We start from the raw sequence: 132,386 nt of genomic DNA, 5'->3' as shown, positions 1-132,386 counted from the left end.
GGTTTAAGCTGGTCCTTTGCTGGTTTATGCTGGTCCTTAGTTGGTTTAAGCTGGTCCTTTGCTGGTTTTTGCTGGTCATGTTGCTGGTCAACCTACCTAACCAGCATCCCAACAAAACACCTACCAGCTTATGCTGGTTTTTTCACCAGGGTCGGACTGCGCTGTTGTTATTTTTTCGCTATTGTTTCAGAAGCTATATCCACTTGCTGTTTCCAAGTCTAAGCCGTTTTAAACGAGAATACTACCTTAACTGCCGTTTATTAGCAGTAAGGTTATTCGTTTATAGCACACCTTAGAATTTAGCATTCAACGACTGTTGACTGAACCCTACGTCAACTCGTTTCCGGTGTTTCCGTTTTGCTCTGAACAAATCATACATTCTCGTATTCATCAGTTGACCATATACACTGAGCGTTTTTTAGAACTTCCGCATGATGATAAACCAGCTCGTAAACTTCCGGTGAAGCTCATTTTATATATGTTATATATAAGTGGAGAGTCTTGATACTGCTCTCCCCTGGTGAAATAAAAAACAGCATATGCTGGTAGGCAGTGTTGGGGAGTAACTAGTTACATGTAACGGAATTACGTAATTTAATTACAAAATAAATGTAATTGTAATTAGTTACAGTTACTTAGAAAAAATATGTAATTAAATTACAGTTACTTTTGAAAAATGCCAGTGATTACAAAGGGGATTACATCTGAATTTTTTCACACCCCCACTTACAGATTTAATTAACTTCTTTTAAATTGCATTGACTGCTCTAAAATGAGATACCAATGTTTCAGGAGTTTAGGACACAGAATAGGACACATGCTTATTAGATAACTGTTTTATTTCCTATCTGGGTTTATGCATAAACTTTATTTTTTAAGATGTTTTTCCAAGGCATTGTTAGATGCTAGTGTTTTCTGTCATAACTATGCAAACATTTGGTTTCAAACCCAGTATCATAGCTATTAAACTATTTCTTCTTATGATGTTATTTATGTTATGATCTAATGACATATAGCGCAACTGCGCTCACGGTGACCCGAGTTCGATCCCCGTCTCGAGGTCCTTTGCCGATCCCACTCCCCTCTCTCTTTTCTGTCATCTCTCTACTGTTCTATCACAATAAAAGGCATAAATCCCCCCCCCCCCCCAAAAAAAAAAAAATCTGAATTTGTGGTGGCTGTGCTTTAAATTAAATTATTACACAGCTCAGACTCTTTCAGGGCAACTTAAGTCAGTGCTATATGCTTGATAATTTTTCTTGGCGGAAGCTTTGCGTTTGGTTAACTAATAAAATATTAAAGCTTAATTCAGTATCATGTGTACAATTTCTTAATTCTGTCATCCTGGTATCGTGGACTTGTTCTATTGTTTCATACAAATGCAGCTGCTGCCATTTTTTTTTTTTTTTTTTTTGTACATTGTAATGGATTATAAGAACTAACAAACTAGTTCTACTACTTAATTATTTATGTGGTGAAATGTTGTGTAAGAAAACTGGTATGACTGCACTGTATCCCTAAAATGTCTAGTTTGAACTTGCCGTTTTCTAGCAACTGATTTCTTCATGGAAGCTTTGCGTTCAAATATTTCAACTCAGATCCAATAATTTTGACAGGAAACATCTAAATAATCTATCAAGCAGCTGTGTAATAAGTGAGATAATGTACATTCAGCCAGTTGTTATCGCAAAATAAAAATGTATATTATCCCTTACTTATTATAATCTTAATTCAAGTGATTAAGGATTTTGAAAGTCTGACAGTAATCAGTGTTAAGTGTTACTGTAAGGTTAACTCTGCCTGGTTTAAATGTTTCAAAATGATTAACATTTGAAAATATTAGAAATTTAGAAAAGTAATCAAAAAGTAATTAAATGTAATAAGTTACATTACTTTAATAAAGTAATTGAAAAGTTACACTACTTATTACATTTTAAATCAAGTAACTTGTAATCTGTAACTTATTACATTTCCAAAGTAACCTTCCCAACACTGCTGGTAGGTATGTTTTGATGCTGGGATGCTAGTTAGGTATGTTTTGATGCTGGTTTGTGCTGGTCCTTTGCTGGTCTCAGCTGGTCATGTTGCTGGTCAAGGACCAGCTTAAACCAGCAAAGGACCAGCATAAACCAGCTAAGGACCAGCTTAAACCAGCATCAAAACATACCTAACCAGCGTCCCAGCATCATTATTATTATATCATTGTTATTTAACAACATATAAAGAGCCTGGAAATCCCAGAAGAGTACCTAGACACATAGTTGTACATTTAAATGCTGACAGCTAAACACTATCATAACTGTTTAGGCTAATGTTACATAACTATGCTTCTCTTCAATGACATCTTAATAGTATTCTAGATAATCAATAACTTTTCTTCATAGTCATGAACACATTTTTAGAATCTTCTAATATTTTAAAGCCTTTATTATTTTTCAACTCTTCAGCTGTGCAGTAAAATTCACTTGAAATATTCACTTTTCATTCATAAAGACGAGAAAACAACGACTTTTTAAGATGAAAATGATATGAAATTACCCTTATTACCAGAATATGGCAGTAGAGGATCACTCATTGGCTGCAGCTGCCATTTTAACTCCCTAGTTTTTTTCGGTCCTGCTTTTCAATTTATTATAAAATTACTAGTACAACAAATTTTAGTCTTTTTACCGCACTTAAGTATATTGTATAGCAAGCGCAGAAAGTCAAATAAATAAACAAATAAGCTCAGAAACAAACAGACTATGTGGGTGAATTATTTAAATACTTATATATAGTTCACTACAAATTAAATAAGTTAAATATTAATGGTATAAGAATAAAATAACGCATTTAATATGAATCAATATAAATTTTAAATATTTTATATTTAATTTATTAACTACTTTTAAGTTTTATTTTGAACTGTAAAAGCTATTAAATAGCCTATATTCAACCAACACAAACTTGTTACTGCTGTAGTTTTCTTACTCTGAATTTGGTCTGAATCATTTAATGCACAGCTCTGTTTTTGACATCGGATTGTTCGATTTCATTTGGTTAATACTGTTGATCATAGCAATGACTCGCACATATTTACTGTCATTATTTTTTACACTCTCGTTTATCATTCTTGAAACGGTATACATGGACGTTTGGTCCTCTTAGACAAACAAAACTTTTCTTTAAATTGTGAATGGATTATGTAGAGAAAACAAGCAAAGGACACTCCTATTACAGCACAGTACAGTTGACCGGAAGTGACTGAGCTGGTTTGTCTAAAGTAATCCGTGCATATGGTTAATTTAATGCTCCACTGTTTAAAAAAGGAAAAAGTGTCGTTTAGTGAACATGAAATGTGAAGTTGTAGCTTATTAACTACTTCTCTATTTGAATTACTTCAACAAGTTTAACAAAGGTAAGTTATGCTAATGCTAAATTTCAAGTTGTGATTAAGTTAAAGGGATAGTTAACCCAAAAATGAGAATTACACGTCAAAAACTGACACGGAAGAACATAAATGGTTGAATAAAGTCGTTATTTTTGTTTTCTTTGCACACAAAAATTATTCTTAACACTTCATAAAATTATGTTTGAACCACTGATGTCACATGGACTATTTTATCGATGTCCTTTATACCTTTCTGGGCCATTTGAACATTTCAGTTGCTTTGCTGTTTATGCAGGTTCAGAAAGCTCTTGGATTTTATCAAAAATATCTTAATTTGTGTTCTGAAGTTGAACAAAGGTTTTACGGGTTTGGAACGACAGGACCGTGAGTAACTAATGACAGAATTTTATTTTTGGGTGAACTATCCCTTTAAGATGGAATAGGCTCAAGCACTCCTGTGACTCTAGAGAATAAGCAAACAACGTATTCAATAAGAATCAATATAAATTTGAAACATTTTATATGTAATTTAATAACTACATCTTTTAAGTTTTATCTTGAACTGTAAAAGCTATTAAATATACTATATATTACACCAACACAAACTTGTTACTGCTGTAGTTTTCTTACTCTGAATTTAGTCTGAATCATTTAATGCACAGCTCTGTTTTTGACATTGGATTGTTCGATGTTTCATTTGGTTAATACTGTCAATCATAGCAATGGCACATATTTACTGTCATAATTTTTTACACTCGCATTTGTCATTGTTGAACGGGATACATGGACGTTTGGTCCTCTTAGACAAACAAAACTTTTCTTTGAATTGTGAATGGATTATGTAGAGAAAACGAGCAAAGGACACTCCTATTACGGCACAGTACAGTTGACCAGATGAAATCCGAGAGCTTTCTGAACCTGCATAAGCAGCAACGCAACTGAAAGTTCAAACGGCCCAGAAAGGTAGTAAGGACATCATTAAAATAGTCCATGTGACATCAGTGGTTCAACCATAATTTTATGAAGCTTTAAGAATCATTTTTGTGTGCAAAGAAAACAAAAATAACGACTTTATTCAACAATTTCTGTTCTTCCGTGTCCGTTTTCGACGTGTAAATTTCACTTTTGGGTTAACTATCCCTTGGGTTAACTTACTCACAACTTGAAATTTAGCAACTTGAAAATCCATTCAAGGAGAATGAATGGATGAAGTTAAATTAAGGTCATTTTTAATAGTAACCTTTAAGTTTTTGCTTGTTTCCATTCCATTCTGGATGTTGTGTAAATCAAGTAGGCTAATGCTGTGATTAAGTGTCTCAGCATATTACAGAGTTTGCTAGAAATGCTTTCGTTAATTACAATACACACATGCTCATTTGTTATGAAGTTACAGGAAGTTACAGCGCAAATGACACCGCATAACACATATTACTCCTCATGCCTGCTGCTCCCAATGTTATTGCACAGCTCTGAAAAAGAGAGCAAGCATTGTGCGCTCTGCAGACAGCAGATTCTTTTCTGCTCTTTAATTAGTTGTTTAGAAACCTCTGTATATACGAATCGAGCTAGCCTTTCACCTTCCGTGTGCCTTCAAAATTTCCTCTCTGTCATTTGTCTTTTTTAAAATGAAATCCTATTGGATTGTATTAGACTTAAGTCTAAAAGCCTGTTTGGCAGAATTCTCTGCTTTAAAGGATCAGTGCAGCCACAAAAATCATTAAGCAGATGCCTTGTAGATGCCACAGTGACCTTGTTTCTTATTTTTGATAGACACTCACAATGAATCTTTCCAGGTAATACAACTGTCTTTAATCAGAAGTTACAAGGAAAGTTTTTCAAGAACTAATATATGCATGTACTGTGTATTACCTTTGCATTACAGCCATGTGACCACATTTAAATGTCCAGTCTGTCACAGATTTGATTCTGGTTCTCACTTAGCTCGCTCTGCCAGATAAAGTGCCCGGTGCGCAATAGCCCTTGCTGACAAACTGGTACACGTCTTTCACCTCTTGCTGTTCAAGACAAAGGCGCCACACTCTGCAATCAAAAAGGTTCTCATTTCTCCTTTTGAAAGGTGAGTCAAAAGAGCACTTATAAAAACTCTTTTTTCGCAGTCTGTTATACAACAGCAGCCACTCCAGAGATAAACATAGCTATCAGGCAAACTAGCTCAATTAATCAAACTTGACATGAGTACATTCTGGTCTGAATCAGCCTTGATTACAGAATTACTGTGTGCAGTTAAAATTTAGGGTGGTTATGACAGCTGACTGTGAAGTTAGTGAAGTCTGAAGCTTCATGCTGTAGTTGTTTTAAAGGGGTAGCTCACCTCATAATGAAAATGGATGCCATGTTTTGTTCCAAGTCCACATGCTGTAATTTTTTTTTCATTGAACACAAAATGGAAATCTCTGGGAAAACTGTCTGGCAAGTTCAAATGAAGAATAAGATCTGAAAATGAAGTAGGGGTTGAGAATTTTCAGTGAAAAATCACTTTGGTCTGTTCAAGTTAATGTAGGATTGGAATGACATGAGGGAGAATAAATAATTACAAAATAAACTATTTATGCGCTATTCTTTTAACATTTAAAACACAAAGCTCTTTTGCAATGAAAATCTTCTCCCCAAAACCATGCAAAGCTTAGTAAATGCTTAGCAAAACTACAGCTTTCCTTTTATGGCAAGCTGTACTGACATGGTTACATTTGGCAGAGTGTCTACAAATATTTGCTCAGCCTTACAAGATTTTGAGATGGATGTGGACATTTGGTATTTGATCTGACTGTACATAGCTATTTTTCTAGTCATACATAAATATCCATTAATCCACCATGACAACCAGCTGACAGATGTCTACTGTAATGATAGAAGTAAAAACTGCTGCTAATGATTTAACATAATGAAAGAACTGCTTGTTCTCTTGAACTGTTCTAGCTGTATATGGATTTGGCCTGACACCTAATGTTCTTTCTTACTATTTCATTGAAATGTTGCTGTTTTATTGAAGTATTCACCCGTAAGGTCAAACGAAATAAAGTAATATTGCTTAAAGGAATAGTTTACACAAAAATAGACATTCTGTCATCTTGTAGTCACCTTCATGTCATCCTGATCATCATGAGAAAGAAAAAAAAAATTCTACATAAAATCTAAATTTGTTCTGTTGTGAATGATGAGTGCATGTAATTTATTAAATCCTGATCACAAAGTAAAATAGGTTGCAAACATCAATTCACTTTGACTTTAAATTTTATGACTTCTGAAGTTTCAGAAGTTTCCCATTAGTAATTATGCTCTTTCCGACATGACTTGAAATGCACCACAACCCTTAAATGTGATATATTATGCCCCTTTTGCAAGATGCAAAATAAGTCTCTGACAGATCATTTTTATAGCTTGTTAAACTTGGCACTTTTAAGTAGGGCTGGTCTATATGTCCAAAGAAAATTATCACAATAATTGTTTTCATATCGATTAGTATCGATAATTAGCACGATAAATGTCAAATTTTTATTTCTTTCAAGTTTAAAGGCAGATTTTTGCTCTAAAAACCAGACCGTTAATTGTGGTTTTAAACTATTCTTTATGGTCAGAATATGACTAACACTTCACATTTTTGAATTCTTTACACTTTTCTAGTCAGTTTTTCTTAACAAAATAAAAAGATATAATAATAAGAAAAAAATAAAAATTTAGTTCTACATGTTCTAATGAGTAATATTGTTTCAAATCAAAAAACATGTTTGTGTTGCCTCATATTATTAATAATAAATATGTTATTATTAATAAATATATTAATACATTTTTTTCACCCTTAGAAATACACATTTGATTGTAGGTTGAGTTAAGATGCAGATGCAGATTTATGTTCATTATCAAAATCAGTAATATCAGTAAAAAACAATTGTAGCAACCTCATTTTATATGGTGAAATTTAATTTTTCTGACTGTTTGAGTTTTTTTTTTTTTTTTATTAACCATTGGTCTTCCATAGTAGCATACATTTAGATCATGATAGTCACAGTTAAAACCACACATATAGCACCTCAATGCCATGGTAAAATGTAATATGGTTTTTATGTATTTGTATAAAAAACAGTTAATACATTTAGTATAAATGCATAAAAGCTATAGCTTAATCACAAAAAATACTGTAAATATATTGCATTACTCCTCCAAACATTTATAGAACTCTTGTTATATTATCATTTATCAACTAAATTTATATTGCACAATAATTATCGACCAGCCCTACTTTTAGGGTATCACCCAAAATGCACTGTTTTTGTGTTTGACCCTTTAAATGCAAATAAGCTGGTGCTCTCAGCCCCATATTCAGAAGAGGGCAGAGCTTCAAAAGCTCATGCTCTGGCATAACGGCAAAAAAATAAATAAATCTTATGCACTGAAAACGTGCACATTTATGAATTATGGTTTATGAAGCACGGTTTAATAAAAATAACAACATAGCTGTTCGCATGGTCCCATCACGTGCTATCACAAACTTTCTAAATCTCACTTGTGATTATGAGATTATCAAGCTGTCGACTTCACATTGCTGTCGCATGGAATTTTTAACTACCGCATTCCTGTTTACAATAATTCTGGTAGCACGTGAAGGCAGCATCAGTGAAAACAGACAGAGACAATGGTAGCTTTAGCAACATTAGCTTTACAAAGTGCCAAGAAGCTCTTTTAGAAAGTCAGTTTGGAAAATAATAAACAACACGCGATACTTACTTTGTCTGCAGCTGGTGTTCGCGCACAAAGCGTTGGTATTGATTGCTCTTTCAGAATCAACCTTTGCTAAAATCCAGCGTTGAACTGACCGTCGTTTGTAAAGCATTCCAGCGTAAAATTATTGGCACAAACATATAAGATTTTATCATTTTTTTCGGGACATTTCCTGAAATGAAATTTAACCACAGTGTCCTCAGCGGTTCAGATGGAGGGAGTCTATGAAGACATCAACACAACATTTGTAATGCCTCTTTGGCCCTGACATTGTGTTTCTCCAGCAGCTACAGCAAGAAAACAGTAATGGCTAACTGCTGCTTTTCACTTAGGGTGGTGTCTATGCTAATAGGGCAGAGATAAACACAAATGGGCAGGATTTCTCCCTGCGATGATGTCAACGTAGGGAGAAATCTGGAATTGTGTGTTCAGAAGACTATTTATAATTTATTGGGATTATGAAAAAAATTAGCAGGTGGATTTTTACCATTATAGGCTTGTTGATTTCACATACTGTGGCATGTTCAAACACCATGTAAAAGTGATTTTTGCATAGTAGGTCCCCTTTAAAGCCAGGCTCACACTACAGGATTTTTAGAGAATCGGAGCAAAAATCTTGTTGAGCACCTCGATCGGTCCCAATGTTTGGCACAGATTATCTGGTAATGTGAGATGTTTACAGATTAAATCTTGCACCTCCTGATCTGCTTTCACAAATCGGGGGCCACCCCAATCATATCAAACATGTCTGATATTTACGATTTTAAATCGGGATGATCACGGCTATGATTACGTCAGTACTTTCACAGCAGCCAATGCGTGGCCGCAAAACAGCCGCTGTACGGTCCATTGGATAGTGGAGATTGAGGAAACTGCTTCTTATGTTTTTGTAGTAACTTAACACTGTCTGTATAATATGTTGAAAACATACCACAACCGCTTGGAGCAAGGAAAGCTCTGGAGTGAAATCGTCTCAGTTTTCAACATAGTGAGTGCATAAAGCTGCTAGCACGCTAGTTAACATATGTAAACATTAGTTGCTGAAATGACGATCTGTTGGGTAAAATCACGTGAGGCGCTCCCTCCGTGATGATAATCTTAATAATATCTTGTATTGTGTCATGTGCCACAATTTTCAAATCTTGTAGTTTGTGCATGTTTAAGATTTCAGGGAAGATAATCTGCAAAGGTTCTCCTTATGTGTGTGCTGCAACCAGATTTCATAATCGGTTAGGATTTTAAAAATCCTGTAGTGTGAGCCCGGTTTAAGAAAGAATAGGGAAGAAAGGAATTAGTTACATTTTGTTACCTCTAGAGGGAGTGAGCGAGTGTCTGTGATGATTTTGGCTAAAGTTAGCAAACAAAGGTTTGTTTAGTCTTTTGCAGTGTTTTAAGCCTCAACTGTGAAAAATACCTTTCCTTTCTGGGTGTGGCTGGACAACAGGAAATAGACTTTAAAATAGCAACAGGTATTTTATGGTAAGAGCTAGTTCTCTCAATATTTTGTTTTCAGATTCAGGAATTCAGCTGAGTGGGCCCATGACTGATTATTATGTTTTTTGCTGGTTTGAGTTTGAGTTTTAGACACTGATTCATTACATCAAAACCTTTCTGGCACACATATAAAACCTATAGAATTAATAGTAAACTCCACTAAGGACACTTATTATGGTTACTTGTCTAATTGGAGCACTTTTCCTATCAGTATTTCTATTAAGAGAACAGCATTGATTATTTAATGAATTGATTATCTGTTAGAAAGTTATCCAAATAACATCAACATCAGTTTAGCCTTGATCGATATATGATAGAGATTAATTTAAGATGTACATCATAAGCAGCACTGTCAACAAAGTTAGATCTGATAGTCCTAGCTCTGAATCTGATCTCTAATTGGAGCTCCATGCATGTTTTACCATCATTGCCAGTATGTAAATCTGTTCCTTAGAACCAAAAATTGTGTCAAAAATCAGCGATTTGTTTTTTGCGATGCAGTGAAGTCACAACTCAAAACATCTTAGCATTGGTTCAAAGCTGACAAACACACCCCCAGTATGCTATATATATTAAGATATGTAAAGTGAAATAGCTTATTTTAATAAATAGGTTAAAAATATGAGTAGTCCCAGATCTTTTTGCCACATGGGAGGGGAATATCATGCTTTGCTTGTGACACAGTCACTTAGACACTTCACTTGACTCCTACAATAGAACAACAGACTGAAATGGATCTTGAGTGGCTTAGGATGGAGGAATCAAGATGACTGAACAGGAGTCTGATTACAGCATTAGGATTTGTTAACCGCAATATAACACATTGTCAATCAGCATGTTTGAGACGTCTAAGCTGTTAAACTGGATCCAGTGCGCTGGTGATAATGTAATCATGAGACTGACATGCTGTGCCGTTGATTCTTCAAAGAATTTTTTCGTTCATTTTTCTTGCAGATTAATATGGTGAATGTGAGCATTTCATTCATTTCATTCATTACTGTTGATCATGTAAAATCTATCATTCTAATTTTTGATATCAATTGAAAATTAATGTTAGGTTTTCATCCAGTAAATAAATATATTTGGTCAAATTGTTTGAATAATACCACAGTCTTTGATAATACATGGGTTAGTCTGCTTGATTTAACCTACTTTTTGTGGTTTTTGGTTATTTTTGGATGTTCAGACAGACTGAAGGCTTAAGCACAATTGTGATAAACATATTAAAATTATAGAAATAAAAATGTTTTTTTTTTGTTTTGTTTTTTTTAACCTGTCTGCGACAATTAAGGGACTAAAGTACTTTCAAGTCAAGTTAAGTCGAGCTTTATTGTCTTTCCGCTACATGTGTGGACATACAACGAAATCCACTTTGGTCTTATAGTGTTCACCAAATTATGGTTGAGGCGATTGACTGTTCTGACAGGAGCCTTGGTAAAAGGGAAAAAGTTGATTTTATTTCAAGCTGTTCTCTGATTGCTAATTCTCTGTTCTAACTATTTCTTAAGTTTTAAACTATGCTGGAAAGCAGCCTGCGTTTACACTGCAAGTCTTAATTCACAGATCCGATCTTTTCACCATATCCGATTTTTTGGCCCGCCTCTTTACATTCATTTTAAACACGCCTCGCATCCGATATCCATGTTTACACTAATCTGCCGCATTAAAATCATTCCACTGGCTTTCACTACCATGAGCGCAACGACTGACCCTCGAATTCTGTATTTGCTTATTCATATTTTCCAAAGTCGGCAAAAGTATACCAGGCAGCAAATAATTAAACAAAGAAAGCGAAAGCGGCTTTTTAATGCTGCCATCATATGGACGGCGTTAATGCTCTGTATATCGGTTTCCCAAGCGCGGCTGGCTGCACGAGCTTTGACGATGACAGCTAATTCACGATTTACTAGGTTAATGCTATAGCCTACTGTGTCATGTTTATCAAAATCGTCCAACCTCCTTGCTAAAGTGAAAGTAAAATTGGAAATAATGGCGCGCATAGGATAGCCAGGCAGGACAGGCAGGAGTGGTGAAACCAAGTCGACTTCTTTGACAAGAAGGAAACGGTACAACATTTTTGCGTAAACAAGACTAGCTTTGAGTTTCTTTCTTTGTTTAATTATTTGCTGTCTGGTACACTTTTGCTGAGGCGTGTCTCACAAACGCAGATTATGACTTTCAACGCAATCCGTCGTGGGACAAATGACTTAACTGACACGGAGAATCGGATATGCCTGTGTAGACGTAGGTCGGATGTCCAGATATCGGATATGTATCTCATTTAAAACCACATTTGGAAACGGCTCAGATCAGATGCGAAAAAATCGGATCTCGTACGGATTTTTGTGTTTACACGCGTGCATCAAATTCCGATCTGTGTCAGATGTGGGCCGAAATCGGATTTTTTTTTTCTGCCAGTGTAAAGGCAGCCTAAGACATCAGTTACAGCATTAATATTTAATGGTGAAGCATTCAAAGTTACACTTTTATCCAGTGTTTCTTGAGTCACAGCAACTAAGAAATGTCAATGAGCCTGCATCTACAGTACATTAAAATCATAGTGCGTCGTGAGTTGAGTGAGTAATGTTAGTTAAATTTGTTGATTATCACTGTTTCAGCTTTGTCAGTTAAAGGCAGCTGATTTTATTAAAAAACTTTTTTTTTTTTTTTTTTTTTTTTGTTATGCAGGTTGAAAGTCTCTTCACATCCTGATAGCAATCACAAAATTAAAGGCACAATATGTAAGATTTTTTTTTATTAAAATATCCAAAATCCACTAGAGCACTTGCTTGGCTTTTGTACTTACATTATCCCAAATGTTTCTGAAAATGTTTAAATCCAGAGAAACAAGCAATTTTAACTAGTGTAACGGACCGTGTCATTGCGTCACCTGCCAGTGATGTCATACACCCTTGATTTTCCGTTTTTATTTTGTAGAACACATGGAAACCCCAAAGACACTTTAATATGTTATGCGTTTTATTAGACAGGTGACAAACGCACAGAGTAGCATTAGAACAGAACTTACAACACACTTAAATGTATCTAGTATGATAAAATGGCTTGCTGCTCAACATTAAAATGCTTGGCTAGTGCTTGCTGTAGCAGTTGCAGCGTGCTTCGGAAACCCTCCACCTTCCCCAGCTCCACCTGTATAGATCTGCCTCGGTCAGAGGGCTATGATAGGGTGTCCTGTCTGCCTGTTAACGTATGTATTTGCATACCTCCATGTACACTGTTCTCACCGATGTGATACATCATCAGCGCATTGCATTACACTACTGCATTACCGAGCGAGAATGGAAGGCATAATTATTGTAATATAATGTGCTTTGTACTGTAAAGTATTCTCACCAGTAAATGAGACACGAGGTAATCTAACAGCGTTGCATTTGACCATACACGTCGTCTAAAAACACAATATATTTGTACAGAAGCAGCCATTTCCTAATTATCAACAACTTATTCCGACGCTGAATATTTTTAAATAAATGTTCTCGTTAATGGGCAGTGGGCACTAATAAAAAAAGCAGTAAAATTATCTTCCATGCTTGGTTGCTGACAGGTTCCTCCTAGGGGATGATTAGCAGAGGCTAATTGGTGAGCTGATGCCTGACAACTAACAACTGCCCCTTCAGGCTTATTCCTGGTGAAAAAAAAAACTGCACTAATATCAGAGATTCTTACCACTCCACAGACCATGGGTACATTTGTGGCTTTGAGCAAAGACAGATGCAGAGTTTTCTGTGCTGAGGTGCCCCAGAGACACTTGTATTTGTAATAAAAATACAAATGAAAACAGGTATTAAAATGTTCACAGGGAAGTGTGGAATAAAAAAAGCTAAGGTGATCTTGGTGGGAGGTGGAAAGTAAAGGTCAGAGTTTGCCTAGCTTGTCCACGCAGTTAAAAAATAATAATGAGATTGAAACTTGCCCAAGGGCTGGACTTGAATTGTACCGATTAAAACCTTTTCTTAAATAAATAAATAACTAAATAAATAATTGTTTAAAATGAATGTCTGTATGTGCAAAAAATGCCTCATGAAGGTACTTATTTTAAATATTTTAAGCTATTATTATTGTTAAATTTTTTACATCCTTTAAGGCAGACCATTTTAAACCAAGGTAAATTGATTTTTAAACTGAATTTCCTCTTTTCTTTGCAGGATTTCTTAGTTTAAACCATTTGGATAGCTAGAGAATTTTATACTCAACATTGTCCATAAAACCTATGTTTTTAGTATGCCCAGTTTTTACTTTTTTAAAAACAACTATTTTCATCAGGACAAACTTTGAAGGGCTTATTTTGTAAGATTGTCCTATTTTGTTGTTTGTTGAATGTGCCATTTAATAGCCTGTAAAACCCAAATGGCAATATAAGAATAGGGAAACACTGTTTTCCATTCTTAATTTTGAAATCTTTGGTTCGTTGTGTTTAAATGCATTTCCATGCAGTGTTGGGAGTAACGCATTACAAAAGTAATAATATTACAGTAGTATATTACTTTTTGCTGTAACACACAGTGGCGGATCTAGAGAATAATTTTAGGGTGGCAAAGGGGTGGCATGAACATAAAAAAGTTCAACAGGTTATAAATGTTTCTGAGCTCATATCACTAAAGAAAACATGCAGTTCTATTAAAATTACAGAGGCTACTTGCATACATATTAAATAGGCTATGGAATAAATCATGTTTAAGTGCAAGTTTAAGAGCAACAAAAGCATTTGAATTTCCTAGCATTAGAAAGAAATACAATAATATCAAAGCACTGAAACTGGATCAGTTTTGAAAACAATGTTTGATTTTCTGTTATTAACAGAGGTGGGAATGTCTACTCATCTACTCTAGCAACACCCCAGCAACTGCATAGTAAGAGTCTAGCAACTACCCAGAATATCCTAGCAACCAACTAGCAACACTTTAGCAAACATGTTTTTAAACAAGACTTTAAGACACACTAGCATAAATTGTCTTTCAAACTTTTCAATCTAGTTATCACAAGTGTTCTTAAATGCTTACACACATTTCAAATACATGGATACAAGGATGACTTTCCTGCCAGTGAACACTCGTGAGATCAGTAACACTATAACAAAACACTCTTATTAGGTTTCAGGAATTATTTTTGCAGCTCACTCTGTATTACAGTATACAACATAATTTAAATTACAGATACAGATGTATAAATCAACAATTAACTTTTGGGGAAAAATGATTTTCCTTTTTACTACTGTGAAGTAATCTTGCAGTAGATAAAAAGCATTATAGAAAAGATCAAATACCAAAGAATTGTATATGAACTTGGTATGCCACAATACAGTCCAGAAAATAATAATAATAATCACAATAATAATCATAATTTAGCATCCTCTGCAGACATTTTATCACAGTATACAGTACTACAGTAGTTTCCTTGTCTCCTGAAACAAGACTCTAGGCAGTCATTTTTCAGTTCTGCAAAAATGCAGTACACATACTGTAAAAATGGTTACAAATCAAAATTTGACAGTCACACGTTTGAAGCTGTACAACCTGCCACAGTTTACTGTACATATAAAGTAGTGAAATTTCTATAATGATGTACTGGTACTGTATACTGTATTCCCGTGTTGATTCATTCAGCTCTCTCCTCTCTCCTTTGTTAGGATGCAGAGATTCTGATTGGTGTGTCATCAGTTTTGCTCATGTTTAACATAGTTTACCTCATTGTTAAACTTTCTGATAACTGAATGAATGGTTCGGGAAAATGTGGCAACTAAAATCAGTTAGATTATGTTAACAATCGAGAAAACTGCAATACGACTAGATTCTTACCCATCTCTGCTATCAGTTTCCGCATCTTCTTATTGATGTCATGTTATTGCTTCGTCAGATTTGGCAAAAGGTCTATATCCATGATGAAAGTGGAGCGAGCGGTCGGAGAATCGATTCACAAACAATGAATCTCAGACCTATCCAGATGGGATTGGATTTCTCAAAGGACGAGTTAGCCGAGAAGCAGCAATTAGTATCTGATTTACGAACAAATGTAAGAACCATTATTTAATAAATTGGACCGCGCTTTGTGCTTTTGACTGAAAAAGAACCCATTCATAAGAGTCATATGTTAATGAAGCCGACTATACTGGGCACGCTGCCCAGTTTTTTGAAAGACGTGTTTTTGCCATTATTTTGCCTTAACATGTCATCGCTGCGGCTGAAAAGTAGCATATGAAACACTGCTTACATTTATATTTTATTCTGTGATAATTCTGGGGTGGCAGAGCTTTTTTTTTAGGGTGGCAGTTGCCACCCCGGTAGATCCGCCCCTGGTAACGCAGTAATATAACGCATTACTAATAAAATTTGGGTAATATTATTACTCGTTAGAATCTCAGTAACGCAAGTTACAACAACATATTTAACGCAAAATTAAGTAGTGAATTTACCAACACCGCAAAACAGCACCAGAGAAAAGTTCAGATGTTGCCGAGACGGATTCTACATGTGTGAGATTAATACACTCCCGTTTTATTCATTTCATCAGAGAAAAGAATAAGAATGCATAATCAGGTGTAATGTATGTGCGACACCAAACTCTCAACAAGGAGAAATAGCACGAATAACTCCTGGAATCACCTGGACCGGTGGTCTGGTGCCACTAACACTAAGCTAACGGAGAGAGAGAATGCGGCTGACGAGCGTAGTCAAGCAACAAAAATTAAATTAAACTAAAAATAACAAAATCTGTTTTTATCATATCATAGTCTATATATAAAATTAACGGATACGCGAAATATATTTAACTTAAATAGCCTAACTAACTAACAGATTAACAAAACGAAAGGAAAAGACTGACATATGCTGCTGAGTTTGGTTCATGTTTGTGTGGCGCGGTGCTCTACGAAAAAGAGAATTCTTAAAGAAAATGAGATGACAGAAATAAAAGTAAACACACTGCAGTTTGGAATGATCTGTAAGACCAAAAATTAAAGTATTTTTTGTTGTTTGTTTCCGCTGTTCGATCGCGCCGGCGCCTCACGCACACACATACAGCACTGCAAACGTTGCAGCCTGTTCATTATCAAAATAAAATACAGTCAACCAAACGTATACACTGATTAGTAATAGTGCGTAGTGCGTACAATCCTTGCCGTTCACCCTGAGGTCCAGCCAAAAACATTTGCTCATGTGAGGATGTTTTTACGCGCGTTAAGTACAAAGAATGGTTTACTAATAAATAATAGTTTAGCATTCAAATACATCGCTAATATGGATTCATGCCGAATGAGAGAGGTAGGCTGGGTGAGAACAACGCGTTTGCTTTGAATTAGCCTAATTCCTTTTGGCTTGTTTAGCAACTTATGTATTTAATTCTTGTTTTGTTCTGAAAACCGTCAAAATAGTCTATAGGTATTGTGTTTATTGTTTGTACGTTATAACATTTCGCTTTATTTACCGGTGTTGTTTATAAATGTAATAATTTTGTGCTTATCTGTGTTTAACCTAAACTACAAGTAACGTTAATGTAGACCTACATACCGGTAGCCTATCTAAATATGATTTTATAACTTTATGCTATATAGACCCCATTATACTCCACTGGATGCATAATGAGCAGCAATACATTACATTTTGGTATTTTACTGTGGATATTTTGGTTAAAGTAACTCAAAAGTAGTGTAACGCATTACAGTTCAGAGACAGTAATATTGTAATGTAACTAATTACTTTTAAAAGACAGTAATTAGTAATGTATTACATTTTGGAAGTAACTTGCCCAACACTGTTGCCATGTGGGCTTCACAGGCTATTACATGGAAGGAGAAATGCAGGAGTCAGGATCTGGCTGATTAACATGGTCCAGTTTGCCCCTGCTGTTAGATGTTGTAACTACACTCTCTTGCATCTTTCTCTTTTGACAGCCATTTCAAACTGGTAGAAAAATTATGTTGTACTAGTGCCTGATTCTTTTTTTTTTTTTTGACTTTTAAAAGTGTGAAGTTGAGGTGCCATCAGACAATCAGTGTCGTCATGATGTAATTTTCCTGCAATTTTTCCAAGTAATACATACATTATTTGAGTAAAAGCACAAGCAGAATTTAGTTCAAGTAAGTCAACCATCTGCCTTTGCCTGGTTTGGGAGATGGATAATTATTAGTCATGCCGTTCTGATTTTGTTAAGTCTGCAAGGCTCTGGAGCATAAACACAAAAATCATCACAGCCATTAATTTATGGCTGTGAAAAATATGTTGCAGACAAAAATCATTGGAGTATGTTTTAAAACTACTTAAAATTTTCATGTTTAATTCGGTGTGTTGCTTGTGAAATTTCTAGGAATTTCTGATGTGAAAATTATTAAATTAAGTAAATCCCACACCAAATATTTTTCAGTTAGAGTAACCGTGTTCCTGGAAAGTATGTGCATATATATACAGTAAGGCATCATGGCAGTTTGTTGTTAGTTTGTTAGTGCTGTCTTGTCAGTGTTTGCCCAGTATTTGCTCAGCTTCATGTAGAATGTAGAGTGCCAATGCATGGAGGGACAAATCAAGACAAATCAAGTGGTGGTGGAAATATTATGTTCCTGAGAATTCTATATCAAACCATATATGTAGATATGCACAATGTAATTATAAACAACAAGAGCAGTCTTTATCCATGCAACAGCTGTACAAGTAATATAAACAGATACAATTAAAGAATGTTTTCACGAAAGTGCTATGGAGACACTGAATGAGGAATAAATTATGCATCAAGTTTTACTCTTAGGACCCTACTAACAAAATGATGGTGTGATGGTTACGGCACACTGCTGCAGAGTGGCAGCCTTTAGGGAAATTTATTCTCTCCAGCTGAGATAAACGCCAGGCAAACATTTACATACCAGGCTGAAAGAAAGGGGGGGAAACGAATCAATGAAAATGAAATACATCAAAGATGCAAACTGCTTTTAAAATATTGTGAACTATTTATAAAACTATGTATAATGTCACTGGATAGCAGTTCTAAAGTGAAGGCTATTCACAGCAGTAGTAAAATCATTTGAAATACATGAAACATGAACAATATTGCAAGTCTAGAAATTGTAATGTGGATGAAAATTGTTTGAGAGGTTGAAGGAAGTTGAAAACATTCCTCAAACAAAATAAAAATCAGTGAGTGTTCAGGAAAGTCCAAAGACTATAACAAAATTGTAAAATGAAATTGGAACACGCCAGTTTAAACATAGTTTACAGCAGAGTTTCTCAACTCCAGCTCCCGAGCTCCACTGTCCCACAGAGTTGAACTTTACCCTGATCAAACTCACCTGAAAAAGCAAATTAAGGTCTTCAAGAAGGTCTTCTTTTGTGTTTGATCAGGGTTGGAGCTAAACTCTGCAGGACAGTGGACCTTGAAGGCCTAAGGTAAGAAACTGTTTAGCAGTTTTCTGAATGTTAGTCGTTATGTTGTCCTTATTCATTTATTTTTGAGAGCGAGAGAGAGAGAGAGAGAGAGAGAGAGAGAGAGAGAGGTTTTGGAGAGAAAAAGGCTAAAATGGTGAAAGGAAAAAAAAATTCTAAGGACTCTTCATTATTATTTTTTATTTTATTTTTTTTTTTTATTTTATTCCAGTTGTGGTTCAGGGCTTACTGTATAATGACACTCTCTTCATTAGTTACAGTTCAAATACTAAAAAAAAAAAAAATACTGGTTATAAAACATTCCATTTATATTACCCAAATAATATTCAGTTCATCCTATTCCACCTGCATGGATTGGATGCTTTAAATGTCAACAGATATATAACACAGGCTTAAAAAATATTATATGCATGTACAAAATGAAACATAAAAAAATATTATATATAATTTATTTCTAAGTATGGCATAAAATGTTTTTTTTTTTTTTTTTTTTAGAAAATACAACTTTTTCTGTCAGTGGTTTCCTGGGTTGAGAGTCTGGATTGGGGATCCAAAAATCTGTAAAGATTCAAAAGCCATGCTTTAAATATACAAAATAAATACTAAACATGCAAGACAGAGGGATTTGTCTCCTTTAACGTGTGCGACAAGAAAAATGCTTTTTCCATACTGTGAAATTTCTGGGTTTACAATCAGTTTGACAGGCCTTACAACCTTTTATGATTGACAGACATTTTTCAGTTATATTAAAGACTAACCCAGGCTCGGGTCAGTGCGCTGAAAGGAAAAATCAAGGACATTGATGCTTTTGTTCTTCAAACACGGACAACTCGTTAAAACCGTGCACTTGAGGTCATTATGAATGAATGAGTTGAATTTCTTTTAGGTTCACATTTCTTGCTGGCAAAAGCAGATTCTCAAGAAACCTGAGCTACTTTGCTGCATCTGTTCTATGTATTAGACACTATTTAGCTCTTACGTAGCCAGCGATGATGTCTCTGCGTGATTCAATAGAGACTGCTTTGTGCTTTAAGTATGAGAGATCGTCTTCTTTATTGCAAATCATGTAGCACTTGCTTTCAAATAACATGTTTCTGAGGTCAAAAGTTTACATCCCCTTTTCAGAATCTGCAAAATGTTACTTATATTACCAAAATAAGAGGGATCTGTCACACCCTGTGGACTGTTTTGTGTGTGTGTTTTTTTTTTTTCCCCATGTATGCCCTTATTTAGTCTTTCCTGTTCCGTCTTTAATTATTACGTCCCTGCTTAATTGATTTCACCTGTCTCCCCCTGATTGGTCTGTGTATTTAAGTTTGGTTGTGTTCGCAGTTTATATTGTCATTCACTGTTTATGTCACTCCGGTTTATTCAAAGTCTGTTTGTGTCATTTTTACGTTGGATTCCCTGCTGTTCCTGTCCGTTCCTGCTCGTTGTGTGGATTGTCTAATAAATGTGCATATTCTGGACCTCCTCGTCATACTCCTCATTCCCCGCACACCACGACGTGACAGGATCATGCAAAATGCATGTTATTTTTTATTTAGTACTGACCTAAATAAGATATTTCACATAAAAGATGTTTACATATAGACTACAAGAAAAAATAATAACTGAATATATGAAAATGACTCCGTTCAAAAGTTTACATCCCCCTGATTCTTAATACAGCCTTATTACCTTCTTATTACCTGAATGATCCACAGCTGTGTTTTTTTGTTTAGTGATAGCTGTTCATGAGTCCCTTGTTTGTCCTGAACAGTTAAACTGCCTGCTGTTCTTCAGAAATACCATTTAGGTCCCACAAATTCTTTGGTTTTTCACTGTAACCCTTTCCAACAATGAGTATGATTTTGAGATCCATCTTTTCACACTGATGACAACTGAGAGACTCTCATGCAACTATTACAGAAGTTTCAAACACACACTGATGTTCCAGAGGAAAAATCATGCATTTAAAATTTTTGAATTTGAAGATCAGGGTCAATTTAACTTATTTTGTCTTCTGGGAAACATGTAACTATCATCTGTAACCTCTGAAGGGCAGCATAAAATGGAAAAAAAAAAAAAAATATTTAGGCAAAATAAGAAAAATCTACACATCTCCATTCTGTTCAAAAGTTTTCACTCCCTGGCTCTTAATGCATTGTTTTTCCTTCTGAAGCATCAGTGAGCTTTTGAACCTTCTGTAATAGTTGCATATTATTCCCTCAGTTGTCCTCAGTGTGAAAATTGGATCTCAAAATCAAATACACAAAAACGCTCTCAAACGTTTCTTATTTTTCTTATTTTAAGCAATTTTAAGCAACCCTGTGCGTCAAAAGGTGACGCTAAAGGATCCTGACCAAAAATGTGATGAGTTGGGAGTGAGAACTTGTTGCATTTTTATGCTTTGCTGTGGACAGTTAAAAACAGCCTTAAGTTCATTTGGAAATCATTTGATGAAAGATTTTTTAATAATAAATAAATCATCAAAGAACAGCTGCATGCATTTGAAATTGTGACAAAAAGGATCACAGGATTTTCAGAATTACAAGTTGTTTAAAGAAATAAATTAGTTAATAAATATATCTTGAATTTGTTCAATTACAGAGCTCCACAATAGCACAGATTTAAGCTGCTTATTCTATTATCAACAGTCATCATGGATTTAAAGCCTAGGTGAGATTACTTTCTATTATCAGACAAAGCATCCTAAGGCTCCTGCAGACTCATTGAAAACCAATAAACAGCATTATTTATTTCATTTCATTGATTTTAAGCCATTTCTCTTGCATGGTGTGTTTTGAGCGCATTTCTCCACATTGAAGAGCTCAAAATGTCAATAATATCTGAAACTTGATTAAAATCACATCTACTCCTTGAATGTGCCACAGATACATCTGAACTTATACTTTTACATGCTTATTTCCCCTGAACATTCAGTCAACCCTGTTATCAAAACGTTAATTCAATCTGTGTATTTTGCCATGGATGTGTAGTCCTACTATGCAGTTCAGACTAATGTTTTTGTTGTAAAATATGTTGATAACAGAAAACCTTGAAATGTTTCTTGTCTCAGTTATGAATTCATCCAGTCTTTTTAGTTCGAAATTGCAAAATTTGACCAAAAACTGTACTGTAGTTTATATAACTGTTGATCGCTTTACATTTCAATCGTTTTCAGATATTATATGTAACTACATACATCTTACCTCATACACTTTTTCATCATTACAAATTATAACATTGTGCTGGAATTCATGATAAAAAAAACTGGGTAGCTGCCTCAGTAGCACAAAGAGATAATTCTGGAGAATATATGCCAACAACATTTCAAATTGTAAGTGATTTTCATCATTTAGAAGTTAATCACTGAACCGAATCTGACACACAGCCGGATGAAAAAAAATAGGATCTCTTGCTTTCCTGTAATTGTTTCTCCTAGACAGCAGTGAGATTAAATGGATAGCAACTACAGCCTCTTGATTAGTTCTTTTCCTTCTTGTTGGTTTTGTTTTGTTTGTTTCTGAGAAAAGACCGCAGTAGTTTTACATCTCCATTAGAGTGTCAAAGGACTTCTTACTGCTCTAATTTTCCAAGATATTAAAGTCTGCAATCAACTGTCAGCAAGTTCAGTATAAACTGTGATCCACATTAGATTTAGATCTTACACTGTATGTTTTACGACTAATATCATTGACAAAGTTCCTTTATGAAACATAACCAAGAGAACTACAAAAAGACTTCTGAGCAATGGAATTTTCCTATAATATGTTTAAAATATATATATACATATATATAATAAAAATCTGTCATTTCACGGTTCAGAGGACCCTTTGTGAGTCTGTTTTAAACTGGACTTTCTCTCTCTTTTAATATTTTACATTTTATTGCAAACAAACCAAAATCCTATCTGTTTGATGTTTTTATCAGATCACTGAATCAAGTCAAGACATTAGCTAAGCCAAACTGTTTTCGTCTGTATATCAAAGATTTGTAGGCATTTTTGATGGCTCAAAGCTCATAGCTTCACAGACGAGTCCTCATCTTTGAAACTGCTAAAATAAAGCCAGCTATAAGGTTAAAAAAAAGAAGGATCCTTATACAGAAATAAATCTATAAAGCATTCACAAGGCCACAGAAATAATCGTAATGAGATGTCAATCATTTATGTTGTGCATCTTCAAAGATGTTTATGGCCATTTCATTGTAAAAATCTCTTACTTTTATGCATTGCCTCTTCATGCAGCTGAATTTGACCCAGCAGTCTATTTTCTAGCTGGCTATTTATAGCCACTATAAACTTTTAGAGTTTAAAAGGTGAATGCTTTTTTTCACAATAAATAAGAAAGAGTCATGCATGAATAATATGGCAGTACATCCAACCGGCTTCACAACCGCAGACCATGTGTAACCACACCAGTCCAGGACCTTTACATCCAGCATCTTCACCTCCAAGGTTGTCTGAGACCAGCTACCTGGACAGCTACTGCAACAATCGGTTTGCATAACCAAAGAATTTCTGCACAAACTGTCAGAAACTGCACAAACTGTCTCAGGGAAGCTCATCTGCATGCTCGTCATTCTCATCTGGGTCTCGACCTGACTGCAGTTTGTCGTCGTAACCAACTTGAGTGGGCAAATGCTCACATTCAGTGGCGTCTGGCACTTTGGAGAGGTGTTCTCTTCACGGATGAATCCCGGTTTTCACTGTACAGGGCAGATGGTAGACAGCGTGTATGGCATTGTGTGGGTGAGCAGTTTGCTGTTGTCAACGTTGTGGATCGAGTGGCCCATGGTGGCGGTGGGGTTATGGTATGGGCAGGTGTATGTTATGGACAACGAACACAGGTGCATTTTATTGATGCCATTTTGAATACACAGAGATACAGTGACGAGATCCTGAGGCTCACTGTTGTGCCATTCATCCACGACCATCACCTCATGTTGCAGCATGATAATGCACAGCCCCATGTCGCAAGGATCTGTACACAATTCCAGGAAGCTGAAAACATCCCAGTTCTTGCATGGCCAGCATATTCACCAGACATGTCACCCATTGAGCATGTTTGGGATGCTCTGGATCGGGGTATACGACAGCATGTTTCAGTTCCTGCCAATATCCAGCAATTTTGCACAGCCACTGAAGAGGAGTTGACCAATATTCCACAGGCCACAATCTACAACCTGATCAACTTTATGCAAAGGACTGTTGCACTACGTGAGGCAGATGGTGGTCACACCAGATACTGACTGGTTTTCGGACCCACCCCCCGGACACCCCCAATACAGTAAAACTGCATATTTTAGAGTGGCCTTTTATTGTGGCCAGCCTAAGGCACACCTGTGCAATGCTGTCTAATCAGCATCTTGATATGCCACACCTCTGAGGTGGGTGGATTATCTCGGCAAAGGAGAAGTGCTCACTAACACAAATTTAGACAGATTTGTGAACAGTATTTGCGAGAAATAGGCCTTTTGTGTACATAGAAAAAGTCTTAGATCTTTGAGTTCAGCTTATGCAAAATGGGGGCAAAAACAAAAGTGTTGCATTTATAATTTTGGTCAGTGTATTTTTAATCTTTTATTATTATTATTATTATTATTATTATTATTATTGGTATACACTACCAGTCAAAAGTTATTGAACAGTAAGATTTTAAAAGTCTCTTCTGCTTACCTAGCCTGCATTTATTTTATCCAAAGTACAATTTTGAAATATTTTTACTATTTAAAATAACTGTTTTCTATTTGAATGTATTTTAAAATGCAATTTATTCCTGTGATTTCAAAGCTGAATTTTTAGCGTCCTTACTTCAGTCACATGATCCTTCAGAAATCATTCAGAAACTTCAGAAGAACAGCATTTATCTAAAATAGAAATCTTTTGTAACATTATAAATGTCTTTATTATCACTTTTGATCAATTTAAAGCATCCTTGCTAAATAAAAGTATTTCTATAATTTCTATAATAAAAATGTTTCTTGAACAGCAAATCAGCATATTAGAATGATTTCTGAAGAATCATGTGACACTAAAGACTGGAGTAATGATGCTGAAAATTTAGCTGTGATCACCGAAATAAATGACATTTTAAAATATATTAAAATAGAAAGCAGTTATTTTAAATAGTAAAAATATATTGATATTTCGGATCAAATAAATGCAGGCTTGGTGAGCAGAAGATGCTTCTTTAAAAAAAACATTAAAAATCTTCCTGTTTAAAAACTTTTGACTGGTAGTGTAAATTCATGTATTTAGGTTGATTTCAGAGAAGTTAAATTTTACATAAAATAATAAAACTAAAGAACTACTTAATTTAGATTTTACCATTGTTTCAGAATCTGTGTAGAGAGCCCGGACCTCTCATAAGCATTAAGGGACCCCCCATAACACCCCAAAAAATATATCTTGGGGTCCCCCGGTTTTTCAATAAAACTATAATACTTAAAACATAAAACTAGTGAAAATGAAAATGAAATGAAAAGATTTGATTGCTGTAATCAATTTAGACCTGCTCTAGTTAAATGATATTTTATTTTTACGCATTTTTACACTGTGTGATTCAGTCTAATAAAATGTATTTTCCCAAAATTCTGGATATGGGGGCAGAAAATGTATATTTATATCATTTCATATAGTTAATATCACACGAAGAGTACCTTTTTTCTTTCTTTTTTTAATTTTATTTGCAAAAATCAAAAATGTGATATTGATTTTATACAACAGTTCAATAAACCATAGGTTAATATTAAGAGACTTACTTTTTAGACACCATATTGCCTGTTTTTGCTCTATTTCGCCAATAAAAATCATTCCAAACACAGCCACGGCACTGTTTTGAGTCTCCAAGCAACGTGACGGTATTTCGTTCCTGAATGAATCAACCGTTTAAATGATTCTGTTCAATCGCAATGACTCGCTTATTAACAGTGATTTGCTGACACCTACTGGCGGTTGAAACATTCCACATTTAAAGTACCTTTACATTTTTTTTAAATAATTTAAAATATCAGCATTTTAGGATTAAAATACTAAAACATTATTTATGCATTTGTAACTGCAGGTTAAATGCATTCATGTCTTGCATTAAACAGTGGGTAAATACATCTAAATGGCAATTCAGATGCAACGTTTGTGTTTCCTCTATATTGAAAAGATGAATTTTGTTGATAATGATTTTGTGTGGTAACAGCCTAAAATGTCTTTATTGATTAAAAGTGACTTTATTGATTACATATAAGGATTTGACGCAAAAGATAATGCACACTTTCAGAAAAAAGAATGGCTTCATAAAGGTAAAAAAAAATGACTTTAAGGTAAAAATCACTTTAAACATGTTTAAAAATATTAATGTCCTCGGCTAGACATTTAATTATTCTTTACTTAGTGATTGTTTGGTACACCTATTTCACTGATCATCGTAAAATAAGCTTTTATTTTGCTTTTATCTAATATGAATCATTTTTATATATGCGGTTTATTTATGTTTTTTTGGGGAGGTTCTGGTTAGGGGGACCCCCCAAGAGCTTTGACACAATTCGAACACTGGATAAGAGCTCCTAAAATGCGGTTCTGTGGACCCCCAAGTTTCAGGACTGAACATCTCTAAAGAATAGAGTACACAGATTAATCAAAATGTAATGACAAAAACAGACAGAAAGAACTCTTGCCATGTGGGTTATTTGGACGTGAAAGGGCACACGCCATGCACATTAGTTCACATGGTAACAGAGCCCGACTGGACTTCTGCCTCATTGGTTGAGTTAGCAGTAAAAATATGTGCTCAGACAATATTGTTTGTCAAGTATTATCATCACATTCATGTCAGGCATCAGATTCAGGGCCCTAATGAAACTATTTTGCATGTCTAATGTCTAAGCCACCTTTATTTCTATGGCACTTTATACGCACTTTATTCAAATATGAGACAAATTCTAATTAGACATGGTTATTTTCCTGTTTATTACCGTGAAGCTGCTTTAAAACGTAAACGTCTGTACTGTATACAGCGCTATTAAAAAAAAAAGTGACTTGCTTACTCAAATTCCAAATGTACATTTTAGACATTGGACAGGCAAAATAGTGCATGACATGAATATTTATATTATTCAGCTCAAGTCATTTCAGAGTTCATTTAGTTCAACTTCATCAAACATGAAACAAATTGAATCCAGCTTTATACTACAGGGCTGTTGAATGCTTGATTCTGATTGGTTGACAAACGTGTGCAGTTATTTTCCTGCAAATGCACAGTTATAAAGTAGTTCAAGGTCTGTCTACCTCATTACAGTTTCATACCACATCACTGAATTATTCAGTTATTTCAATGTCCCTTATAGGCTGCAACAGCAAATGGACCAAGATCTACAAAGACACTGACCAAGCAAACAAATATGACAAACAACACCTCAGATGTGCATTACTTTTGAACAATTCAACAGCCCGTCGTCAATTATTTCTTACATGAGCAGTTTTGCAATAGACAGCAGTGTTGTTATTTAACTCGAGTCAGTTCAGTGTTGTTATCTAAAAAGTTTAAAAGGGTCACTGGATGTCCATTTTCTTAATGAAAAGTCTATAACATACTTTGGTTTAAATTTCTCTGTGGTAGTGTAAAACAACACCCTTTTTACCTTGTCAAAATCAGCTCTGCACACATCAACCCTTCTTGTTGCATGTCCCATTAAATGCAAATAAGCTCTGCTCACTTCTCCCCTCTCTTCTGTGCGGTGACGAGACTGTGTACTTTACCCGAATTTAGCCGCAAAACTTGCTAACTAGCACGTTATTAGAAAGGTGATTGCAAAGATTCCCTTCAAAAACAAGTAACAACTACAAAAAAGGTAATCCTCTGTATCTTCAGTGGCTCAGATGTCGAGAGTAAATGATGACTGCTATGTTTATGATTACATCCAACAACAGAATCTCATTCCGGAGCTTATTCGGGGCGGGTCCAGGGGCGTAGCGTCTGGGTATGCAGGTGCATATGGGCCTGGGCAGACTGGGGGCCCGCCGAGCCGAGGGGGAACTTTTAGTTAAAACAATAGAGCCCTGCATGGGCCCAGCCCTGTCCCGAGACGTTCAAGCCTGACACTCAACTTATCCAAACAGAGCCTGTGTTTATTACACAGCTGCTGTTGCAGCCATTAAAATAGTTCAGTTTTGGTTTTAAATGGCAAAGTGGCTAGATTTCGTTTAGTTAATTTAAAAATACGTTTGGAACATTTTATGTTTGTTAAAGTCAAGCTTTTGTTTTTTAAAATAACGACCAAGTGGCCAGTGGCAATGAGTTGAGCATATGTTTGATGCTCAAATCAACATGACTTGCCTTAAAATAAAATCTACAGACATAAAACCAGGGTTCCCACAGGTCCTTAAAATCCTTGAAAGTTTGTGAATCTGAAAAAACAGTTTCAAGGACCTGGAAAGTTTTTAAAAATAAACATACATAGATACAGGTCCTTGAAAGTGCTTGAATTTGCTTCGAGCAAGAAGTTTTCTGGAAAAAAATCCATATTATTCCCTCTGGTCCGCTAATGTGTTATTTCGCCAACACATCATGCCCTATGCATTCTAGCTTGCTTGATTTACATTGGTGACCATACGTCCTCTTTTCCTCAGACATATCCTCTTTTTGGACCTAAAAAATGCGTCCGGACAAGATTTCTAAATCGCCCAAAACATTCATTGTGTGCATTTTTGTAATAAAGCCTTACGTGGGACTGTTTTTTTTGGGGGGGATTTGTCAGTCATCTCTCCTTACTCTTGTCTTGACCCATGATCAGATAAATCTGATTCCTGCAGCTTATGTTGGATGCAGGGTTGCCAAATCTGCATTTTTTTTGCACGGAATTGGGCTGATTTTAAACTGTTGCGAAGGGTTGATTTTCTCCTGTGGATTAAATGTTTGAAATATTGAATAAATTACATTTGACTGAAATGCTTGTATTGAAACATTTTGCATTCTACCTGTGATAAAACTGCAAGATGTGAAGTTTTGTGATGGCCATTGGTACGAAGCCTTTTAGCTGTGTTTATGATCAATCTGCACAAGGGTGACTGTAAAATATACATTTTAGGTATGGAATGAAGTATTTTGAGTTTTGATATGAAGATGGTCATAGCGCTACTTTGGGGGCTTTTTAATTATAATAATTAAGATTACAAAGAGTGACTTGTCACAGAAACAAAGGAGCATCACCTGGCCAGTTTTATCCAAAACAGAAATAGAATATCAGATCTCTGTCATATGGCCAAAAATAAATGCATAGTTGAGTTTGACACATGAAAGCTGTAACAATGTATCTTACAAGGTAACACAATGTAACCTTGCTCTCACTTGAAATGTGTGTCCCTTGAAATGTGTGTCCCCACATTAAGTCCTTGAATTTGAGGGTATTGGACCTGGGAAGTCCTTGAAAGGTCCTTGAATTTGAAGTTAACCAAGGTGTGAGAACCCTGTGGGAAACACTTGATGCATTTTCACAATATTATTTAAACATTTAACATAGATAAATGTGCGCTGTTAGACGCATATCCAATTGTTTGTTTGGAGAGTAGAAGCTTAAAGTAGAAGTCCACTTCCAGAACAACAATTTACAAATAATTTACTCACCCCCTTGTCATCCAAGATGTTCATGTCTTTCTGTATTCAGTCGTAAAGAAATTATGGTTTTTGAGGAAAGCATTTCAGGATTTTTTTTTCATATAATGGACTTCACAAATGTAGTTTAAATGCAGCTTCAAAGGGCTCTAAACTTTCCCAGCTGAGATCGTTCATCTTATGGGGCTGTCACATGATGCAGATTTTGCTAAAATGAACGAAATGACTCGAAAAAAGATTCGTTCATCTTGCTGAACGAGACTCAATGGTCCGAGTCGGTAAAATGATCCGAACTTCCCATCACTACTACGAATCATGTCTAAGTTCATCGTCTGTGTACTCCGGCTAAAAATGGTAGAGTAGGGCGAAAAACTCCATCTTATTTTCTCCTACAACTTAAGAATCATTCGACACATTGTAGCTTTTTGTTTGTAAACAGCGTTTAACTTACTTGCACTTTCTTAGTCTTTGCGCGTTCACTTTGTAAACACTGGGTCTGTGGTTCTGCCTTCGTTCTGCCTGACCTGTGCTACACAAGCTTTTGTGCTTAAAAAGTATACACATTTTTATTTTCCGAAAAAAATGACAGATTGTTTCGCTAGATAAGACCCTTCTTCCTCAGCTGGGATGGTTTAGAGCCCTTTGAAGCTGCATTTAAATTACATTTTGAAAGTTCAAAATCGGGGGCACAATTGAAGTCTTCTTCATTATATGAAGAAAAATCCTAAAATGTTTTCCTCGAAAATCATAATTTCTTTACGACTGAAGACAGAAAGACATGAACATCTTGGATGACAAGGGGGTGAGTACATTATTTGTGAATTGTTGTACTAAAAGTGGACTTTTCCTTTAAGCGCGCTTTGCAGGACATGGTAGCGCCACCGCGATCACTTGCATTTTTTCAACAGTGGAAACCTAAAATACGTCATCATTTTTGTTCATTAAGGGAAGAGTAAAACATCATTCAGAACTGTAAAAGGTCTTTTATTTGTGTGCACTCACAAAATCAACAAAACGTTGTGCTTTCGTAAAATAAAGAAAACAAACATGTGCTTTCTGCCATCTCTTGAGGAGGAACGCTTTACAAAAATGATCCGAAACTCAGCGAATATTTGCCTCACAGACGCGATATATATGTATATACAGGTCCTTTTCAAAAAATTAGCATATTGTGATAAAGTTCATTATTTTCCGTAATGTACTGATAAACATTAGACTTTCATATATTTTAGATTCATTACACACAACTGAAGTAGTTTCAAGCCTTTTATTGTTTTAATATTGATGATTTTGGCATACAGCTCATGAAAACCCAAAATTCCTATCTCAAAAAATTAGCATATTTCATCCGACCAATAAAAGAAAAGTGTTTTTAATACAAAAAAAGTCAACCTTCAAATAATTATGTTCAGTTATGCACTCAATACTTGGTTGGGAATCCTTTTGCAGAAATGACTGCTTCAATGCGGCGTGGCATGGAGGCAATCAGCCTGTGGCACTGCTGAGGTGTTATGGAGGCCCAGGATGCTTCGATAGCGGCCTTAAGCTCATCCAGAGTGTTGGGTCTTGCGTCTCTCAACTTTCTCTTCACAATATCCCACAGATTCTCTGGTTCAGGTCAGGAGAGTTGGCAGGCCAATTGAGCACAGTAATACCATGGTCAGTAAACCATTTACCAGTGGTTTTGGCACTGTGAGCAGGTGCCAGGTCGTGCTGAAAAATGAAATCTTCATCTCCATAAAGCTTTTCAGCAGACGGAAGTATGAAGTGCTCCAAAATCTCCTGATAGCTAGCTGCACTGACCGCAGCTGACATGGCACCCCAGACCATCACTGACTGTGGGTACTTGACACTGGACTTCAGGCATTTTGGCATTTCCCTCTCCCCAGTCTTCCTCCAGACTCTGGCACCTTGATTTCCGAATGACATGCAAAATTTGCTTTCATCCGAAAAAAGTACTTTGGACCACTGAGCAACAGTCCAGTGCTGCTTCTCTGTAGCCCAGGTCAGGCGCTTCTGCCGCTGTTTCTGGTTCAAAAGTGGCTTGACCTGGGGAATGCGGCACCTGTAGCCCATTTCCTGCACACGCCTGTACACGGTGGCTCTGGATGTTTCTACTCCAGACTCAGTCCACTGCTTCCGCAGGTCCCCCAAGGTCTGGAATCGGTCCTTCTCCACAATCTTCCTCAGGGTCCGGTCACCTCTTCTCGTTGTGCAGCGTTTTCTGCCACACTTTTTCCTTCCCACAGACTTCCCACTGAGGTGCCTTGATACAGCACTCTGGGAACAGCCTATTCGTTCAGAAATTTCTTTCTGTGTCTTACGCTCTTGCTTGAGGGTGTCAATGATGGCCTTCTGGACAGCAGTCAGGTCGGCAGTCTTACCCATGATTGCGGTTTTGAGTAATGAACCAGGCTGGGAGTTTTTAAAAGCCTCAGGAATCTTTTGCAGGTGTTTAGAGTTAATTAGTTGATTCAAATGATTAGGTTAATAGCTCGTTTAGAGAACCTTTTCATGATATGCTAATTTTTTGAGATAGGAATTTTGGGTTTTCATGAGCTGTATGCCAAAATCATCAATATTAAAACAATAAAAGGCTTGAAACTACTTCAGTTGTGTGTAATGAATCTAAAATATATGAAAGTCTAATGTTTATCAGTACATTACAGAAAATAATGAACTTTATCACAATATGCTAATTTTTTGAAAAGGACCTGTATATATGATTTCATATTTGATGATATTTTCATCTAAACCATTAGATGGCACAAAAAGGTGGCATAGCACTTGCCAAAACATCCGCTTTTCAAGATGCACGTGTGTTTTTGTTTAATCCTTGACGCGTGGCGGGCAGCAGAGCAAAGTTGATTTACTGCTTACTTGATCAAATATTTTCTGTTTTTTTAAAATGATGTAGATTTAAGTAGCAAATGAGAATCGCTACAATGGATGCATATATTTGAGACAAAGGTTTTTTATGACTTTCAGTTTTGTGGCAAAAAGCACCCCTGCTGTTGGGGCTAAAGGCGCACAGTAGTTAACATGATAATTAACAGAAGGCTGACTTTTCAATTTGTTGACATGACATTGTTAGATTCAGATGCTAAATATCGTATATTATGTTGGGCGCCCATCTTAGAGATCATCACCATGTTTAGAATGAAACCATCATATTTAAAAACATGCTATTAATCATATAATATCATTTGTTGTTACTACTGTAAATATATATTAAATTATTATTGGATCTCCTTCAATACTTTTAGAATCTTTACATTTGAAAATGATTTTGTCTCCGTATTTTAAAACATATTTTAATGACAGTATATGTATTGAATTCTTTAAATTACTACTTTAAAACGAAAGAATGCATGTAATAAAATCATTTTTATTTAATATTTACCATGAAATACAGAAATAAAAACGTAGGCTTCAGCTCTGTTAACTGGCTGATTTATGAGGCAAGTTTTATGACGTTTTTTTTTTTTTTCTTGGAAACTGATTGATCGATTTCATGAGACATCGTTTAACATTTTTTTAACGTGTTCAAATATTTTTTCTTGTTTATTTTGTACTGCAAATTTTAAAGTGGAAAAGATCAGACAGAATGTATAGGCTGAGTTTTGCATGCCACAAATAATGAGTGGAATTGAAAACGTTAAATATTATTTTCAAGCATATATATCGTAAATAAAAAAGCTTGTGAATACTCACATAGCGTTATGTACTTAAGAAAAATCAGCAAGTTAACTGAGTTGGAGCCCATAATGATTGGGGGGCCCATATAAATTGTTTGCATATGGGCCTGGGGCTGACTTGCTAGCATATTGGTGTTTGGAGTGCCCTGGTTCTTTTACAGTCCATCTAAAGTCTCTTTGATATTTTTGTCTTTACATATTGCTCTGGCATCTGAGAAATCCACCAGGGGAAAAAAAGATTCAAAAAGCATATCTTTTGCCAGCAAGCTGCACAATTTGAGGTGTGATTCATGTCTGGAGTACAAACAGTGCGAGACAGGACATGTGCAATTTGTGAGATGCTTTAATACTTTACTAAGTGTCACCGCTAATGGTAGAAAGAAAAACTCATGAGCCTTTTTATCTTCAAAAGGCCACCTCAGTACATCTGACTGCGATGATACAGTACTGAACATAACCACTATTGAAAAGAAAAATCCATATATTGAAAAACTCCATATAGAGACTTATTCAGACCAATTTACGCAGGAGCAATTTGGCCCATCTATTTGAAATAGATTACACAGCAACATCACACACTGAATACACAAAGAAGCCTTTCAAAGCATAAACATAATTAATAACCAATTAAATGCCATTTGCAATAGCATACAACTTTTTAGATTAGTAGTCGCATGGTAAATCCTCAACCTGAAGAAGCTGAATTCTGGTCCGCTATTCAAAAAGCATGGTAAAAATGACAAATAGCCCCATTACCTTTGGGCTTTTATTCCTGGTGCTGGTCATTATACTGGATGTTTGGAAGGCACTCAGTCTCCTGTCAGTAATTTCCAGTGTAAACAACCAATAATTGTCATCAGAAAGAAACAGATTTTCTGAGCAAAAGTGCTTTACTGAATTATTTGCAGCCATGGACAAACAGTGTATAAAAATCTAAGATCAGCCAAGTTTTTTTTTTTTTTTTTTTTTTTTTTTTTTTTTTTTACTTCACTCTTTGCCATTTGGCTTAATTAGTCTTATCTGCATTCAGATTTATTAGCTGTTGACAAATAGCCATTCATCACACAGAGTGAAGTTACCGTACATATCTGTACATATCGATCTACATATCTATCTTGTGCATGCTGCATGTACAGTATATTTACTGTGCACTCCAGAACCACATAAATTATTTAAAACAGGTGGGAATGGTTATTTTCACAATTTGCGATATTAGTATGCATATTTGCACCTGTTACCATCATTTGCATGCACATGCAAGCTGCCTCCCTGTTCTGTACATCATAATTGAAGCACTAATGCTTCTAATTCATAGAAATATACCATACTCTGTTTTCACTGTTGTATGGATCTCAAACATGGAAGTCTGCCCTGCTGTGCAGATGATATGAAAGGATGTTGTCTAGTTCAAGACTCATTAAACCAGCAAATTGAAATCATGTAAAGGATCTGAGTTAATGCATTTAGATAGTGAATGAAGGCAACCACATTTATATATATATATCTCTGCTCATGACATGAATATTAGATCAAAGGTTCTCCTGAAGTCAACAGCATGTTCAATTTGGTCTGAAAAGATATTGAGCGTTTTCATAGATGAAAGCTATTCAGCGGCTCTGCAAGGTTCCCTGGACATAAACTTGATTGACTTTCCATTTCTCTTACTTTGACGTCAGTAATGTGCAAATTTACATGGTTTTCAGTGTATTCTTATGTGCTAGCTAGTATAGGACATTTTATTATTCCAACAGCAACAATCATGTCATCATTTAGTTACAAGTTTCCATCATCCTTTACCACCTGCAGCTTTAAAGAGTTTAAACATCTTTGTTGCAGTTGCCTTAGGATTTGTCGTGATCTTGGAGATGTAGATGTATATTCTCTCTTTCTGAATACCTGAGAAAACATGCCCTTAGTTTTCATTTCATTGCCTTCATATTTTTAATTTTGTCAAAGGGTAATAACCTATCTTTGTAAAAACAAGCATTCTATCTGCCAAAACCAGCATTACTTTTTTGTACACTTTATTCTGCTGAAAAATGCAGACGCCACTGAACTATTGATAACTGGTGTAATTTTAACAAGCCAGTTTTTACACTCCAGTGGGAAAAACATTTTTGAAGAGGCTTTATGTACAGGGTCCATTTCAAAGAATCTACAGCAAGTGGAAAATGACAGCACATCCCTCACATCAACCTTGGCTGGAATGTTCTGTTAGTGAGAAAATAGAATTGAGCTGAAAAATATTCAGATGTGCTCTTGGACATTGGACACATAACATAAAAACGTTCATAACCACTTATTACCTAATACTGAGCAACAATCACTCATTTCACCTCATCAAAGTTCACATGCATTTTTTCTTTTTACATTTTAATATTTCACAATTTAGAATATGTATAAATGTTTTTCTTCATAAATTTGTGACTAGAAGCTTGTACAACTTTTTACATCAAAGATGTCCAGCAGGTGGCGCTGCTACACAGTGATACATGCAGAGCTAAGCTACAGTTAGGTGCTAATAAATTAACCGTTTGTTGTCTGTGGTCTTTTATATTTTATTCTTGAATAAGAAAGTGTAATTGTCACGACACTTGCTGATATAAAAATTGTAATTAAACTTTATTTTGAGTACTAGTTTTGCACAATTCACATTTCCTAATTTTAAGTCTAAAATATGTTTTAATGTCACTATTGATGAGGATTGTGTGATCTTTGCAAAATATTTAAACTGTACCTGAAGTATACTTGGAATAATTCCCTTTCAGCATAATCAGATATACTTAAGTGTATCTTTAGTTGGACTTCATCACTACTTCCGCCCAGTTAGTGCATTAAGTACAAAATTTAGCAGACTTTGAATATACCAGTTTAGTATACTAAAATTACAGTTGCAGGGTATTAGGTGTATAATATGTAAATATATTCGTAGTATACGTAGCATGAAATAAATGTATTTTAAATACATTTTAGTATATTTGTTATTCACTAGGGTGGGGTTTAAAACAACAAGGAAAGGACAAAGAACAGTATAAAACGAATTTAATGAGCGTGAATGCGGTTTTTATTTAAGGAAAGAAATCATATAGTCTTTTTATCTCTTGCTTATTAATGGGCATTTTTGTTTTGAGCACTAACTACCACCCAGACAAGTACAGCTTCACTTACTAATAATAATTACGCAACAACACTTTTTATGATGCAACGTTCAGGTGTGTATTTACACATACAGATCTGAGCAGCATACATGTTGATGGAACTCTGTTGCCATCGTGTGGGCTTGTAGCAAAATACACCTCGTTGCTATTACAAAAAAAAAAAAAAAAAGAAGAAGAAGAAGCAGGTCTAGATGGGCTTTTAATCATTTCACATTAAAAAAAAAATGTAATGTTACTCTTAAAATGCAAAACATAATTTTGTAGAGTATTCTGTGATCTGTAGAATTAGGTCAAGACTGGAAGTCAGTACGTTCAGTAAATGAATAAACGTTGCCACAAAGTTTCTTAATATTTTTTTATTTTTTATTTTTTTTTCTTAGTTTAGAACATAAAACAGTATTGTGGTATTTACCACATACACTATGTATTCACATAATACACCATACAGCTACAAGGAGAGAGACCAAACAAAAGATAACACTTTTTACATACTGCATACTCAACATGAAAAATAGAACCAAGAACAATCTTTAACTCATAAAGGAATGTAGCTGCCAGTTTTTCTTTCTTTTTTCCTCTTTAGACATTTTGTCCTTTTGATGTTTAAAACTGGGCATGATTGATACTCTTTTAAAAGTGAGTGCTGACAGAGGGGGCAGAGTAGTGTGTGTGTATGTGAGAGTGTTGTGTTTGTGTGTATTTGTATGCGTTCGTGTGACACCGTGGCCGAAAGGTAGATGTGAGTAAAGAAAAAAAAGAATGAGTATATTCAATAAAATGACAAAATGTATAAAATATCTGAATGGGTAAAAACGCATCTCTGGGCAGTTCAGGTAGCACCAGAATATTAAATTAACAGTCTATTCACATCAAAAGCATGAGAGTACCTATTCCTCTACCTGCCATCATGCTCTTCAAGTACCATTTCAATTATTTAGGATGATGGCTAAAAAGGGTAACTGGATCAGTTGGAGTGCTTTTTTTTTCTTCTTCTTCTTTTTTTAAATCGCGATTATCAGAAATAACTACGTAAAAAGATTTAAAAATGATCAGCACCATATAGGTTTCCTCTCAAAACTAGTTCACATATTAATTTAAGAGCCCGAAGAACTGTAGCAACAGTGTTTGCCAAGAGTCTTTTCCACAGTGAACTCTAGGGGGTAGCACCATGGTTCAAAAGCCATTTAGGGTGAATAAAACTGCACTGGACTTCGAGAGAAGTCTTGAAACTCAGCTTTTTAAATTTCAGGGGTATGTCTTACGTCTCCAAGAACAGGTGACGATCTAGATAATATCATGTCAGTGCAGACTCAGAGCTTTGTAAGACTCACCCCACACACAATATTTAATAAAATAAAGCAAAATAATAGGCGTTGCATGATCTACCGAGAGTTTTGAACTGAAAGCTGTCACATTTCAAACTGCAAGTTTACACCTGATACTCTTTTCGGTTCTATGGGCAATTTTCATGTAAAAGCGATGTACTTCCACTCCCTTTCTGATTTGAAAAACAAACAAAAAAACATGAGTCCTGAATCCTTGCGAACTGTATTAGTCAACACGTTCACATTCATTTTTTTGTTCTCCAATAGTTTATGGTTTATAGATGTGGATCAGATGCAGGGGAAGGAAGCCGGTGACAATGGTAGTACAGAGGTATTGGTGTAAGTACAGTACTCACGAAAGGAAGGACAGCAGTATCTTGAGTAGACCAACAAAACATCCTGCTTTGTTGGTCTGTTGTTGACGGCTTGACATACAGACAACTGAAGACTAAAAATTCAGGAATCATTCATGATTAGGCCATCATCCCTCACCAGTTAAATAATCTTACCTAAATATTTAACTATTTACATTTCTATCTCTCCCAATAAAATTCCATTAAAACAAAAACTAGGTTTCAAGTTGTCAATAATCCGTTCTTATTTTTTTTCCTCATTAAAATCAAGATTAAAAGTGCTTTTATAAAATCCTCTCTTCAATATGTACAATTTCTCTAAAATGAACAAACAAAGAGAAAAAAAAAACAAAACAAAATGACAGCAATCACAATAACAATAATCATCATCATCATTATCATATAATAAATAATAATAAAAAAGTAGGTACGAATGTGGATGTAGGCAGCAAGCCTGCAGTCTGTAGCGCCCGTGTGTTTGTAGCATGTTGTGACTGGGACCAGTGTCTGTACAACATGAGGTAAAGAGCTTTAGGACCACTTAATGAGCACCAGGATCTCCTCTGTGAGTGTCAAGCATCTTACAGCCCTGTGTAAACCAGCAGCAGCCCTGCATTGCTCTCTATATGTAGCTCACAGACAGGCATTCACACCGGCACGCATACATTCTCGTAATTATACATGCACCCGCACAAACAGCTGAGCTGAAACCGTATGCGTTGCCAATCAGCACCATGGGCTGCTTAGAACGAGAGGGGAGTATGAAAAGACTCATAGTAGCACCAACTCCAAGAAATGTGCTCTGTCCATTAGGCTGGTGGGTTTAACCAGCAGTAGGTAAGAAAATCGAATCGTCATTACAAATGGGTAACTACAGATAAATCAGGACATGGAAGACGTGTTCAGTTCAGTTTGCACAGGGCCGGTTGTGTTGGGAATCCTCCCAACTGGGAGCCAGTTGGAAAGTCCCCCTCTAGCTTTAACCCTGTGTAGATCTTCTTTTGGATCTTTTTTAGTCTGCTGTCTAAACCCAACCAGAAACACCAATGTTACAAATCTGTAGATACTCATCTGTAATGGCAATTCATTTGTTTTTTTAAAAAAAAACTATCATTTCTTACCTACTGCAGCTCAGCGTCTCTGCTCTACGGTCAATCTAGGGTGAATCAAGCAGAGATTACAGAATTACAAGCCAATAAAAACTGGCTGACGGTTTTAGAATTCCCTGTTTGAGCTGAGTCTGGATTGTGGAAATCATACGCTTAAGACCCACGGTGGGTTATCTGCAGCTCTTCAGGGCGGTTTGATTAAGGTGGATTTTTGCTAGCACTATCAGCACCTTTGAGAACTTAGTCTACAAATGTCACGTGGGTAGTGAAGAATGGCCAATGAAACTGCAGGCAAATGAGTCAGCACCAATCAGATGACGCGATGGAAGGCTGAGCCAATTAGCGTCACTGAACATGACTGACATCTGCTGCTAAAGAGCACCCAGGTCAAGCACCTGCCTCGATTTTGTGAGGGCAAAATTAGAGACACTTGAGACAGAAAAGAAGCACCATTTGAAGGGATGAGAAACTTTACAGATTTCATCAGAGTGGCACCAAACAGAAAGGCCCAAGCTGGTGTCTGGCCCTCTCTTTCTTGGTCACGTGTTCAGTGACTAGCACAATGAGCGGATACTCCAGAGATGCCTTAATGCAGTCGCATAAATGCGACGTGCAATGATGTGAAGGCGCTTCATCGATCGAGAGGTCGGTGAGGGTGGGAGAGGCGAAAAGCGCAACGAAAAATGCTGATTAGCTTGTTCTCATGTTCATAATGAACAAGCGAGAGTGAAGAAAGGAAGTCCCTCTTAGTCAAGAGGGGGGAGGGGGGGAAATCATAATATTAATAACAATGATGAAAAAACAATAACATTAAAATAAAAAATAGTCATCTTCATAATATAATAACAATACCTGTAATATCAACGTTGACAGTAACAATAGCAATTGTAATAATATTGATAATAGAGCAATAATAATTAGGATCATCAAATTCACTTAAGGAGGGGTAGCTATGGAAATCCCTCCCACGTTGGAGAGAGCAAGAGCACCATAGGCAGCATGTCCGTTTGGGGAGCTCCCAAACTGCTGCCAAAATTTGAGGTAAAAGAAAAAAAGTGAAAAATGTGCCCCTTCCTCTATTCTCCCTCCCTTGTGGTGGCCTGAGAGAGGCGTTGGAGCTAGAAGAGGGGAAGCGAATGGTAAAGGAGTCAGATTCATGATCCTTATCATTTCTATTCCCATCTCTGGCTCCAGGGGGCAACAGTCTACAAGAAGAGTTCACACAAATCGACTGTAAGGACCAGTGAGGTGTGTGGATGGGTAGGGTGAAACTGTGACTATGGTGGTGGTATGCTGTGTGGGCGCCATCCGTGTCACCACACCCTCTCGTCTGTCCTTGGTTTGTCCAGGGGACGGGCTCGCCGATCCAGCCGCCCACTTGCGTTTTTTCCCATAGGCCTTAATTTCTTCCTGTGAGAGACCCAAAAGAGCTGCTTCCTGTTGCCGCTGCCGTGCTCGCTCGGCCAGGAGTTTCATCTTGGACTCCCACAAAGCCAGACCATGGGAGGGCTGGTTCAGGTTCTTGTGCTGGTAGAAGACCAGGGATATGCGGCTCGGGTGAGAGCGGTCAGGCTTTTTAAGCGGCGTGGTGGCGTGGAGCTCTCGACGGGCACACTCAATTAAGATAGAACCATGAGCGGGGGCCACTGCTACTCCTCCAATGTTGGGATCCAAGAAGTTGTGTTCGCTGTCTGACCACACATCGTCCTCCTCAGGGTCACGTTCGCTCTGGGTCTCTGCCTCACTGTCCCAACATGCCTGACCATCCGACTTTTGCAGTGCATCGGGAAACAAGCGTCCCTCAGGAGCCGGAGATGGCGTGCTGCCTGCTGCTGACCCACCACCAGATTTCCAGGCTTTCTCCTGGAGTCCCAGAGGTGCAGAGCCACAGTTCCCACCTGCCTGGGAAAGCATTTTGTCGGGGAAAGCACCAGCAGGATTTCCTTGCAGTATACCACCGGCGCCGTAACCTATGGGTCCATAAGGACCCCATGCTTTAGGTTGTGGACTTGGGGCAGGGCTACCCCACTGTCTTGGGGTGGACGGGTGCGGAGAGGGTGCAGGTGACAGACCTGCTTTTAGGGATGGGGACGGAGATGGGGCAGGGGATGCCATTGGAGTGTTAGGGCAGGAATAGGAATTCCATTGTTGCTGCTGTAGATACTGAGGGTGTTCGTGTTGGTGTGGGTGTTGCTGGTGGAGCCTCTGCTTGTCCGGAGTGAAAGGCGAATCAGTCGGACCTGGCCTGATACTTCCATCCCAGCCTTTAGGGACTAGGCTGCCGTTCAGTTTGTGCCCAGGCCAGCCTTCGGGTTTTGGTGTGGTACTGGGAGTGCTAGGGCAGCTTTGAGCTTGCCCATCCGATCTGCCGTCATATAGGGGCACATCCATGGGCTCCTGCTTGATGATGGGCGTAGAGCGGTGTGTCTGCTCATGCGATGGAGTACGGCTGGGTGGGACAGGAGACTGGGAAACCTCAGAAGGGTGTGGGAAGCCTTGAATGGAGGCATCAGCCATTTGTTGCTGTGGCTGCAGAGGACGGCCGGGATAGGCCTGTGCCAGTTTGGCTTGGAGACACTGAACATCTGGCTTCTGGTCAAATGGTGTGGCAGAGGGTTCTCCAGCTTTGGGCCAGGCTGCATTATCGTATCCCAAGAGCTCAGGAGGAAAAAGTGCACTAGGAGGGTAGTTGTAATAACCGTAGCGTATTTCTTGGAGGCTGGGGTGAAAGCCATTGATAGGGCTCTGTGCAGGAGGCTGGCTGTTGGTAGGGATGCGACCTCTTGCATAGTTACCAGGATATGACAACGAACTGTGCATGTTGTGGGGATCAGAGGTTGTCTTGCCGTTCCCTAGTGCTGGGTAGCCATGTATGGCTCCATTGAAGGGCTGGAAGCGGTCGACGGGCTCTTTTTTGAGGGTTGGTTTCACCTCCTGTTTTGGAATAGCTAGATAACACACAAACAAGAAAAAAAAATGATATTGTAAACGTAAATCTTATAGATATTGAGCATCAATTTCATTCAGTATCTTTGGGAATGCCCAATTACATTCTAATAATGAATACTCCCACTTCAGCGAAACTAATGGTCCTTTAATTTAAACAAAAACTGGTTTATGTATATAGAGATAAACTGATGTTTAACCACTGACCTTTATTGCCTTGCTCAGGGTGGGGTGACTCCATGTGGTGCATCTCCATCTTGACAGTCTTCTCTGGGGTTTCTGCAAGCTGCAATTTCCTGTTCTTCTTCTCAGATGCAGCCTTTTTGGCCTCCAACCGACGCTGCCGGCAGGATTTAGCAGGTTCTGGAAGTTTTCGAACCTGTCGACGGAAGCTAGTGAGCACCTGGATGGCTCCTGTCTGCATTTTGAGACGCTGGTTCTCCTCACTTCCAAATTCATCGGTTGGAGAAATCTTGTAGAGCGGAAGCACATGCAGCTGCTCATCTTCTGGGATTGTGCCCACCCTGCGATTGTCCTCTTTCGTGAGAGTGCACACCTGGAAGTATCAAAATTAGGACGTGTAAGGCTTAAGCAAATAGCAGTTAATTCCATTTACAGGGTACATCTCCTACTACCTATTGTGCACAAACACGATTCTAAAGTTAACCAGTGAATCCTTTTCATGTATATATACAGGAACAATTTACAATGTCCAGTGACCACAGTACAGCCCTGGAGAGCATTCACTTACTCACAAAGTTTGTATCATGCAAAAGCCTAAGCTACATTTTAAAAAAAATAAAGTAAAATAAAACATCTCCAATGGGCATTACAAACAAAATATACATATATTGTGTATAATCACACATTATTTACACAAATACATGTATTTATAAATGATAACATACCACAGTGCAGCCATTGTGAAGATTATGCTGGTCTTTGTGAGCATGGGCACAGAAATCCATGCATGCAGTGACTCCTGAAAATGGCCGTCCTTCCTTCAAACCCAATCGACAGTCTGAAGCAATCTTCTCATTTAAACACTGAGTAACACACACACAAAAATAATTATTTTAAAGAAACAAATGATTAATTCAGGTTTATTTCTGTAACACTTCCTGATACCATAATTCACTGTATACAAAAAAAGTTTTTGTGAACGTCTTAATCACCTGAAACCCTACCAAACTTACAAGTCCACAGTTATCAGAAAAGCTGTTTGGTTTAATGTGCCTGACTGGTATAAAGTGTGTACCATTCAGTGTAATGTGAAATTTCTAATAAAACAAACCTGGTTACTGTAGGCCTGGGGAGCCAGCCTCTTATACACAGGGGCCACATGTGTGGCCAAGTTTTGGAAGTTATCCCTGAGATTGTCCTCCTGTACAAAAAAAATTGCGAATGAGTTTACATAGGCTATCATGAACAGTAAAGGGCTATGTTCATGCAGACAGGGTTTGTGATTTATTTGTTAACAGTGACTCAAAGTTGTCATGTTCATACATCTTAGATGAGTAAAACCAATAACTGACGTCAACTCCCCTTTCCTTGTTTCTCCCATTAGTCCAGCTGACATTGACTAAAGTAAATATAAAGATGGTGACTTCCATAAAACTGGAAAGTCTTACAACCAAAAAGTCTTAGAATAAAAATATGTGACAAAATGTTATTTAATAAATAAGTTCATCTGCCAATTCATAATTAACCAGCAACAGCTTCAAATGCTTTCATTGCAAATTAAGTGCAGAGTGTAGCATTTGGCACCCAGATCAGGACACTGATGGGAGCAGCTACTAAATTTAAAACCTCTAAATGTGACACTAACCTCTTCGGGGTGGTCTCCATGCAGTCTGAACTTGCGAGGGGTTTTGCTTCGAGCATACTTGCATCCATTGAAGTACATGCTCCAGGAGCAGCCAAAAGAGAAGGAAGCTCCACAGGTATCTGGGTCCTTCCCTTGGCATGCACAGGTTCGACTGTAAAAGGCACCCACCATGAATTTAATTTAATTACAACGATGGCTTCTCCTTAAATCATGCTTTGTGAAAACAATATATTACACAGTCATTAGATAGAAGCATTGGGAACTTTAAGAAGCATTACGTCTTACATACAGGGAGTGTGCATGATCATATTTGATTACAGGATCTCTTTTATCTAAGTGTGCGATTAAACAGAATTTATATGATGCAAGACCTTTGCAATATTAGTCAATAGCGTGACATGCATGAACTATTTTATTATTTTACTATGACTCTGAAAACTCTTTAAAAATGTCAACAGGTTATAATGTACTTAATGTACTGCAGAAAATCTTCCAATATGTGACCAATGCATGGATATATCAAGTCCAACATTATAGTCATCAATCAAATTAGTCCACCCAAAATATAAGATCCTTGCTTACCTGGAAGACACAAAAAAAAGGCTTAAAAGAAATTAATTATATTTTAAACTCACTCGTCATTGAGTCCACAGCGGCGGCTGGTGGGATTGCCGTGTTTGATGAGGGTTTCTGTGATTTCTTTGTAGAGTTTATCTCCTAGAGCACGGGGTACACCTTCCCAGCAGATGATGACAACAACAATAACAGTATTGGCACAGTGGTGCCCAGGCCGTTGCTTCACAATGCATAACAATTTCTCCTTCTCACTGCTGCGACGAATCACCTACAGAGAGAAAGACAGTCAGCAATGAAAAAGGCATATTATAGATGTGAAGTTGTAGATGTGTTTACAGCAGCAAGAAAATCACAGTGTAATTTAATCATTCAAATGGACTACTTTTGACTGCTCTCATCTTTGTTTTTGAATGCCAGAAGGCGTTAAGAAACGTGCCCATTTGGCTCAGGTGAGCCCCACATCAGCCTAATTATACAGGATTTTCTTAAAGGGATAATTCAGCAAAAAATGAAAATTATGCCATTAATTACTCACCGGCATGTTGTTCCAAACCTGTAAGACCTTCGTTTATGTTCGTAACACAAACGAAGATATTTTTGATGAAATCCAAGAGCTTTCTGATCCTGCATAGACAGCAACGCAACTGACATGTTCAAGGCCCAGAAAGGTAGTTAAAATAGTCCATGTGACATCAGTGGTTCAACCGTAATGTTATGAAGTTACTTACAAGAATACTTTTTGTGAGCAAAGAAAACAAAAATAATGACTATATTCAACCTGGATGCGCTGCGCTGTGTCAAAAGACTTGACACAGAAGAAAATAAATTGTTGAATGAAGTTGTGATCTTGAATGTGGTAGTTGTGTTGCTGTCTATGCAGAATTCTTGGATTTCATCAAAAATATCTTCATTTGTGTTCTGAAGATGAACGTTTGGAACGACATGAGTTAATGACAGAATTTTCATTTTTGGGTGAACTATCCTTTTAAGCCTGATTAGTCACTCAATCATTCAGGTTAAGCACCGCTTAATTGATTATTAAGACATTTTGGTTTTTCATACTCACCCACTTAGCGATAGGACATCCCTGAGAGCTCTTTCCTTCTTTCCCTGTGTAAATCACCCTCTCAATACGAATGGCTTCGCCCTTCTCCCCATACCTGTCATAACGAGGAGACAGAGTTTAAGTGACAAACTCAAATTACATTTTGATAATGCAACCTGAGAACAACAGCCCACCTCAATCTTAATGAAAATACATTTTAAGTCACTTTATAGTTTGGGTGCATGTATGTAGAAATCAATCATAGATTTAAGCAGTCAGAGTTTCAGAAATGATGGAATTAAGGTACATCAATGTATTGAACGTTCCACATGCATGTAGTATATTGAAGTAGTTAATGATACTCATTCCTAATGTTTACACACAAGTGTATATGATGGCTCATGTTCTCAGTCAACAGCTGCTTGACTCCTTAAATTAAACTGCACGTGCACAAGCATGAGCAGTATGTGCTAAGTATAAATACTGTTCAGTTATAACTACACAGTCTGCGGGAGAAGCTCCAAAGATCCACAGGGGTGGGCTATGAGGTCAAAGGCCAAAAAAGGGTCAGGCTTAGGCTTAAGGAGGCTATAGTCACTGTCTGACAGACAAACAAAGGGGAGGTTCTTCCTCTACCCACCAGCTCCCCCTTTATCTAAGAGGAGATGACTCGGGCTATAGAAATACAGCCACTGTGCCCTCAATCAGCTCTCAGATAAAGCAATGAGAGTGGACAAGTGTACCAGAGGTCAGCAAAGGTGGAGATACTCTGTCCAAATGGGTCAACAAAGTCTGTATGCTTACGGGGAAAGGGGGTCAACACCCAGTGGAGCTTTTCATACTCCTCTACACTTCTGAAAGATCATAGGATCATTGAAGTATTACTAAATAAAGTTTTTAGAACTTAGGGAATGTGTCAAGTATTCTCATATATAGTAAATTAACTTGTTTTACAGTATATCCATTACTCACCGTCATGTCGTTCCAAACCCGTAAGACCTTTGTTCATCTTCAAAACACAAATTAAGATATTTTTCATTTAATCCAAGAGCTTTCTGACTCTGCACAGACAGCAACGTAATTACCACATTCAATGCCCAGAAGGTATAGAAATAGTTCATGTGACATCAGTGGTTCAACCGTAATTTTATGAAGCTACCACTGATGTCACATGGACTATTTTAACAATGTCCTTTCTACTTTTCTGGACCTTCAACGTGGTAGTTATGTTGCTGTCCGTGTGAGTCAGAAAGCTCTCGAATTTCATCAAAAATATCTTCATTTGTGTTCTGCAGATGAACAAAGGTCTTAGGGGTTTGGAACGACATGAGGGTGAGTAATTAATGACAGAATTTCATTTTTGGGTGAACTATCCCTTAAGCACTGCTGTAAAGGAAATCTGGCTTCCTTTTGCCACGTGTATCCAAATAAAAAACCTACAGGATACTCAACGATACCCAAGTTTTAATATATAAACCACCCTTTTCACCACTTCGCCTCCTACTTCTTTAATTTCCTCTAAATTCTCTCTCTTCCCCTGTTATTCATTGTCTGTCTGTCTCCCTGTCTCTCCCCTGTGTGGATCTGCTGATGCTGATATTTCCTGTTACTCCTGTTGGATTCTTGGTCAGGAATTCCCTGGGGACAAGATCATAGAGAAGGAAGGTGGGAGGAGGGGGTGAAGGGAGAGCAAATAGCAGAAAAGGGAGATGCTTATCCTCAGCTGGTTAAGAATCTGTTGCCAGGATCCAACTGCCAGAGCTTCCAAACAACTCTCGCTGAACAATGACAGGGCGCTAGGGAACTCTTAAAGCAAATGACGTGCGGTCAGCAGTATTCCTCCATGGTTTCTGATGCTTAATACTTTGTCTCAAATAGTAGGAAAATATATTTTAGTCTATAAATGGATTTTCACTTGAGTTCGTCTGATTGTTCCTCATTGTAACATTTGGTAACGTTACTAAGAAAGGACAAGACAGAAAAACATGCAGGCTGACCTTTAAATCCAACCGTCAAAATAGTTTCTCCAGCTAATTATACAGTTCTAATAATAGATCAAGAAAGAATCCAATAGATACACACTATATGGCTCAATTAAAACTTGGATCCCACATGTGCCCTTACATGTACTGCTGGTTGTATTTGCAAATAAACATGCTTTCATCAAGAGCTGTGAAGAAGGTGACTTCTGATGGAATGCTTTATGAACCAAAAATAATTCAGAGGTCTGTGCCTCTTACCTCTCTTCCATCGTTTGTCTGACTGAAGCAATGTCTCGCCCAGATCCCAAATGATTGTAATATGGACCCTCATCCTTTTCTAGGACTTGATCTGTGGGAGACGGAGAGTGAAACAGAAAGCAGGTTAAAGCACAGACACGCTCTTATACAATAATGGCTAATAACCCAAATGATATTAACAGTTTAGACTGCTAATGTGTAATGCCATTAGAACGACAGTATGAGTCACTCGTGTGTGGGTGAGCAAGAGAGAGAAAGGGACGGAGAGCTTGTCTGGGAAAGAGGCAATCTAAGGTCACATTCCACTTAGGGTGTATGAAGGGATAAAGGCGTGACTAAAGTCAGGAAATGATTTGTGGGAACGTCCTACGTAAGTCTTACAAAAACGTGTTTGTGAGAAGAAAAACATCTAGTGGCCGCTTACTACCTGCTTACTCAGCAGGGAAAAATACCAACAATAGATGTAAGAATAGCTAACAGCATGGGAAAAATCAAGTGGCTTTACATAGAGAAGCACAAAAAAGAGAAAATATATTCTGAGATGTGAAGTGTGAAGTGTACTACATATGGGGCAGGTCTGAGTGTGTTTGTAAGCATCAAATTACACTGGGTGTTCCCTGTGGTGTTGACAGAGTGCTATAAGGATTCACTATGGAAACCTCCCTTCTATTGTCCTTGGCTCTTAGTAACAATCAAGCTTCAACAAGTGTTCAGACACAGTTCACTATCCTTGAATACACACTTTCTTAAATTGTTTGTCTTATTTGCCAAAATATGCAAATACAAATTTCACACACTTAACCAAAACCTCTGAAATGACATAATAAGAGATACGAGGCCCAAGCTGAAAGGTTGCAGCCCATCTCTTCTCACCCTGTCCTCCCTATTCCCTCCCTTCTTTGATGTCTGGCCACAGTATATCATATGATATATGAGCAGGCTCTCTTCATGGTGACTGCCTCCTTTGCAGAAGCTAGCTGTACTCACTGTACCATCAGCCTGAACATAGACAGAAGGCGGTGCACTGCACTGGCCCAAAGAATTACAATGGGCTCCTTTCTTCAAATCTATTGTTCCTCTGCAAGAGGCACAGAGGACAGACTGCAATGCATTGCATGGGCCCCTGATAGAGCGTGCATTCTCAGACATGGCCCAACACTACCCTGAGAAATGTGCTGATGCAGAAACATTTGGTGCTTCCTGAAGGGAATTCTGATGATCAATTTAGTCTATATTGTAGTTTAATGGAATATCTTAACATATGCTAAAAGCTACATTGAACGTAAACTGAGCTGAAAAATGTCAGTGTTTAAAGGGTTTAAATAATAGAGGGTTAGGTCGAGTTAGCTAAGTGGGTCTCGTTCTCATGATCAGTAGAATGTGAGGGGATGTGGGGTGGTGTGATGTGATGTGCTACAAAATTTCAAATGTCATAATTTTTTGTGCTTTTATATGTTGTTTGAGAAGATGCGTGATCTTTCCCAAATTGCTCCCACGTATTTTGCTGGATTGAATTCTCTCACTTACCTACGCAGTCACAGGTGGGAAAGTCAGGTTGGGCATCTTTCCTGGGTGTATCCAGCAGGTTCTTGGTGGGAGTGTCCAGATAACGCAATGGTGACTCAAGAAATCCTTTAAGTGAAGGGGAGGAGGGAAAGATATCCTTGGTGGGAGTATTCAAATCGTCCCTCTCTCTGTCTGCAGACAAACATGCAGTTGTGGAGAGCACTGTCACGCCGCCAGATGACTCAATCTTTACACGTTTAGCTGGAGGGGAGAAAGGTGTGATGAAGGGGTGCTGACGCTCCAGAAATGCATCCTGGGCTACAGGCAGGGGCTGCCCAGAAGGTTTCATGTCCACCTCACATTCCTCACTTTCCTGTTTGATACTACAGAGCTCCTCAGATGGCAATGGTGTTTTTTCGTTCAGTCTTTCAGCCATGTCCTTTTGACCTTCATCCATGGGCTCAGAATCATTTGTGGGAAAAGGAGGGCAGTTATTTGGCTGCTTTTGGGATGGTGACTCGGGTCTGGTTTGTCCTGAGTTTGGTTGCGACTCGGTCACCACTGGCTGAGCAGGGCCATTCTCTGGGGTCTCTGCTGCAGAAGCTGAGGAAATGGTGTCCCCGAACTCCTCCTCGAACTGGCGAATCAGCTCTTCAAATTTTGGATCTAGGTTACTGAGGCCAGCCAGAGAAGGAGTCTGCTGTGTTGTAGAGGTTTGAGGTGTGATACTGGTTGTTGGGATGTTATCGTTTGGCCCATCTGGGGTTGGGCTAGCTATCACCTTCTGGGTGGATGGTGCTAGGACAGACACAGGGGTAAAAGAAGAAAGAGTGTTTTCAGAGATAGGTGCACTACTACTGCCATTCAAAATGGATTCCTGAGATTGAGCTGGAGCTGGGTGGCTCTCAGCCACCTGAGAGGGGGGAAGCCCAGCTTCCATGCCTGGTAGAGATGGAGCAAGCTGAGATAGGGATGGTGCACATCCTGGGGGGAAGAGGGGAGGTTTTGATATTATAATCTGGTTCTGTGGGAGGAAAGATGGTTGGGAAGCTTTCTGTTTATGCTTCTTGATAACAATCTGTTTGGGTTTTGGAAGAGGTGTGCCCAGTGGACCAAAAAGCCCACCCACTGGCTGCTTGAGAAGTGGAGAACTCTGAGCGCCCTTTTTCTTTTTGGGTTCTTTGTGCTCCTGTTTGATGGTTACAGGACCCTCTGGAATAGGCTGTGGCCACCACTTACGAAGGTTCTGACAAGCCATGGGGGCTAAAGGATTGAAGGCGGGGGGATTAGAGAAGAGGTTACGTTTATGGTGAAGGTGCTGCTGTAGTGCTGCCTGAGTTGAGTGCCTAATGGTGGGGGAAAACTGCTGACCCTGGAACTGCTGCTGGCCATTTACCATCCCCTCCTGGCCCATGACTGCACACCCTGAGCCCAGGTACTCCTTCGTGTCCACCTCCTGCTTGATGTGAGGCATCCCAGGGAGGCTTCCCTTGCGACAATCCTGCAAGCTGGGGTGAGGGAGTGGGAACTTGAAGGCTGAGTTGGTGTACTTTCCACCAGTGTCTCCGAGCAGTTGCTTTAGCTCGGACACTGGGTCACTACTGCCTTGGGATGAGCTTACAAAACGAGGCTGGGAATCGGTGTTCACCATCATCCACGGGTTCCGAGGGGAGCTTTTCTCGCAGCTTTCAGCTGTGCCCTGGTTCCACTGCAGGGGTCGGGGATTAGGGGTCGATGGGTGTACGCTTGCAAACGGGGACTTGGAGGATGGGTATGTGGAAGCATAGTGAGATGGGCTAGACAAAATGTTGGGTGCAGGGGCCTCACCCTGAGACTGAGGTCTCTGCTGATTCCATGATAGCTCCTGTTGAGGATAATGTCCTGGAGGGATGGACTGTGGCATAGCAGAGGAGGCAGAGGAGGTCAAAAGAGGACCAGGTGATGAAGAGACCACTTGTGGAATACTCTGCGGGTAGGAGGTTGGCAGATGCTGATGGTGATTTGCAGGTGAAGACTCGCCTGGAGGAACAACAGTTTGTGGGTCAGTGGCAGACAACTGGGTCAGAGCCTCAATTGCAATTGCTGTTTGCAAGCTAACATTTCTTTCCTTGGCTATTGACAGGACACTAGGGGAGCAGGGGATGGGTGCTGGTGGGCCAAAGGGTCTAGGAGCAGAAGGCTGGTTAACATGGGGATGTGGATTTGGGTCTTGCACACACGAGGGGTTACCTCCACATTGCTGAGGTTGGGATTGGGCATGACGATGCTGTGCATGTGGCTGTGGAGAAGCACCTGAAATCTTACAGGAACCTTTATCCTGGCAGTTAGCCACCATTTTGATTTGCTTCTCCAGCCACTCCAGGTAGTCAGGGCAGTCTGGGCCATCACAATCACAGTTAGGTGGCTTGTGGCCATGCCGGGCCTTGCTCAGTGCTGCCTGAAGAGTGTTTAGATCTTCAGGGGGGTACATCTCACCATCCACACCTTTTTGTCTGGCCTCCTCACCTCCATTAGACATTTCCTGATTGAACCTTTCGTACAGCTGAGCTGTGGGAGTCTGAGAAGGTTGATGGTTGGTGTAAGGTGGCAGTGAGCCAACAGTAGCAGAAAAGGCCACCAGGGTTCGCGCATCCTCCATATCCACATCATTCACTGGTGTACTGGCATTTTGGCCTCTCCACGCACCCTGTTGAGATTCAGGATTTGACTTCCCAGCATGCTCAGGGATCCAACCCGGTGTCTGGGAAATACATCCAGCTCCCTCATGGTAGTTGTGCTGGTGTTGCTCCCTGGCCACGCCTCTGACTTCTTCATCACAAATATTTTCTTCATTTGCTATATGTTTGCTAAGCCCATTAGACAGTTCCTGGTTTAACACGCCTTCATCCAGGCGGTCATGGGACCCAATTTCCATCTGGCCTCTTCCTCTGGGGCCATCCACTGAACCCACCACAGAAACAGTCTGTGGAAGAGCAAAAACACAAGTTACTTGACAGCAAAATGACAGTTTATATATATGCTTTGAGTCCATGTACCCCATTCAACACTCTGTCTTTGGCATTTATTACATTATACAAAAATATAGGGCAAACACTTTTAATATATTAACTGCAGACTAATTCAAACAAAGATCACAATATTTTATTCTGAAATTGTGACATAATCATTGACCTCTTTTAACTAACAACATACTCTGACCTGTTGGACTGATTCATCTTGGTATTGTCTGTAAGGTTGCTGCCTGATTTGTGAAAAGCCTACATAATACTTTGTTCCATGGAGATCCCTGGATCTTCTTATGTTCTTCTGCTTCCTCTCTGTCTTTCCTCTCTGCTCTCAAGAAAACACATTTCGCAAAAACACCATAAAATGGCCATTGGTTACTACGATATTGTCTGTTGTTTAATGTGCATTTGGCATTGGGCATAATTGACTAACTCTAGGTATATTCTGACTAAAACAACCTGAGCCTACCTGTACATTTTTCAAGGGCACAATGGAGACCAAACAGGACTGCATCAAGTTCAACTGTCTCATGCAAATACAAATACAAAACTAGTAATGCCCAAGTGAACATACTGAGAACCTCTTCCTGGTTCCTGGTTTCCAAACATCCTGTTCTCTGAACTCTCTATTGTGCTTTTTTTCTTTAAAGGGTTAAATAAATGTTGTGGAAACAATGAACTGGTTCCAGATAAGTGTGAAAGGGCAATATCCACATGCAACAACATGCTTCTAGACCTTTAAAGTCATAATGTATCTCTAAAAGAGACCATATTATCATAAATTGTTGTAAGTGAATGAATGTGTCTGTAATGCCTTCAGTGGTCTTATATATTTGCTGCACAAATGACAAATACAGATGGCTTTGTCTATGATGAAGGCATATCATAGAAAAGAGGACCTTGTGGTTCCATCGGAATCACCCATTTAAAACTAACATGCAACTGTTTATTCAAATGCTTTAGGCAGTAATTCTGTATATTTGAAGAGCATATAAAAACTTTTTAGCATAAAATTAAATAGTTTAGACTGCTAAGACAGGACTTGCATGTGTTCTCCAGAACTAAATGTCCAAACCCTCCTATTGTGCCTTCATTGTGACAGCTCTTTTGATGGCTTATACTGATGGACAAGTTGTTCAGACACTTTGAATTCACCTTCTGTGATGGTGTCTGGTCGGACCCCCGTGGGGCTGTGTGCCAGCCACTGAGCAGACTGTTTGTGTGTGTGTAAGTGTGTATTTCAGAAACATTAAGCATGAGCCCGTACCCCACTTACCAACACTGGTCACACTCCAACTCTTCAAAAAAGAAAGCTAAACCACACAATTGTTACAACAGGCTCTTTTTCCTCTTTTCACTGATGCAAGCACCCACGTGCACAGCATCACGCAGAAAAGTTTCACAATATAGTCGTGCCACCGCAGAGTTCACAAGAACGCAGTTGCACGCAATAGATAGTTTGTATCTCAAACATCAGAGAGTTGATTTATGACATGCGCCCTGCAAGATCAGATTCTTTGGATCAGTGACACATATATATGCCTTACACCTGCAAACACACACCTGTCTGACAGCGGAAAGCACGTGCTTAGGCAATTATCTGAGGCGTGCCAGGACTTTGAGTGCTGCCAAAACTCTCTCCCTCTTTTTTCAGTCACAGAGCAGCTACTACTACTACCAAAACATTAACACGCCCAACCAGAAGAGACTGTAAAACCGGTTTTACTCAAAAAGTATGAGGTGCCCTTTAAACTCACACCATACGCTGCTTCTACAACGTCTCAGAATTTACACATAATTAACAGCTGCCTCAGAGGTGGACGGGACAAAGCCAAAAAAAAAAAAAGGGAGACTGCAGATGAGGTTTAAAGCGTAGTAGTAGACAGCTTAACATGGTAAAACACACAACCCCCCTGCTCCCGTAGCTGTCCCCCCCCCCGTACTCTTGTATCTATCACCGTCAAAATACAAAGCTCAAGCACACACAGAGAGAGAAACGAACAGATCAGCGTCTACTCACAGTGGTCTAGCTGTCCCAATAACGTCGCTGGAGAGACAAAGGTGGGAAAAGTGAACAAGAAAGTGCATGGAATACGGCTTTCGCGACAGTGCCAAATAAAAAAAAAAAAAAAGAAGCCAGCCGGTGGAAATCCACTACGGGTTCCTTTCTTTTCTATTTCAGTCTTTCTTTCTTTCTCTCCCTCTCTTCTCAGTCAGCCAGGCAGTGCGGCACACGGACGCACACACACTCACGCACGCACTCTGTCATACACACCTCCCCCACGCACACACACTTGCTCTGATTCTCTTCCTATCGCCACTGTCGTTTCTCTCTTTCTCCCTCTCTCATTATGTCTCTCTGCTCCTCCCTTCCCTTTTTCTATATTCTTTTTTCTTTCTGCTTTTCGCATTTGCCGTCTGCTTTGCCTTACAGCCCCCACCCTCTCTCTCTATCTCTCTCTCTCGTTCGTTCGTTCACTCCCTCCCCCCCTCTCGTTTTCTCCCTCCCTTCGTTTTCCTCCTCCCCCTCCTCTTTTCTGTGTGTGCAGAGTGAGAGAGGCCATTATCTGAGCCACACTGGGCACGTACGATGGAATGGTGGAGCGTGCAGGAAATACAGCCGCTGCAAAGCGTAGAGAGAGCACAAGTGGCAGACTGGCTGGCTACTGCGCTAAATAAAGGGCTGTGTGAATGCAGATCTAAGGCTTAGGAGATGCATACAAAACCAAAACGAGCAGCTATTTGTTATTGTAGAGGTGTTTCGGTGTTGTTTTTGTTGTTCGGTCTGGGCTGTGAATTCTGAGAGGCTCCATAAGATGGAGGCTGCTGCAGTTAAATGCAGACATCTACTCAAACACTAAATGGCAGCTGCTGTGTGATGATGACTAAGAATAACACCAAAAAACAAACAAGGACAGGGAAATTGCTAGCTCCGGTATATTTATTCCTGTCATTATCATGCTGTCCTCGACAGTTCACAGTTTATTTGAACCCCTGGTAGATGCTCACAGACGTAACATATACAAGTGCTGCTGCTTAACCAAATCGTGAGAGATTGCATGTGCAAAAATGACAACATATACGAAGCATATACATTGTTGCGCTTATAGAGACCGCAGATATAAGAGTCAAGCAGCAGCAAAAGACTCTCGAAGACGAGGAACACAGGATGTGAGAGGGAAAGCACAGCGACTGTCAGAAGCAACCACAAGGTACAGCGAGGTTAACAGGAACCGCAGAGACATAGGAAGCTCGAAGTTTTGAGGGAAAAGACAACAAACAACATGCGTTTATGCTCAGTTTTGCTGCTGGTTATCTAGTTTGACTTGTCGATGGTGTTTGTTCTGTTCGGAAGTCGACGAGTTGCTTTTGCAGCGATACGGAAGAGGTGAGGTTTGCGTGAGGGAGTCCAGGGTAAGGAAGAGCAAATAAGGAAGAGACCACGATGGTAAGCGAGTTTTCAGTGTGAAGGATGAATTTTCTATCAGCCTCTTAGTCTTAACCGTATTTTCTGAGCCACTCTTGCGCTTTCCTTTCTGCCTAAACACTTTGTTTCATGCCAACCCGTCTCTGCGAACTCTGAAGCTTCTCAGCTGGGTCTCTGACGCTCGCTCTTTTGCTGGCATCGTTTCTATCTCTACCTCTCCCATCTCCCATTTTTGTACTTGTTCTGTTCAGTAAGAGAGAAAAACATGGCAACCGTCCCCTCGGTAGAATCGCTTTTGCATTATGAAGATGCGAACGCAGACAGCATAACGCGCAATTTGTATTAACCCGCATAACCTCTTGCCATGTTCGCGACTCTCTCGTCTTGTCGTCTTTCCTTCTGATCAGTGTCTTTCTCTCCCGCTCTCTCTCTCTGTTGAGTCCTGCCAGTTGGATCGCCACCGTCAACACAGTGAAGGCGAGGCAACCCCACGGACAAACACACACAGAACCCAAAGCCCGAGCGGAGAGGTAAAGTGCACTGTCACCGGCGGAGGAGAAGCGAGTGAATGAGAGAGAGGGAGAACGAAGAGCGGGAACCGTTATGACGTTGCCGTTGCGTCACCGCAATCATTCAACGCTCTCAGTCGGCGATAGAGGGCTGGGCAGATGTGTCATAACACATAATGTAGATGTGCCTCCCCTTACACACATAGACGCTCTCATTCACTCGCCCGTCTAAGTGTACTCCCTCGCTCCTTTCAGCGTGACGCAGCGGTTCTTGTGCCCTGTAGTTACCTCACCCTTCCTGTTGCAAGTTACGGCGCATCACTGCCGAGACGAGCGAAACTACAGCGCTAACAAAATATGCAGCAATGCGGAGCTGACATAACACCGATTACATAGCAACATTACTACTGGTGTTCTTTTGTTATGGGAGTCTTTGAACTTTTTTTTTTTCTTTAATCGGCTGAACGATTTATGCCATTACTTGTTAATACTGACGAACAGTGTACATTTAACACCACGTGCTCTGAGACGCATAAATCAAGTGACAAGACACATTTAAAGAGACAGTTCACACAAAAGTGAAAATTCTTGAATTCTGTGAAAACCCCAATAGAAATACAAAAATTCATACAGGTTTGGAACAGCATGGGTAAATAATGACAGAAGTTTCATTTTTGGGTGAACTATCCCTTAAAGTAAATTTCTAGCTGGTTGGTAATATTGAAAGACAAAATGATACATACCTGGCCCATATAGTCAGCTCTACCAAACCATACAGGAAAATCTTGATTCTTCACAAATATGTACAAGGGACTTTTGCTCCTGCATTACAGTAAATGCCTGAGATGTCTTGTCTTTTAAAATGTGAGAAATCTTAACCAAACGAGCCACAGTGTCACAAGACAGCTGATCATTGATCCAAACACAAGCGACACAGGGGATGTGAAACTTTGCAGGTCTCAGAAAGACCACGGTAATACACGGAAAGATCTGGCATTTCAGCGAGACCAAAAGGTCACTGCTAAATGCTCTTTCTATAATGTTATTACTCATCAGACATGTCTCGTCTGAATCTTGAACCAACCTTAAAATACTAGACGTGCAAGGTCACGCTTAAGATATGAGAGTTTCTGACCTACTACTGCTAGACAGGAACTGAAATTGAAATTTGCTAGGCAGGTGCTTTTAAACAAACTTGCTGTGGCAGATCCCTTGTAACAGCTAAGGCCAGACATTGTTTTTAGAGGAATAGTTCACCCAAAAAATTAAAATTCTATCATTATTTACTTACTTTTATGTCGGACCTGTAAGACCTTTGTTCATCTTTGGAACACAAAATAAGACCCTGGACCATAAAACCAGTCTTAAGTAGCACAGGTATATATTTGTAGCAATAGCCAAAAATACATTGTATGGGACAAAATTATCGATTTTTCTTTTATGCTAAAAATCATTAGGATATAAGTAAAGATCATGTTCCATGAAAATATTTTGTAAAGTTCCTAGTATTTTGATTTTTTTGCACCCTCAGATTCCAGATTTTCAAATAACATTCATTGATGTACAGTTTGTTAGGGTAGGACAAATTTGGCTTAGATACAAATCTCAGCCAAATTTGTCCTACCCTAACAAACCATACATCAATGAAATGCTTATTTATTCAACTTTCAGTATAAATCTCAATTTAAAAAAAATTGTGACTGATTTTGTGGTCCAGGGTCATATTTTTTTTTAAATCTGAGAGCTTTCTGACCCTGCTTAGACAGAACAGTACTACCAAAAAGTATTCTCATAGCTTCATAAAATTACGGTTAAACCACTGATGTCACGTGAACTATTTTATCAATGTCCTTACTACCTTTCTGGGCCTTAAACGTGGTAGTGCTATTGCTGTCTATCCCGGGTCAGAAAACTTTCGGATTTCATCAGAAATATCAAAGGAGAAGTCCACTTCCAGAACAACAATTTACAAATAATTTACTCACCCCCTTGTCATCGAAGATGTTCATGTCTTTCTGTCTTCAGTCGTAAAGAAATTATGGTTTTTGAGGAAAATATTTCAGATTTTTCTCCATATAATGGACTTCATTGGTCCCACGATTTTGAACTTCCAAAATGTAGTTTAAATTCAGCTTCAAAGGGCTCTAAACAATCCCAGCCGAGGAAGAAGGGTCTTATCGAGTAAAACGATCGGTAATTTTTTTTGAAAAATAAAATTTGTATACTTTTCAAGCACAAAAGCTTGTGTAGCACAGGCTCTGGGATGTGCATCCACGACACTACGAATCACGTCTAAGTTCATTGTCTTTGTACTCTGGCTCAAAAAGGTATGGCAAAAAACTCCATCTTATTGTCTCCTACAACTTCACAATCGTCCGACATCGTTGTACCTTTTTGTTTGAAAAACGGCGTTTGACTTGCACTTCCTTAGGCTTTGCGCGTTCGCTTTGTAAACACTGGGTCTGTAGTTCCACCTACGTTCGGCATGACCTTTCGACGTGATTCCATAGTACGTGGTGTCGTGGACGCGCATCCCAGAGCCTGTCCTACACATGTTTTTGTGCTTAAAAAGTATACAATTTTTTATTTTCAGAAAAAAATGACCGATCGTTTTCTTCCTCGGCTGGGATTGTTTAGAGCCCTTTGAAGCTGCATTTAAACTACATTTTGGAAGTTCAAAATCGGGGCACCAATCAATCCATTATATGGAGAAAAATCCTGAAATGCTTTCCTCAAAAACCAAAATTGCTTAACGACTGAAGACAGAAAGACATGAACATCTTGGATGACAAGGGGGTGAGTAAATTATTTGTAAATTGTTATTCTGGAAGTGGACTTCTCCTTTAATTTGTGTTCCAAAGATGAACGAAGGTCTTACAGGTTTGTAATGACATGAGGGTGAGTAATTAATGACAGAATTTACATTTTTGGGTGAACTACCGCTTTAAGTGCACAACATTCATTGTGTATGACTGGTCACACTTTATTTTAATGTCCAATCTTGCTATTAAGAAACCATTAACCACAACTTTTTCCTCAATAAACTACTAAATTCCTACTTATTAATAGTTAATAAGGTAGTTGTTAAGTTTAAGTATTGGGTAGGAATAGAGGTGTAGAAAATGGTCTAGCAGAATATGTGCGTCATAAGTACTAATATATAGCCAATATGTTAATAACCAACTAGTTAACAATGAGAATTGGTCCCTATACCACAGTGTTGCAGAGAAAACTGACCAGTAACATTCACATTCAACTTAAAAGTTAACTTTCAGTAATTTCACTAATTCAGTAATTCATCATTGTAAGATGTCATATAAATGCTTTAATTCAACAGATTTTGTACCAGGCCGATTTTTGCAAACGAAGAACCCCAGCTTCGCACAGTATGTTTACAACTTTAACTGGATTACATTCAGCAAAGGTGACATCAGCTCTTTTTAACCCCTCTAATATTCAATTACACATTGTGTGTACTTGCCTAGTAAGACTAGCTTGACTATGCAAACACCCTGTTGTTTAGAAGTCACTACTGGCATTAGCTTCTGAAAAAACAGAATGGGTCAAAACTAAAAGCAATCTTCCGGTGCATGTCCCTATAGTTTCAGTGGGTCTTGGTTTCCATTGTCATGACTTAGGAAAACAACACAAATAATTAACCAATGATTTCCGGACGAGCAATATCTAAACACTGCTCATTCTCAGATTTGAGAACTTCTTAGAAATCGATGACTGACACCATAGTGGTCACGGCATTTGATGATGTGTTTTGACTCATCTGTTGATCATCTCAGCTCACAATCACTCACAATCACAAACAGAAAAAGAGAGAGAGAAAAAAAAAACTCAACCCCCCCACCCACACATAACCACCTACAGAAAAACAGAAAGAGACGCACTCATAGGAAACACGCAACTGCATAAACATGCAAACCGATTCAATCATTTCTGTGAAATAACTTATGGAACGTGTGAGGTTTATTATATTCTTAAAATATACCATTTTTATAAAGGAAATTAGTAATTCTAAGTACTATATTATAGTAATCCATATATGTGACCCTGGACCACAAAACCAGTCACAAGCATCATTTTTTTTTTAATTGATACATCTGAAAGGTGAATAAATAAGCTTTCCATTGATGTATGGTTTGTTTAGGACAACTATTTGAAAATCTGAAATCTGAGGGTGCAAAAAAAAAAAGAAATTGAGACAATCGCCTATGAAGTTGTCCAAATGAAGTTCTTGGCAATGCATATTACTAATCAAAAGTTGAGTTTTAATATATTTACGGTAGGAAATTTACAAAATATCTTAATGGAACATGATCTCTACTTAATATCCTAATGATTTTTGCATTAAAAGAAAAACTGATCATTTTGACCCATATACAATGTATTGTTGGCTATTTCTACAAATATACCCATGCTACTCAAGACTAGTTTTGTGGTCCAGTCCACAGGGAACAAACAATAGATTAAAATAAAGATACTGTTTTGATCTTTCTTGGCCTTCAAAACCAAAGTAAATCCAAGCACTGACAAGAATTAAACAAAAAGGCCAACTTTACTTTAAAACACAGCTGTCTTTTTGTCTACTACAACAAGTCCGTCCACACTCCCTTTCTGTCTCTCTCTCACATACCCCCCCCTCTCATTCTCTGTATTTGTTTACTAAACCTCTCCCTTCAGTCCAGATCCGAAACACTTTCACATGCACAGATAAAACATGCGTGTGCTAGGGGCCCAAGTAGAGGCTAAACCACGGAAGAGTTTCAAACATGCTTTCTAAGAAACGTATACGACTGCATGCGATGGCACACGCACACACTCAAACGCACGCGGAGCGATCGCACGCGTACACACCGATGCAAATAAGCTTAGGGTCAGTGAGTGCATTAGGTCTGGGGCAGATCATGAATGGCACAGACAGTCATTGAGACTATCAAGACATCCACTTCTGTTTCTCTTGACTTACCTTTCTCTGTAATTCCTGTGTGTTTTTTTTTTGCAATTCCCTTTTCTGTAGTTCTCTCTATTGTTCTCTGACCCCCATCTGCCACCCTCCTAACTTTGTCCTTTTTTTTCTGAGTGCACCTTATTTTTGGCGTCCTGATGCTTCTTTCTTTAGGGCAAGGCGGGTGGGTTTGTGAGGTGTTAGATGTCGAATGTAAATGTCTGTGTGCATGTCATAATTCGTCCTGCCTGACACATGACACATGCAAGTCAGCACGCACAACTCAGCTGAGAGACCCCTCCTCATTTTACCCCGCAAATACTCACAAAGAGAAAGGGAGAGACAGACAGAGCGAAAGAGGGAGAGAGAGAGAAAGTGAGAGGGAAAGCAAGGCAGAAAAGACATAAGGAAAGAGGGGGAAGGGAAGGGAGGAGCGACCCTCATCACTCAATAAGATGGTGGGAAAGGAGGAGGTATGAGACGGAGGAATAACACAGCCTAAAGAGTGGTCTTTGTGCAAGAAGTTTAGGAGGAGAAGAAAAAAACTGAGGTGAAATTTGATGAGGGGGATACAAGAGAGAGGAAAGCAGAAAATAGCAGACTGGTAAAGAGACGAAGGCTTGAAAGAGAAGAAGGGCAGAGAGATTTGAAAGACAATCGTGTTGAAGGAGATGGATGGACGACATTGTGCAGATCTCTTTCAAAATGGGAAGAAATCTGATCCATAACCCACTTTAGGTTGGCTATATACTCTCATGTGGCTGACAGTAATCCTTGGAATAAAAAAAGATGTACAAACCTCAAAACTTGGGCAAAAAAACCCTGCCACTAATAACCTAAAAACCCTATTCTGTTCAACTTCTATGACAAAAGGAGCAGTAAGAGAGAGACAGAATACTATCTCTCCAGTCCTGCACAGTGGCTGGTTGCCAGCCTTGCTTCTCTCAGGAGTAAGGCTAAGATTAGCTCCCCATATGTTCAAGTCAGGCGTAGCTGCTCTTAAAGGGCCAGGGTCTCTTTGAAAATGGTACAAAGTACACTGCAGCACTGCATGCACCGTGTCTTAGCTTCTCTTTCACATGCAGTTGCAATACAATGAGCACAAACGCCTTCCAGCTATCAGCCAAGCTCCCTTTCATGCATGCACGGTCAAATTTAGATGAAAACGTACACACATGCACTACCATCTATCAAAAGTGTGGGGTCAGTAAGATTAAAAAAAAAAAAAAAGAAATTTTATTTAGCAAGATGCATTTAATACTTTTACGTTATAAAAATGTCTTTTACATTGCATTAATAATCTATTTCAAATAACTGTTTAAAGAAAAAGAAAAATGAAAATGTTTTTAATAAGAAATGTTTCTATATGCGCATACGTATATTTTCTATACATAAACATAATAAATTTAAATATCTAAGGTAGAAATGACAATCACTGGGGATCAGGGGTAAGATGAAGATGAGAGAGATAACACAGTTATTGAGCTAGTTCTCAGCTGACGTGCCACAGTACATCCTGTCCATTCATTTTTCATTAACTGCAGTAGTGCTGTCATCCATTCCACAGGAGATGCAAAGGCACAAGTCAAAGTGAAGGGCAAACATGTTAAACCAATGTGAAATTGGCTTTACCAAACGACAGATTCAGATGCAGATACCAAGCAATGGTCCCAACATACTTCTCATCTAACGTATAATTTGTCTGCTACTAGAGACACCAAACTAATGACTGTTTTCAAACAGGTTTTCCCAAACACTCTATCTATCTGTCACTGGCAAGAAGAACAGATCCCAAATTCACACCAATGGCTAAGTCAATGTTTTGAAATGAGTGGTTACATTGGTACAGTTTTTAGGGTGTATGAATTCATTATAGCTCTCTTTGCATATTAAGCTGTGAGAGTCTTACAGCATCAAACATTTAACATCAAATGACTTCAACCTTTAACTACCCAAGTTACATTTGCTATTGTGTTATCTTTAAAGCATCTGCACACAACTGCAAGTTTTCAGTGCATTCATGATGGTTCAGCACAGAGCAGTTTCTTTACAAAAACAGACAAGAATCTGCAAGCATTTATCATAGCGGTATCACTTTCCAACCTCCTGACACTGATCAAGCCTGGATAGTTAAAGTTGTTGCTTTTTAGGATCATCTGAACATGTTTAACCTGCTTTGTGAAGAATCCTGCATAGGTTTAATGTAAACACCTTTTTCACACACCTGCTCTTTCTGCAAAGACACAAACACACACACACTCACACAAACCAGCTCTGCTTGACATTTAAAAAATGCAAAACAGGATGCATGGTCTGCTGAAGTGTGTCATTTATTTGGAAGTTCAATTATTTTTTTCTATACCAGCTTAAAGGGATAGTTCACCCAAAAATTAAAAATTCCCCAGTGATTTACTTACCCTCAAGCTATCCTAGGTGTATATAGCTTTCTTCTTTCAGATGAATACAGTTGGAGTTATATAAAAAAAAAAAATTCTGGCTCTTCCAAACTTTATAATGGCAGTGAATGGATGGTGATATTCAATAGAAGTCCAATAAAGTGCATCCCTCTATCATAAAAAGTGATCCACACAGCTCCAGGGGGTTAATGAAGGCCTTCTTAAGTGAATCAATGTGTTTTTGTAAGAAAAATATCCATACAGAAAACTTTATAAACTTTATAAATCTCTAGCTTCCGCTAACTGTCTTACATGCGTTCACGTAAGAGTGGATTTCGATATAAGCCAAGAGGAGACTGGTTTCCCTTTGCTGTAAACAAAACCTGGTTCTCACGACACTAGCATATTCTCACTGGAGCTTACTAAGGGTGGGGGTTTCAGTCTTCAGTCTTTCAGCAATTTGCGTCGATTCAAAAATCGATCTTCTAGTTTATATAATAATAATAGCATGATGTTATCAGAACAAAACAGCAACAGCAATAGAGATGGAAAAACAAATACATCCTGCCCAATTTTTCAGCGAGGGCAAGTGTTTGGAAAACAAACACTTGCACATTCTGAGCACCACTCACAAACATCTAATTTTGTAAAATATGTGTTAAGTAGGCCTACTGCCGCTCTGTGTCATCGCGAATCTTGAAAGTGAAAGCAAGCGTGCAATTTAAAAGCGGTTTCAATGCCCCGTGTTTTAATAACAGCTCCCTGATGCCCGCAATTTATATACAGTATAATTACCCAATGATATAAATGCGAGAGAAAGCATTGAAATGTATATATTTCCCTCCCTTCTCATATTTAGGGGTTTTGTGGTATATATCATTTCCTTTCTGAACACGGTATGATCAGATTCGAACACATCCCTAATGGAAAGTGTAAAACATTTTTGATATATTAAGAAGTTAGTAGTTAATAGGAAACACTGATTTCTTGAGTCAGGACTACCTGTACTATAGTATGTTTTTGCATTAAAATACTGATGCACTTGGCGTCCAATATGCACAAAAAAATGTGAAAAATTGAGGATTGTGATTAAAAATCAAAAAAAGGTGAAACGATTTTTAATCGGATTGATTTAAATTGATTTGTGAGCTACCGAGTTTACACTACGCCTATGTCCTATGTCATCCGCTGAAATCTCGTGAATGTGAGTACAACAGTTAACAAAAGCTAGAAATTACAGTTTATAAAGTTTGAAATATGGATATTTTTCTTTGCCTCTGGAGGCCTTTTATTAATGCCTCCTGATGGATGGATGCACTTTATTGGACTTCTGTTGGACTATTGAAAATCAATCCCAATTCATTGTCATTAAAGCGTGGACAATCCAGGACATTTTTTAACATAACTGCGACTGTATTTGTCTGAAAGAAGAAAGCCATATACACCTAGGATGGTTTGACAGTGAGTAATAACTAATATGTATAAGTAAGCCAATTGTTGGCTGACACCCTGAAAGGTACACTGTACCAATATCAAAACGCTGCTGTTTGTTTGCGTGTCTTAAACTGGCACATTAACTACATGAGAATAGCAAAAGGGGATTGTTTGGGGAATTGGTTATTTTTGCGTGTTCTGTGACACTTTAAAAAGTGCATCGCTGTAATACTATCATAAAGATTTTGTTTTGGCTTTCCTGACTGCTTTTGTTATGTTGTTATATTGCGTGATAAATTATCTGTTCTTCTAAACTGACTAATTGACAAATTTAACTTTGGTTGGTTGGTTGAGGTCAAACTGAACTGGCTTAAAAATCACTACCTTAATGGAAAATCATTGCATCTTTAACCCAAAACACTTGCAAATTACACAATTTCAAGAACATATAGTGTTTCCCATACATTTGTAGAACACATTTAATCTACAATATACAATGTTTGTTATAAAATAATGATTTTTATTATAAAACTAGCTTAACTTACTACACACGTATATTGATTATTCCAGTTATTGATCAAAAACATCAAAACAATTAAACTGTTTGTGCAATTTGTTTAGCTCAACAAAAAAAGTTTTGAACAAAACAAAGAGCAATTAATCAAATGATTATTAGAATCAATTGAGTAAAATGAATCATGCATTCCTATAATTCTAAACCCTGTCCTAGTATGTGCTACTAAAATGGTGGTATATTTTACTACAAAGTCCTTTTCAGGTCACTCACTGGACTTTGGTCTGTTTGGTTGGGTGGCTGGATGGAAAAAAACAGACCTAATGTTATGCAAACTTTGCTTTGAGTATAGCTCGAGTATGTGTGTGTGTTATCTGTTTTTCAGGAAACTGGTCATGGGGCGAGAGATGACACCGCATCAGTTAATTAAAATAGTTTACAACCATCCCATTTTTAACATCCTGTTTTCTCAAAAGCCAACTTCAGTCTCTGTTAAATCAAAGTGACATCCGTAGAAAACAACCGGCTTATTTTGGAGTGAGTTACATTGCGAGCGTAATTTCAGGAGCACGATGAAATGAAAACTAGTGGCTTCCTGCCTTTCGCATTACCTTTAAACGCACACACTCGCAAACCATTTCCCCTCACAAGCACACATTCACATATACATACTAACAAATGCCGCATCACGTGAGTGGCCTCATGGGCGGGTCTGAACTATAATTACAGCCGTGATGTCATCTGCCACTCACTGTTGCCGCAAAATCTAGGTCACCGTTAACCCTTTCCCGTCACGCCAGGGGATTCCGCACACCACGAAACGAGCCATTACTACAGACTTTCCATGAGCTCTTTAATGTGGTACTGCCTCCCATGCAACTTTCAGCCTGTTAAACGAATAAACTGGGGTGATGATATAAATTTACCCCACAGATCAAACGCTTACAGTAGAGTAGCGTCAGCTTTTATAGTCAATTGCCGAGCGCTTTCATGTTTTGGTTATCCCCGTAACTACAGTACATTACGTCAATCGGAAGCCATGCCAAAGGAAAGAAACGCTACACAGAAACGACACCTCTTCAAGGAGCCTCAACTTATCTTCATTTTCTCAGGTTTGTTTTGAAGCACCAGTGAACAATTTCTGGGTAGAGCTGAGTAATTATATAACGACACAACTTAACGTCACCGCATGTGTTGCATCATAGCAAAATGCCTAACAAAACTTGACAATGCCAGTCCACAGTCATCCAAATCTAAAGTATTTTCAGAGCAAATAAGCATGAGATGCAAGCCATCTTCTCACGGCAAACTGGCAATTTGTGGCCGAGCGACAACGAAGCGCGACAGACGAGGGGCGTGTTGGCCAACTGGTAAGCCGCAAACAAAATTTTAAGATGATGCTTTCAGGCAAGCGAGATTAGCTGTATTTCAACCAAACGTGTCTGAGTGAGGTTACGTAAGATCTTGTGAGTGTGTGTAGGTGTACGGAATTTAGTGAAGATGCATTTGATCACACAAGCCAAAATAGCCAGTGAGAACTGGCATGGATTATACATTCTAGATTCAAGATAAAGTTAAACAGTGACAGCTACACAGCTAAACCCGCCATGGTGTGGTGAGAGCGCAAAGAGGAGCGCTGACACTGACAGCCGAGACTGTCTGCTTGATTTTGCAGCGGTTGCACCGTTCACGATTTCTCCTACGTGTAATTCAGCATATTCGCTGAGGGTAATTCGCACCCAAAGCTCTCAAGGCCCGTCCGGTCTCTCTAGCTCAGATGCTACGTTACTCTTAGTCCGTAAACACTCGGCCACGTGCTCGCTTACACGGACACACAAATACCAGCGATGTCACCGCGCATGCGCGCGCTTATGTGACCCACTAACTTTTACTCCCTTTACCTCAGATGACTGGAAACTTTGGCAGTCCCGCCCGCCACTCTTTTCTCTGTTCCCGGGCTTGACACAGAGCGCAGAGAAAAAGGAAGACAGACAGACTGACAGACTGAGCGAGATAGAGCCAAAGAGAAAGTGAGAGAGAAAGAGAGAGAGAGAGAGAGAGAGAGAGAGAGGCCACCTCCTCCTCCTCCTCTCTTCTCTCTCTTTGCCAGGCGAAGCTCACGCCTACATCTCTTCCAATGAGCGCAGAGCCCGGGTCTCTTTAAACCGAGGCCTAGTCCACGCGACCGTCTTCTCGCCCCGCTCAAGAATCAACACTAAAGCGCGTCACTGCGAAACGGACCTTGGCGTAGTACTAGGAGCAGAAACCGAGGCCACAAACACTGAGTCGCACCTGCAGCATGCAGGTGGATGCCTGAATGCAGCTGTCGCTTCAAGCCGAAGCAGTCGCACTGCATCTGGGCATGCATTGGGCCTGTTGAGTCACGCAAAAAGCACAAATCATCAACTGCAGTTCAAAACATTGTTAGTTCATACCCATGCGCTGAGGAAAACCTCAGGAATATGAAAAAAACAGTTGACTTTTTTTTGGCTGTAACAAGATGAGGGTTATTTGGCTCACCTCTTTAGCCAGGTTTGGGATTATGGACCGGGATTTTACGTCTTCAAAATATTCCACCTTCCAGGACAGCCATGGAAAAGGAAAGGAAGAAAATTAACAATCAATCAATGACATGAGCACTGACAATAAGAAACATCACAATCATCCAAACCTTGATAACTAGTGAGAAAGAAGACATAAATCATGAGTCAGAAAGGTTTAAATTATGACAGGGCTCATTTACATGCATAAAACAGAACATGTTAAATATCATGATCAAATTCTGTCCAAATCCTACTAGTTATGATATAAAACATACCTTTATGGCATAAAGAGACATTTAAATGTGAGCTAGTCATTTCTGACCCCAGTTTTTCTATACACCGGTGCTGTTCTGAGTCAAACCTCCCCCCTCCCTCCCCATCTGCCATTACTGTCCGTCATTTTTTCCCTGTGCTAATAAATATTTACCTACTCAGCCTCGCTGCCTTCGCGTGTTGCTCGTCGGTGGCGAGAGGTATCCCCATCAGAAGACCCAAAGCATTCTCTCTGCGTCCCCCCCACCTCTCTCTCGCTCTGTCTTTCTTTATCTTTCTTTTCTTCTCCCTCTCTCTTTCTGGTCTCTGTCCATTCAGGAAGCCATCTTGTGTTCTTAATCCTGTTTTACATTAGCTCTCGTACGCTCTTTCGTTCTCGCCCTCCCTGCCTCTCCCTCTCTCTCTCTCTCTCTCTCTCTCTCTCTCTCACTTCCTCCAATTCATGGCTCGACCACATACACACAGGAGCATTTTTTTTTTAAAAGGCAGTGTGATCGCTATCACTGCTGCACTACAGCCTCCTCCCACTCTTTCTTTCTCCTCTGCCCCCCTTCCCCCCTCTCCAAACGAAAAAGCTAACAGAATACGTGATGTGAATACTGCCCCCCCCGCCTCCTTTCCGACCTACACACACGCGCGCGCACTCACTAACGCGACGTCACGCCACCGATAGCTCACAAAGAGCGGCCATCAGCCAATCGGAGGCGAGCACAGGCACTGCTGCTAGGGGGAAACAGACAAGAGGAGAGAGAGCGAGCGAGCGAGAGACATAGACATAGAGAGCATGAGGGGCGGGATGTGCAGGATAAAGAAAGAGAAGGGGGCGCGTGCTGTGAACAATGCGTGTGCATGTGCGTCTGTGCATTTCAGACTGGGGGGAAGGGTTTCTCTCTTGCGCGCTGTGGCTGTCAATTATCTAACCCGGCTTGCCTTCCTTAAACAATGGCTCTGGAATGTGGTATCACTGAAGACCATCTGTGTCTCGGCTGCCTGCAACAACTGGACTGGACTGCGCACGTGCATGTGCACGCCGTGTCTTTGGTACCACGACGCAGGCGAACAATGTCACTGACAGAGAAACACACATATCCGATCCTCTTCATCCAGCCGGTGACGTGCGATCAGCTGGAGTCAGTTGTTTAAAAACACACAAGCTTTTTTCCATTCAGCCAACCAAAAAAGTAGCCCATTTGAAATCAACACCATTTTACAACTGTCCGATCTTACACGCAACTGGCATCGCAAATGTTAGTCGATTCTCAGCTGTTTTAAGCGCTCAGGACCGACCGACTGCGCGAAACAAGTGTGCATGCCTTAAATACCACTATAAGTGCTTTGATTTCAAAAGTCTATAAACCATAGATGGTAGACTACAACCTCTGCTGGCCAGACCTACAAATGCCTGATAGATGGAAATACGAGTGAGTTGTTAAGCTATTTCGAGTACAACAAAATCATCCAAGAGGGTTAGGAGCGCACACGCTTCCATTCATGAAGAAAACAGGACAGCGATTGATACAAAACGTCACGCAGATTCAACAAAATTGTAAGTGTCATAAACAGATCAACGTTTAATTTTACTGCATAACCTTCCTGCGTTTTCCCTAAGCAGAACTTAACCGAGAGCGTAGCTAACGGAAAATACACGTGGAGGATGAGAGTGGAGGGAAGCGTGCGCTCAGGCTTTCGAAGAACCGGCGGACGTTTGGTGACGCAGCAGTTGTGATGAGAGTGGATTACGCAGCATGGGAGTTCCAGGAACATCGTGTTCGTGCGTGTGTGTATCTTGCTTGCAGTAACCACGAGGCTAGGGAAGGTTGCGCTGTGACACCAAAATTTTCTGTTTTTTACGTTTCTAGCATACTAAGAAACAATGATGGAATCGGCAAAGCGCGTTCAACTGAATGTTTGCGATGCAAATGCATTGGGAATAATTGCCGCCTTGCTGATGTTATCTCTTGTGTTTGCTTTGATACCGGCTGAATCACCTGGTTTGTCACGAGAGCCAAAGTGCGTAAGTGGTCATTAATCTCCTTCCCTGGCACTCTCGCAACAGGCCAGGTGATTCAGGCCGTATCAAAGCAAATCCCCTTAAGGCTGTCTGAAAACTGGCGTAATCCTACCTGTGACCCCGGAACCTACTTTCATACACACACACACGTGCTCACGCCGAGTTCTCGTGGTAAGAGGAGTGAGACTGCAGAAACGTCGTTAAGGTTTCATTGTCAAAGAATTGCAAAGGTCCCTGTGTGTGCGTGCCTGTGTGACTTTAAATGAGGGTTAAGACATTGTTGTAATAACAGAAGGATTAACAATCCTAATTAACTCTCTCCACCCCTTTTTCTCGAACAATAGCCACCCCAAATTGAACTAATCCACACTGAGTTTCTAAAACCCTGCTCCAATACACAACCTAACACACACACACATACACACACACAATTGCTTCAAGTCACACTCTAACTCTGGCCTGGTATTGTAACTAGGGCTGTCAAATGATTAATCGTGATTAATCACATCCATAATAAAAGTTTGTTTGCATAGTATATGCATGTATACTAAAATTTATATTGTATAAATATAATTTTTTTCTAAAATATAAACACGCATGTGTGTGTATTTATATATACATGATAAATATCACACAGTACAAACACATATATTATGTAAACACAAACTTTTATTTTGGATAGTCTGACAGCCCTAACTGTAACTGCATGTTACGTGATCAGATCCAGATCAAATCTCAAAAAACTTTGGGTCATATTTCTCCCCAAAATAAAAAAATAAAGTGTTATATGATATACAAATTTCTAAAATTATGAAATAAGAATTAGATTTTGCTTTAATATTTAGCTTATTTTTAGGGCAACAAATAAAAAAAAGTTATTGGGCATTATTTTCATGACAATTTTAATAATAAGAAAACAATAACTAATACAATACTCAATACTTGTGTGTATATATATATATATATATATACACATATATACACACACACACACACACACACACACACAGTATATATATATATATATATGTGTGTGTGTGTGTGTGTATATATGTGTGTATATATATATATATATATATATATATATATACACACGTTACATATACGTTACATATACATTTACATTTTGAATGCATACCCTTATACCTGGGCTATCTAAATAAAAATAATGTGTGCTGCATTTCTATTAAATTTGTTTAGTGACAAAAACAATTTTAAATGATAATTTGCTACAGTACGCATGATACCATGTCTACCCTGGAAGCGGTACAACATCTGTACAATGGTATAGTCATTTGTTGCAAATTACATCTGCCATGAGGGATCATTTAAAAAATATCACTTAAAAATAAATCAAAAATCTGCAAGCCAAGCATAGCATTACTAGTCTGGAAGAGAGACGATGCCAAATGAATGCAAAGTAATGCAAAAAGTGTTGTAAAACTGCACTACTTTTAATGCGTGTGATGTAATAAAGCATTAAGTTTAAGATTAAAACTCTCCAAAACAGCCTCCGATTCAAACAGTATTATATGACCGATGCAGCAGCAGCCCTTGTGACATTCTCTATATGCTGTAGCACAGACTGCTACATACTGCAGTGAATGGATCAATAAATGGGCTGTGATGGTCATTTGTGAAGAGCCCTTTTTAGTTTTGCATTATTTAACATTGCCATTTATTTCAAATTCATCTTTTTACATCTGTATCAAATATAATAGAGATTTAGCTCCAAACTGCTTAATGTCACTTCTAACACACGGACAGCTAACAGCAACAGTAATTATTCTCGTTCAGTGATTGGTTGGGGTTTATTAGCATTATTGAGTGCTGCTACCTGTCATGCATGCTGGGTCTGCATTCATTCTGACTCGGAGCAAATCTCTGATTGGTGGAGAAGGCTATAATGTGATTTGGTTGCCAGGCAATAGTGAAGTCAGCTGGTGGTACAGTGCAGAGGTCAGCTCAATGAAATATGGCCAGTATGGACACTGTAGCACAGCAAGAGCTGTTGTTTCAGCTCTCCAAAGATAATATCTTTTCAATTTCAATCTCAAATACACAAAATCAACAAGGCAGGTGCTCAGAATAGGTTTTGTGCACACATGCCAAGTTAAAATGCTCTGTGAATCCAGATTTGGATTAGTCTGAATGAATACTACCAGGTTTCTCAGTATTTAGTGATTATTAATGAATGTTTTGCTGCACATGTGAGACTTGCTTGGGTACATTTTGGAGCCGGTCTCCTTCATGTGCTCAGTGAAGTGATGAGGAGGGAAAGAGGGTGGGAGAAGAGAGGAGAGGGGGGATGGGTGACCCTGACAAACACACACACACACACACACACACACACACACCATTTAAATCTAATCCACCTGATCCTTTGTCTGATCTTAGCTAGTAAACAAAAACAGCAAACTGGTCTTTTAAAAAATATCTCTGACTAGTTTAAAAAAAATATCTGATAACAGATACTGATATTGTTGACAGCCCTACTGCTACTACTACTAGTAGTAGTATTATTTGTTTTAAAATTGAGAGGAAATGCAAATAGTACTTGCCCTTACAAAGTCAGGCTAAATGGCTGCTAGCTGCTTACTTCCTGGCTCAAGTCTAAAGAGTCCAAGAGTATTCTGATCTTTAGATATGACTCAAATGCCTCCTTCAAATAAGTCTGCTGGATTTGTTTCCACTACTTTTATCAACAAGGTGAACATTTTAAGTCTAATTAGTTACGTAAATGGCTGACGTAATTTTAGTGCAATTTTAATAATGCCTGTAGTAAAAACAATGAGGGACCAGTTGCATGTTAAAGGTTAATAGACTACTTAGGGTTATGAGTTTCTTAAAATGGTTTGTTTGTGCAACAGTCATAGCAACGCTTGTATGCATAAGTTAAACATTTCCATTTTGTAAGAAACTACATCACTTCCTTTCATTCTGCTTCCAGCATGACTTCATGCATTCTGTATGCTCTAAAAATCAACAGCTCTGTGTTGATTTTTAGATCTTAATATTTTACATTTTATGATTATTACAGGGTTTCTTCCAAAAATTTTAAAATTTAAGACCTTTTTTTAAGACCTGCACAAATAAAATTAACACAATATAAGTGGGGTAGGGCAATGTCTATGATTACATATTAACTGTAAAATGACCATAAAAAGCATGATTTACAGTTCAGAAACATGTTTTTACAAAAACAAAGCATTTTATAAATTGATAAACACCACATTTCAGTGGTGAAACAAGGAGAAAACACATTTCAAGATGATGAAGTATCAATTATTATATTAATTTAAACCATAGCAATCAACTGTTGTTTTAATTAAATAGCCTAACATATAAATATATATCTTAATTGTTTAGAGTTGTATAACATATTAGCTTCCTGTCGATTCACCAGTTGACATTTACAACTGTGGGTTTGCTGCGCAAAAATATGGGTCAGTTTTCACATTGGTCTGAACAAAAACAGCAGCTTATTGAAAATGCACCTTCATTCTCTGCCAGCAGGTGGCGCTTTCGGAAAGGCAGAAATATAGCAATTTGCCTGTAACCACAGTACACAATGTAGTGCAGCACCTGACTTTGAAATGTGCAGCGCTTAAATTATTCAATGAAATCCATTCTTGTCTTAACATCACCAAATTTAAGACAAAATTTAAATTGACTTTCTTGTACCAAAATGGAAGTTTTTTAGCTTTTAGTGTGAATATGATGGCCTTAAGGTTATCTATAAGCCAGTGTGTTTCAAAACAATGACAAAATTCGCATTTACAAGATATAAGCATTCAAAGCGTACAGTCTGTAACTTCCGCTAATATGGATCAGTGGTTTTGGTTTGGTACTCTGTGACACATCACCCTGCACTTCAGCTTCTTATCAAGCTTTCTGTCGAATCAAGTGCTCTCTAGAATTTGAAGCGTCTTGCCTCCTACACTATAAACAGACGCTAAAGCTGCAGCTGAAATCGGTCACTTGTTCACAGAATTTGTATTTTCTGTACGGTGAATGGGCGATATATAAGGGAAAAGGGGACGATTCAGACAGTACAAATATGCTTTCCACTGGGGCCAAAGAAGTCTGGTTTCACGCTGAGTCAACGCAGACAATAAAACGTATGGGACCCATTTGGATTCTACACAGAATGCTGTATTTTATAGCGATATGGATGAGATTGAGAGCTCAATGGCTCTAGCCCAAGCTGTGGTATAAACAAAACACTATTGGCCATTTTAAAAAGGGGGCGGGACTGCTTGATATTTCCCATCCTATTTTTCTGTTTCAGTTGAAATTACATAGAAACACATAGAATAACGCTCAGTGGACCTTTAAGACTTTTTATGGCCTTAAATTTGATACAACTAAATTTAAAACTTTTTAAGGACCGTGGAAGCCCTGTATTAAGAATTTTTAGAAGTGACAGCAAAGAGAATTATAATGCTACAATTTCCATTTCAAATAAATTATTGACTTTTAAACTTTCTATTTATCAAAGAATTCTGGAGAAAAAGAGCACTAGCACAGTTTCTTGAGGATTAAATCAACATTATTAGAATGATTTCTGAAGAATCATGTGACACTGAACACCAGATTAATGATGCTGAAAATTCAGCTTTGCCTCACAGGAATAAATTATAATTTAAAATATATTAAAATAGAAAACTGTTATTTTAATTTGTATTAATATTTTGCAATATTAATGTTTCATGGTGTTTTTAAACACATACAGGTAGCCTTGGTGAGTATAAAAGACTACTTTAAAAAGTATATTAAAAAAAGTTTTGAACAGTAGTGTCTATTTACATATGCTCGTGGAGAATCTAGTGCCATGTTCTACCAGTTGAGCTACAGGAAATCATCTGTCATGATGGAATTGAAGAATGCACTTTCAAATTACATGCTTGTAGTAAAACATCATGCTTTGGTGTGAAAGTAAGCTACCGAAATGATTTTTCAGTCTCTGGAGTGGTCAAACATCCATGTCTACTTAGCCACCGCCAGTTTTTCCAGCTAAACTGTAACCCGAAGTCTTGCATACCATGCCTTGAATTGTATGGTCAATAATTAGGTTGAGGGGAAAATGGAGGCAGTGGGCGGGAGTGTAAGAGAGAGGGAGTATTGTTGTTTCCTGTCATCGAATCAAAGGTCTAATTCTGTCCATTTTCCACACAAGCACACAAAGACATGGACACCTTTCCTTCAATTGTCCTCCCTGCCCTTTGCGCTTTCAGCATTTCCTGTTTATCGGCATTTCTCCTTTACCTTTCCACTGTTTCTCTTTTTCTTTTGCTTTCAGTACTTCTCATCTCCTCTTTCCGGTTCCCTTTTCTCTCTCTCTCCCTCCCCCGTTCTCCTTCCTCTACTATTTGGCCATAGGTCAGCCCCCACGCCTCTAATGGTCAAAGGTCAAAGAGCAGAGTATATAAAGTAAGGAAGAGGAATTCTCCGCACTGAGACTCTAAACCTGCTCAAACACACATACACACACACCTGGAACCCATGTGAGTGTGTGACCCTCAAAAGACATGCAAAAAGATCCTAAACACTTTAAGCTACATAGATAAATCATAAAAACATTGATGCTTAATTACTACTGCTCATATTCTGTTTGCACAATCCCATAACCCTAAGCATTAAATGCCTGTGCATAAGCACTGTTTGTACTTCGGACATGAAATTGTGTGGCTTGTTGAGAAGAGCTGTGGTATTACTATTTAAGAAATTTCTGAAGAGAAATAACATTATTTTTGTCCTAGCAAAGAATAAAATAGGCATCAAAACACTTATTAAAGCAGAGACATACTTATTTTTTTGTCTTGTTTTCCATAATAAATATCAGAAATGTCTCATATTAGGTTACAAGTGTTGTTTTCTGAAAAATCTATCAATATTACGTGAGCTTATGCTTAAAACAATAAAAAAAAAACTGTCAACGGAGTAAGAAAAATGTTTTCTGTTTGAATTAAGTTTATTTCTCTTACCGCACTGATAGATTGTTTTTCTTTTTTTTTTTGAGCATAAACTCACTTAATTTTGGTGGATATTTCAGCTAATATGACTTTATATCTAGTTGATTTTATTTCTTAAGTAAATGTATCTTAATTTCAGAAGGTTTAGATATTTGTAATGAAAAACAAGTAAAAAAAATATTTTTTTTTGCAGTGTAGAAACTTAGGGTAGACTTAAACCAATAAACATCATCCTAGCAACCTCACACAATGCCCTAGCAACCAAAAAGCACTCAGAACACCTTAGCAACTGCAAATCTACACCCTGGTGACCACCAACAAAACCCTAACATCATGTCAATGACATCTGCATGGGCAAACACTCACATGTTGTTCAATTTAAAGTTGGTAAGTATGCTGCAGAAAAGTTCTTTTTTTGTTTGTCAGAATAACAAATTTAAAGACAGCTGCTCTTTGAAAAAAGAACAAGAAAAAACACATGAAAATGTGTGGCCAGCTTTAGTCATATGAACAGCCAGTGTCATATGTGCTCACTGGTGGAAGAAGGACACACTACAGCAGCTGCTTCTTTTAAAAAAAAAAAAAGCACATAGTAAACAATAAAACAAAGAGAGGCTCATTTTGTTAAGCTGTTGAGAGGGAGCTTTGCTGTGGGCAGCTGAGCAATTCTTCAATGCTTTTCAATCTCATTGAGCTGATTTCCATACCTTAACTAACCTCCCAAAGCAACGTGTAACCACAAACATGCTTCTTAACACAGAAACAGCCTGCAGTCACCATACCAGAGTCAAAGCATCTTAATGTAACCGATGCATTGTGTAATAAAGTAGTAACTTACATTAAGGAGATTTAAAAAAAAAAAAAAATCTGTCATTATTTATTCAACCTTATGTCGTTCCAAACCTGTAAAAAGTTCATCTTCAGAACACAAATTAAGATATTTTTGATGAAATCCAAAAGCTTTCTGACCCTGCATCGACAGCAATGCAACTGACACGTTCAAGGCCCAGAAAGGCAGTAAGGACATCATTAAAATAGTCTATGTGATATCAGTGGTTCAGCCATAATTTTATAAAGCTATGAGAATACTTTGTGCATGCAAAGAATGGGTGTGCATTCCTCTGCTTGTAAAAAGATGCAGCGCATCCAGGTCTCTCTCAGAACGCCAGCTCCTGCGTCTGCATCACCACATGCATACATTGTGGTAATGTCATAAACAAGCGTCGAAAACTGACACGGAAGAGAGGAAATTGTCGAGTTGTTATTTTTGTTTTCTTCTTTGCACACAAAAAGTGTTCTCATAACTTCATAAAATTAAGGTTAAATCACTGATGTCACATACACTACTTTAACAATGTCCTTACTACCTTTCTAGGCCTTGAATATTGTAGTTGCACTGCTGTCTATGCAGGGTCAAAAAGCTCTCGGATTTCATCAAAAATATATCAATTTGTGTTGCAAAGATGAACAATGCTCTTACGGGATTAGAACAACATGAGGGTAAGTAGTTACTGACAGAATGTTTATTTTTGGGTAAACTATCCTTTTAAAGGAGAACTACAGAACAACAATTTACAAATAATTTACTCACCCCCTTGTCATCCAAGATGTTCATGTCTCTCTGTCTTCAGTCGTAAAGAAAATATGGTTTTTGAGGAAAGCATTTCAGGATTTTTCTCCATATAATGGACTGGCATGGTGCCCCGATTTTGAACTTCCAAAATGTAGTTTAAATGCAGCTTCAAACGATCCCAAATGCAGTTGTAAATGATCCCAGCCGAGAAAGAAGGGTCTTATCTAGCGAAACGATCGTCATTTTTTTTCGAAAAATAAAAATTTGTTTACTTTTTAAGCACAAAAGATTGTGTAGCACAGGCTGTAGGATCCTCGTTCACGATGCTATGAATTAGTGATGGGTCGTTCTTGAACGATGTGTTCATTTTGAACGAATCTGGGAAGAATGAGTCATCTCTGGGAGTGATTCGTTCAGTCGCGCATGCGCAACATCCTATTAGGTTCTGTACTGGAATTAGTTCACCTATTTCGAGTCTTCGGGTTTTCCGAGTCATTCATTCATCTTATGGGGCTGTCATGTGATGAACGAACGACTCAAACCCGAAAACTTATCAGATAAGAGGTGAGGTGAGCTAATCATAGACTAAAGACCCAGGTAAACAATAAATTAATCTTTTCTGTTTCTTATAGCATTATAGTTTTGTCTTGTTTGTAGTGTGATCAACGTTTGTGTAAGCAGTAGATATGTTAAGGAAGTAACACGTAACATTTTAATTATATTTTGCCAAAATGAACGAAATGACTCAAACATATTCGTTCATTTTGCTGAACGAGACTTAAAGGTCCAAGTTGGTAAAATGATCCGAACTTCCCATCACTACTACGAATCACGTGTAAGTTCATCGTCTGTGTACTCCGGCTAAAAAAAGGTAGAGTATGGTGAAAAACTCAATGTTATTTTCTCCTACAACTTCAGAATCGTCCGACATCGTTGTAGCTTTTTGTTTGTAAACAGCGTTTGACTTACTTGCACTTTAGTCTTTGCACATTTGCTTTGTAAACACTGGGTCTGTGGTTCCGCCTACGTTCGGCGTGACCTTTCGACATGATTCAATAGTATGCGAACGTGCATGCCAGAACCTGTGCTACACAAGCTTTTGTGCTTAAAAAGTATACAAATTTTTATTTTCCGAAAAAAATGACCGATCGTTTCGCTAGATAAGACCCTTCTTCCTCAGATAGGATCCTTTAGAGCCCTTTGAAGCTGCATTTAAACTACATTTTGGAAGTTCAAAATCGGGGCACCAATCAAGTCCATTATATGAAGAAAAATCCTAAAACGCTTTCTTCAAAAACCATAATTTCTTGCAGACAGAAAGACATGAACATCTTGGATGACAAGGGGGTGAGTAAATTATTTGTGAATTGTTGTTAGAGTTTTAGATTATTCTCATTTGAGACTCTAAGAAACTGGCCATATTTTCAGGTCATTCCAAGGTAAGTATAGAGGGATGCGAGGAGACATGTCAAGACAGGACAGGTAAGGAATGCGTCTAGGAGGACCAATTACAGCTAGTAAACAGGAAGTAATATGACTGTAGCCCCACCTTTGAGTGTTAAATCCTCCAAACATCACTAGCAGACAACATGGATAGATATATAACATGCTTGTTTGAAAAAAAACAAAAGTGCAGTATCTTTTACCTCCCATGGGCTCTTCCTCCTCTTCAGCTCGTCACATTTTCTCAGTTTGCAGATCTGGTGTCCAATTTTTCGGTTCAGGCAGTTGCTGCAGGTACCACAGTTCTCCTTCCTCATACAAGGCCCACATACGCCACATCTCTTCCTCTTCTTTTTAAGTGGTACCATAGGCTCTATTGGTTCCTGGCCCGCCTCCACCTGTGGCAAGGAGAACATGCCAGCTTGCTCATGCTCGGACCTGATGTAGTCGGCCGCGGGAGACACCACCCTTGCACTCCTGGCCCCTAGGAAAACTTTAGGGTCCTCCTCGTCCAGAGAGAATTCATATATGTCCTGGACAGGAGGGCCAGGGCCTCCTCTCAGCTTGTGCATACTGAGGGTCCCGCTCTAAAAGTGGCCACTAACAGTTTAAAAATACAAGGTAAAAAATAAGGTTCTTTACAGCACAACACAGACCAGTCCATAAAGAGTATGTGCTGAGTTAGGGCCACAAGGAGAAACGTCTGGAAAGGGTTTTGAAGGGCGGTGCTTGGCACAAGCGAACCTCCTTATTTTGAGGAGATTGTTCTGGGCATGTTGTCATTCACCTGCAGGTGCAGGTACGTTAGGAATATGGCCCAGGGTGATGGAGAGCATCTCTCCGTTACACACACTTGACGTCATTTGGATGCAGATGGAAACCAGTTCAGGTCATTGCCACTTAAGGCAGTTTGAGGACTGTATAGAGAGAAAAAGGGTCAGGTTTAGGATATATTTTGGTTTTTGGTCAAATGAACTATATTGTAAATAAAGCAGAATTTAGCTTAAGTCAAAAGTTTACATACACCTTGCAAAATCTGCAAAATGTTAATTATTTTACCAAAATAAGAGGGATCGTACAAAATGCATTTTTTTTTTTTATTCAGTACTGACCTGGATAAGAAATTTTACATAAAACACATTCACATATAGTCCACATGACTGTATGGTTTTGAGATCCATCTTTTCGTACTGAGGACAACTGAGGGACTCATATGCAACTTTTACAGAAAGTTCAAACACTCACTGATGCTCCAGAAGAAAATACAATGCATTAAGAGCAGGGGGTGTAAACTTCTGAACAGAATCAAGATGTGTAAATTTTTCTTATTTTGCCTAAATATCTTTTTTCTGCCCTTCAGAAGCTACAGAAGATACTTACATGTTTCCCAGAAGACAAAATAACATAAATTTTCATCCCCCGGTTCTTAATGCATAATTTTTCTTTCTGAATCATCAGTGAGCCTTTGAACCTTCTGTAATAGTTGCATATGAGCCCTTAGTTGTCCTCAGTGTGACAGGATGGATCTCAAAATCAAACAGTGATTGTTGGAACGGGTTCAAATACACAAACGTACACAAATACACAAAAAGAATTTTGGGACTGAAAGGATTTACAGTTTAACTGTTCAGGACAAACAAGGGACTCATGAACAACTATCACTAAACAAACAAGCACAGTTGTGGGTTATTTAGGTAAAAACACAGTATTAAGAATTAAATGTCTGTAAACTTTTGAACATGGTCATTTTCTCTTCTGGACTATATGTAAACGTCTTTTATGTGAAATATCTTATTCAGGTCAGTACTAAATAAAAAATAACATGCATTTTGTATGATCCCTCTTATTTTGGTAAAATAATTAATATTTTGTAGATTCTGCATGGTGTATGTAAACTTTTGACCTCAACTGTATATATAATATGTATGCATATAGAGTGAATTATTATATTACTAACATATATTACATATTATAAATTATTATTATGTTAGTTATTATATTATATTACAATCAATTATAAGAGCCCATTACAGGTTTTTGTTAACATTACCATAATATATGTTATCTATCTATCTATCTATCTATCTATCTATCTATCTATCTTCCTCCTTTCTATTCAAAAAAAGTGTATCTATTTATACATCTATAAATATGAATATATATCTATGAATTATTTTTTCCATCTATCTATCTATGGCCATAAATCAAAAGACATAGAAAATATCAGCTTGAAATCTCATGATCACTGTACAATCTCTTACAATAATGTCCAAAGGGGCGGAAAAACAGACAAGACACAAAGGTACTGAATGACGATAGGTACTACGTGCGAAATGTGAGCAAATGCTCGGTTAGAATGGCGAATCCCCATGAGACAGTTCTCCATTGCTCTCCACAGTTCTTTGTTTGTCCGCTATGAGTCTCAATGCAGGACTTTCGCTCGACGCTCTTTGTTCGGCGCTTGGGGACCGTCAATAAACTCAAATATTTTAACGGTAACTACGGGTCACGCAGCGCACGCATTGTGTATTGTTGTTAAGGTATTGTGTAGCTAAGATACGCGAGGAGTCGTTAACGAAACGTTGTGCTTCGCAATGGCGCATTATTTATTTGATAAAGTAGTTGTGGAGATAATAGCGCTTTAATAAGGAATTCCCTCGGTGCCTCGCTTCATGCTTCGATAGATTATTAATTCTAGTTTACTGCAGAGTAATTAACACGGTAGATTAAGACAGTAGCATCGCTCCAAAAAAAAACAAAAAAACAAAAAACAAACACACAACACTGGAAGTCATCCACTCTTCTTCCTCTAAGGCATGGCGAGTATGACTTTTAATATTAAGAGTTTTACAGTCTAGCCTACATGACTTGTTTGCACTTATAGTTCCAAGTATTATATAAAGAGTAGGGTACTTATTTTCTTAAATGCATATGCATATGACAACTGCACGAGATATGACAATGCATTCGTAAGCAGAATGCAAGTGCTTGAGTCAGCAGAATAGTTAGGTGTTTTCGCGCTCTTAAACGTTTATAATAATATTTACATGTTCAACTGCTAACACAATTTAAATATATAGCCCACAAAGCGTCCCTAAATCGTCTAACTATATAGAAAACAGAAGAAACCAGCAAATAATATACAGCAATTCGAAACGCGCATACTTAACAACTATTGTCCTATCTTGTGCAGTCTTTTGTGAGTCCAGCAAAAGTAGCTACACTGGAAATTGTTAAAACCTTGTCAAACTTGTAGATGATTGTAGTTTGACTGGAGATAATATTTCAAATCTAAGAACAAAACCTGCAGATTTAGAAGCAACTAGTTCTGTCTTTTAAACGTCCATAGCCTGAACACAAATTAGACAGACGTTATACTTTATACGTTATACTTACATGTGGCATTGTTTTTGTCCCGTATATCTCTCATATTATTTACTCTTGTAATTTATACTGTTATAGCAGGATGGTGGTAACATTGTAATTTCACCCCTTTATAAGTGGCTAACTAACGGTGTTATAACTCACCACCGTGTTACAACCTTTGCTATTAGCGACCGATCTTTTGAATGACAAGTGGATGACAGTAGCAAAGAGCTAATAAATCAGTCTGAACCCTCTGAGAAGGGCCAAACGAAACGTCAACTACTAAGGAATCCTGCATTATCGTTAAATGGCCCACATATAAAAAGCAACCCAGTCAAGTGTGTCGCACACACTCTGAGACTTGAGCACGTGGCTCCTCACTCAGCCGGGCGCTTTAACTGGCGGCAAAAATGGAGAGCTAAGGAAAAGGTGTAAAAACCTGCGACGATCGGTTAAACTGCGGCACATACAAGCCTGTATTAGCTTTTCCGATTTATGTTGACAAACAACTGACAGTTTTCCTTGAAAGGGTGAGAGAAACGACACATCAGCAAGGCCCCCCCTCTGCATAAAGAAAACAACACCCCGGGGCGCGTGTTACAGCGCTGCCGGGCGCGAATTTTTACAAAGAAACAAAATATAAACGTTCTAAACTTTTAGAATGTTACATTTATAAAGCATTCGATACAATGTAACAACGACCGTTCGAATGTTTCCTGGTGTTGTTACTATAAAAGTTCTTATCCTTATCATCGCATAATACAGTCGAAAAAAAGTTATCAGTAATCGATGTGTATTGCACTAATCACCTCATTAGTGATTCAGAAACTTACACAGGAGAATACACAACATTCATTTAAGGTAAATCTGCGGTTTTGTAACTTTTTTGAAACAGAATAAAGTTATCAAATTTTAAGAGATAATATGCAGGAAGGACTTACCAAACGAAGGACACGTTCCTTGTGCGTCTTGTCAACTCCCATTTAGATTAAAAAAATGCGTTACTTAAAAACAGTACATATGCATATACAGTTCCACATGACTAGAATGACTAAAACGTCATTGTGTTTGATCTAAAAAATGCAGTGCAAATGAGAGAAAACGTGAAAAGTTCATTTGCTGCACGGGTTAAAAACTGCTACACAGTCAAGACATGACACGGCGAATTACACGAGGAGAAAAAAAGTTGCCATTTCATTATGGAACAGACCCTTTAACTTTCCTCTGTGTACTCTAGGGAAGTTTTAGAGTTAAAAAGATGAGGAGGAGGAAGGCGAACGGCGAGAGAGTAAAGTAAGTTGCGGAATGGAGTTCAGAGAGCGTCGTGGACCGAGAGGGTTAAAATTGCGTCATCGATGTTATTTGAACGGAACTTGGGGGAAGCCAAATTTTAAACGTTTTCCTCAAGCCTCAATGGTGCATCACGTTGCCAAACCATCTTTAACCACATGGTGACAAGTTAACCTCTATATATTAACATAATACACATTTTAATCACCGTGTTTATACAATTTGCCTGGTTTAAAAGAAGCATGGTGCCAAAACATGGGACATTTTGTGTCGTTTTTTTTTTTTTTATTTCATAGCACTGTAAACAGTTGTATTTATCTGAAAAACAGTACTGAGGAAAGAAAACAACATCAATAGAAGCTGAAAACAGACAAACAAACAAACAAACAAAAAAGTCACATATTTTCTACTCTGTGTATATTTTAATCAGCATCCATAAGCAAACCAGCCATAATCAAATCTCTAAAACTGCACTTTGAAGTACAGTGTTTCAAGTCCGTCATTTTAAAATGCATGTTGCATTCAAGGTAAAACAAGAGACACTGAACAATCAAGCATCACTTATGGCGTTATTATGGATTGTTATGGTCAGTTATGCTTTAAATAGTTTGGTTATGGTCAGATAGGCAATAAATAGTATAAGAAACACATTTCAATAACATTAAAACAAGAGATGCATACTGTCAAAATACTACAGTAAACAAAGAAAACGTTCAGTGTTAAACCATTTGGAAAATGGTTTACTTTGCACACAATCATTTGGGACGGAGGCCAAAGTCAGTCTGTAATGGTAATGTAAGATTATTGTTCTGCAATGCAGAAATGCGTCACCTATCGCCTCGCTTCTCAGAGGAGAGCACAGATCAATACATAACAGTGCAGTTCAATCTCACAAAGAAATGAGACTCAAAAATATAAAGTGTGAAGGAGAGAGTTATAAAACTGACAAGTAAGAAAAGGTATGAAGAGGAGATTGAAGTTTGAAAGCAATCGTTATGCAGAGAATCGGCAAATAAAATAAGAAAATGAGGCTTGGAAATGTAGTTATTGTCTCTTGGACCTGGGTTGACCTGTAAAAGCACATTTTTTGATAGTGTTAATAACAACATCGCCTCTTTGGAAGTCATATGCTCCCATTAATGGCTGACAGTCTTATCATACATTTTCCTGAATTGATCCTGAAATGCACTCCGAAGCACATGTATTTACTCAAACTTTTCTTCGCAAAACCAACTGAATTAATTATGGAATGTAAAAAGAATGAGGTCGTCTAGGTTCGGACTTGAAATTTGCCAGCCTTGGTCATGTATTTGATGCCTTTGAAAGGTTTGTACTTCTCGCCATACATGTCCAACCTATTTACTTTCAGACCTGTTGGGTGAGAAAGCAAAAAGCAGAAAGCAAACATGTCAGTTGCACAACAGGTACGTATTTGGCACAACACAGTCTTCGGGGAAAAGCTGTGACTGCTAAAGCTCTAAATCAATGACCAGTCAATGTGAGATTGAAATGCTCCTTTCTACAGTGCCATGTTACATGCAGCATGCACAGCTGCTCAAACCATCTGTTTCTGAATCAAAACAGCTCCATCTTCTGGCCACATAATACAATTGTCATAAATGTTCTCAATTGCTTATTCATATGCAGGATTTCGCTTATTACATTCCCTGTGGGAGATTAAAGAAACAATTTACTGACTGAAGGTCAACTGTGAAAATTTCTGTGTTTCAATTAGTTTTAACAGAAGAAAATCTCTAGGGTACCTGAAAAAATAATGTGTTAATAGACTAATTATATATTTGAATGCAATATGTTTTATACCCTACGTGGCAAATTCTACAGTGTATAATCAAGTTAATATACAAAACATTCAGTATTAAATGTGAACTGAAAGCCTAAGCATATTTTTTTAAAAAGTGTAATTTATAACAGTTGCTGTTTAATAACAATTATTGAGGCTGAAACGCTTTCAAAAGTGTATTATGCATATGATTTTTGTTATTCTGCTATCATGGTAAACAATCCCGGTAATGTGCTGGATAACCACAATATGTCCTATGTACATTCTGAAGCAAAATCACTTAAGAAACCACTGATCTACGGTACCTGAAATGGCCAGCTGCTGAATCTTGAACTGGATGTTGATGGTTGGGTTTTCATCAGGTTTGGAGGCTCCAGCCTGGAGACTCATGGATCCTTTTAAACTGGGCAGTTTCTGGGGGTTTATCTTACCCACATCCCATGACAAAAGCTGCCAATAACAATTCGTTGCAACATTAATGTGTAGCTACACCAGTTAAACATTCACATTAAACTAAATCAGATATGGATAATAAAAAACGAGCCCATATCTGGTCAATTATTATGATCATTAAACTACTTATCAGCTGACCACAGAGAACTTCCCAGCTTCACATATGACAGTAAAATGCAAACTTTTACGCAAGGGGAAAATATCACACTTGACAAAACTGACTTTTAAAAGACTCCAGTCAAGTCTGTTCTTAGTTAAACATCAAAGCCACATGAAAAACAATGACTATAGAAAACAATAAAAGCTTTTTTACCTTGGTGACAGGGTCAAAAGTGTAAGTGCCCTGTGAGGGGTTGAGGTTGGCATTGAGGACGCCACGTGGCAGCTGACTGCTCACCAGGACTGATTCCACCGCCTTACCCATAGTCTGCTTTGGGCCGAGGGTGAGCTCAAAACGACCCTGAGAACTGCCCTCTCTGAAGCTGATGTTATGCTTTACGTACACTGGAATGGCCACCAGGCTGAAGAACACAGCAATAAAGAATTCAAATCACAGGTGTAACTATCCATTACATTGCAAAATAACATAAGCAAGATCACATACGCTGATGTTCAATAGTGTGGAGTCAGTATGTTTTTTTTTTCTTTTTTAAATCAGTACTTTTTTTGATCAAGGACACATGAAATTGATTGAAAGTGACAAAAAAATAAGGTTCTTGTGAACTTTCTATTCATAAAAAAACATATATGAAGCAGCATTACTGTTTCCAACACTAATAGTAAAATAAGTTACTTCAGCAGTAAATCATCATATTAGAATAATTTCTGAAGGATCACGTGAGTAATAATGCTGAAAATTCAGCTTTGCTATCACAGGAATAAATTACATTTTATATAATATACTAACATAGAATAGCTATTTTAAATTGCAATAATATTTAGCGATATATTATTGTATCAAATAAATGCAGGTTTAATGAGCATAAGAGACTTTTTTCAAAAACATTAAAATCTTACAAACCCAAACTTTTGAACTGTAGTGTATATATTATATTTAGAGCTGGGTAGTAACTGATTACATGTAATCTGCATTATGTAATCAGATTACAAACCATAAGTACTTGCAATTAGATTAACTTAATTTTAAAATACTCAAAATTAGACTACAGTTACTTTTTTATTGATTACATGAATGCATATTATTCACACAGTATCAATACATTATTCTCAATTTATTGAAATCACCCTATTCCTCTTTTTTATCTTTTAAATGTTCCTTTCCAAAATAGTCTACCGCTTATATATACTCAGAAAGTTATCCAGTTTTGTTGACATTCACACAAAGAATGCACAATTTTAAAAAGCACAAATTCACATTATTTCTTATTTATATGCAATACAGGCATTTGAACATCTGACACCTAATATATTTGCTTAAATGGAAACTTTGTAATGTAATGTTTAATGCACTTTATGCATTTGTTCATTACAACGAATGGAATTCTTACTCTTTGTATTTTTATATCAATGTGGTAAAAGATTATTAATGTAAATCAATGTGATGAGTCAAAAGTAATCAAAAAGTAGTCTGATTACATTACCTAAAATGTGCAATATAATGGATTACGTTACTAACTACAGTTTTTGTCATGTAATTTGGAATCAGGAATAGACTACAATTTCTACCCAGATCTGCAATTACCAACAACAGAATAAAATTACTAATATTAGTAAGGGATTCTTTCCACTACTATGAATATCTAAAAGAGACTATTTTAGTTGTTTCCCCACTATGAGTTACTAATCCTGAATTTATAGCTAATATGTTGGGAGGTTCTTACTTCTGAGAGCTGACATGGTAGGACAGGAGGCGGAAGTTGCCATCTGGTGGGATGAAGGACAGAATTCGCTCGGCCTCCCAACGCTTGAACCGAACACAGGGGTGGAAGCTGACATCATCCAGGAGTCGAGGGTTCTACAGAATGAAAGATGCAGTAATAAAATGTAAAGAAAAGGAATAAAGTATTAGTTAGGTATTAGGTAATAGGTATTATTAGGTTAGTTAGTACATAGTAATACAGGATACATTACAAAATTGAACTTCAAAGTGCAATTTTTATTTTGTCCCTTGTTAAATGCATAAATGTAAAATTAAAAATATTCTACATGTAAAGAAATTAAAGAAGATTTACACATAATTTACTCACACCTTTGTTATCCAAGATGTTCATGTCTTTCTTTCTTCAGTCGTAAAAAAGTTATGTTTTTTGAGGAAAACATTTCAGGATTTCTCTCCATATAGTTGACTTCAATGATGCCCAAGATAAATGCAGCTCCAAAGGGCTCCCAAAGGGACCCTAGCCGAGGAAGACCAGTCTTATCTAGAGCAACAATCTGTTATTTTCTAAAAAACTTTACAATTTGTATACTTTTTAACTTTAAATGCTATATACCAATATACCAATAGGCTAGATAAGACCCTTCTTCTTCAGCTGTGATCATTTAGAGCCCCTTGAAGCTGCATTTAAACTGTGTTTTGGAAGTTCAAACTCATTAACACCATAGAAGTCCACTATATGGGGAGAAATCCTGAAATGTTTTCATCAAAAAACATTATTTCTTTACGACTGAAGAAAGAAAGACATAAACATCTTGGCTGACAAGGGGGTGAGTACATTATATGTAAATTTTTGTTCTGGAAGTGAACTTCTCCTTTAATAGACATTTTTGAAGTTAAGGGTGTCAGCCTAAGATGACTTTTTGGCCAAAGCAACACAAGCAAAATATTACAGCGTGCACGGTATTCAAGTATCTTGCACAGATCACATGACCAGATGAACACTGTTTGGGGATATTAGTTGTTCAAGACTTCAAAATATCAATAAAAGAAAAGATGTCCAGATTTACCATAAATGACAACGTGAGATCAGGCATTCCTGTAAGTTTCACACAGGCGTCTATCACTCCCTGAATCTCTGCTGTGATAGTGGAACCTTAGGGGGAAAAAAGTTCTAAATGATGTACTGATTCATAGGTTAGTGATTAGAAAGCAAAAACATCTGCATTTTATGGTTATATCTTTAAAGGGGACATCAGATGCCTATTTTCCACAACTTGTTATGATTCTTTAGGGTCTTTAGGTTAAAATTCCTCAAAGGTCATGTAAAACAACACCCTTTTGACCTTGTCAAAACCAGCTCTGTTCACAGCGACCTGTTTTGGTGCATGTCTCTTTAAATGATAATGAACTACTGCTCACCCCACCCCCTCTTCCGTTTTTTGTTTATTTGGTGGCACGTTAGCATCAAAAACAAAACTAATCCACTGCGTCCTTGTGGCTCTGATGCTGGGAGAAAATAAAGACTATGTTCACTTTTACATCCAACTACAAAATACCTGCACTGCTTATGAGACATTGTTGTCGCTACAGCTGCTCGAGCGCGGCAAAAATGGCAGACAGCATACAACTAGCTGAGGATGGAAATATGCTAATACGGGACAGTCCGCCAGCTGTTGTGGGCGGAGCCTGAGCAGCATGACGTCACACTGCTCAGAAAATCAAAACAGTTTGATAAATGAGACTGTTTGGGTTTTTTAGGAATCAAACAAAACTATGTTGAAGTGAATTTTGCATCCGATGCAACCTTTAAAGGAGAAGTCCACTTCCAAAACAAAGATTCACATATAATGTACTCACCCCATTGTCATCCAAGATGTTCATGTCTTTCTTTCTTCAGTCATAAAGAAATTATGTTTTTGAGGAAAACATTTAGATTTTTTCTTTATAATGATATGGTGCCCCGATTTTGAACTTCCAAAATGCATTTAAATGCGGCTTCAAACGATCCCAAATGCGGTTGTAAACAATCCCAGCCGAGGAAGAAGGGTTTTATCTAGCAAAACGATCGGTTATTTTCATTAAAAAATAATAAAATTTAAATACTTTTTATTCTCAAACGCTCGTCTTGCCTTGTTCTCGTTGAACTCTGTGTATTCTGGTTCAAGACAGTTAGGGTATGCCGAAAAACTCCAATCGTATTTCCTCCCTCAACTTCAAAAATCATTTCAAAATCATCCTACATCGCTGCAAAAGTACAGACAAAGTCTTTGCAAAGTGAACATGCAAAGAAGATCAAACGCCCTTAACAAAAAAAAGTAAAACAGCGATACAGGACGATTTCGAAGCTGAGGGAGAACATGAGATGGGAATTTCGACATGCCCTAACTGTCATGAATCAGAAAAAAACAGTCCACGCAGAGTAAGACAAGACAAGCATTTGGCATTAAAACGTATTTAAATTGTATTATTTTAATGAAAATAACGGATCGTTTCGCTAGATAAGACCCTTCTTTCTCAGCTGGGATCATTTACAACCACATTTGGGATCGTTTGAAGCTGCATTTAAACTGCATTTTGGAAGTTTAAAATCGGGGCACCATATCAGTCCATTATATGAAGAAAAAATCTGAAATGTTTTCCTCAAAAAACAGAATTTCTTTACGACTGAAGAAAGAAAGACATGAACATCTTGGATGACAATGGGGTGAGTACATTATATTTGAATATTTGTTTTGGAAGTGGACTTCTCGTTTAAGTTACTATGATATATATGAAGAAGATCTACCTGATTTGTCAATGATAGCATCGATTTCTTCCACCACATCAAAATAAGCTTCATTGTTGGTATATTTGACACCTGTGCGCCGCCACGGTACCACCGACAGCTGACCTGTAGGAAGCTGCTCACCAACATTAGTACTTCCTGTGCACAGATAACAAACATAAATTATTATTACAAATTCAAAAGCTGACAGACATTTAATACACCACAAACTACCACAGAATACCTGTGATGGTGTTCACCACTGTGCGCAGGATGGTAGGAGGTTTAATGAGCTCTTTTAGGATGTTTGATTCGGTGGCCAGAGGGAAGCCATTATCCAGCATCTCCTCCAGCAGCTCATAGACCACAACAACATTGTCTTTAATAGCTGCCTCTGTGCAAACTCCGAAATAGTCCTGAGGGGAAAAATATAACTTGATAATTGAACGTTTTCAGAAATAATGCATTGCATTGCACTGCAAGGTAATGCTTTATATTTAATTCAGTAATGCATTAATACAAATGATTTAATAAAACAGATCAATAGTTCATGTAGTGCACCGTGGTAATTCATTTAAGTACCATGCACATACTACGGTTTTATAAAATATATTATAGCAGCTAATCTTTCTGGTGGCGAACACTGTTACTAAAGTCCTTACAAAAATACTTTACTTTAGGTTACACTAAATTTTGTTGATCATGCAACATTAGTAACATGATATTTGACATGTACCATAGTATTAGTAGTTTACAGAATAAATACACTAATATGTAAATACCATGGTCTATGAATATGCATATAGTGTATGTTACATACTTGTATCCACCTTATTTTTCCCATAAAAGCAGGCGTGACTTTTATGGGTCTGGCTTCCGGTCTCATCCATGTCCAGCTATTTTTAGCTGTTCAAAACAGCTCATTTTGCTGCTTGATATTGTAAATTGGCATGTCTTACCATATTATTTAAATGTATTATCCTAATTATGAACACACTGGTTTGTAGTGCGAACAGTTCTACCACTTACTGGATGTTGTTATTCTTCTCATTATTTCCCTAAAGCGGCAAATAAACCACAAGTCTCACCTATAGGCTTAACTCCGCGTTGAAGGTGGATACCACATTATCACCATCTAATACATTCAGTGTACCACTTGTCAAAATTAGCTCTACAAAAATCATTCCATTCTGAGGGATTGTTCCTTTAAATGCAAATGAGCTCTGCTCGCCCCGCCCCTCTCTTCTCTCTGTGGAGTGAAGAGCTGCTCTGAGAGATTGTTTACTTTACCCACATTTAGCACGTTTATAATAATTAATAATTCCTTACATTTATATTACGCTTTTTCTGGCCACTTAAAGCACTTTACATAGAAGGGGGATTCTCCTCAACCACCACCAGTGCGCAGCATCCACCTGGATGATGCGACGGCAGCCATATTGCGCCAGAACGCCCACCACACACCAGCTTATTGGTGGAGCGGAGGTGTGAGTGATGAAGCCAATCAGAATATTGGAATGTTTAGGAGGCCATGATGGTCAGAGGCCAATGGACAGATTTGGCCAGGATGCCGGAGTTACACCACTACTTTTTTTTCCAAAGGACATCCTGGGATTTTTAATGACCACAGAGAGTCAGGACCTCAATTTAACTTCTCATCCAAAGGACGGTGCTCTTTGACAGTATAGTGTCCCCATCACTACACTGGGGCATTAGGACCCACACAGACCACAGGGTGAGCACCACCTGCTGGCCTCACTAATACCTCTTCCAGCAGCAACCTTGTTTTCCCAAGAGGTCTCCCATCCAGGTACTAACCAGGCTCAACCCTGCTTAGCTTCAGTGGCGCGGAACTTGCTAACTAGCACGTTATTAGGAAAGGTGACTGCAGAGATTCATAAACAAAACCCTTATACTCACTTCTGCTGTAGGTGAAGCTGGATCACAAATGATTTGTGAGACCATAGATGCATTTATGTAAATCGGGAGGTGCATTCCCTTCACAAACAAACGTAACACACTGCATCTTCAGCAGCTCAGATGTCGGGAGTAAATGACGACCACTATGTTCATTATTACATCCAGCAACACAACACCTCAATCACTCAGTCGGAGATATTACTGTCTATCTTACATCCCTGCTCTGGCATCAAAACAATGGGGATCAGACTGTTACAGCTGATCTGAGGTAAGACGCTCATGTCAATCAACTATTGTGGGAGTATCAATGTCAAATATTCAGGTCAGTACTAAATAAAGAATAATATGCATTTTGTATGACCCCTCTTATTTTGGTAAAATAATTAACATTTTGCAGATTCTGCAAGGTGTATGTAAACTTTTGACCTCAACTGTAATGGTACTGCTACAGCACTGTTCTTTTTTATTTTTATTTTTTTTTTAATGACAGCAGTTGTCCTTTCCAAAACAAAAAAACACATGACATGGTACTGGGGTATGTGGTACTGATATACAATATGCATCCTATTAATGCACTATGTATACAGTATTTTTTCCTGGATTCCTAGAAGCATGTACCATACCATGACATTACATTATTTGGCATCACAGCAATGCCAAATATAGAATATTTCGAAGTAACGGTGTTACCATGGCACAGCCACTTACTTTTTGTCCACTATGGTAAATATCAAAGCTGTTATGACCTGACACTACACCATGGTAAATTAGAAAAAAAAAAGTAAATGATATCAAACCTGAAATGTGTCCACCACACGATGGAGGAACTCGATGACAAACAGAGGAGGCACTTCGCTCTGTATGACGGCCACGAAGTAGATGCGATGGCGGAGCACGTTAATGAGGTAGTGATGCGGGGTCGGGATGACCGGAGGAACATTCTCCGGTTCCGTGGCGCGTTCCAGGGCCTCGAAAAAGTAATCGCACACGGATCGGCTCACCACACTCTTCCAGTGCTTCTCCAGGAAGATGTCCCCCGATGCGTTAACCAGGAAGAGGCTGTGTATCATCTTGGCAGCTGGAAAGACAAAGTAAGAAAATGCGCAACGCAAAATTACAGAATTAGATTTCTATAACGCACATGCTGATTGATGCAGATCTGAAGCCTACTTGTTCTTGAATTGTTCAGGCAATAACAGAACAGCAACCTGCCAGCATCTTCACGGGTAACCGATAGGCCTCGGAGCTCATTTGTTATTCTACATCCCTATCTGGTTACCGGACAGAATAGTTTTTTAAAAGAGCAGCCAGATCGGATGAAGCGACAGGAGCGGGTCGGTTCTGTTGTTAGCAAGATCACATCATCACGTTAATATTTTCTCCTCCCCTCTCTAGCATCACAGGACTGTCTTGTGACAAGCTACGGATTAAAACGATTCATTCATTCCGCATTTTCACCTGTCGTTTCTTTTTCTTTGGGTGTAAATGCTCATATTGTAAATATAAGTTAATACTCACAATCTCTGTTTTTTCTGCCACTTCCCAGGGTTTTTTAAAATTAGACAGAACCAGAAATGTCGCTTCCTTCTCCGTTATTTTAGGAACAGAAAATACATGATTGTCATTCGCTCTGACCAATGGCTGGCTACGTCTTGTACGTGTGCCCGCCCACTCCATATATAATTGGTATATACTGCGGAAGCGAAAGGACTACAATACTCGAAGTTCATTGGACAGTGGCCAATAAACGTCACCGCACAGCGTTGTTGTATTGGCTCAAGGTAGCTTGTCCTCTGACAATGAGGTTAAAATCGCTATAATAAACCAAGTAAGTTGCTTTTATGTGTGTTACATGTGTGATGGACCACAAAACCAGTCTTAAGTAGCACGGGTATAATTTGTAGTAATAGCCAAAAATACGTTGTATTTGACCAAATTATCTAGTTTTCTTTTATGCCAAAAATCATAATATTAAGTAAAGATCACGTTCCATTAAGATCGCACCAACTCTGTTACCATTATAACTGCCACTTGTGAGATATTATATATGCATGCAATTTAACAACTTTAAAGAAACTCTACTCTAAAATAAAAAATAAAAAAAACTTGTGGAATGACCAAATAGTTCAAAAGCCTTTTTTTTAGCCATTACACTTAATATAAAATGAGAGATCAGTTTTTACTCATTTACTAGACTCTCGTAACTACGAGCATTGTAAAGCTTAATCAGTTTTCAAAACGTGAACAAATTATATTTTCCTCTAACGCAATGGGGGTGAAAAGTTAGTTTAGTAGCATTTGCATCAATTTCCATGTTTATCAAATGCCTAAAAAAAACAGTCTTCCCAGGTAAACTAAAGTTAATGTTCAGTTTAAAACAGGTTTCCTGTCCATGCATTGCCTCTGATATGAGTGGAATATTTAGAAGATTAAAAAAATATTTTAGAAGATTTAAAAATATATATATTACTTTTCAAGAAATACAATAACAAGTGAAATGGCTCAACATAATTTATTTTTGTTTCATGTTAAAATGTACAGAGTTCTTTGAAAGTACTTGCTAAGAAAAAAAAAGAAAGAAACGAATAAATGGAAATACATACAAGGACAAAACAGAGAGGAGTGGAAGGTGGACGCTTGCGACCGTCACCGAGCGCCCCAGCTTGGCTCCCTCTCTTTCTCCGGCTACCAGGCTCTCTCTTAGCTTACAACTCACCATGTACAATTACAAAGTATACGAAAAGGTAAGCAATATAAACAGACAGAAATATACTGAGCTCATTTTTACATGCCTCATAGATGTAAGGAAGTTGTCCTATACACACACAATAACCAAGAGAAAAAGAAAATAACGCTAAGTGACCTTTAGATATCTGTTTTTTCCTTTTGTTTTAAAATAGCATTAATATACTACACAAAGATAGAAAACTCTAGAGATGAGATGGAATGGAAAGGTTAAAGGCATCTTAAATTCACTAAAAGTGAGTTGTAATTTTTTTTAGTTTTGAATTTCTTAATAATATTACCCCAAGAGTCGAGCTAAAAAATATGTATTGTTTTTTTCCTGAAACAGAAGTGAAAAAAATGACAGTACCAATATCCATGTCAGAAGTTCTTTTTTTATATTTTAGAAAAAACATTTTCTCTACAATAAGTCTTCTAAAGTCAAAAAGAGTCAGCTTGTCATAAAAGAAAGCTGCCCAGTCTGATAAAATTCAGAAAAACAAAAGCGCACAAATAATATATGAAACGTCAGGTCTTTGAGAAAGATTCCTCATATTGACAATGAATACTGGAACATTAAGAAATTCTCTGCCCGTTGTCCTAAAACAGTAACCATCTCAGGACATCATGCACTTTAACCTTTATCTCGGGTATGAGTGTTCGTTTGTCCGTGTGTGCATTGCAGACACGGATCGACTTATTTGTACAACTCCCTCTCGTGGCTAACAGCTAACACCACTGACGCATGATCGGCTGGAGTACGAGGAGCGCTACTCGCCGGTGCCTCGGTAAGGCCTTCTTCAGGAGGCGTCGCTGACGTCACTGGACGAGCACGGTCGCGACGCCAACCGCACTCCCGCGTGGTTAAACCCTTTTTACCCACCACGTTGCGTGGACGCTGCACTTATGTAGTAGTATGAAATTAAAGACCTTCCCACGATCGACTGCGGCGCCCTCTGGTGACATCTGTGGAGTGTTTGTGAAAGTGTGTGTACTGGATTTCGAGTCTGTGCTGTGAACCAGGTAGTACCAGAATATTTACATCAACTAGTTTAGTTCAGTCTATGGAGTCAGACATCCATTTGGGCTCCTAACCACACGATTCCGTACTGGGAAGACAGATTTACAGATACCTCGGACTAGAAGTGCCTCCACGTAAGCTCTCGAGTGGCTATAGAGCTCTGTGTTTGTGAGTGAACGTGTTCATGAGTGAGCGTATGTGTGAGCGAGCGTGAATCACTTTGTCCAGAACAGCCACACACGAAGCATGAGAAGGTCAGACTGAAACACAAGCATTTCAACAGTCATTGAAGAAAACAACCGAGAACATATTAAAAATAAAGTAAATAATAATAATATAATAATAAAAAAAAGGGAAAACAAAAATAGTCCATCTACAATTATTTCGTCTCTTTTTAGGTAAGGCTTCCTATGTCAATTGAACGATTGTGTGCATGATTCGATGTATGTTCAATAACAATGTAAATGTATTCGTTTCTCAGTTTGAAAAGTTAGGTCCACTTCCCCTGTAGCTGCTTTGATGCTTCGCCCCTTCTGTCTCACGGATGGACGTTTCGGTTGACCAACCTCTGTTGGTACAACCACGGCAGACAGGGTCTGTGGGAGCATGACGCTTGCCACGATAAAGGTCCGATAGATCATCTCCCGTGATCAGCCCATCTCCGGCAAGTGGGAAATGAACCTAAAAGGAACAGAGCTTGACGACAACATATTTAGAAAGGAAAAGAAATCGTCGCAGTCTCTATGTCCTCTTCCTCCACCAAGCTCACTTATCTTGTTGCCTTTTTGGAGGGTGGATACAAATGGATAAAGTACAGAGATGCAGAGTCCGATGGGGAACGTCTCTCTCTGCTCGTTCTCTGCTGCTCATCTGCTCATGTAAGGCGACTGTTTGGGGACGCCAGCGTAGCTGTGGTGCGAGGGGCCCGTGTACATCATGTTGCCATGATGATTGGGCTGCATAGGCTGCTGTGGGTAAGCCTGCCCTCCCATCATGCCCATTTGCATCTGCATGGTGGGGTACTGGGCCGGCTGGTTCATATAGGGCGGGTTACTGTGGTACCCGCTGTTCATCATGGGCTGTGGCATGCGGTAGCCAGCTGACATGGCAGCATTGAGTGGATTCATGTTCATAGAGTTGTAGGCGGCAGGTGTGGGCATGAGGTTTGTCATCATGCCACGCTGCACCGCTAGAGTGCGTGGGGAGCCTTGCATGGTCACAGCGCCGGAACTACGACTGTATAACTGCTGCTGGTGTGGGGAGCCCGTAGGAATTTGAGAGGCTTTGGACCGAATTGAAATGTGGCCTTTGACTGTGGCCATCTGGCCTTGCAACCGCTGTGTATGGGGAGGGGGAGCTAGTCCAATGTTAGGGCCTGTCATGTTGCACTGGATCAAAGGGGAACCAAGATTCATGGAGCCTGAACTCAAGTTTGGAGGTGGGGTCATAGTGGGCTGAGCCTGGGGCAAAGGTGGGTGTGGGGAAGAAGCAAGCTGCGCCAAGCCTGGGTTGGATAGTGAAACGCTCGTTGCGTATGAGGTGACCGCAGCCGAATGCGAGTAGGACATGGCGTGGGGGTCCATGATGGTGTTGGTGAGCTGCTGGAGTTTGGCTAAGCTGAAAGAAGCAGAGTGTTGACTGTAGCCACCAGCGCCAAAGTCCTGGCCCATGCGGTCATACAAACTGCGTCCTCCTCCGCCGCTGCCAGCGCTTTCAGGAATCTCCATGATCATGGGTGTGGAAGCGAAGCCATTTCCCATACTGCACTGCGATAGCGCTTGCTGCTGAGGTGGAGGGGGTGGCGGAGCGGAGGGTGGAGGCTGCGGTTGAGGGTTTTGCTGTTGTTGAGTCGGTTGCGAGACCTTTTTCTGTTGCTGTTGGCTGGCACTTGGCGGCCTTTCGATGACGCAGCCTTGCGGAGACTTAATTCCGCAACTTGGAGTGCTAGTGGAAGGGGGAGGAGGTGGGGGTGGAGGTTGTGGGACGCCGCTACCGCTGTTAGCACCAGCTCCGTTGGTTGGTCCTGGACCTGCTTGCTGGATAAGGCTACAGCTACCCATGGCGATCCCAGTGCTGGACGACGTCAGCCCAGGAGTTGAGACGAAGGAGCAGCTGTTGCCCTGTGAAGATGACGACGACGGTGTGGCTGAACTAGAGGATGAGGACGACGAAGAGGAGGAAGCTGCTACTGCTGCTGCAGCGGCTGCAGACATGCCACCTCCATTACTCCCGTTCCCTCCTCCGTTACCTCCACCACCCATCGTTGAGTCATAGCTGCTCGGATTGTCATAGTTTTCGGTGGTGCTTTCGATGCTGCCCAGGTCACTAAATCCACTGTCCACCACTTGTTGTGAATGGTCAGAAACAGACGGTACATCCATCATGGGGGAGGTCTCCATGTTTTGCAGTGAGGGAGCTGATAGTGAGCTGGGATGCTCAGGGGTTATTTGGGTATACCCTCCACCTGTTCCCCCTCCAGTTCCTGTAGGACCAGGCACTCCCGGTCCAGGGTCCATAGGACCAGGAGTCATTCCTGGGCTGTTGACCGAACGTACAGACTGATTCGGTAACGTGGGCATCGGTGGATTAGGCATTGGACTGTGCTGCGAGGCTCCACAATCTTCCACCAGGGCTAGTGTTTCCTCTTCTCCCTCACCGTGACTGTAGCTCTGGAGGGTTCGGCAGGCAGCTAGAGTCTCTTCGCAGTCCTGGTAGGCTCCGTGCGACTCTGCATCCTCCTCCTGGGCCTCACCCTGCGTAAGTGACTGGACAGCTTGCACTGTTTCCAGATCCAACTCGCTACTGTGGTGATGTGTGTGTTGCTGGTGGCTCAGGTCGTCTTTGAAGTCAGGATGCTGGTGTGAGTGCTCAGCCCCCATCATGAGCACGGTCTTATCCTCGACGTGTAATGGCTGCATGTCCAGTGGTTCAGAGGGCACTGCGATGGCGGTTACTGTCTCTACAGCTGCCGCAGCCGCTGCAGATTCCTCCTGCTCTCGTCGACGGCGTTCATCCGTATCAGCAGAGCTAGCCTTCACCTCCTGGACTTCCTCTGCATCCTCTTCCTCGTCCTCAACTTCTTCCTGTTTGCTGACATAATCCCGTGCCACGTTAGTCTGCATCTCTAAAAAACCCTCACTGCTCTGGGGTTCTTCTTTTACAGGGGGAGAGCGAGCAGGGGATGATGGTTCTTCCTCTTCTTCATCTTCTTGCTCCTCCACATCATCCTCAGAGTCTGGGCCCTTTCTCCTTTTACTGCTACTACTGGTGTCGCTTTTCTCTTCGAGACGACCGTCTCCTTCATCGTCGGCATCATGATCATCACTACGCCGGCTTCCTGAGCCTGGCGTTGCTGCTGTTCTCCGATTAACCCCATTATCGCAATCCTCATCATCCCGCTCTTCGTCCTCCTCCGCATCTGCCATGTCTGTGTTAGCTCTTGGCTGAGAGACTCTGGAGCTGGAAGACTGCGACATGGTACGAGAAGGCGGACGGCTGATCTTCTCAACTGACCATGGTCTGTCTTCCTCCTCATCTTCCTCTTCTGGCTCAGACACAGGGGGAGGTTTGGGTACAGCGGGAGGGAGGTTGCCATTTTTTGGAGGCCGACCTCGCCTTTTGGGTTTGGATGGCTCTCTAAAGTCCTGAAGGAAATCATCCTCCTCTTCCGAGTCTTTCTGTTTCTCAGGGCTGAGGTCAGATGTTAAGGCTCTGGCTGTCCTTTTACAGGTTTTGTCCTCCAGTGTTGAATTGTCTAGCTGCTCCTGCTGCTGAGCTAATCGGCTTCGCTCAAACTCCTGTCTGGCTGCTTCCTCTTGGGCCCGCTGCAGGTAATAGCTGCGAGGTTTCCTGCCAGGCTTCATTTTGATCTTTGGAGGTGGTGGGTCCTCTGAGGATGGATCTGCCAGACTGGTGTCAGCTGTCTGACCGGCTCCACTACCAGGCTTTCTGCCTGGACGCTTCTTCCAGTGGATTGGTTTGCGACTCTTGCCCTTAGGCCAGCCTTTCTTCCTTTTTACTGGAACCTCAGGCATCTCAGCTGTTGCCCCTGTTCTCTGTGTGGCCTCTGAAGGTTCAGGTCTTCTCAAGACAGCAACTGGCTTTAGCACAGGAGTAGGATCTAAACAGAAAAGAAATAATGGTCCTTTAAGCAATCTTTGAAATCACACTATTGCAAACATCACACAAAACTTTCAAGATTGCACATATAAAACCACAGCAGTAATCCTTAGGTATACTAACCGTCTTCCTCCGATTCAGTCAGATTGCCTCTGCTGATGCTTTTTGGGGCAGGTCCCATGTGTTTGCGGGCTGCTGGGTAGCGTCGGAGAGGGTTCCCAAATGGAGTTTCCTCTTCTAGTCTGGGCATGGGCCTTTCAGAATCAGAATCAACAAAAGGCTCATCCAGAACTTCAGTTGTCTCCGAGATGGTCTCTGTAACTACACTGCTGTGGGGATGGCTGCGCTGACGTACACGCCGCTTTCGCAAGGACTTCTGGGACTACAAGGAATGAAAGAAAAGAAGATAGAATAATCCACATATTTTTATTTCCAGGTCTTTGTAGCCTTAACTCAAACTACTAAAAATATTTAATAGATTTTACTGACATTTTTAAGATCTACATTGAAAATGTGTCATACCTTGCATTTAAGTCCTAATGTGGGCTTGGTGAGGACAGGCGGTGAACGAGTCCTTAACTCTTCCTCATCATCTTCATCCTCATCTTCACTGCTCTCACTGATAAAGGCTGGCATGGGTTCACTCAGCCTTGTGGTGTGGGGCAATGATGGCAGGTCATCTTCAGGCTCATCACTAAGCCTGCGTTTTGGGCCACGCTTTTTCCGTGGAGGCCGCCCCCTGCTGCGTGATTGTGAAACTGCGGGGTGCCTAGAATCCTCCAAGGGACAGGCTGATGTGGAGTCAGGCTCATTTTCTAAGGCCAAGCGCACTGGTGATGTTGTCACCTTATTAATGCCAGTTCTTTCATCTTCCTCCTCCTCATCTTCCTCCTCCTCTTCATCGTCATCATCATCATCATCTTCATCATCCTCATCCTCATCGGCCCTCAGTTTACGGGGTCGGCCTGATCCTGTACGTGGTGCATCCTTCACCTTCCCCCATAACCAGTTTTTGGGAGGGCGTCCAGGTCCTCTGCGCTCCCCATTAGCCGTAAGAAAAAGGGAAGAACGTTCAGGACTGAGAACACTGTTACAAACAGAAGAGGATGGAGGAGAGCTTTGGTTTTTTGGGAACGTTGGGAAGCTCTTTTTCTCATCCTCCTTTTCCCGTTCCCCTTTCATATGCCAAGAGAGTGGGGAGCTTTTGTGGCTGGGTTTGATCTATAGAAGACGCAGAGAACAGAACAGAAGTTCAGCTTCAGCATGTACTGGTAAACATCATAAATACTGCACTGAAACTTGAATAGAAGTCAAGATGCTTACATCTTTAGGTCCCTCCTCTCCTTCTTCCTCTTCCTCATCCTCATCCCCTTCTCCTTCTGATACCACCGTGTTGGTGACAATAACAGGTGTCCAACGCAAGCAGTCTGGATCGACTTCAAGGAGCCGAGGTTTGGCCTTCAGTCGGGCCATGTGAGAGGCCACCAGCTTCTCTCGTCGCAGGACAATCACCCTAAAACAAGAATGGAAAACCAAAAAAAAAAAAAATATCAGGAAACTATACAGACTGCTAAAAATGTTACAAATATACAATACCGCTTAAAAGTTTGTGGCCAGTAAGATTTCTTAATATTTTGGAAAGAGTTCTTATGTTTACCATGCCTGGCAATTAAAGAGTAATATGGTGAAATATTACAATTTAAAATAACTGTTTTCTACTTTAATGTATTTGTGAATATAGTGAAGTTTCAGCAGCTATTACTCCAGTCTTCAGCATCACATGATCCTTCAGAAATCATTGTAATATGCTGATTTGGTATACAAGAAATATTTTTTATCATCATCAATACTGAAAACAGTTGTGCTGCTTAACATGTTTGTGTAAACTGTGATAAATGTTTCTTTTTTACGATTTTTTTGATAAATATAAAGTTCTAAAAGAACAGCACTTATTTGAAACAGAACTCTTTTGTAACAAATGCCTTCATGGTCACTTCTGATCAAATGTAGTGTATCCTTGCTGATTAAAAGTGTTAATTACATGTTAGCACTAAACTATGTATAATTAATAAAAATCAGCCATTATAGTGTATGAGCCTCTTTCTCACCGTTCCCCTCTCTGCTCCAGCATATTCAGATTAAGCAGAGTGGCAGTGATATCTTGAGGGCAAATGCCAGTGACTTTGCTGAGTTTGCGTATGGTGAGCTGTCGATCCCTGATCTCATGTAGGCACTCCAGCACCACACTACGCCAATATGCCATGTAGGATAGCCGGCCAAGGTCTGACAATGGCTTCTCTGGTGAGCCCGGCTGGCCTTCCCTCTTGGACAGCAGGTAACCTGCAGAGAGAGTCACAACAGTTTATCCTGTGTCTAATGTCACTATCTGAATGAGTGTAATTCTCAAATATTTTCTTTACTAAATAAAAACAGACTGAGGGAACAGTGGAAAGATAATGCAGAGTGCTTACTGAAGTCAATGAGGAATCGCCCATAGCCCTTGCGCTGATATTGTGGAAGAATCATGATGCAGGATACATTATACTTTTGTTGACAATGCTTCTCCTGGGGACAAAAAAAAAATGGTGAAATTAAAGCAAGTGTAACAAACGCACTTCTAACCACGTGCCACACAAAGTATTTGTCAGATATGTCCATAGTCGGTTTAAAATCACATATACTACCCATACTGAACACCATACACAGCTGTCAATATAATTCTTAAAAAAGTCAATCAAAAAAGGTTTGTAAAATGATTAGTTCACCTTTGAAAAGTATCCTACGAGATGGCAGCCCTTGCTGTCATTCTGTGTGAGCACATAGAAGAGGAAGGGTTCAACATCATAGTACAGCGTCTTGTGGTCCAGGAAGAGCTTGGCCAGCAGGCACAGATTCTGACAGTATATTGTGCTGACATTTCCATCCACCTGGAGTATATAAAAAAAGACATTTTTCAGCCTTTGATTGACTTACTGTGTCCCCATGATGCAATGAAGTGACAATGTGAAGTGAATTTGCTAGGATTCAGATACTGTTACATTAACAATTAGCTCCCGTTTATAATTCATTCGCAAAATTCAATGCCTGTAAGATTCTCAAATATTAACTCAACATTTTGAAAGAAGTCATGCAGCTGAGACTGGCACGAAACTCGCTCCACAGGAACAGAGGCTGTGATAAATTGCATGGCTTCTGCTTTTTCGTATCGGCTGAACGCCAACAGTGTTAGCTTTTAGCAGTGCTGCCACCACAGGTATCCTGCTGAGTCAGGACCAGACCAAGAGCAGCCTGAAACCTGAGCCTCTAAAACCAACTGGCCAAACAGGATGGTAAGCAGTAACACACCCGACAACACCGAGTAGAGTTGATTAATGTGGAACATACAGGCTTATGGTAACACAGCAGCAGAATACAGTCACTGGTTCAAAGAGAGTTAAATGGTTACAGTCCAACTTTAGTTATTAATGATGTACAACTTCATTCTATAACCAGAAAATAGACTCAGGATCACACATTTGGTAAACTTGTGCCATGAATGGAACAGAACAGAGGTTTCCGGAAGTATTTGGGAAATTTCTCTGGTAATGTGGACTTTATTTGTTCATATTAGTTTAATTGAAAGTGTTTTAGGGTATAATATAACAGCTTGGTTTGGACGAATAACGTCTGTAAATAAAGTAAAATTAAACAAGATCATAGGAATGGCAAGCAAAATCATGGAGCCTTAGCAAAAATCAATTGAACAGCTATATGATATAGCAGATATAGCGGGAAAGCTTTGGCTATAAGTGGAGATACAATGCACCCTCTGAACTATGCCTTTAAATTAGTACCATCTGGACGCTGTTATAGGCTGTTGAAAGCAACTAAAGAAATACATAAACAAACCTTTGTGCCACATGCAATAAGTCTTTTGAGCAGGGTAGGACTATAGTGTTTTAGAAGAGGTGAATATATTAAGAATTTATTTGATTGAGTTATGTGAATGTTTTGTAATGTGAGGCCAAAAACCAATTTTGTGGTCTTTATTGTTCAACCAACTAAACTAAAATGCAATGGAAGACTAGTTGTGTTACGCATGACAGCCGCTATCATGTGAACAGAAAACAGGGTATCCGTTTAGTTTTTAAAATCAAATTTTAGGACCTACATTTAATCTTCTAAAATTAATATCTTCTAAAATTAATGCCACATATCCATACAGAATAAACTCAAAAAATCTCAAAATCAAACACCGCATTTCAGATTCTTTAACTTTTTACCAGATTTTGCTGGTATGATAATGCGTTTAAAGAAAGGTAATAAACAGATTACTGTATCAGTACTAATAAAAAAAAAAAAAAAAAAAAATGTATGCTGAAATAAAGTTCCTAGTCTTTCATTCCTGTGGTGGGTAGGCCCAAGGAGAAGCCACATTGGCTTACGTTAAAATAAATGGCAGATACAGTTTGTGTATTCAAAATATCAATGATATATAAGTCCAAAATACACCCGGAGTCTTATTTTGAAATGTCTATTTGCAAAACATTGTCCAGAATAGTACAAGCTAGAACAGGAAGGGACAGACACATATTTTTTTTTTTTTCCCAAAATATTTGAAATAAGTGTCTTAACTTTTCTACCACTTCTCATGTTACTGCCTCTTTAAGACAAATCGCATGATTTATTCCTTAATTTGCCAGATGATCTGGATAAAAAGTATATGTTATCGAATTAATATAAATGTCTTTTCATACACACCTGCGCATTCAAAAAAATAAAACGAGATAAAATATGCACTCTTACAACCATCTATAACATATTACAATTTAAATACCATACAATTTCCATAATTTATCAGCAGTAGATCATAAGCAGTAACTTGGCATAAATGCACACTATTCATTGGTTTGTGAAGTGTTTTAAAACTGTGAGCCAACAGCTCTCCATTTTTATTTTAGCACGCATGCACATTTATTAAATTAAATCAAAGCCTTTTGAAGTTTAAAAATCACATTAGGCCATATCGCATATATACTTTTTTTAAAGACTTGTTATGAAACTGGATCAAACTGAATTTTAGAGAGCAAACATTTTAGGGACCCACAGGAAGCTTGGAAAAGTGACTTGACAAGGGTTTTACGTTCATATAGATAAGATGGTCCTGAAAGCTGTTTTCTATACTGGAGAATTCGAGAATAATATGGTTGTCAATCTCCAACCTCTGATTACATAAACGCAACCATGTAAGCTCAATAAAATCTGGTCTGGCAGCGCTGACTTAGCCCACACCGATTCAGATCTGCACGTCATGTTTACACCTAAATGTTCTTTCATTGAAACACAAAGGACGTAGTAAATCACCATAGTGATTCTAAAACAATGAGAGCTTACCGTTCTACATTTATCACCCTGCCGTGTGGCATCATTACAACACCTTGTGAGGGCAGGAAGTGGGCGGATGTTATTGCCAGCGCCAGTGTGGGAGTGTGTGCGCATATCAGTGTGAATGAGATTTCCTTTGTTGGCTCAGCACGTATGAAAACACACATTTGCGTGTGCATGACTAGAGTGTCGACGAGCATATGTCTCTACTGCCAAGTGCGTATAAACAAAGACATGTGCGCACAAATGTCTCTGTGTATTTGTGGCTTATATCTGGGTGGAGACTTCTTTTCCTCACCTCGAACACGGACACGTCGTCCTTCCTGTAGATCTCGTTGGCAGGCGGGTGGAACCAGTTGCACTTTCGCATGTGCTGGTAGAGAATGCTGCGGCTCTTCATGTAGCGCAGACAGAACTCACAGAGGTAGAGCTTAGGGAGCCTGTAATCCAAACAATCACACATCAATTATTACAGCATATATATCAAAGGTGCACAAGCACATCTCTCTTGTGAGAGCATTTGAATACAAAAAAAACAGTTTGACACTGATTCTTTTTCATGACCCCTTTAACAATAACATCACTGTTAAACTACCATGTTAAATTGAATTAAGTACTGAATCATAAAAAAAAAAGTGTGCCTCATCCAAGGTTACTTACTGATTTAGGAAATTACATAATCAATAACAATTCTGTCAATCAGAAAAGTGGGCATGGCTATCGACGGGAGGAGGAAGTTTTAATGGCCAAATAGGATTCAGTCATACCTGTCCAATATAAATGTATATTCTTGAACAACATTAAAGGAGAAGTCCACTTCCAGAACAAAAAATTTACAGATAATTTACTCACCCCCTTGTCATCCAAGATATTCATACGTTTCTTTCTTCGGTCGATAAGAATTTATGTTTCTTAAAGAAAACCTTTCAGGAATTATCTCCATTTATTGGACTTCAATGGTGCCCCCAAGTTTGAACTTCCAAAATGCAGTTTAAATGCAGTTTCAAATGGCTCTAAACGATCCCAGCCAAGGAAGAAGGGTCTTATCTAGCGAAACCATCAGTCATTTTCGAAACAAATTGACAATTTATATACTTTCTAACCTCAAATGCTTGTCTTGTCTCTGCGATGAGCATGTGTAGTCTGTGTAATCCGGGTCAATACAGTTTGGGTATGTCGAAAAACTCCCATCTCGTTTTCTTTTTCAACGTCAAAATGGTCCTACATCGCTGTTTTACCTTTGTTTATTTTGTAAAGGGCATTTGATCTTCTTTGCATGTTCACTTTGGGTCGGTACTTCTGCAGCGATGTAGAACTACTTTGAAGTTGGGGAAGAAAATGAGATGGGAGTTTTTCAACATACCCTAACTGTATTGACCGTATTGAACCATTCACGCAGACTTAGACAAAACAAGCGTTTGAGGTTAAAAAGCATATAAATTGTCCATTTTTTTTTTCAAAAAAAGACATTGTTTTGCTAGATAAGACCCTTCTTCCTCAGCTGGGATCATTTAGAGCCATTTGAAGCTGCATTTAAACTGCATTTTGGAAGTTGAAACTTTTCTCAAGAAACAGAATTTCTTATCGACTGAAGAAAGAAATCTTGGATGACAGGGGGGTGAGTAAGTTAATGGGAATGATAATGGGATAATGGGAATATCAGTATAATTTTTTTATGAATATGACATGCTGTTGGTTACCTGCTGTACTCCTGTGGGTATGGAGAAGAGTACCACGTCTGAATTTCATACTTCCCAAACTCTATAACAGATGGGCAGCGCATTTGGGGGTCCGGTGGACCAGTCACCCCGACTTTCTATAAGAGATGAAGCACAAAAAAAAGGAGTTAAGTCAAAGATGAAGAGGGCACGTTTACAATTTAGAGACTATTAGGCCACTTTGCCCTTTTCCCAGAGCATCCTGCCACACACAAAAGAGAACAGTCGCCTAGGCTCTGCCTTTTGTTCTAATAATCACAAACAGTTTCTCACAAGCATACAGCTCCACACTCAAGCTTACAGGATTATTATTAGCTCTTATCCGCAGCCCAAGTGGAAATTCAGAGCATCTGCCACTTGCCAGCCTGCTGACACTCAGTAGTGATCACACACTTCTCTGCTCTGCATCTCACACACATACGCAAAGTGGAGGTGAAACAGCTTGTGCTGAACCGTCATTTAGAACATGCCATGTTGGTTTGAAAATATAAATGTTTATGAATTGTAATGTTTACATGCTGAACAATTATTACTGTAATTCTGCTGAATCTCTGTACTGTTAAAGAGAAAACGAACAATAAAAAAAATGAATGCAAATCCGAGCAGGTCTGTACTTGATATAACAAGTGCTACCGGTCATGCTGCATGTGGATCAGTAGAAATAGTTTGTGTAAGTGCATGCCCAGTGAATAGCCTACAAGATATGTTTGTTGTGTTATTAATAACAGCAATAACAGTCCACGCTACAATAACTGAGACAACATCTGGAGCATGTTTAATTATTAGTGGCATTACTCAACCTAAAAATCATACTGATTGTATACAAATTACAGCTATTAATGGTTTCCCACCTGTGAGATTTTGCAGCTGGTATTGCATATCTCATTTTTTAATTCAGAAATTAAGTTGTATTGTTGCTTGTATATAAAAAAAAAAGTCTGAAATGCTATGAAACGCTAATATTTACATTTTGTCAAAGAAACAGAAAATTATATAATCTACATCTCGCTCGTCTGACCTTTTCTCATGAAAAACAAAGCTTTTGCATACAGCAAAAAAAAAAAAAAATCCAAGGAGATTTCTTGGAATAAATGCATAAATATTTCTATGCACATACAGAATAATAAATTCCTCTGATTCAATCCCATATTTAAATGCAGCTATCACTCCCTAATTTTTTCAGGGTGCACATGTCCTAATTGTTATAGAGCACATACAGTTAATATTCTCAGACTACAGGATGATATTCTTCCTTTCTGGTTGCTCAACAAAAGCATGTTGGATCTGTCTGATGCTGCGTGCGAATATGATTGTCTTTCTCTGGGTTAGTGAGTGTTTTTCTTCGACTGATGGCCTCAGGCAGTCAGAGAGTGGCTGCTTCTGCTGGGAGCTTCAAATCACAGACACACACATACACCAATCAGCCAATCAGTCTACACATGTGCATTTGTGTTTGTGTGTGTATCACTGAGAGAGGCACCAGCTGTCAAGATAATGGAAACTCTCAAATCCCCCACATTACATTCTGCAGAGATAAAGGCCTTCACAGCTTCCAAGTCTTTGCTAATATAGCAAAAGAAAATCAGTGACTGCAAACAAACAATGGGCACCCTTACCATCAAGCATGCTATTTATCGGTAGAAGGATTCAGTGTGTTTTTATCAAAAGCCGTTAGGTTTTACACGTTAGCATATGGGTTTAATTAAATATGTATATGAATTTTTATGTTGTTAATGCATTTATTAAATTTGACTTTTAGAACAGTTCCATTCTGTTCTGTGTGATTTTTAACATCTTAAAATCTTAACTGCAGCAAAAGTGCCTCTCTTACACATAAAGGAGCATGTTTCTTAACAAATTGAGACATTCTTCGTAGATTATTTATGAATCAAATTCAGATGGGACATCTAACAAAAGCAAATTCATTTGCATTTGTATGGCAAAATGTAATGCAGTTTCTTCCTCCATTTCTGTACCTGTAGTGCCAGTTCCTGAATGTGCCTGAAGAGCTCCACGTCTTTCTCAGTTAGGTTCTCATGTCCTGGCAGTTTGTCTTCATCCTCCCGCCAGTTGTCTCCACACTCCTGATTGTCTGTGATTCAAAAAAAAAAAAAAAACACCAAGACAGTTAAAACGGCCAAAGAAAGAGCGAGAGCACAAAACTGAGAGCAAAAACACTAATAAAAGAGACAGCACATTCACATTTAATTTGTACTTTTCATTTTACACTATGTCCTACTTGGACACAGTGTGACAAGTTTCCATTTATTCTTTCTTCAAAATGTCAAATGACAGTGAAGCCATTTATAATACTATAAAGGATTTCCAATTCAAATAAATTGTGTTCTTTTGAACATTCTATTTATTGCAAAATCCTGAAAAAAGTTTTCACTAAAAATACTAAATGGATAGTTCACCCAAAAATTAAATTCTATAATTAGTTACTCACCCTCATGTCGAACCCGCAAAACCTTTGTTCATCTTCAGAACACAAATTAAGATATTTTTGATGAAATCTGAGAGCTTTCTGACCCTGCATAGACAGCAACGCAACTGACACATTCAAGACCCAGAAAGGTAGTAAGGACATTGTTAAAATAGTTCATGTGACATTAGTGGTTCAACCTTAATTTTACGAAGCTATGAAAATACTTTTTGTGCATGAAGAAACCCAAAATAATTACTTTATTCAATTTCTTCTCTTTTGTGTCAGACTTCAATGCACGTTCAAAACAGTATCATGCAAAGGAATGCACACACGCATCGTGGAATTCTCGTGAATGCATGTCAAAGACATTTTTGTTGAATAAATTTGTTATTTTAGTTTTCTTTTGTTTTGTATTTTTTATTTTGTGTTCCAAAGAGTACTACGATGCATGTGTGGGCATTCCTCTGCTTGCAAACAAGGTCAAGCATCCAGGTTTTACATCAGAACACTGGCTCCTGTGTCAGCAGCATCGAGAACGCACATCGAAGACAAAAAATAAATATATTTAAAAAAAAGGATTCTCATAGCTTCATAACATTACGGTTAGACCACTGATGTCACATGGACTATTTTATCAAAGTCCTTACTACCTTTCTGGGCCTTGAACGTGTCAGTATCACAAATATCTTAATTTGTGCTCCAAAAATTAACAAACGTCTTATGGGTTTGGAACGATAGGAGTGAGTAATTAATAACAGAATTTTCTTTTTTTTTTTTTTTTTTTTTTTTTTTTTTTTTTTTTTTTTTATAATCTCACCACACACGACATTTTGAGGAAAAAAAAAAAGAAATTCACCATTGCACAGTGTTTTTACCATCCTTATCATCCAAGCATGCTTGTGATTGGATCACCTAATACAGACATTGAAAGCTAAATAGCTGCTAAACAGATTATGTTTAGTTCTTGACCCATCTTACCTCCTGTCCTGTCATCGTGCTCGCCCTTGCGGTTGCTCTTCTTGCGTATACGATATTGCTGGGAATAGTCCACCACTTCAGCGCGGGCTTTTCGCCCGTCCGGGGATGGCGTGAAGAACTTACTGAGGGCGTCAATTAGACCCTTTGTTTTCTTGTTAAAACGCAGGCCACCATGCGAAGAATCGTCTTCTCTGAGAGAGAACAGCATGCGATCATCACCGGGGTAACCTTCGCATGAGGAACTCGAGGAAGAGTGTGGGGAGGAGGAGCCTTGTGAGCACTGGTCCACACCTCCGGCACCCCGCCTTCTCCTGCCACGCCCACCACCTCGAAGCTTCTTAAAGGGACGGCCCGGTCTGAGGATAAGAGAGCTTGTAGTAGTCTTTTGCAAATCTGTGCAAATAATTTCAGAGTTTGTAAATAGAATCAAACGGTTTATAATACCTGCCCTTCGGCCGCCCCAGTGGTGCATTATATCGCCGCTTGATTTGTGCTGCTTTTTCATGTAAGAGCTTTCTTCCCTTTTTTCTTGGCCGACAGATCTGACAGATCCACATGCCTGCAGAACAGCAATCATGAATCATTACTCATAACTATAAATAAAGAAAACAATTTCTTGTTTACATGAATACATCAAAAGATAAACAGTTAAAAGTGTGACTAGAGAGAAATCCAATGTCTTTTTCCCCCAATGATTACACCAAGTAGAATTGGCATGCATTTGAGTGTGTGGACACTCACCTTTTGGCATTCGCATCAGTGGGGGGTCACAACACTCCATGTGGAAACCTCGGTCACAGGAGTCGCAGAACAACATGTTGTCCTGTAAAATACAAACGCACACAGACAACACAAGAGTCAAGGATCCTAATTATGTATTTTGAACACTACAGGAGATTGTGACTGCTCTTATTTGAGTTCTATTGAAGAGAATAAAGAATGCAAGGCTAAAGTATGTAAAAAATGTAAAACAGGGGTGCACAAACTCGGTCCTGGAGGGCTGGTGTTTTACAGAGTTTAGCTCCAACACTAATCAAACACACCTGAACCAGCTAATCAAGCTCTTCCTAGGCATACTAAAAACTTCCAGGCAGGTGTGTTGAGGCAAGGACAGAGTTCGGGCATCCCTGATGTAAAAAAAAAAAAATCAGGAACTTTGTAAAGTATTACTACTGTATTACTGTTTTATCACAATTTTGATTAAATAAATGCAGTCTTTGTGAGCATAATATTTTCAAAAACTCTTACCAAGCCCAAACTTTTAAACAGTAGTGTAAATGAGGACACAGCCCATATTAACATGATCTGGCAGCAACAACAAGACCATAGAAGAAGAAGAAGAAGAAAAAAAAAACAAAAAAAAAACGTACTGCATTTTTTCCTTGGTCCTGGCAGCTGCTGCAAGTTTTGCACTCGATACACTGCCACCACAGAGCTTTGACCCGTGCTGTGAGCTCTGGAGAGAACTTCAGACAGGATGGGTGTCCTGATAAGACAGAACGAAACAGCACACATTTTATTTAATACATACATTTGTATTGAAAATGGTTTATCTACCAATATATCAATGTATACAAATTAGAGGCCAAACAAGGTTGGATTTTGTTGATTCAATAATACTGAGTTTAAAGAAATGCAAAACACAAATTATTGTGCAGAAATCTATTGAATGTGGTAATGTTTTTCATTTTCCTTCCTGTAATAGAGCAGCCCATAGAGAAGCCACAAGAGATTACACTGCGTTAAATGCCAGATACAGTTTATTGTGTAACCAGAATACCAATAATAGCCACAGAGATTTTATGCATAATGCGGGACTTAATTTATAAACAAGCCCAATATACACTTGGAGTCTTATTTTGAAATGTCAACACTTTACTATTTCCAGCTGCTCATCAAAAAGATAAAGACAAAAATATGCAACCATCTACATTATGCAAACCAAGTAAATAGAGACATAATTCATGAACATGACTCATATAAGCAACCGTTTGGCATAAATGTGCACTACTGCACATCTTGAATTTAAAGATTTTTGCTGTACCATTTACTAAATTTTCATGACCGTAAAACTTGATAAAACTGAATTTAAGATATTTTACGACTTTAAAGGAGTAGTTCACTTTAAGAAGAAAAAAAAAAAAAAATTACAGATAATGTACTCACCCCGTTGTCACCCAAGACGTTCATGTCTTTCTTTCTTCAGTTGTAAAGAAATTGTTTTTTGAGGAAAACATTTCAGGATTTCTCCCCACATAGTGCACTTCTACGGTGCCTGAGAGTTAGATTTAGTGACTTCCAAAATGCAGTTTCAAAAGGCTCTAAACGATCCAAGCTGAGGAATAAGGGTCTAGTGATCAAGTGAAATGATCGACCATATTGTTTAAAAAAATAAAAAATAAAAATAAATATTACAATTTATCTACTTTTTAACCTCAGATGCTCGTGTTGTCTAGCTCTGTCATGTGCATGCGTACTATGTGTATTCCAGGTCAATACAGTTAGGGTATGTTGAAAAACAACCACCTCATTTTCTCCTCCAACTTCAAAATCGTCCTACATCGCTGTTTTACTGTTTTTTTTGTAAAGGGTGTTTGACCTTCTTTGCACATTCACTTTGTAAACACTGGGTCGGTACTTCTGCAGCGATGTAGGGCGATTTTGAAGTTGGAGGAGAAAATGAAATGGGAGTTTTTTGACATTTTGACCCAGATTACACAGAATATGCATGTGCATGGTAGAGTTAGACAAGACAAGCATTTTGGGTTAAAAAGTACAAACTTTTTTTTTAAGAAAATGATTGTTTCACTAGATAAGACCTTTTTTCCTTGGTGGGATCGTTTAGAGCCCCTTGAAGCTGCATTTAAGCTGCACTTAAACTGCATTTTGGAAGTTCAAACTCGCAGGCACCATAGAAGTCCACTATAAGGAGACAATTCCTGAAATGTTTTCCTCAAAAAAAAAAAAAAAAAACTTAATTTGTTCATGACTGAAGAAAGTGAACTATTCTTTTAAGGGCATGCAGAGAACAAGATTTCGGCAAGTCTTGACTTACATAGTACATTTTTTAGCAGACAACTTACAGTATACTTATTACATTATTAATATTCTTATAAATTAATAAATTAATAATGAAAATGCTCAAAGTTGAATGAACTTTCACCACTTCCTTACCGCTGTTTCCACAGTCTGCACAGGAGATGAGCTCTTCAGGTTTCTTATCGCGATTCTGTTCCTTGGTCCCCAAACAGAAACTACAGATGGGTATGGGCTCTGCCACAGGCTGAGAGAGAAAAACAGAGAGAGAAAAACAAAAAAAAGAGCAAATAAGAGAGTTATTGGCTAAGCAGACCCAAATGATACGGTGAAACAACAGATGTCTGAATATGGTGTAAATGAGCTCAGTTGAGGACAGGATGGATGAATTAATTGCCCTTTTTGAACTGTATTAAGGCCTGCTTCATTCAATTTTGAGCTGAGGACACTACTAATACCTCTCAACAGAGACAGATTTAGCAAAGCCTGAAGCAAATCGACTGACTTTTACATTCTGCTTCAGACATGTACACTAAGAAATTGTGCTTTAACGTAATTTACACCCAAAACACACTCAAAATTCCTTGAGGAAAAAACAAGATATTTGTAACATTTGCTAAACAAAAATTGCACAAAGAAAAGTGGTATCACTCAGTTGCAATTTTTAGGCATTTGCAAAGCTTTCTGCAGCCAATAAGTGGCATTAAAAATACCCCAAAAGATGTTATTGATGCAAGCCACACTGGCTCAAAGTTTTGATGATCAAAGAGGCTGCAGTGGCCATGATCACAGTGAATGTGTGGGACTAGAGGTGGGTTTATTGTCAGGGTGTGGGCACAAAAGCATGTGTTGATGCTTATTCTAAGCCACACCATCTGACATTTGCTTCTGGAGGACCATTAATCTTTCAGTGTGTCCAAGAGAGACCCACCCACGATGCAGTGTGCATCATACACCACACACACAGCGCACAAACAAACACATACATGTAAACGCAAGAAGACAGATGTGTGGAAAAAGTTCTGATCAAAAGGAGCTGAATGTATATAGCTATACAGATGGTGTGCATCAGTACAAACAGAGACTATGGTTCCAAACATGTGATTGTATCAATCCAATAGACTATTATGGCAATAGCTGTGAAGTCACTGTGGGTATTAGCCTGGAAGTGTGTTCATATGGCGTTCTTGACTGGCTGCAGAAAGAAACGGGCAACGGCAGATTTAGGCTGGGAGAAAAAAGGTCAGTGCGCATATGAGGGTGTTTCTAAGGTTTGGATGTATGTGTGTGTGTGTGTGTGTGTGTGTGTGTAAGAAAGCAGGTCCAGGCAGGGAGGAGAGAGGACAGTGTGATTTATTGGGTTCATTTTCCTCTGACTCAGGTCCACACACATACATACTCAAGGGTGGGTCTCTAAGAAAGAAAACCAAACCCTTACACACACTTCTCCTGGCCAAGAGATCCAATCAGAACTAGGTTAAACAAAATACTGCTGTATACTTAAACTATAAGAGACCGTTTAATATCTCTTCAGTGTTCGTGTTGTGGCAGAACTAAGACTTCACAAATCAGAGACATAAGAGGCTATGGAAATCTTCCAACCCTGAGCACCTTATCTGATGCGCAAAATCAAAAACAGAGAGAATGAGAAAGATTTTGCTAGAAAGATTCTGCACAGATAACAAAAATGAACGCAACATCTACAACAGATGATTTTCCCACAAAAAACAAAAAAACAAAAAAAAACCACTCATTTACAGTTCACAAAATAAAAAACCTAACTCATTTTACTGCAGTTCTCTGCCTGGTTTAATATTGGTTTGATTCAACATCTGCTGTTTTTGTATTAAGAACGAAAATAATAATAAATTAGGGGGAAAATAATAATAATATTATCGTGAGATCTAACTGTTCAGTGTTTAACTAACTGACAAACATAAAATCTGCAACAAATTAATACCCACAACCAGCCAAATATGGGTATTTTCTAAGTAGTTGGCAGCAATTTTGCTCATCTACCAAGACACTGTGGTGGGTAGGTTGTAAGAAATCCTGCACTGACATTTGACAAGAAATGCTGTTGTTGTTGTAAAGACGCGCTCGAACAAGCACATTTGTTTATATCTTGATAAACAAAAGCCATCAACGTGCATGTCATATTGGGCGCTTGTTCAGATGTTCAGCGGCGCTTCGCTGCTCATGCAGGAGCACAAAAGCTCTCGTAGAAACACATATGAAGAGTTTTCACAATCTCAAAGTAGCTTCCTAGAGTTTAGAGAAAGAAAAAAAACAAAAAAAACAAAAAAGTGTTCACAAGCTAAACTGGACCAAACCAAGTTCAGTAGACAGAATCAGTACAATAACTATATGTAACATTCTTTAACAAATTGGAAATGGAATCAGATTTTTCGGTTTATATATTTATATTTTAACATTATAAAAGATTATACTGTCATTTGATCAATTTAATGCAGCATTGCTGAATAAAAGTATTACTGTGTAGTAGTGTGCTTTTTTTTTTTAGTTTGTACCCCACTACATGCATGCATATAAACACACCTGCAGAGCTTATAAAAGCTTGCAACCTGTATTGGCCTTGATACCACTTGATAATTGTTTTTGTTCAGAACAAGTCAGGACAAGTGAAGAAACCTGGCCAGTTTGCGGACACACCTTGCGTTCATACAACAACTCTTTCATTCTTTACAAAGACCAGCACAACAACTTAGATGAGATGAGCAAACTATCACAGGGCAAAATTAAAGCACAGCTGCCAGGCAGCAGACCACCACAGGAAATCTAAAAATATTTCATGTAGGAGAGAAAAATGATTTTTACAGAAGCACATCTGACAGGACAAAAGCCGCCCCCACTCTCTCACACACACACACACACACTCTCTCACTCACTCACTCACTCACATACATACATACATACATGCATGCATCAATCTGCCAGTTTTTCCCATTCTAATGCAGCCTTCAATTTCCTCTTAATGTACGCAAAGCTGAGTGCATGTTGTGCGTGGGCAATCAGACACTGGAAACCCGAATGAGTAGACAGGGATACAACAGGAATGGCAGGGGGAGGGAGAACAAAACCTACTGTCCTTGTCTCTGGCTCTGTCAAGGTTCTCATTAACATGTGAAACTCATTTCTGCATTCACCTGACTGTGTGTGTAGCCCCCTACCCATCACCCACAAAAAGCCTTGTGCAAGAACCTCCCGGATCAACACAGAGGGAGACAGCTGGACATATTAAAAACACACCCAAACACAAACAGGTGAGAGAAAGGAAACAGAAAGAAAACAACAATAGAGGGCAGACATGCAGATACAACAATACTGTCAAATGACAGTGTAAGACAAGCTATTACAGCCCCACTGGTTCTGCATACGACCAAAACAATAGGAGTAGTAATATGGGGTGTACTTAGCCTTGATCTTAAAAGGTCTATCACCATGCATGGTACCAGACAACATTTTATGTCCCAAAACATCAAACTTGAAATGTTACGTTTTAACTTGCTACACTGGATATCATTTGTATTACTACTAACATTATTAAGATGTACATTATTAGAATGACTCCCTTTTAAACTAAAGGGGATTTTATAGACCATATTCTGCAGAATGTTGGTACCCAGTTTTGGTACATAGTATGGATAAAAAAAACACAGTGGGAGTCAATAGGAACCAAAACATTCTTCAAAATAAATGTTCCACAAAAGAATTTAAATCATACAGGTTTGGAATGGCATGAAGGTGAGTAAACGATGACAGAAAGTGTATTTTTGAGTGAACTACCCAGTTTAAATAAACACCTTTGAACAGAGATCAAATGATGGCTAAACTGAATGAACGACAGAACAACAAAATAACAGACAGATTGATTCTTTAAATGGATTTCCTCCATTTCTAAAAGACCTTTCATGGCAACACAAACAATAAAACACCTTTCAGATCAGGTGCAAGCGCCAAAATGCCTCCTGCTGACTTGAGAAGCAATGAGAAATGAAGTCCTCTGGTTGGTTTATCAAGTCTCAGGGTGGTTTCACAAACAGAAGTGGCAAAACAAGCCAAAATCCATTGCACTACACAGACCATTCCTGTTAGACTAACTAAAGTGAGGGATTCAAATCTGGAGGTCACGCTAGTGACACAAACAACATGCAGTTGCAAATACATCTTACAACAGAAGGTAATGAAGCAGAGAACATGTGTGTGCTAAATCACATTCAACCTTGTAGAGCTCAAATTAATCACAGCAGATGACCATATGATTTCTAAGGTCATACAAGGGTCAGCGTACAGAAATGCAGTAATACATAAAACAAGGTGCAAAAAAGGTTTTAAATAGTTTACCCTCTCAAACTTGTGAAATATTGAATTATCCATGTTTCTATCTATTTTCTTAGACCCAAGAAAAAGCAAAGCAACAAAACAGCCAATATTTAATACACAACTATCGAGAAAGCACTGTTAGTTGATAACAGAAAAGATCCACCAACAGCCTTGCCAAAAAACTCTGATTTTAATTTTAAATGAATTGAGTAAATACTGTGCATCTCATTTGCTGTCATTACATCACCTTATATTTTCCAGATATTACATAGTTTGCCAGACTGCATTAGCATTTACCATTAAAAATCACTGTTAGACCACTGAAATTTCAATATGGACTGAAAACTAAGCAATTAAAGCCTGGTTAGGAGGACAGACAACCATTCTGATTCTGCAATGCCTTGGTGATCTTAGACCTACACAGAGGAATAATGATATTGCTAATGGTTATCATACAAGTCCTGTAAGCCTCTTTACATTCTAGTAGCGTTTATGGTAAACTCGTGCCACACCAGAGCAGTCAGGACAAAAGGGCCAACGCTGATTACCTTACCTACCTACTTTAACACTGACACATAATCAATGTCCTGTGCTGATTTGTATGCATGTCTCCTGTATTCTCTACAGCTTCACTTTGAAACAAGAAAAAGGTGAAAAAGTACACATTTATAGGTACTGGTGGGTTTGAGAGGTGCAGGTCATTTAAACAAAGCTGTTCAGAGGATTGGAGGGAGTATCAAGCCTTTTTTGCAATGCCAAAGTAAGCCATTTTCGTGATAAGACTTCTGCTATAAGTAAATAACTGGAGGAACAACTGGAGTAAACAGTAAACTATCTGCTTTAGAAAAAGAGTGTGTTCACGATTGCGATAATAAAATAATATGACGGCAAACACTAGTTTGCAACATCAAGCAGCATAACAGACCATTTTAGTATGGGTAAAATAACTGGAAGTGGGGGATGTGTGTAAAACATGGTGAAAACAACAGGAATCTGAACTCGGCAGAATTCCAAGTTCTAATTCCATTGTGTCTTGTTTATTAAATATTTCTTGATCATTTGATTATGCTTTCAGGTTTCAATACGAGTGCAATACTCTCCGCTCCAATTTAACACATTTAACCATTTTTAAACAAATTCTGCACAAAAATAAGTGAAAAAGATTTCATTTGGACCTGGAACTGACAACCTTAAAATGAAACTTACATAGTCTTTTTCTTGCAACTGAATTGACTACCATAGTGGATAAACCACTTACTAGATATTATTAGGAAGAAAGCATCCAGGTTTGACCAAATAGCTGCCCTATATCACCATTACAGTGGTCCATACTCACATTATGCTGACTATGAACTGAACGTCATCAGGCTACAAGTTCACATCCTCCAGAGCGTCATCAGAATTTTCACACGTCCCCAGAATGACCGCCCCAGGAACTTTCCTTCAACCCCGGAGCTTTCAGCTGTGAAAGGGCAACACGAGGCTCCCATCCCTCTTACTGCTGACTCTTACACAAAACCCTCTCATCAGGACCAGCCCACTTAATGTCCTATATACACACGCTCTCATAACCCCCCAAAAGCTATGTGATTTCCCATCTATACCTCCATGCCCCTTGGTTGACTCCAGCCCCCCCTCACTCCCCACATATGCCCTGGCAATGACCCTCTATTAGAGGAAGAACGTGTGAGCGGGTCTGCGATCATGTTTAAATGGAGGAGTGTGTCATTCGTGTGTTGACTACACAAATCTCTCCTCCATATCGGGGTCACAGCCAGTGCTCACCCATTTGTTTTGCTCCCTTGCTCACTGCACTAAAGCAGAACCCTCAATGATCTTATACAGGCTGCATGAGAAGAGTCAGCAATATGCAGCTATAAACGGTCAAGCTGGAAACAGTATCACCGACAGCCACCATATCAGACAAACACACACCTGATAGTAAAAGTGCACAGCCAATTCAATGACCTCAAACGATAATTTCTGCAATAAAAGTATAACATTATGAGGAAAACAGGTCCAAAGTGTTTTGTTTGCACTAAATAAGGGCAACGAGAGCTTTTTGTGTAAACCTGTGTCCAGGTGAACCTAAAAACCCTACAGTTTAGGCTGTATAAAAAGCAATGAACACACTGCATGTAAAAAAAAACCATCTGGTCTGGACACGAAATCATTTCAAACTGCGATTACATATATTTTGTGCGACTATCACTTATTTATCACTCAGTGCCAATTCCTAAACATATTCTCATCTTATCAGCCACGTTCTCTTAATATTACGAAGCATCACTGCAGGCATGGCAGTACAGCATTCAACTTCTCTTCAAAAAAATATAATGACTATATAGTGACGTGACTATTGTTCTGTTCTTTTAATGAACCTCACAGTTGCCAGTCTTCTTGACCAATGAATTTCAATGACTTTCTGTTATGCATCATTACTGGTCAAGGATTTTAAACATTTTGTAGAGACTGCACTCATGAAGAAGAGTTTTAACTTGAATCACAAAAATAAATGGCCTAGAAATGCTTATTTTAAGAGTCCATACTCCATGTATGGCAAAGGCCATAACACAGTTGCTGATGAAACTCACATAGACGACAAAAACATCACAGCCGGGAAGAAAACACAGACGCAGCAGGAGGAAGAAAGACGAACAAACTTTCAATTAAGCACAACCATAAGTGTTAAAATGCTAAAATTACGACAACTACGCCGACATTCCCTCTGCTTTTTCATGCAATGCTTGATTTACAGCAAATGTGAAACCCTGTGCATCCTAAAAAAAGAAACTTGGCATCACTATGGTGATCTAATCTAAAACAAGCCAATGGCAAATTCTACGCCTTTTCTTCTACCACAGACGCCTGAAGTGGTCATGTGACTTCAGGCCACTTGTGGAAGCCTTAATTCCTGAGCCAGACACAACACACTTGGAGAACCTTGGTTGCACGTAACGACTTCAACATCACGTTCCTGAATCAAAACACAGACATGAACAGCCGCAAACCGAGCTCAAATTTAGCATGGCATCAATCTGACAGCCAACACCCTGCAGTGCACATCATGGATGTGACCCATATCAGATGTGATAGGAGGGGTGGGTTGGTGTGAATGCGTGTGTGTTTAGCCTCTGGGGAGCATAAGGCAGAGCTGCTATTTATCAGGTTACAAAAAAGTGGGTGTGTATTGTGCTGCTCTTGCCGCCTGTATGTCTGCAGTTCATCCTCTATCTCTCTCTTCATCCCTCGCTCCCTCTCGTGCAGAATGGTATGGAGTATATCAGTCTGAGCACGTGTGGATCTCTTCTTCCACCGCTACAGTTCCAGTTCACCTCTCTCATCCGGTCTAACACTTAAATCCATGTTTTTTTCTGACATTTCCGAACACAAAAAAACGAACGCACACCATCTCATTCACACACGTTGTCTCTGTCTCTTCCCACCAACAGTGGCACATCTTGCAGCTGGCAGCCTCGGCAGGAAGCAAAACTCACGTGACCACTCATTCTTGACCATCTCTGCCATGTTTTCCTTTAGACCATTTCATTTAAACAAGCCATTTCAGACTGACAACTGTAGTATTTTTGGGACTGTTAAAGGAGAACTCCACTTCCAGAACAAAAATGTACAGATAATCACTCGTAAAGAAATCATGGTTTTTGAGGAAAGCATTTCAGGATTTTTCTCCATATAATGGACTTCATTGGTGCCCCGATTTTGAACTTCCAAAATGCAGTTTAAATGCAACTTCAAAGGACGAGGAAGAAGGGTCTTATCTAGCGAAATGATCAGTAATTTTTTTCGAAAAATAAAAATTTGTACACTTTAAGCACAAAAGCTTGTGTAGCACAAGTTCTGGGATGCACATCCACGATGCTACGAATTAGTAATGGGTCATTCTTGAACGATTCTTCCATTTTGAATGCGACTCGGGAAGAACGAGTCATCTCGGGGAGTGATTCGTTCAGTCGCACATGCGCAACATTCTATTAGCAACATCCTATTAGGTTCTGTACTGAAATTAGTTCACCTGTGTCGAGTCTTCGGGTTTTTCCGAGTTGTTTGTTCATCTTATGGGGCTGTCACGTGATGAATGAATGACTCAAACCCGAAAACTTGTCAGATAAGAGGTGAGGTGAGATAATCATAGACTAAAGACCCGGGTAAACAACTAACTAATCTTTTCTGTTTCTTATAGCATTATAGTTTTGTCTTGTTTGTAGTGTGATCAACGTTTTTGTAAGCAGTAGATGTGTTAGCGAAGTAACACGTAACATTTTAATTATATTTTGCTAAAATTAACGAAACGACTCGAAAAAAGATTAGTTGATTAATCAAAGGTCCGAGTGGGTAAAATGATCCGAACTTCCCATCACTACTACGAATCACATGTACGTTCATCGTCTATGTACTGAGTATGGCGAAAAACTTCATCTTATTTTCTCCTACAACTTAAGAGGACATAGTTGTACCTTTTTGTTTGTAAACAGCATTTACAAACTTACTAGCACTTTCTTAGCCTTTGTGCATTCGCTTCGTAAACACTGGGTCTGTAGTTCCACCTACGTTCCACATGACCTTTCGACATGATTCAATAGTACGCAGCATCGTGAATGCACATCCCAGAGCCTGTGCTTTTGTGTTTAAAAAGTATTAAAAAACTAATTCCGAAAAAAATGACCGATCATTTCGCTAGATAAGACCCTTCTTCCTTGGCTGGTATCGTTTAGAGCCCTTTAAAATTCAAAATCGGGGCACCAATGAAGTCCATTATATGAAGAAAAATTCTGAAATGCTTTCCTCAAAAACCATGATTTCCTCACGACTGAAGACAGAAAGACATGAACATCTTGGATGACAAGGGGGTGAGCAAATTATTTGCGAATTGTTGTTCTGGAAGTAGAGTTCTCCTTTAAGGGCGTTTTTAGAACACACTTTGACCTGCTTTCAATTATTTCTGAACGTTTTATCGAGTCTCAAAAAGCTGTTTGTTTACTCAAATCATGTCATGGCTGAAAGCCGGTATTTGAAACAGAAGTGAAATATGTAAATACTTGTCATCAGAAAGGGAAACTGAAAGTGTGCTTTGCACAAAACTTTATTAAAACAATAGAAACTGCTTCAACTCACCCGATCTTGTTCATGAGGCAGCAGACGCACAGGAGGCAGAGAATCCAGAGACACACACCCTGTCCCGTCGTTATGAGAATTCCTGCTTACCAACCGGAAGAGCGGTCCTTGTTTTATCACCCGTCCGTGAGAAACGGCCCGCTTGAGAGCCAGTCGAAGCTGCTGGTGGAAAAGGCCCGGCCCCATAGAGCCACTGCCAGACAGATAACCCGCAACATCTGCCTGGCATTTCAAAAAGCGTTCGATGCTCTTCAGGGATGATCCACCGGGTTCGTGAAGCCCCTCTAGAGAGCGCTTGATGAGCTTGTTCCAGTCCAGACCAGGTTTTTTACTAGAGCTGGAGGTGCTGGAACTGCCTCCGCCACCTCCCGCCCGAGGCTTTGGGAACGCCAAGCGTCCAGGATTATCGGGGTCCTTGTAGGAGTTGAGCCCCTTATTGGACACCTTGAGTACAGAGCCATCTTTAACGCTGAGCTCAAGGTGTTCCAGGACCGTCTTGCGGTCAAGCCCATGGGACATTGACACAGCATTGCAGATGCGCTCTTCGGACGGCCGCTGCTTTTGCTTTTTCACCTTCTTGATGGCTTCCAAGATCCAGGTGGTGTACAACGGGTTGGCTAGCTTCACCATGGCTGCTGTAATACTGCTGGGCCAAGGCCCAACACACTCTCACAACCGTTAGGAAGCACCCAGTGGCCTCAGCCCTGGCGCTGCCTCGTCGTTGTCCTCCTCCTCCTCTTTCTTCGTCCAGGAGGCTATCCTTTGTCCCGGGGGAGGTGCAGTAAGTCTCTCTGTGCCTGAGCAGGAGCTGTTAGAGAGGGAGCCGATCACCATAGCATAGGCTCCCTAAATCCCCCCCCCCCCAACCTAGAACAGATCCCCCTAACCCAGTGACCCTTCCTCCTGAAGGGCTGCCACACCAAAGCAAAGAGGTGAGGTATGCAACAGGCAGACACAGCAACTACTCCAAGAGAAAGCAAAGTTGCAAGAGCCTTGGGTGTCTTCTTATCTGCCCGTCTCAAAAGCAGTCATTCAAGTAGAATCCCAGATTCTGACGCTTAGTGTTATCCGTTTAAATGGAGCATCTTTGTAAAGAATTGCAACAGCACTTTTGTAGACTTTCTGTTAAGTGTGAAAATGTTGTCTGGCAGTCCGTTCCTTCCTCGTCGATCCTCCTAGCACTGTTGGAACAAGTGGCCCAGAACAGATCCCTCACTCCAGGAAGCAACGTAGGCTGACCATCTTCCTACAGAGTATTCTTCAGAAGCTCCTGCAACCTGCACGAAAAACATGAAAGGATCAGACTCTGGAAAACAAAAGGGCAGAAAAAAGGGCAGAAAACAGTTCTACAGACACACAGGCCTTGCTAAAGAAGGGCAATGTATCTCCGTGCATCGACTTCACAAAGACACACTACACTTCAAAAAAAAGTTTAGGTTCCACATGACATTAGGTGTGTTTTACTACTACAATTAGGTACAATGTACTTATTGCTTTGCAAAACACTTTCGCTGCTATTGAGGTTGTTTAACGGTGGGTCGACAGTGTAACTGTAGATGTAATTACAGAATTTAATTACATATCTAAATCACATAAAGCTAATTTTAAACATAAGTACAAAATAGGAACTTGCATGTACACATGTATCAAATAATGCACATTTTAAGTCCTGCATTAAAATCTAATCAGTTTGAGAAAAGTTAAAGCCAATACTAGCAGCAATACTTTATTCTAGCGTCCTTGTAACACATGTACTGCTTTTAACTTGATGCTATTACCATAGCAAGCAATTCTAAACCAAACCATAACTCTAACAAGTATACAAAAGTACATGCTGTTAATTAATATTTCTCAGTACATGTGTAATTACACCGCAACAAGGACACATTAAAATAATGTGTAACCCAATAACCTAAACAAAACAACGTGCAACAGAGAACTGCCTGATGAATCGTTGTAAACACACTAAAATACACAATTTCCAGTGGCATATGTTATATTGAAAATGTGTAAAACCCAAAGTGCCTGAAACAAAGTTATATTAAGGGGAGAAAACAGACAATTAGTGGTTCTCTTATGTACACAACAATCTTAAATTTGTAAAGCAACGTCTTGTAACTTCAAAGTGAAGTTTAGCAATTTCACAACACTATGACAGGTGGCCACTTATAAATTATCTGTAAAGTAGGTGCTAATCACGTCAAACTGCAAAAAGAAAAGCACGAAATGTCAACACATGGCTAATAGTAAACAACACAGCAACGGTGCTTGAACGTTGAAAAAAATGTAAACAGTATTACACACAGCAGTTTAACAGTGGCTAAACACTTGAAAAATGACTTTACTGTAGATTATGTAAGCATATTTTTCCATTCCAAACCATGTAAACTTTGAAGTAGCGAAGCCAGCGTACTAGGCGGATGTTGTTAGCTTCAAAACACAGGCAACGTGCAGCTGAGAATAAGGACAATGTTTCCTCCATTCCCTTCAGCGCCTTAGATTTCACACCATAACAATCGGGAAAACGGCATTTACTAGACTTTTCCAGCCTTATAATCCGTCAAGAAACCTCGCGGCCTAACTGAACACACAATGCCCGTAACCAGTGGCTACCGCGGTTAGCGCGCCTCAGCCGTTAAAAAAAGAACGCCAAGATTCCTTCCTTCCCTCGCGCCAACGTTTGACACGGCCGCGCGCGGCCTCAATCTGTGCCTCGGATAAGCGCTTGACAAAAAAATCCTTACGCGAGACGTTCGAGTGCTTCTCCGCGCTTCCTCCACCATTTTTCTCCTCCACTTCCTTCCCCGCTTACTGTAACCCACCCTCCCTACCCAACCGGAGAGCCTGCGGTGGTGGTGGTGGTGGCGGAGGAGACGAGGCCCGTGAGGGAAGTAGTTAGGCCTCGGCTAGCTCCCCCCACCCTCCCCCTTCATCTCCGCGTACCCCCCCGTTCCCTCTACCTTCTCCCGCTCCTTCCCTGAAAGACAGAACCACGAGTCCAGTTCGGGCTCGCGAGCCGAGAGCATTTAAAACGCTACACGTAATGACGTGCTACTCACCGGAATTTCGGGTCGAGTGGCCGAGGAGAAGGTGCCAGAAAGCGCTCGAAACACAGACAACAACAAGCCTGAAAAATGCAGCCAGAGAGCAGTGGCTCCAGAGCTGACGCCATCTTTGAGTGAAACAGGAGCTTTGCGGGTGGGGGAGGGGGGAAACAGTCGGCGCTAGGGAGCGTCTGCATCGTGCGAATCCGAGTCGGAGAGGGAGAGGCATGGGATAAGAAAGGGACTGCAGCGGGAGGAGAGAGCGAGAGAGGGGGGGATACGGCTGCACACATCTGAAGGGCGAATGTCCGTTGCTTCTGCGTGAAATGGAAGAAAGGGACAGATGGTAAAGCGGAAAAAAAGAAAAGGCGATGTGGCACGCTTAGGGAACGTCTGCATGTTGCAGTTGCGCCTTGACGGCGGTACAAGAAATCAAAGCGATGGAGTGTGGTTTTAATGTTAGAGGGTATTTAAAGATCAAAGACGGCCCCTCCACACCTCCCATCGGGCTTCTGCGTAGCCATTCCGCTGTTTTCGTCTCCTGAAATCATAATGCCATGAAAAATACATAAGCGCGAACGCCAGCGCTCATGACAAAGCAAATGTTTTTATTTTGGGAGCGGGGACGCGCTACATAAACAATGCCTGCGAGACTCACTACTAGAGTGGATTATGTAAATTTCCCGCAGTGCCGTAAGAGCCAGTGATGACAGGTGACCCGCACACCTTTCCCTTCGGTGCTCCACGCGAGGGATGTTTTCAATTTAACACCCACTCGGGAAATGTGAATCTGTTGCTATAGTGGCATCAGTAGTCATTAATAGAATATTTATGATATGATGTAGTTGCGTTGTAATTGCTGTAATGTTTGAGCTGCGTGAATATATTAATATTATGAATGCATAATTACTATTCAGGGCATGCTCTAGACCATTTTTTAAATTTAGGAGAGGAAAAACTTTAATGCGAATTAGTTAACACTCTCGTAATTGTTACGGAATGATTGCAATTATGTAATACACGTGCTTTCTTATTTGCCACATCACTCTATATGGATCATCATATCAAAGCCACTTGTTTTGTGTTTAAAATATACATTTCATAATATAAGTATACAAATTTATTTTCTCTAATTAGAAACATTCAGCTAATTGTTTTCATATTATATGTGACCCTGGACCACAAAACCAGTCTTAAATATGGGTATATTTTTAGCAATAGCCAACCATATATTGTTTTTTATTTTATGCCAAAAATCATTAGGATATTAGGTAAAGATCATGTTCCATTAAGATATTTTGTACATTTTCTACCGTAAATACATAAAAACTTAATTTTTGATTAGTAATATGCGTTACTAAGAACTTCATTTGGACATTTTTCTGTCAATATTTTTTCAGTTTTCTCAGTATTTAGTTTTTTTCCACCCTCAAATTCCAGATTTTCAAATAGCAGGATCTCAGCCAAATATTGTCCTGCCCTAACAAACCATACATCATTTGAAAGCTTATTCATTCTCATATAAATCTCAGTTTAAAAAAATGGACCCTTATGACTGGTTTTGTGGTCCGAGGTCACATATCAGCTGTAACTACAGTGCTGACTAAATAACGTATGCATGTATTGTGTGAATGACTGTGTGGCTACCTGGCAGAAACAAGTATTATATGCTATGATAAATTAAAATATGTATATAAAAAGTAAGCCTAGAATACCCTAATATGCATGCAATGCATTTGCCATTAACTCATATAGTCAGCCAGTGGACCAGCCAGCATATTCACAAAAAAGTATGCACATATTTTTCCTGAAAAGCACCTTGTAGCTTTGTGGCTCACTGGTGTCAAGGACTCGAAAGATAGCTAGACAGCCAGCTTTATGTATATACTTTATATATCTTTACAAACAGCAGTCAGGAACTTATGAATGTTGCAGTCGTTCCTGTCTTTTTAAGGACAGCTGTCAGATGCAGAGCTGGCAGGTGTGTTGTTTTAAGAACAGGAACTACTATAAGGGAACTGAATTCAGAATTTGAAAACTGAATTCTGGTTTTGGTCAAGGCTTGTGTTATTTATAAATCAAGCTTTTATATTAATGGCTTACCTGTTGGATTAGGTTGTATTGATAGAAAGATCACTTTTAAGCTATTTGTGACCATTTATTTTAAAGCTGTAGTCTTTAGAAAGAAATTAAACTATTACATTTTTACATTTTACATTTTTGGCACATGCTTTTAAAAGACTTACATTGCATTCAAGGTACACATTTTTTTATTTCAGGTTTCAGCTTCTGCTTTTCCTGGTAATCAAGCCCATGACCTTGGCATTGCTAGCTCCAAGCTCAACTGTTACTGTTAGTATCATTTATACATTTTATTGATACACAGTCAAAGAACACAGATTTGCCTGCTTTTCCCTCCAGTTTCATATGTAGGTTAGATAGCTTTCATTTTAGTACTCTACCATAACATCCTGTGTTTAAGTTGGACAGGATGAAAATGAGGAAGAGACCTGACTGGCTTTGTGAGATCTAAACTTTCCAAAAGGAAGTTGAGAGTTTGATAAGTCTTTAATACTTCTCAAATAATAGCATTTGCAATGCACAGCACAATTACTTTGTACAACATATATTCAGTTTTGAATATGATGTTAAATATAAACTAATTTCACGTACTAAAACCACACGATGCTTTGACAAGTACACACAATATCTGCTTTTTTATCTGTAATGCTTGCAGTAAAAAAAAAAAATTATTAAATACTTCTAATCATGTTTCATGATTCATTTGTGCTAACATGTCTCAGAACCATTATACCAGATTAAAGTTTAAAAGAAAAAAAAAAGAATACTGCCTCAGAATTAACTTTAATTATACTTTGGTGTCTTACTGTGGCTATATATCCAAGATCATCCAAGATGTAGCTGTCATGAGTTTGTTTCTTCATTAGAACAGATTTGGAGAAATGTAGCATTACATCTCCTGCTCATCAATGGATCCTCTGTAGTGAATGGGTGCTGTCAGAATGACAGTCCAAACAGCTGATAAAAACGTGTAAAAGATCTTGTGTAAAAAAAGTAAAAAAATAAGAATAAAAAAAATAAAGTAAATGAATTTGTTTATAACTTTAAACCACTTTTTTGCCTAAAATACAAGTCCTATATCCATAATAAATGCTTCTGAGAAAAAGTTATCTCATCTGAATCAGGAGAAAAAAATGCACAGATCAAGCAAACAGTCCAATACAGTTACAAACAAATATGTTGGTGGATTTTGATGTGAGAGGACAACAGAAGATGGAGTTTTTCACTAGAGGAAGCATTATTACGGATTATGTAGTGGTATTTTTTCCAGTAGTGCTGGTTTAAAGTTTAAAACATCACAATGATGGATTTGTTTTCTACAAACGTGCAACTTTTTGCTTAAGACATTAAGTGATGGACTGGAGTGATGAGGATTTTTGTGATGTTTTTATCGGCTGTTTAAACTGTTATTCTGACGGCCCCCATTCACTGCAGAGGATCCATTGGTGATCAAGTGATGTTAATGCTACATTTCTCCAGATCTGTTTCAATGAAGAAACAAATTCATCTACATGTTGGATGGCCTGAGGGTACACTCTTAAAAATAAAGGTGCTTTACGATGCCATAGAAGAATCTTTTTTGTTTAAATGGTTCCATAAAGAACTTTTAACATCTGAAGAACCCTTCTGTTTCACAGAAGGTTCTTTTTGGTCAAAGAAGGTTCTTCAGATTATAAAAAGGTAAGAAAGAGATGTTTCTTTAAAGAACATTTGACTAAATGGTTCTTCTATGGCATCGCTGTAAAGAACCTTTTAAAGCACCTTTATTTTTAAGAGTGTAAATTTGCATTGTTGGGTAAACGATTTCTTTAATATAAAGCATTTTAAAAGAAACAAATATTTTCCAGTAGTTTATATAGAGATGCCTATGGGTTGTTCACCTCTAAAGTAATAGTTAAAAAATCTGATATTCTTTTTGCATGATGAATGTCATATGAAATAAATGCTCAGTTTTGGAAGTCCTTCTAATATTTGAATTTATGCTGGCGAAAGTGTGAAAACAGAATCATGTCAACATTTTCAGGGAATGAGGGGGTAGTCCTGTTTTTGAGTGCTACCAGCACTGTCACTATAGAAACACACACATATAAAAATAAATAAAGCTGTACTATGAGGAGGTAGCAATGGCATCTGATAGACTTTCATAACACTATGTGGGCGAACTGTAGTTGCCCTGCAGCACAGCCTTCATCAAATAAAGATCATCACAGTTTAATTAAAACACTTAGTTTAACTGCTGAGTCATTCCCACTGTGATAAACATGAAGTGTTAACTAGGATCAAAGCATGTTTATTTAGCAAATGAAAAGAAGAACAAGTGTACAACTCTTAGTGGAATAAAAGAGCAGTACTGACCTTGTCTGCAACACAATAGCAATTTGTACGTATTTTTAGAGAAAAAGATGGGTCATCTGCACTGTTGGGCTCCAAACCATACACTGAAAAACTGCAAGCACAATTTGGGGAAAAAGAAACATTTCTCCTCTGACCCATGCCAGTGTGCACTTGAGCTTTTAAAAAACCCATACTCCTCTGTCAAACACTGGTTTCTCTAATGTGGTCTTGTGGATAAAGATCAGGAGCGGCGAATGTAGGTTGTAGGTTATAAGGGCAATCTTTGTACTATCATCACTGTGCCCTTGAGCAAGGCACTTAACCCCAGGTTGCTCCAGTGGGACTCCCCCTGTAACTTAAGATGCAATGCAGCACATATGTGCCATTGCACTGTAAGTTGTGGAAATAAATTTCACCGGCCTTGGCTGTTTTCTGATAACCAAGCATTCTATTCTATTCTATTCTATTCTATTCTATTCTATTCTATTCTATTCTATTCTATTCTATGTATTTTTGTAACAGTGCAAATTCCTTAGAGATACAAGAGATTTTGCCATCATTTAGTCACCCTCATGTCATTCCAAACATGAATGACTGATTTTATTTTATGAAGCACAAAATAAGATATTTTTAAGAGTTTTGGGGTCCAAACAACATTAAATGACCTTGACTTAAATCTCTTTGACTTTCATTATATTGACAAAAAAACAACAACAACAACAACAAAAATACTGAGATATTTTTAAGAATTACTTTTTTGTGTTTATGTTAAGCAGTGAATTCTGTCAATACTGAATGCAAAAACAATAAATTAGTCCCTGAAATTATTATCAATCAGTCTCTGAGTAATTTGCCTTAAGTTCACATATATTTAAAAAAACAAAACAAAAAACAAAATCATGGTAAAAAGGCAGGTTTTACTTTAAATACTTGACTTTAAGTACAGTAACAATATTTGAAGTTCAACAGACTAAACTTAAAAAAAAAAAACTAAAAAAAAAAAAAAAACATGGTTAATATACCAAATTACTAAAGTCAGTTTTACACAATACACTACCAGTCAAAAGTTTTTGAACAGTAAGATTTTTAATGTCTTTTTTTTAAAAGAAGACTCTTCTGCTTGCCAAGCCTGTATTTATTTGATCCAAAGTACAGCAAAATAGTAAAATTCAGAAATATTTTTACTATTTAAAATAACTGTTTTCTC

General features: G+C 38.8%; 3 protein-coding genes across 9 annotated transcripts; all 3 read right to left on the bottom strand.

Annotated features, from left to right (window-relative positions):
- Positions 1–37,326: 37,326 nt before the first annotated feature.
- Positions 37,327–84,060, bottom strand: tet3 (tet methylcytosine dioxygenase 3). Of its 5 annotated transcripts, XM_051109660.1 has the most exons (12): positions 83,728–84,060; positions 79,624–80,337; positions 68,123–68,179; positions 49,382–52,322; positions 47,855–47,945; positions 45,636–45,729; positions 44,629–44,837; positions 43,994–44,144; positions 43,460–43,549; positions 43,074–43,211; positions 42,373–42,721; positions 37,327–42,167 (listed from the first exon to the last, which is right to left on the bottom strand). In XM_051109660.1, the coding sequence occupies exons 2-12, from the start codon at positions 79,990–79,992 to the stop codon at positions 40,438–40,440; spliced, it is 6,219 nt and encodes a 2,072-aa protein (XP_050965617.1). In that variant the 5' UTR covers positions 79,993–80,337; positions 83,728–84,060; the 3' UTR covers positions 37,327–40,437. The 5 variants fall into 5 exon arrangements, with proteins under 5 accessions (XP_050965617.1, XP_050965618.1, XP_050965620.1 ...); XM_051109661.1 differs by lacking the exons at positions 79,624–80,337; positions 83,728–84,060 and adding an exon at positions 68,573–68,953; XM_051109663.1 differs by lacking the exons at positions 79,624–80,337; positions 83,728–84,060 and adding an exon at positions 68,577–68,953.
- Positions 84,061–84,496: 436 nt separating this feature from the next.
- On the bottom strand, positions 84,497–94,475 carry ap3m2 (adaptor related protein complex 3 subunit mu 2). 2 transcript variants are annotated; one of them, XM_051109672.1, is made up of 9 exons: positions 94,373–94,475; positions 93,652–93,932; positions 91,179–91,350; positions 90,956–91,093; positions 89,238–89,323; positions 88,172–88,305; positions 86,644–86,851; positions 86,183–86,327; positions 84,497–85,447 (listed from the first exon to the last, which is right to left on the bottom strand). In XM_051109672.1, exons 2-9 carry the CDS (start codon positions 93,922–93,924, stop codon positions 85,347–85,349), a joined length of 1,257 nt encoding a protein of 418 aa, XP_050965629.1. In that variant the 5' UTR covers positions 93,925–93,932; positions 94,373–94,475; the 3' UTR covers positions 84,497–85,346. The 2 variants fall into 2 exon arrangements, with proteins under 2 accessions (XP_050965629.1, XP_050965628.1); XM_051109671.1 differs by lacking the exon at positions 94,373–94,475 and adding an exon at positions 94,025–94,235.
- An 872-nt stretch (positions 94,476–95,347) lies between these two features.
- On the bottom strand, positions 95,348–126,935 carry kat6a (K(lysine) acetyltransferase 6A). 2 transcript variants are annotated; one of them, XM_051109658.1, is made up of 17 exons: positions 126,779–126,935; positions 123,720–124,996; positions 114,381–114,489; positions 112,577–112,692; positions 111,948–112,029; positions 111,651–111,765; positions 111,207–111,562; positions 109,777–109,892; positions 107,783–107,898; positions 106,381–106,522; positions 103,484–103,645; positions 103,190–103,283; positions 102,827–103,058; positions 102,042–102,231; positions 101,241–101,939; positions 100,842–101,100; positions 95,348–100,719 (listed from the first exon to the last, which is right to left on the bottom strand). In XM_051109658.1, exons 2-17 carry the CDS (start codon positions 124,347–124,349, stop codon positions 97,466–97,468), a joined length of 6,672 nt encoding a protein of 2,223 aa, XP_050965615.1. In that variant the 5' UTR covers positions 124,350–124,996; positions 126,779–126,935; the 3' UTR covers positions 95,348–97,465. The 2 variants fall into 2 exon arrangements, with proteins under 2 accessions (XP_050965615.1, XP_050965616.1); XM_051109659.1 differs by lacking the exon at positions 126,779–126,935 and adding an exon at positions 126,464–126,547.
- Positions 126,936–132,386: the final 5,451 nt, after the last annotated feature.

The sequence above is a fragment of the Labeo rohita genome, chromosome 5, assembly GCF_022985175.1.
Source record: "Labeo rohita strain BAU-BD-2019 chromosome 5, IGBB_LRoh.1.0, whole genome shotgun sequence".
Taxonomy (NCBI): domain Eukaryota; kingdom Metazoa; phylum Chordata; class Actinopteri; order Cypriniformes; family Cyprinidae; genus Labeo; species Labeo rohita.
Note: the sequence above shows the minus strand (reverse complement) of the source record. Positions and strands in the feature narration are given on the sequence as shown.

Bases quoted from the DNA above. Each gene is read 5' to 3' on its own strand.
- kat6a (XM_051109658.1), bottom strand. From the start codon at position 124,349: ATGGTGAAGCTAGCCAACCCGTTGTACACCACCTGGATCTTGGAAGCC. The intron at 109,893-111,206 runs GTAAGATGGGTC...TTTGAATCACAG, and splicing joins GCACGATGACAGGACAGGAG to ACAATCAGGAGTGTGGAGAC. The intron at 100,720-100,841 runs GTTAGTATACCT...TTTTCTGTTTAG, and splicing joins GACTGAATCGGAGGAAGACG to ATCCTACTCCTGTGCTAAAG.
- tet3 (XM_051109660.1), bottom strand. From the start codon at position 79,992: ATGCACAAGCTGAGAGGAGGCCCTGGCCCTCCTGTCCAGGACATATAT. The intron at 68,180-79,623 runs GTAAAAGATACT...CTGTCCTGGAAG, and splicing joins GGAGGAAGAGCCCATGGGAG to GTGGAATATTTTGAAGACGT. The intron at 52,323-68,122 runs GTGAGCCAAATA...GCTCTTCCACAG, and splicing joins TCCCAAACCTGGCTAAAGAG to ACTGTTTCTGTGGTGGGTTC.
- ap3m2 (XM_051109672.1), bottom strand. From the start codon at position 93,924: ATGATACACAGCCTCTTCCTGGTTAACGCATCGGGGGACATCTTCCTG. The intron at 91,351-93,651 runs GTTTGATATCAT...TTTTCCCCTCAG, and splicing joins GTGTGGTGGACACATTTCAG to GACTATTTCGGAGTTTGCAC. The intron at 91,094-91,178 runs GTATTCTGTGGT...ATCTGTGCACAG, and splicing joins AGTGGTGAACACCATCACAG to GAAGTACTAATGTTGGTGAG.